Consider the following 123,574-nt stretch of genomic DNA (forward strand, 5'->3'; position numbering starts at 1 on the left):
ATAAGAAACTCGACATTTAAGGAACTCCGCTTATAAGAAATTTCGCTTATATAAGAAACTAGTCTTTTAAGGAACTTCATTTATAAGAAACTCCGTTTATAAGGAACTTTACTTCTGCAAAACGCCGCTTATAGGAAATTGCACTTATAAGAAATTATACTTATAAGACATTCCGCGCATAAGGAATTTCACCTAAAAAGAATTTAGTTTATGAAACTCCGCGTAATGGAAATGACCGCTGATGTAACAGAACCGGCGTAGTCACTCAATAAAAGAATAGCAACCTAGCAAAATTAATCTAAATACTGAGAGAGGGAATACGCGTGAATGGTTACATATATATGGTTACATTGTAACTATTGTTCTTCTTTATGTATGGAAATTCATGTATCTGTAACAGTTCGTATGCTCTCAAATGTTTTACTATAGTTATTGTGAAACAAAAATTTTTTCTCAAAATACATACAGGTTACGCAAGCTTGTAACCAGTTAAAGATATTAAAGCAGAAATCGATAGTTATTAATTAAACAATTTTACTAGAGGAGAAAAATTTCATATTTTTGGTAAAGCAATAATGAAAGACAACCTATTCAAGGGAGTTTTAAACCAAAAATGTATCTTCAATTAGTGCGTTAGAACGCACCTGAGAGGTCGTCAGCTTTACTGTCAGCCTTGGATGAGAGGTCAACCTCATCCAGCGCTCTCTCTACCTCCTCACGCAGTCGTGCCTCTGGCAGCCCCTAACACCAGTACAAATAGGTATTACTGCTGAACTTTAAATTGAACGGAATAATTTTAACGTAAAACAGTGCCACGAGCGCAATGTGAACATGACCCTGTTAAGATCAGTACATTGTGTGAGTGGTTACTGGTATGATTATAAACATTATACAGGATATAAGCCAAGGCATTTGACAGTGTTCCACATGAGCGGTTGTTGCGTAAATTGAAGTCTTTGGGAATTGAGAGTAATGTACTCAAATGGATCAGACATTTTCTAGTAGGGAGGCGACAACGTGTCAGTATTAATGGGTCCGTATCAGACTGGGCTTCAGTGCGCAGCGGCGTGCCACAAGGAAGCGTTCTCGGGCCTATTCTTATTCGTTGCGTTTATAAACGATCTGCCAGAAGCTGTGTCTAGCGTTTGCTCGAGGTATGCTGACGACACAAAAGTTTATAATATGGTGAAGAATACGTCGCAAAAAGTACAGTTGCAAGGTGATCTTGACAGGCTGGTTGACTGGGCTGATAAGTGGCAGCTGCGTTTTAACGCTGACAAATGTAAAGTTATATACCTTGGCAAGAATAATGAACAGCAAGATTACAGTATGAGAAGACACGGTTGCAACGACAGAGTGATGATGTCGAAGTCGACAACGGAAAAGGATTTAGGAGTTAATATCGACAATGAGTTGAAATTATCTAAGCATATTGAAAGTCAAGTTAATAAAGCCAATAAACGACTTGGACTGATCAGACGCTCTTTCGAGTTCCTAGATTTAGAAACGATGAAGCAGTTGTTTGTTGCTGTCGTGCGCCCGAACCTGGAGTTTGGAAACGTAGTGTGGTCACCGAAATTTGAAAAGGACAAAAATTTAGTAGAGAGTGTTCAAAGACGCGCAACAAGGATAGTTCCGGGCTTGAAAGGCAAGTCCTATGAGGAAAGATTAAAGATTATGAAGCTTCCAAGCCTCCATTATCGACGTCTGCGTGGGGACCTCATTGAAGTATACAAATATACTCATGGCTTATACAAGGTCCCAGAAGGATTACTAGAATTTGAAACAAGAACCAACACCAGGGGCCACGGCTATAAACTAAAAAAACAGCGTTGGAACGCATCCATGCGACAACATTTCTTCTCGCTTCGAGTCACCGACATGTGGAACAGCCTCCCTGATATCATCGTTGACGCTCCGAGTATGAACATCTTCAAGAACACTCTAGACGAAGCTATGCAGGAGCATATGTTCAGTCTTAAAATGCCTAGCAAATTACGGAGCAGGCAATAAGTCCAGCAGCTATCTCAATAAATCGTCAGTTATGGAAAGATCGGGTTCCAAAGGCCGGATCCCTTGTGAATCAAGTCACGAAAAGTTCAAGAATCGGCAACAGGCCATGGGCCTATTTCTTCAACGCCGACACTTCTATTCTATTCTATAAGTGGCAACCTTTCTAAGAGGTTGCCAACTAGGCGGTAGTATATAATGTGCAGTGGCTCGTGAAGGCCTATCAGTCTTACGCCGGGAAAGCAGGCGTAGGGGTTGATGTTGCCGCTTATGAGACTTAACGTAAATTGAAAGGAGCAAACGTTGCCGGGCCAAACTAAGTCAGGAAGACCCGCGCAAGGGTAAAAAGTGCATCGCATTTGTACAAAATCTTACTCATTTCCAAGCGAAAACAGTCAACAAGTGAAAAAGAATTTCAATAAAGACATACCGGCAGCTTGGAGTAATTTAGGAATGGAAGAATAATTATGCTACAGTCAAATTATTGAAGCATACTCGTTCTTAACTGCGATTTATCTTAAAAATGACAAAATTAAAATCACAAAGGCAGGGTAATGGCGGCATACTTTTATGTTTTCAAATAATTTTGTAACTTATTCTATGACAAATTCAGTAAATGGAATCATGAAGAGAACACACGCACTCACCCTGATCCTGGCGTAGAACATGAGGTGTTCCCTCGGCGTGAGAACAGTGAAGAGGATGTCATGCTGGGGGCACACTCCAGTCATGCTGCGTATCTCGCGTAGGTCGTGGGGGTCTCTGTGACGACAGAGACTAGCATCATGCAGAGACAGGGAGTCTCGCATCATGCAGAGACAGGGGGTCTAGCATCATGCAGAGACAGGGGGTCTAGCATCATGCAGAGACAGGGGGTCTCGCATCATGCAGAGACAGGGGGTCTAGCATCATGCAGAGACAGGTACTCTAGCATCATGGTATGTCTTGCGTTAATACTAGCAGTGACAGCAGGGAATTCTAGATTCTAAAAACTTGTACAAAATTTACCATTCATAAGACATGTCTTTTCTAAACGCACGCTACTATAACAACATAGCCTCCACAAAACTCATCCTTATTTAAACTTACCAACCTTCCTTGAACTCACCTATCCTAACACGTAATCTTCCTTCCTATCCTAACACGTACTAACGCACATTGCCTAAAAACACGTCCTAAAAGGCATCATTCCGAAAAAAAAACTCTTTCTCAAACGCACGGTTCAAATACGTCACCCTTACTGAAACTAACTCTTCTCAACACCCCTTCCTACAACACGAGATTCCTACAATGCACCCTTGGTAAAACGTTTATTTCCTACACATATAATCTTCCTACAGCTTACAATTCCTCATCGTCCCAATTATGAAATGCATATCCTTCCTCAGGCCTATTCTTCCCGAAATTCACCCGTCCTAAAATACATCTCCTACCCTACCATAAATAAGCCGTATCCTTCATATAACACAGTTTCTTCTATATCGTACTTGAAACGTTCCATTCATAAAACAAATTGTTTTTCTACGCTACTCTACCTGAAACTTATCCATCATAAAACTATTTTTCATCCTACCACACCTGAAACGTCCCTTTTCTACCATTCCCTTACAGCACACCTTTTCTATAAACTTTCCTGTAAGTAAAACGTCCCTTTTCTACCACGTCCTTTAAGCGCACCTTTTCTATAGCCTTTCATCCTTCTCGAGGTAGAAATGAGGTAGAAAACGTCATTTTTCTACCTTATCCTACCTGGAACGCACTCCTGAAACTCACCCGACGCTGAGACCGAAGACGTGTGCTGCACCAGACGTCACTTCCGTCATGCCCGTGAGGACGTTAAACAACGTCGTTTTGCCGGCGCCGTTATGGCCGAGGATGGCCGTGATCTCGTCCTCGTAGATGGTCAGGCTGAAGTCTGGTGGACACGCAGTGGTCATGTGTAGAGAAGCATATAAACACGGAGACTATAGTGGCGGCCAGTAAACTTGTACACGGAGACTATAGTGGCGGCCAGTAAACTTGTACAAGGAGACTATAGTGGCGGCCAGTAAACTTGTACACGGAGACAGTAGTGGCGGTCAGTATAACATTAAAATAGTTACTGACATTACTTGTTATGCTATTGGCCTCTTGTAAAGTGTCACTTATTCTTTTTCCCTTGGCCAGTGGAAAACTTTTTTAAATGCAAATCGTCACTACTAGTTATGCTATTGACCTCGTGTATAGAACTACTGGCAACGCAAGGAGACAGTATACCCTCTGCACTAGGCCAGTGGCATGATAATTAGTGGCAGTTAGTATTTGTCCACGAATACAAGCAATACACGAATATGTTCTTATATATGGCTTTATATGTTCTTATTGTTGAAATATTCAAAACATTACGGTATGGTAGCATTTTTGAGTAATTCGGAGAGAAAACGTCGTTAAATGATGAATACTTTCAGTTTTGTTACTAATTTTGTGGCGAATATCTTCTAGAAAACAACTGGCGACAAAGTTACTACAATACGCACCAGAGGGCGGCTTGTAAGTTTGGACTTAATCGGATATGAAAGGAACCTGACAAGTAAATAAACATCAAACATATAAACTTCAACCGTGGTTTGATCCACAAAAAAATGTAAACATACAAAATATTATAAACACATTCACAATAAACAAATAAAGTAGGGCAACTATACTCACTGTCAACAGCTTTAATAGGAGGCTTGCCGCGTCCCCCCTTGAAGGTTTTGCATACCCCCCGGATGATGACCCCAGCCTTGCCCCTCATCTCCGGCCCCACCTCCTCCACATCCCCACTGCTCCCCACACTCCCCGCACTCATGCGCCGTTCTGAAGACATCAGGTTGTCGTCGTCCAGCTGGTCCTGGGCGTACAGCTCGTTCTGCACACGGAGTCCCCAGTTAAAATTCGTAGCGGGTGTCTGCGCCGATTGAAGCATGAGAGCCGGTTTGGAGCAGGTTCAGAGCATGTTTATGGCAGGTTCAGAGCATGTTTATGGCAGGTTTAGAGCATGTTTATGGCAGGTTTAGAGCATGTTTGTGGCAGGTTTAGAGCATGTTTGTGGCAGGTTTAGAGCATGTTTGTGGCAGGTTTAGAGCATGTTTGTGGCAGGTTTATAGCATGTTTATGGCAGGATTATAGAATGTTTATGGCCGGTTTAGAGCATGTTTATGGCAGGTTTTGAGCATGTTTACGGCAGGTTGAAAGCAGGTTTAGAGCATGTTTATGGCAGGTTTATAGCACGTTTATGGCAGATTTAGAGCATGTTTACGGCAGGTTTTAGAGTATGTTTACGGCAGGTTTAGAACATGTTTACGGCAGGTTTAGAGCATGTTTACGGAAGGTTTAGAGCATTTTATGGCAGGTTGAGAGCAAGTTTACGGCAGGTTTAGCGCAGAATCGTCATGCCGACCGCATAGCAGCGAGTTTTGAAAGTATGGCCCCGGATCTGCTTCAGAGTTGCTCGTGCAACGCAAGCACCTCTATATCGATGTTGCTTGCGTATATTGAATTAAAGCGGATACATAAGAAGTATAAACTGACCCGAAAAAGAAAGTATCAGCAGAGCATGTATGAATTAATTAGCGTTACAATGCAGTTATTTCCACTAGATTGTGTTATTTATTGCAGGTATCGCGAGTATTCATACAGACTAAGAAGAAAAGATAATAAGAGTGATGAATCGATAACATAAGTTAAATAACAATCCAATAAGTAGATGAATAATAATATAGTAAATACTACCGTTATAAATTCATTGTGTTGTAATTTACAAAGTTCTTACTTATAAGTCTGATGTAAGTCAATCAGACCGCTCGCATGGCGAGAATAAATTTTTAACAAATAAATCCTGATGATTTTAAGCCCATATTTCGTCTGAATGTATTCACGGTAAATAATGTTACGCTCATGCTCAACGATAGGCAGTGTTAACACTGAATACGTCTTAGCAGGACGCAAGAATTATGCGTCTGCGGCTGTACGGTCAGATGTCGCTTAAGTACATGTAGAGGTCTAAGTACACGTAGCGGCCTAAGTACACGCAGCGGCCTAAGTACACGCAGCGGCCTAAGTACACGCAGCGGCCTAAGTACACGCAGCGGCCTAAGCACACGTAGCGACCAATTCCAAGTCTTGTATTTATGAGTTTAGCTCGTAAGTTGTCAGTGCTAGGCTGACAGTACGGAGCCGTACTATTACTGACAGTATGGAACCGTACATTTTTTATAGTACAGAGCCGTACTATTTTTCATAGCACACAGCCGTACTATTTTTTACAGTACAGAGCCGTATTATTACTGATAGTACAGATCCGTAATATATTTACAGTACAGATCCGCACTATTACAGACAGTACGGCCCCTGGTCATCACTCACGGTTGAGGTACGGTTGGGGCGTCGCCAGAAGGACGGCTGTAGGAAGAACCAGGGCTTGAGCCTCGTGCCGTACTCCGCTGCAGACGAGTCAAGGATTTGTTGAATTAATATATTAATATTAATTATTAATATATTGAACGAATATATTAATTCAACCATGAGTGAAGGATTTGCATGAAATATTGGATTTATGTTAGGATAAAAATGTGAATCAAATTCATACATCGAATCATATGTATGATTTGTGTAAGTGAATGAGATTCACCAATATTAAACGTAATGATATTTAACCGTTTTAATATATTTAAATATGTAATATAAACTTCAACTATGTGCAGTGCCAGCACAAGGTACAGCACAACACACTTGGCACAACAGCGTCCAGGTACAGTGCCAGCACAAGGTACAGCACAACACACTTGGCACAACAGCGTCCAGGTACAGTGCCAGCACAAGGTACAGCACGATGTCCAGGCTGATCATGATGAGACTGCCAGCAAACGGGAGGCCTGGACCCGTCCAGAGCGTGCTGGACGACAGGCCTCCAGCCGTCACGTCCAGCACCAGGATCTGTGCATTGAATTCTTTGTTTAATGAATTATTATCTAATTTAATCCGTTTAATTAACGATAATTAAAAATTTATGGGTTTTATTATCGAATACGCGCTCTTGTTGGGCTAAAATTGGTCAGATTGCATCTCAAAAGTGCAATAGAATTTGGACAAAAACTCACTCATTTCTCTGGGAGAAAAGTGGATGAAAAATATTGCTTAGAGTTTTATATAATTATTAGTAAGCATCAAAATATTCAAATCAGCTGATTCTCACTATATATAATGTATTAATTTATTATCATTGTTCCAATATTATTAATAATCTATTATCTCGTTATTATTATTGTTTCTATATTATTAATAATCTATTATCTCGGTAATTTTCCTGAATGTTGTCACCTTGTCTATGGCGAAAGAGAAGGCACATGGCGACATTAGTGCCAGTAGCCAGTAGTAGACGGGGTCTATCTGGTCGCCCAGGTAGACTTGCAGGTAGAAGAGTAGAGACATGAACACCTGTGTCAGGTTACCGACCACCCCAGCTACCTGCACACAGTGGTAGGGTGGGTGGTTGTAGTTTACAGCGAGACATTGTTACAGTTTATAGCAAGATATTTGTTACAGTTTACAGCGAGGCATTAGTTACGGTTTACAGCAGGACATTGTCTCGTTGTAACATTTGTTACAGTTTACAGCAAAAAAATTTTCTCGCTATAACAATTGTTACAGTATACAACTAAAAAATGTCTTCTTGTTACATTTGCTACAGTTTACAGCATGAAATGAAAACTGTAAGGAATGTTCCATCACTCGCCTATAACATTGGTCGGTGAATGTGACATTACGTGAAATGAAATGAGACATTACGTGGAATGTGACATTATGTGAAATGTGACATTACGTGAAATGTGACATTACGTGAAATGTGACATTACGTGATATGTGACATTATGTGTATTATATACGTGTAATGTGTATATAATACGTCAATGTTTATCGGTATTGAGCTTTTGAGGTATTGTTTTTAATTACGGAAAAGGAAAACCTAGATTCTCGGTGAACGTTTAGCATATATAGATTAATACATTAGCAATTAACAATATTATAATAATGGTTAAAAGATCAAGCGCTAACTTTCAATTAATATAAACCCAACTGCTGCAGAAGCAAGTTCGTGATTTATAAGGTTCTGTACGTTTTGCTTTCCAAGGATGATTATTATTAGGTCTAAAAGAAGAAAAATTAATTGATTGGCGCGTGAAAACTTAGGTAATTTTGTTTTAAAAGGATTATTATTATTGAGTCAAAAAGAAGAAAATTTAATTGATTGGCCCGTGAGAACTTAGTTTATTGAAATTAGACAGACCTTAGCCTTGCTGAAGAAAGGCGTCATCATGAGGGCGAGGATGATGGAGGATAGCCCGTAGAGGATGAAGAGCAGGAAGCAGTAGCCAGGACTAGCGTACAGGAAGATGTTGGCCAGAGGGAGTATAATGGTGCACAGGAGCGCTAGTACAACTACGTACAACCCGTACACCGTCAGCCATGACAGCCTGTAGAGGGATAAGGAATATTAGTAGACCACCTCGCTGCAGACTAAAGATATGTCAGTAGATCTCTCTCTGCAGACCAAGAACATATCTGTAGGCCCGCCAGTCACTTGTAAATCACGCTCTGTAGAGTCCAGCACTCACCAGTAGACCACGCCCAGTAGACCCAGCACTCACCAGTAGACCACGCCCTGTAGACCCAGCACTCACCAGTAGACCACACCCTGTAGACCCAGCACTCACCAGTAGACCACGCCCTGTAGACCCATCATCTTCATGCCCTCTTTAATCTTCTTCTCTTTCTCCTCCACTATAAGCATCAACATGTACACGATGAACTGTGCCCATGAGAAGACCATGTACAGCGGTACTATGTCGCGTAGCACTTCTAGGTTACTAGACACGACTGCATCTAGGGGGAAACTCTGGTAGCTTATGTTCGGTAGACTGGTGTTAAATAAATTGTAGTTAGGTAGACTGATGCATGGTAGATTGTCCAGCTCTGTTGGGTGTGGTCCAGTAGCACTCAACGGTCCTGAATGCTGTGGGGTCCAGGTTGTGGTCCGTTGTGGTGCCACGTTAAAATCATCGACAAGAGTTTCATCCTGTACAAAGTGAGAGAAGTTAATTTAAATGAAGTTAATTGCACCGACAATTGTTGTCTTATAAATTAAGAAGATATGAACAAATAAAATCATCTCCATTTACTCAGGTACAGCGAAATCCAGAAAACCCCAAAGTTCGAACTTGTTTCAATTAGTTAAGTGGGTCAAACTTCAAAAGAGGGGTCAACTATCCTGAAAATACCAACTTTAAACAAGTGTCCCAAAGGATTATTATTTTCATGGTGATGATAGTAATTATGTTAGTGGAGACAATACAAGAAGGTTATATTTAAGCACAGCGTGGAGCTCGAACAGCAATCACCTCACATTTCAGAAAATAAAGCGCTACTGATGGTACATGCTTGGCAGATGCATTAGAGTTATATTATTAAATCTGAACTATAATAACCTCAGGTACAATTAAATTTCCATAAACTAGAACATTCCTCAACAAAAAAAAAAGCATAAAGTTATCCCGGAGACCGGTCAAATAAATTAATATGTTTGAAACGTGATATTATTTGTAGTCCACATTCAACATTGAGTTTTCTCAGGACCTAAGTAACATGAGCTACAAATGTCCAATGGCCAATGAAGATGGCCCAGTCAATGAGGCACTGGAGGCCCACAACAGCATGACTCACTCTCAAGATGGCCCAGTCAATGAGGCCCTGGAGGCCCAAGACAACAGGACTCACTCTCAAGATGGCCCAGTCAATGAGGCCCTGGAGGCACAAAACAACAGGACTCACTCTCAAGATGGCCCAGTCAACGAGACCATGGAGGCCCACAACAGCGTGACTCACTCTCAAGATGGCCCAGTCAATGAGGCCCTGGAGGCCCACAACAGCATGACTCACTCTCAAGATGGCCCAGTCAACGAGGCCCTGGAGGCCCAGGAGGCCCGAGTAGTAGTAGTAAGTAGGGGGGCACGTTATGGGGCTCTCAAGGCTGCCGTTCACAGTCTGCCGGCACATCGTCGGCGACACCCAACTGGGGGCATGGGGAGGAGTAGGAGTAGGAAGAGGAGGAGGAAGAGGAGGAGGGGTAAGAGTAGAAGGCACTCACAGGTTGGTGGGGTCGGGCACTCACAGGTTGGAGGGGTCGGGCACTCACAGGTTGGAGGGGTCGGGCACTCACAGGTTGGTGGGGTCGGGCACTCACAGGTTGGAGGGGTCGGGCACTCACAGGTTGGAGGGGTCGGGCACTCACAGGTTGGAGGGGTCGGGCACTCACAGGTTGGAGGGGTCGGGCACTCACAGGTTGGAGGGGTCGGGCACTCACAGGTTGGAGGGGTCGGGCACTCACAGGTTGGAGGGGTCGGGCAGGGGTCGCAGGACAGGGTTCATGCGTATGGTGTAGTTGCGGTCCCTCAGGGGCTCCTCAGAGAAGACCAGGGCGACCTCCACCGAGGGGGAGTGGTTCCTGGGGAGGGGAGGGGGGAGTGTTGCCATACAGCACGTCATATCAAAGAGTGTTGCCATACAACGCGCGGCCATAAGGAGTGATGCCACACAGCATGTCGGCTTAACGAGTGTTGCCATAAAGCGAGTCTTGCTCTGCGCGAGGAAGATTCTGATATCTCAATAGTAGCGATTCTAATGATTTTTGGCAGATTCCAGTAACATCGAGTGATTGTGAATATTCAACAGTAATTCAGATGAATTTCTCCTATTTATTCATTACTCCGATGGATAACTGTATGCAGCGATAACTGCATGGATAACTGCAAGCGTTATGTCTGAACCTGCCTTGCCTAGTTCAGACTTGACCTGCCTTGCCTAGCTCTGACCTGACCTGCCTTGCCTAGCTCTGACCTGACCTGCCTTGCCTAGTTCAGACCTGACCTGCCTTGCCTAGTTCAGACCTGACCTGCCTTGCCTAGTTCAGACCTGACCTGCCTTGCCTAGTTCAGACCTGACCTGCCTTGCCTAGCTCTGATCTGACCTGCCTTGCCTAGCTCTGACCTGACCTGCCTTGCCTAGCTCTGACCCGACCTGCTTTGCCTAGTTCTGACCCGACCTGCCTTGCCTAGTTCAGACCTGACCTGCCCTGCCTAGTTCAGACCTGACCTGCCTTGCCTAGCTCTTACCTGTAGACATCGACGATGTCTTCCTCCTTCTCGTAGTAGACACTGCGCCCCCTCACCGCCCTCGCCACCGCGTCCACCACCCGCCGCACCTACGGTACATCATAATATATATAGTACATCATTTTATAAATTAATATTTATTTTATATATCCAATATATTTAAGAGATATAAAATATATCATTTTATATCTCCTAAATACCCAAACTTTAAGGACTGGGGACAAGAATGTTCCCGACGTGTCCAGACATTATGAGCTGGGGACAAGAATGTTCCCGACGTGCCCAGACATTATAAGCTAGGGACAAGAATGTTCCCGACATGTCCAGACATTATAAGCTGGGGACAAGAATGTTCCCGACTTGTCCAGACATTATAAGCTGGGGACAAGAATGTTTCCGACGTGCCCAGACATTATAAGCTGGGGACAAGAATGTTCCCGACATGCCCAGACATTATAAGCTGGGGACAAGAATGTTCCTGACATATTCCAGCTTTAGCGACTAGGAACACTATAGTGTCATCGCATCATTTTGCATTCGGCGAAATGATTTAGCACAGCGCATGTGTGTATTGCTCACATGTACAGCGTGACATTGTACAGATGTACAGCACTAACCTGTGTAGTGTTTGGTGTGCTGTGCAGCGTTACATTGCACAGATGTACAGCAGAGCCCCAGACGTTCCCGTAGTCATGGGGGTTGAGCTGTGCGGGGTAGGAGGGAGCAGGGATAGCGAGCCGTAGCAGAGCGAGGATGAGCAGAAAGTACAGTGGCAAGGCAAATTCCTGCTCATAAAATAAAAATACACGTTCGTGCGGTGCAAAAAGCACTACTCGAACTGCCAGGAAGTTCAGCCATCAGAGCCCGAAATTACGAGTATGGCGAATTCATGATTGCATTTTACGTAGAAAATAAAAACTCGATATCAATATTGTGTGTATATTATATAGTATATATTATATATCATATACGGCAAACTTCTCAGCTGCTCACCGAGATGGTCTTGCGTCGCTCCCTTATTTTGATCAAGAAATTACGACGCAACAGCGCCATGTATTGCTGCCATAGCGTTCCTTCCATTGCTGCTGCTGCTGCTGATATATATAGGTCCATAATATAGATTAAAATATTGTAAATTAATTAAATACTGAAAGTCATTTTTATTATTTTATTGACAACACACTTGTAAAAGTTCTGAACAAGTTGTCACTCAGTAATCTTCAGGATTGGTCAGTTCATACGCTAAGAATATCTTTAGTAGCATTCCGCTGTCCATATGCAGCGGAATGCTTAATGAACTTTTCATGCACATAAAACAATAAATACAAAGATTTATTCCTTCAGCACCGGCATCGCAAATCATACACGAAAACCCAATTGAAAAATTAGGCGTAGTTATGGATGAAGCAACTATCATTTCCTTTCCTAATGGAAGAGCAACCATCATTTTCATCGAGATCGAGTTAACGGGCTGCCATCACAAAGAGTTAACGGGCTGCCATCACAAAGAGTTAACGGGCTGCCATCACAAAGAGTTAACGGGCTGCCATCACAAAGAGTTAACCGATTGCCATCACAAAGAGTTAACCGATTGCCATCACAAAGAGTTAAGAACAAATATACAAACTTCACTGTGTGAAATTTCTACCGCATGTTTCACAGTTAATGAGCTCTCGTTCACACGCACGTACAGTTCATCACGTTAACTAATTAGTGCTCATTGTTACGCACGCCATATGCATGCAGTACACGCTATACCCACGTAACACACGTTATACGCACGCAATACACGTTATGTGCACGCAATACACGGTATACGCACGCAACACACGTTATACGCACGCAACACACGTTATACGCACGCAACACACGTTATACGCACGTAACACACGTTATAAGCACGCAACGCACGTTATACGCACGTAACACACGTTATACGCACGCCACACACGTTATAGGTTATACGCACGCAACACACGCTATACGCACGCTACACACGTTACATGTACGCACGCAACACACGTTATACGCACGCCACACACGTTATACGCACGCAACACACGTTACATGTACGCACGCAACACACGTTATACGCACGCCACACACGTTATACGCACGCAACGCACGTTATACGCAGGCAACACACGTTATACGCAGGCAACCCACGTTATACGCACGAAACACACGTTATACCACACACGTTATACGCACGCAACGCACGTTATACGCACGCAACACACGTTATACGCACGCAACACACGTTATGTGCACGCCACACACGTTATGCGCACGCAACACACGTTACATGTACGCACGCAACACACGTTATACGCACGCCACACACGTTATACGCACGCAACACACGTTATACGCAGGCAACACACGTTATACGCAGGCAACCCACGTTATACGCACGAAACACACGTTATACGCACGCAACACACGTTATAAGCACGCAACACACGTTATGCGCACGTAACACACATTATACGCACCGTGGCCGTAGGGCTGTTCGAGTTCGATGTCCTGAACCTTATTATTTACCCTCGTTTTATTATCCATTTGAGGGGACATGGACGGCCGAGAACCGAGTATAATTTTCTACAGGGTGCGCGAGGGACGGTCTATAGAGATTGCCGATTTCTGCACAAAACATGTACAATCTTGCATGAAAATCGTATAAATTGCATCAGGTAACATTTTCTACGTGTATCAGGTATAATTAGAAACGCGTATCAGCTGGGAATAAGAGAGAACAGAAGGAATTTGTAAAGAAAAGATTTTACAAAATGCTAGGTGAACAGTAGTAGAAAAAGAAGAAGGGATATGTGCATGTACATATGCATATGTATAAGGGACAGACCTTAAACTTTGCCATACAACTTCCCAGACTATATACATAACATTTGCAACTTAACCCCACCACTGCTCTGCCTACACATTTTAACCCTCTACCGCCTGACATGAGTAACCGGAGCAATATTGTCACAAGCCTACTTCTCAAAAAGGATACGTTCTAGTGAGCGCAAAATGACTTGCACTGATGGTTGCCGCCACGTACGACAACTTTAAAATGTTCTGTTGCGTATAAACGTCCTCAGGTTGCTACACTCAATAGTTTACGTATAATTTGCCGCCACGTACGACAACTTTAAAACCTTCTCTGTTGCGTACAAACGTCCTCAGGTTGCTACACTCAATAGTTTACGTATAATTTAAGTTGAAAGTTATGATCCCGAAAAGTGACATACAGCGGTAGAGGGTTAACCCCACAACTGCCCTGCCTACACAACAACTTAACCCCACACCAGCCCTGCCTACACAACAACTTAACCCCACACCAGCCCTGCCTACACAACAACTTAACCCCACACCAGCCCTGCCTACACAACAACTTAACCCCACACCAGCCCTGCCTACACAACAACTTAACCCCACACCAGCCCTGCCTACACAACAACTTAACCCCACAACAGAAACATGCTGCCACAGGCGAGGCAACTGCTCTGTTGCAATGAAGTCTCACGTTTATCCAAAAAATTGTTAATTCTATTATTTACATACGTTTATTTATTTTTACACTCTCTTTCTACCTCTTATTTGTGTCTTTCTGTTTATTTATTAATTTTTAATTTATATATTTGTTATTTATATTAAAGTCCACTCCGAGGTTCGATCTAGCTTTACGCGTTATACGGTCGGTATATATAACACTATTTTACGGTCGGTATATATACTCTGGTCTGTCTTATCAGGTTGTATTACGATAAGATGGCAGCGTAATAAATTCCATGGTATTCGGGCGGAAATTATTACCTCATCGCTCTTTTTTATTTGACGAATTGAAAGACAGATAAGATGTCTATTTATTAAAGGAAAAAACGATGTAGGAGTGTATGGAAAATGCGTAATAGATCGTATTCGGTGTGATTATTATTATTATAATTATACGAAGTATTATTGTAAATAGTATTATTGCGCAAAGAACAACTATTGTACAAGAATGATTTCCTCCTACGATCCACTATTGATAAAATTAATAATCAATCATTTGATATAAATATAGTTATTGCTACTCTCATCAATAAGCTTAAATCGAAACTCAGTAGTTTGTTTCTGCCACAATTAAATCAAGTTTCTCTCATCAATTAAAATAATTCGAAGCAACTAAACAAGCATGTTATTTTTCTAGTTATATAAAATAATCATAACACTCACTAAGCCCACCGGGGAGGGGGGGAGAAACTCGCCCCACCGCTAAAGGCCCTTTTAGGATAATTTGGTATAAACAAATAAATAAAAATAAAATATCAATAAAAATAAAATAAAATAAATAAAATAAACAACCCCACAAAGTATATATATATTTCCTTCTGGGTGATTCATGAACTTTTGGGCTCCTGTGGGTTTGGGAGTTTCAATCGTTTTACTTTTTTCAGATATACAGTATTTTTTATAAAGTATCCCGCTTCAGAAATATAGCATCTTTGTGGAAAGTATCCCGCTTATCGGAAATAAATTAGATAACATCAAAAATATTAGCGCAATAAGAGGGAAAAAGAGGGGGAGGTACACACTCACTGAGCGATCTGTGTAAATATTACTTACGAGGCACCGCGTTACTGGACACTGTCACTGAGTGTTACTTGTGTTGTGTTGAATACTACTTACGAGGCACCGCGTTACTTGACACTGTCACTGCTGTCTCTTATACACATCTAGATGTGTATAAGAGACAGGTTNGTGACCTGCATCACTAATGGTCGGTACGAGATACCGTGACCTGCATCACTAATGGTCGGTACGAGATACCGTGACCTGCATCACTAATGGTCGGTACGAGATACCGTGACCTGCATCACTAATGGTCGGTACGAGATACCGTGACCTGCATCACTAATGGTCGGTACGAGATACCGTGACCTGCATCACTAATGGTCGGTACGAGATACCGTGACCTGCATCACTAATGGTCGGTACGAGATACCGTGACCTGCATCACTAATGGTCGGTACGAGATACCGTGACCTGCATCACTAATGGTCGGTACGAGATACCGTGACCTGCATCACTAATGGTCGGTACGAGATACCGTGACCTGCATCACTAATGGTCGGTACGAGATACCGTGACCTGCATCACTAATGGTCGGTACGAGATACCGTGACCTGCATCACTAATGGTCGGTACGAGATACCGTGACCTGCATCACTAATGGTCGGTACGAGATACCGTGACCTGCATCACTAATGGTCGGTACGAGATACCGTGACCTGCATCACTAATGGTCGGTACGAGATACCGTGACCTGCATCACTAATGGTCGGTACGAGATACCGTGACCTGCATCACTAATGGTCGGTACGAGATACCGTGACCTGCATCACTAATGGTCGGTACGAGATACCGTGACCTGCATCACTAATGGTCGGTACGAGATACCGTGACCTGCATCACTAATGGTCGGTACGAGATACCGTGACCTGCATCACTAATGGTCGGTACGAGATACCGTGACCTGCATCACTAATGGTCGGTACGAGATACCGTGACCTGCATCACTAATGGTCGGTACGAGATACCGTGACCTGCATCACTAATGGTCGGTACGAGATACCGTGACCTGCATCACTAATGGTCGGTACGAGATACCGTGACCTGCATCACTAATGGTCGGTACGAGATACCGTGACCTGCATCACTAATGGTCGGTACGAGATACCGTGACCTGCATCACTAATGGTCGGTACGAGATACCGTGACCTGCATCACTAATGGTCGGTACGAGATACCGTGACCTGCATCACTAATGGTCGGTACGAGATACCGTGACCTGCATCACTAATGGTCGGTACGAGATACCGTGACCTGCATCACTAATGGTCGGTACGAGATACCGTGACCTGCATCACTAATGGTCGGTACGAGATACCGTGACCTGCATCACTAATGGTCGGTACGAGATACCGTGACCTGCATCACTAATGGTCGGTACGAGATACCGTGACCTGCATCACTAATGGTCGGTATCACAGATACGGTGACCCGCAGCACGCGTGCCCTGGTATCACAGATACGATCCAGTTATCTTTTATCCCGACGATTATTTAATAATTTTTAATAATTAATTGGCAATAAATTTAAAACTTAAAATAATCGGACTTGGGACCGGGGGGTGTCCGGGCCCCTGGAGGGGAAGTCACCAATTAATGGGCCCACATTCAATTAAATGGCCCATTCAATTAATGGACCCATCATAAATTATTGACAACATTAATTAAATTCTTGAGTAATTTGAAGGAATGATTACGGGTATGATATTACCATACACTCAGAAAAATGGACCGACTTTGTCCGTCTAAAATGGCGTTAAACTTCTTGCCGTTATGTGGGTCATCCTGATACGTTTTGCCCAGTAAAGGGCGTATCAGTGCTACATGCAGAAAGAGGGTCACTATTTGGACAAATTGATCCATTTATGTTTCCGAGTGTATGATGACATGAGGTATAATATGGCCTCCCCCTCCCCCTGCGGCGCCAATCACACGTGATTGGCAATAGCAATCAAGAGGCTCGTGACTGGCAATAACAATCAAGTGGCTCGTGATTGGCAATAACAATCAAGTGGCTGGTGATTGGCAATAACAATCAAGTGGCTCGTGATTGGCAATAACAATCAAGAGGCTCGTGATTGGCAATAACAATCAAGAGGCTCGTGATTGACAATAACAATCAAGAGGCTCGTGATTGGCAATAACAATCAAGTGGCTCGTGATTGGCAATAACAATTAAGTGGCTTGTGATTGGCAATAACAATCAAGTAGCTCGTGATTGGCAATAACAATCAAGTGGCTGGTGATTGGCAATAACAATCAAGTGGCTGGTGATTGGCAATAACAATCAAGTGGCTGGTGATTGGCAATAACAATCAAGAGGCTGGTGATTGGCAATAACAATCAAGTGGCTCGTGATTGGCAATAACAATCAAGTGGCTCGTGATTGGCAATAACAATCAAGTGGCTGGTGATTGGCCACGACCAATCAGTGATATTATAATAGGAAACAAAATAAAACACTGATAACGACAGCTTCACTGTACATTGTGTACACAATACAGCCATAAGGCACACAAATAACACAAATTCAGCATCATACACACACACAAAGTTTGAACTTCAACACAAAGCATATAAAAGGTAAAATAAACATAGGATAACTGAAAGTTTTATTCATATTAAAAAGTTTGTTTCCTTTGAGTATCTGAAGCTTAAAAAAGCTGTGCTTGGCAAAATAATGCAAATAAAAACTTTTAAACTAAAATGAAGTCAAATAATAACTTGGATATTGACGTCATGTTAATATTGAAGTTCAAAATAAAGAGTGGTCAAGGGATTAAATGCCAATAAAATATTCGAAATAAAAAAAAAATTTTGACGTAAAGAGTGGTCAGGGGACTAAATGTTAATGAAATATCCAAAATTAAAATTTTTGTGACGGTCACTTGATTGTGATGTAATCAACTAATCAGCACTCAGAAAAATTGTGTCATATTGTCCTAATAGTGACGCACTTTCTTACCCACGAACAAAGAGCTGACTTGGCACTGATACGACCCGTTGCCGGGATAAAGTGAGTCAGGATGACCCACGCCAGGGCAAGAAGTGCATCGCTATTGGGACAAAAAGTCTGACTTTTTTCTCCGAGTGTACCAGACAAGGGAGACATCCTCTAGCCACATGATGCGGCGATCTTTGATATTTATTAAAGTATGATGAATATCCATGAATATATTCATATGCAATACAAAACAAAGCGTTCCCTGATAAAGAATAGAAGCAAATTCATATAACGCTGCAGAGCACGGCTGTACTGATCACACAGCAAGCAACTCACAGCATTTATCTTAGTACAATACTAGCATATTACTTTATGTACACATAATTAAAAATTGTATTAATACAAACATAAAACAATCAAGGCAAAAGCGTCCATTATAAATCCACTTAATTTAGTTTTGTGCCCACCGAAGATAATATTTTTTTCGAAATACTCATGCCCCCATTTTATTGGATCTGATTGCTTATATCAGGACAAGAAGCAAACTGTATATAACACTTATAATACAACTAATATCTAATGCTCTAGTGATATAATAAAAAGATCATTTAGAGAAGGTTTGTACCTTCCGCAAATTATTTCAATACAAGACCTGTTACAAGGAAAGACTTCAAGATAAGGGAAAGGAAAGCCAATAAGATATTGGACGCCAATAAGATATTGGATGCCAATAAGATATTGGACGCCAATAAGATATTGGATGCCAATAAGATATTGGATGCCAATAAGATATTGGATGCCAATAAGATATTGGATGCCAATAAGATATTGGATGTCAGATGCTCAGCATAAGTGGATTATAAACTGAAGGTGGTTCGAGAACCCGTTAGGGCATTAGGGAACTAAGTGAGAGCCCATAAGGGAACCAGATGAGAACCCATTAGGGCATTAGGGAACTAAGTGAGAACCCATTAGGGCATTAGGGAACTAAGTGAGAACCCATAAGGGAACCAGATGAGAACCCATTAGGGCATTAGGGAACTAAGTGAGAACCCATTAGGGCACTAAGGAACTAAGTGAGAACCCATAAGGGAACCAGATGAGAACCCATTAGGGCATTAGGGAACTAAGTGAGAACCCATTAGGGAACTAAGAGAGAACCCAATAGGGAACCAAATGAGAACCCATTAGGGCATTAGGGAACTAAGTGAGAACCCATTAGGGAACCAAATGAGACATTGGCTCTAGAGCCCAACCACACACAGCCTAATTGGATGATTAATTTGCTCTAAGACCCAGTGAGGCATTGGCTCTAGAAGCCATGTAATGCAGCATTACTGAGTAATACTCAAATTTTAGTTGCTGGTCAAGCAAGTTGTTGCTTTATATTTACTAAACTCTAAGCAAGCAGATTCATTATGTTCAATGCAGAAGAAAGCAAAACTTAAGCAAGCAAACATCGAGTCAATATGACGGATATAATATCAAGAACTTAATAAGTTCTAGCATATTTTCCTTTGGCCGCCGGAAGTGAAACAATGGCGTTAATAAGATGTAGTGGCGTTAATGAGATATAGTGACATTATTGAGATGTAATGGCTTCAATGAGATGTAATGGCGTTAATGAGATGTAATGTCACTAATGAGATGTAATGGCATTAATGAGATGTAGATGAACATGTCCATTCATTCCCGTAAAAACTTATGAAGCGTCAAGCTGTCAACATGCAAAAGATGCACCATAATAATTCACAAATGAATATCTGAGTTAAATTTACAATAACTTTTGTGTTGCTTGCATCTTTGAGATTTAGTTTGAGGCGAGGCGAGTAGAGCTGGCGGTCAATGGCCGGTAAATAGGATATCGTAAAACATTCCTGATACAAAAGCGATATTTTTAAGCGATTGTAGATAAGAAAACAATATCGCGATATTTTTCTATATAGGAAAACGATATCGTGATAGATTCTAAACACAAAATTATATCGTGATAGATTCTTGCTGGGAATACGATATCGTGATAGATTCTTTACACAAAAATGATACCGTGATAGATTTTAATACTATTCGGGGACAAAAGCATCGAAACGGCCACTGACAGCGCCTGCATCAACTGAATATTAATCGATTAATGTTAATGTAAAAATATAACGACGTGATGGAACTCCATCATAAAAATGAAAGCAAAAACTTATGTATAATTAGACACAAGTTGTTCAATATAAAGCGCGTCAAGCTCACACTTCGCGTCATTAAAATAAAATTACACACCTCGCGTAACATCAACATAAAATTAAATTGAAGTTCGTACAGAACATGACTTCTGCAAATACATGCTAAAATAGCGTAGATTACTTTTTTTACAATGAAGCCACCAAGATAACGAGCATGATAACAAAAACAGCCAAGAAATATCCTAATGAAATGAACCACGCAGCAAATAACTGTCCATTTAAAAAGTGCAACATTTACAGTGCCACCGTATTGTCAGTTATAATAAAAAAGTGGTATAAATAAGTCTGTTTCTAGAAGGCTGCTTTAGGAGGCTAGCTCTAGGACTCTGTTTCTAGAGGCTGGTTTTAAAAAGGTTAGCTCTAGTAGTTTGTTTCTAGGAGGCTGGTTTTAAAAGGTAAGCTCTACAAAGCTCGCTCTAGAAGGCTATTTAGTTTATCTATGTATTATCCGACAATTGTGATAAGGCGTTATATGCTAGGAGATGCTGAGGATGACTAGGACGCTGGCAGCTTCTCTATGGAGGTGTGGAAGACGAAGTCCTTAGGGAAGAGATCCTTGGCGCGAGGGATCATGAGCTTGTAGGCCTGCCTGATGGTGATCTCTGCGACGCCCAACACCTCCCCGATCTCTGCAGGCGTCTTGGGGCGCGCCGACGCCTGCGAGGTGATGGCGGTTAGAAGGTGGGTCATGATATGGTCATTTGTAGGTCATTGAGAGCATTTGTAGGTCATGGGGGGTATCTGTAGGTCATGAGGGGCATTTGTGGGTCATGGGGGGCATCTGTAGGTCATGGGGGGCATTTGTGGGACATATTATGGCATCTACACCCTACTGGTCATGAGGAAATTTGTGGAATAAGCAGCTCATTTCCAGGTCAAAAGGGAACACTGTCGGGCCATTGCGTACACCTTAAGTCTCGTAACTGACCTGCGTGGCCATGTAGATGGCCGCGGCCGCCACGGACACGGGGGAGCGGCCACACACGATGTCCAGCGCACCTGCAGTGTCCGCGATGTGGGTTGCCGCCTTCTGCACCTGCACGGGAGGGGAGGAAAGAGTGGAGTTAGCACCACTGCAACTTATATTAGTGCAGTTCCTCTAACATTAGGGAAGTTACACCAATATTACCGCCAAAATTAAGGTATTTACGCCAAAATTAATGTAATTACCTCTATATTAATGCAGCTAATCACAAAACAGGGTTCGTACCGGCATTTAGAAAAAAAATTTTCATGACTCTTCCACGACTCTCCATGACCATCAACATAATTTTCCAAGACTCGTATACGACAGGTTTAGCATGACTGAAATCCTAACCGTGCATATTCTATCATCTCCTACAGTTGATAAATAGCAAACACATAAAGCATAGCTCTTCAAAGGTGGCATGGCTCTTCAAAGCTGCTTCCCCCATATTTGACACATCGAAATTTTTCCAGCACAATGTACAAATCGCCATACCTTCATGCTTTGATGGCGAGCAAGCCAGTCACGATAAGATTCTATTCTTAACCACAAGTAATGAAATTCACACTTTCCAGATATTAGGGTGCAGAAATTGCATGCTGAAGATGGAACGCTGCCACTGCAGATCAAAAAGTTGTCCAATGCAAACGAGCTCGGTGACCGAGCTCACGTGATTGGAGAACCAATCAGGACGCATGAAACAAGAGACTGCACAAACAGTAAACACACGCAGCACCCAACACTTCCTTTTTTTCTTCTTTTATTTGCAAATTTCATGACTTTCCAGGTTTTCCATGACCGATACGAACCCTGACAAAATTATTGCGGGTTACGCAACATTACTGTAGCTTCCTCAAAATTTTGGCTATTAGCAAAACACTGAGGCAGTTACCCCAACATTGCAGCAGTTACCTAAACATTGCATGCAGCATTTACCCCAACATTACAGCAGTTACCCCAACATTACGGCAGTTACCTCAACACTACAGCAGTTACCCCAACATTAAGGTAATAACGGTGCTCCTAATAACCTTATTATCAAGCCCCAGGTTGGAGCAGTTACCCTAACATTAAGGTAATAACGGTGCGCCTAATAACCTTATATCGTACAGCAGTTACCCCAACATTAAGGTAATAACCGTGCTCCTAATAACCTTATTATCAAGCCCCAGGTTGGAGCAGTTACCCCAACATTAAGGTAATAACGGTGCTCCTAATAACCTTATTATCAAGCCCCAGGTTGGAGCAGTTACCCCAACATTAAGGTAATAACTGTGCGCCTAATAACCTTATTATCGTACAGCAGTTACCCCAACATTAAGGTAATAACTGTGCTCCTAATAACCTTATTATCAAGCCCCAGGTTGGAGCAGAAGCGGAACATGAAGTCGTTGGTTGTGATGAGGTCCACGGACGTCTCCAGAGCCTTCAGGATGAGCTTGAAGCAGCGTCCTATTTCCTTCTTGTTTATAGAGCTCACGGCCACGATCTCCTGCCCATAAAATGTTCTTTTTATTAATTATTGTATACTTAATTTATCAATTATTGTATACTTAATTTATTAATCATTGTATATTTAATTTATTAATTATTGTATTTTTAATTTATTAAATAATGGATGTATACATAAGTTATTTAAATTAAATAACTAAGTCATATACCCTTGTTACTTGATAATCATTAGTGGCTTAAATATAGTAAACTAATAATATTAGAAGCATTATGCATTATAATTTATTAAAACAAATATAATAAAAAGCGTTTTAACCAATCTTCAACATAAATTCTTATTTTACTTCTTTTTCAAAAGTTTGAAGAGAATCTTAATATTCACTTTCTTGAACAAAAATTAAGTTCACAAAATGAAACATAAATTTAACCATTAACTGTTCATATTTTGTTATACTAAACAAACAATGTGGTTTGATGGTTAACTATTAAAACACCAAATACTCACAAACAACAAAACTTCTCAAAGATGAAATAAATAAATATTTTTACACCAGGAACGCATCAGCAATACGAGGCACTCTCAGAAAAATGAATGGCTCATATTGTCCAAACAATGACACATCCACATGAAGAACAATACATCTTTTTTGCCGGGCCTAACTGGGTCAGGATAACCCACACAAGGACAAAAACTGCGTCGTTAATTGGACAATGAAGGGCTCATTTCCCTGAGTATAAGAGCAGGAGTGCGCAACAAAAACTGCGTTGTTAACTGGACAAAGAAGGGCTCATTTCCCTGAGTATAAGTGCAGGAGTGCGCAACAAAAACTGCGTCGTTAACTGGACAATGAAGGGCTCATTTCCCTGAGTATAGGAGCAGGAGTGCGCAACAAAAGCTGCATCGTTAACTGGACAAAGAAGGGCTCATTTCCCTGAGTATAAGAGCAGGAGTGCGCAACAAAAACTGCATCGTTAACTGGACAAAGAAGGGCTCATTTCCCCGAGTATAAGAGCAGGAGCTGTCTCTTATACACATCTAGATGTGTATNACAATGAAGGGCTCATTTCCCTGAGTATAAGAGCAGGAGTGCGCAACAAAAGCTGCATCGTTAACTGGACAATGAAGGGCTCATTTCCCTGAGTATAAGTGCAGGAGTGCCCACCTTGAATGTCCGGGGCACGCCGTCCTGCCTGCAGGCGATGTACAGGCACGCCGAGGCGATGGCGTCGTTGCTGCGACCTCGCAGGGCGCGTGTCGTGTGTACCTGCATCACGTATATATAATTGCACTAATATATATATAAAACTATGCATGGGTTATTATATATAAATAGACCAATATATATAAAAGTATGCATGGGTTATAAACAACAATAAATAGGCCAATATATGTATATAGAACTATGCATGGGTTATAAACAACAATAAATAGGCTAATATACGTATATATAAAACTATGCATGGGTTATAAAGAACAATAAATAGACCAATATACATAAAACTATGCATGGGCTATAAACAACAATTAATAGACTAATATGTGTAAAACTATAAATGCGTTATATACAACAATAAATAAATTAATATATATATATAACTATGCATGGGTTGTAAACAACAATTAATAGACTAATATGTACAAAACTATGCATGTGTTATATGCAACAATAAAAAGACTACTAATATATATAAAACTATGCATGGATTATATACAACATTAAATATACTAATACATAGTTGAAATGCATATTAAAATACACAAAAACAAAATCTTTAGGTGCCCATGTTGTTAAGACTAGTTGCTGGGAGTTTGAAACCCTTGACTAGTTGTGAAAATAGAGGTGGAATCAGCTGAGGGATCACTGGGGGGATAAAGATTGGCAAGAGGCCACTTTGGCATTATGACTTACTTAAAGCAGATGCAGCTAAATAATGATAATCTACTGCTATCATTCATTTGATACCAATTCTTCAGCAATAAACTACCGACGAAACAGTTAGTCATTAGTTTACTACACCTTTAATATGCTACGCCTACATCTTTAAAACCATTTCCACATTTTTAACGCCACGCCTACATCTTTAACGCAATTTCCAACATTTTTAATGTTGAACCTACATCTTCAAAGCCACGCTTACATCTTTAACGCCATGTCCAACATATTTAATGCAGAACGTACATCTTTAAAGAGAGCGTTGGCGCGGTCCAGCAAGCTGCGTGGCAGATTGATCTTCTCCCCCATGTTGGCAATCTCCTTGAAGGCGTTCAGCAGCGATCTGTCACTACTGCTCATCTGTACATGGGTAATATTATTCTGAATATAGATAAAATTTAGCATCTGAATACAGATAATATTCATCATCTAAACACTTCTCATATCAAATGTAGGTATATCTTTTCTAACATAACATCTAAATTATATGGTCCCAAAATTTCCTTTCGTGGCATGAGATGTAACCAACCGTTCGTCTGTTCCTATAGGCTGTGGCTCCATCCGCAGGGAGACCGGCTCCTGCCATGCCATAGACCGGACCACTCGTGGAAGGACCAACAATAGTGCTGAGATCACAGCCGTCAAGGAGAGGGTTCTCAGGGCCACCAACACGTGAGGGGTCTGCCGAGTTCTTATCATTGCTGAATGAGCGCCATTCTGAGCCCACATCTATTACTCTGTCAAATGGTAGAGTAATATGAATATTATTAACAGAAATATTAATATATTCTTCACATTAGGAGCACTGGCAAAGCAATATTATTATTTTTAGCACATTTTCTCATTTATGAAAAAATGCACTATTCTGCTTGCCATGTCTGTCTGTCTGTCCGTGACTTCAAGTTTTTGTCGACGAGAAAATGCGCACTCTGTCACTCACTGCAGTGAGTACTGAGTTATTTTTTTTAATGTTAAGGGCATTGGTAGAGCCACCTGGGATTGAGTCAAGGAATGTTCCAGAAAGATTCATGATCATTACCATTGGTTTTGTAAAATTTGAGTGAAATAAAAACCTTGCTTAAAAATATTTTTGAAAGTTCATATCAATAAATAAAACAAAAGTTGATATGGTATTCTAAATTTGTGTTCCAACCCAATTTTATTGAAGAAAATTTTCCAGAAGTTCATACAAGATACCAGGAAAATATGGGTGATTATATAACTTTGATCACCTTATTACTGCTTATTGATAATACAAACGTCAAAAATTACACGATTCAGAGTTTTTCATGCTGGCATAACACAATAAAAATTGTAGTAACCCAATATTCACTTTACTCACCTATCACCAACAACAAGCCCACAGTCTGAACAGATCTGATCTCCAGCTCTGTGATCTTCGATGAGCATTGCATCAGGGTGGTCTGGACAGCAAATCATAGGGTTAGCTGAACCCCCACGGTATCTGTTGAAAGAGACATTGTGTAGGTTCTTCATATTGAAAAAAAAATTATAGCTTACTCCCTGCTAATAAATACAAAATATCACGCATAGTAATGTGACCGGACGTTCACTACCTTAGCTTCAACGGATGGCCGCCTAAGGTTGCACGCTGGCCACGAACTTATTAAAAAGCTAGTTACAAAGAATCGATAATGAAAACACAGCTTTCCAGTTCACCACTGAAGTTTCAAACGTTTATTCCATTAAGCACTTTAAAATGGGCACTCTACATTTCAGGTCACAGTAACGAGCAGCACAGACACATGGCAAATAATTAATCAGCTCAGTCAGGGAGAGGGCTCACTGCAAGACAAAAAGCTTCATGCCAGATCGGCAGTTACTAGCTACCACTAGGAAGGTCAGAGCTGCAACTTAACCGATCGGCTAGCAGGACACAACTGCTGTGTCATATAACAGGAATCGCCCTCGTCACCTCTCTCTGAGACCAATCTTCCCTGAAAGGGTCGGAAGTCTAAGCTACTTAACCGGCCTCGCTAAAAAACCCATACATGTAGAATAATATATTACCTAGCTCAAACAAAGTTGAAATTGGTAAAAAGGCCTAAAAAGACCGTGAACGATTCTCATTCGTTCACAGTAAGCCAACTGTTTCAATTCAGAAACATCTTATTCGATTCTTAGAAACAGATGAAGATCCACCAAAAAATTTCACTATGTTTTAATTGAACAGTACCTATTCAAATAACCTTGACTCAAGTTGCCAAGTTATCAATGGAAAGCAGATGCTAAAGTTATTTTAGTGTTTTAACATAATACACAAACATTTTGAAAATATTTCAATGCTAAAAATATTTAATGTTAGACACACTCAGATGTTGATGAGCAAATTTGAAATAGATTAATTCAACTAATACCTCATCACTCATGAGCTCATAATGATAATATGATGCACCTACAAAATCAAGACAGCTAATTTAGCAACCTCATGCATCAAATTAATGTTTGCACAAATACTAGGGTTTTCCTATAGTACCTCAATTTTCTTTAATTCCATCCTGGGTCTAGTTGTGGGATTTGGCTCAAGTAATAACTTAAAAGGTACCTACACATGGATATTAGTCCTTAAACTAGACTGCGTCCACTTGTCACTAATATATTATTCACTCAGGTCAGGTCAGAGTTTTGGTATATATGCAAGTCATCTAGACCTTAAATTTGTGAAATTTTATGTCCAAGCAAAATCAATCAATTGACACTGTATACATAGAATGAAACGGTTTAATGCATCAGTTGTAGACTGTTGAGTATTATTGTTTTTGTCTGTATTAATTGTAATGATTGGTACGTACCGTCAAACGGGGTAAAAAAGGATGGTTTTGAGAATTTTTTGTTATTAAATTCTTACCATGAAACCTTTCAGAAAAAAGTTTAGGCTCATTTTATAGCTCTTTGTGAGGGCTATCGAATGGCATCTTAAAAAAATTAAGGTGCCAGACGCAAAATAACCATCCTAAATTACCCCTGGGAATGGGGTAATCCGGGACACTTGCAATAAAAGTTTATTTTAAAACGTTTGAAGCATGCAGAGTTTACTCATTACGAACAGAGTGTACTAACAGTACGGTACTCTGAAGTCCTCCTCTTTCATTATAGATGATGTAGATGTAAAATAAATGACATTTTCTGTGATTTTTACTTGTTTTTCCTTTATTGACATATTACCATATTCATTAATTACCATATTATTGATGTGATATTACCGTTGAAGAGGAGCATATTGCTCTTCTTGCTTAATCATTAGGTTCTTACTTTTCATTCCTGGCACTTCGGTGTATTGCTTACTTTAGGTTATGCTTCCTAATATGGTTTGCTCTTTCCATTTAATTTAGGGCTTTTGTGACTGTTATTATTAATGAATGTTTCCTTCCCTTGTATTTGTTTTAGGTGTTGTTGTTCTCCATTAATAATTCACTAGTTAGAGCATGCAACTTTATGCAATGTCTGAAAAGTTCAATTACTTCTGACTTGTCATGTTTGAAGTGTAGCATGCACTATTAAGAGTCTCAGCTAAGTTTAGTAAGCACACCACTTATCACGCTTAGTGATCCTTGTCTGCACCTAATTGCTTGCCTCACCTGCACTCATTGCCTGAAGATCATTTAACCCTGGAAGTCATTGTCAACCCATTCCTGCTTGCTGAGCAATGTAGCTGCTCCCTAAGGGTGAGTTGATAAGACTTGATCAACTCAAGAATAATAATATACCTTTCCTTTTCAAGCTCATGCACTTAATTTTACTGCAATAAAACTTGCTTATTACTTTGTTACTTGTTTAATGTCACCTTGTTCCTGTTTTGAATTGCTTTATTAACTTACCTGATTGCTTTTACATTGAATTTGAATCATTACAACTATTAGATCTCAAATCAAGTGTTTGCCTTGCCATACTGTGCTTGTTTTTCTTGTCTTGCTATGTTGCTTGGTCATTTGTCCTGTGTTGTTGCTGATTTATGCGTTATTGCTTGTTTGAATCCAAACCAAAAATACTCCTGATTTGAGGTACCCATCCCCTTTAACTGCCCTTAAAGACCATAGACTCTAGTCCCGTTATTTTGTTAACTTGATAGGAGCAGTCGGTGTGGGACCCAGCTGGCACGCCATTGAGGAGACCTGGAACCCAGACTTGCCCAGTCCTGACCTTCCTGTCCTGAGTCTTCTCATCTTCCAAACTGCAGCTCCTTGAAGATCACCTTGCTGAAGCTCATTGTTTAAATGTCAACCTAGGCTTTGTTATCATTACTTAACTGAGCTAGCTGCATATTAGTCCTGTTCATGAGCAAGTCTTTAACTATTTCATTTGGATACACTTGTTTTAAACTCCTATTTGCCAAGTCAGTACAAATACCTGCCTGATGTTAACTCTTTTAAGTCCAATGGGGCTTAGACTTTCAGACCACCAGTGATTTAGTTAACCAGTTGTGCGACCAACAAGTGATGTGATTGTAGTGATTTAATTATTGGCAGATAATGTAAGTAGATGACTCATTTATATGTGTGCCCATTATTAGCAACCGTCACCTTCAATTCCGGTATTGCGGACTAGGATTGGACATTGATATTAGTGCTTGTTTTCCATATTTCACTAGTCAGTGATCATATTCAACCAAGGCTCTGTTTAATATGCTTGTTTAGCCAGAGACTTTCTTGCAGTTAGTTAACAAACCTTATTGATAGATAAGTCTTGTGATAAAGTTGAATAAGAGCCTTAATCATTATTCTTATTTAGCCAATGTAACCCTTGTTTCTTGTCCTATTGCTAATGTATAGGTTTCTTTAACTCACTTGGAGACATAGTGAGTGTCCTGACAGTCCTTGCCTCTCTAGAGTTTCCTGGTTCCTGCTACCCAGTACAGTATCACCTGTGGTCAGTAACCTTCTGTGGAACCTTTCTACCAGACCGGTGAGTACCTGGGGTGTTGTTGTGAGGGGAGGTGCTTGGGTGTGCCTGTGGTGTCTATGAGAGTGATGCAACTACACTGCCTTAGTGCTATACATCAGGATGATCCATGGACCAGGTAAAGAGTGCTCTTACTGTTCTAGTCTACTGTTGAGAAATCACCGCCATTTCTTATTGTGCTCTCCTTTCCAGGACCTTTATTTGTCTCCATGCCAACCAAGGCTTCTAGGCTATTGCTTATCTCACTGTAATTTTGATTCCCTCATGTCACAGGTTAGGATGTTCTGTTTAAAATTATTGTTTACTGCAAAGTTGGACCATATTGTAAAATTTGGTTCTTGGACAGAATACTGCAGTCACCTCTGAGGGATTTTCCTCTGGAGGGTGGTTGCCTAGCTTATCCTGTGAAGGATATTTGGTGCCCTCGGTATTATCCTGTACCAATTGCTCTTGACTTTGTTATTAGCTTAAGTATAGTGTTGTTTAGGAATGACCTGCGTTTCATTGTCCCAAATTTGATCTCAGGGTTGGAGGTAGGCTTAGTTAGGTATTGTATCTTAGGGTGATTGAGCTAATCTTCACATAGCTTTTGTGAACCCCTGTTGAACGGACCGCAACACCGTATCCATGAACATGCCATTGAGCATTTACAACAACCTTGTCCACTGCAAGCTTCATACCAGCAGCCATGTAGCATTTCTTCTGTATCTGTAAGCTTACAGGATGGCTTGTAATTTCACACCATTTTAATTGCGTTATGTGAATTCACTATAAAAGAAAGAAAAAAAAAATCATACCTGAAACAGAGAAGAATGTTTTAGTGACAACCATCATATGTTTTGGATAAATAAATCATAGTTTAGGTCAATTACTTTCCATTCCATGATGCCTGGTGCACAATTCTATATATAGCATTCTATGTACAATTTTGTGACGGCTGATGATGCACTAATTTTTCAATAAGTGAATTTTTTTGCTGACCAAGGTAAATGTAATCAAAATTCTTTGTTTGTTAACCAATTTTTTTTTTTTGTTAACTGGAGCCTATGTTAACTGGGGGCCTCTAACTGAGGTTCTACTGTAAATGCATTTTTAAGGGTGTCCCTAATTACCCCAGGCCCCGGGGGGTCCCTTTTTACCCCATTGTGCAGAAATGGCTGCCATTTTCTTTGGAATGAGACAGGCAAATTCTGTCAATTACGTTTTTAACCTGACACCTGGGTGCAACTTTCATGTAAGTAAAATTTTTTAATATGGTGAATTTTTTTTTTTTTTTTGCTCCAGACCATATTATTTGGAGTTATTTTACCAAAAAATAAAATTGATTTTATCACCCGGTCAAAGAAACCCCAAGAGCTGGGGTAACAAAGACCATCACTTTTTTTGAAATTATATCAAAACTATGAGAGGCAGGAGCCAGCAATTTATGGTGAGTAAAGCTAGAGTATAGACCTGTACTTTGCATGTTTCAATTTAGGTTTAACTTATCTAGTAAAAAAATGGCATCATTTTGAAAAAAAAAAAAAGTGGTCAAAGTTACCCCATTTTACGGTACCCCGTTTTATGGTAGTGTTTTAGTCTTAATCAAAGGTTAACTTACGATTTAATTCAAAATTCATATTTAGGTTAGATAAAAAATCTTTCACCATCCTAAATGTGCCATTCTAAGAAAATTTTAAATTATTTTGTTCAGTAGGGTAAACATACCATATTCCAACACTGGGTAATTCTGACACTTCTCAACTTGTTCCTTTATATTAAGCTTTGTCTTAGTTCCATGCATGCGTAGAGGGTTGAAATAGTGATGTCATACTATTGCGTGCAATATTTCCGCACAACACTAGGTCTGGCAGGAAAATGTTAAGATCCCCAGAGCAAAAGTCCATGTCACCCAGCGAGAACATCGAAACAAGTGCGAAAGTTGATAGCTGACCATGCTCTAGCAAATAGTGATAAACTGTTTGTGTAGAAAGAATATTATGGTTTGAGACTTTTAAATAAGTCTGTGAATATATTAGGAATCCTTTAAGTATACTTGTATTTGCTGATTTCAAGTGGTAAATAAATTAATAGGTGATTGATTCAAGAGATGGTTTTACACACATAAAAATTAATTCCGACACAGCTCGGAATTAGACACACAGGGTGTCGGAATTAGACACACAGCTCACACTGTCACACAGGGTGTCGGAATTACGAATTACGATTTTGAAGTGCTGTCAGAATTAGTCACAATATGCCTCATTTAGTCACACACATGTTGGAATTAAGAGATTTTGTAGATTTGAATTTCAAAGACTTTTAAATAAATATGGCAACAGTTTGTGACGTTTCATCATTGCTGGCACGTAGTGCGGCGTTTTGAGAATGAAGTAAACCAATCAAAACTTGAGTTGCGCATACAATGATCTATTTATAGCCATTTATTTCTTGCTACCTCCTTAAGATGTCGGAATATGGTGCGTTTACTTTACCCTATACATGTTTGTAAAGCACTAGAATTAGAATTTTCTTACTTATAACATAAAATTTGCAGCCTGCAGGTCCTAAATTGATAAATTCAAGATACATTCAGATTCTCATGGCCTGATCATGTATATTTATCAACAATTAGATAGGAGGTACTTCCATTAGCTTTAGCATAAATCTTGTTGTTCCAAAAAATGGCAGGAAAGCTCTAGTTGTGGCACTGGCATGTAAGATAGAAATTTCCAGGCCTACATTGGCATTTGGCACCAACTGGAAAATTGGGCAGAAGCCAGGGACCTTGCCTTAAGACAAAAACTTCCATACTTGCTAACTATGTGAATTTGGATAATTGGGCAATGGGCAGCAGTTTCCTAATGTTAGAGGGTAAAAACAGTCAGTCATTTCGCAGGTGATTATTGAAAATTGAAGGCATAAATTAGCCATTTTTTTTTCACTGAAGAAATTGGGAAAACGCCATAGAAATATTAATAGGTCAAATTAGTGGCTCAGCCAGATTTACTGGCATTTTTGTCCAATTCATGGGTGGCTTCTGCCAAATTTTCTAGTTATAACTTACTGAGTTAGACTTGCAAATAAATTTATTCATTTTAATTACCGTAAAATGGGGTTACTTTGACCGGTGGGGTAACTTTGACCACTTTTCGTTTTTTTAACAAAAACCCCCAAAACTCAAAAACAATTCGACATAGAAAAATTTTGTCAATGGACATCAAAGACCTAATACTGAGGCTACGTAACTCGTAACACAATATAAAGATTTAAAAAGTTTGCATGTCTAATAGGTTAAAAAATTAAAAATGTGACCCACAAAAAAGAGCTATTATTTAAAGCCTGTCGGAGTACCCCCTCCAATTTTTTTATTTTTTGGTAAAATATCTCCAGGTTTTGATGCATTGTAGTAGAACTCTTCTAGTTACATATGCAAAAGACAAATTTTAGAAAAGTGTCATAGTTTGCAAATGGGGGGTGCCGCCCCCCAATGGGGTAACTTTGACCACCTAATGGCAGCCGTGACGGGGTAACATAACTTAATTTCCAAACCGGTCAATTTTACCCCGTCACAGCTGCCATTAGATGGTCACATTTTGTCCATTTGGGGGCGGCGCCCCCCATTTGCAAACTATGACACTTTCCTAAAATTTGTCTTTTGCGTATGTAACTAGAAGATTTCTACTACAATCCACCACAACCTTGAGTTATTTGGAGTTATTTTACCAAAAAATAAAATTGATTTTACCCCCCAGTCAAAGAAACCCCAAGAGCTGGGCTGGGGTAACAAAGACCATCACTTTTTTTTTAAATTACTTCAAAACTACGAGAGGCAGGAGCCAGCAATTTATGGTGAGTAAAGCTAGAGTATAGACCTGTATTTTGCATGTTTCAATTTAAGTTTAACTTATCTAGTAAAAAAATGGCATCATTTTGAACACAAAAAGTGGTCAAAGTTACCCCATTTTATGGTACTAATGACTAATGAGTAAGGTCTTCTGCCAGTTTGCCAAATATCTTTTTCTGAAGATTAATGAAAATGACAAATTTTTGCTTGTAATTTGCAAAAAATGCTACTGAAATCATTGTACTTCTACGTTCTGGGTACCTTAAATTTTTTAGAACTTTGCCCAATATGAATATTTAACTAGGAAATATATTCTTGACAGATTTGGATTGGACCTGCCACCTGTAGGCTGGATCATCATCATGATTCATGCCCATGAGCCCCACACTCAGGAAGATGTATATAAACGGGGAAATTTCTCACGTAAATCAATCTAATTATATTTTTTTCGCGCAGACGTTCGTGCAAATCACGGTCATCGATTCCGCGCCGCGCAGCACTCGGCGCGGGCCGCGGAGCCGTCCGACACAGTTCTGATTTAGACACAGTTTTCATCTGAATGGAATGGCAACATTGTCTGTCGTATACTTGAAGTAACGCTGAACCAGCATTGCCAGATGGTATATTTCTATACCAGATTTCACAAATCTGGTATTTTCAAAAGGTGTCTGGTATGAATATTTTAGATCTGGTATATATGCCTAAATCTGGTATTTTTCTGGTATTTTCTGACTTACTGCAAATTTACTGCATTTAGTTCCACCTCTGAAGTTTGAACTTCCTCCAGCGTAGGCGTGGATTATATTATTATTTATATGAATTGCCTTCAGAGCGGCGCGATTAGAGCTTCTCAGCTTTCCCGCCATTTATGGAACCGCAAGTTTACCGCAAGTTTTCATGTCAACCGGAACTCGAACACCACAGCAGAGAGTATTTTATGCAGCTAATGAATTTCGCAACCTTTGCTGGAAGAGAGATTATTGAATTTTAGAAAAAAGGCGGGATAATTCAATGAAGGCTGGTGGCAGAGCTGCAATCTTGATACTCTATTGTGATTCATGCTATGATAACCTACGTAACAATTTTCATATGATAGTTATAATTTTTGCACATTCAAAGTACACATGACATAACGCACCCAGATTTGGAAACCATTATTGCTCAAATGAAGCAAAAATAAACGACAGACCGTTGACTTATCTTGCAAATATATATATTCATATTATGTATCACATAGCATAATTACGCTCTGTAATTATGCCATATTGACCTAATTTGTATAGTCCATTTACGTGCATTGTTATTAGGTATTGATCGTGTTGATTTTGCCGGCCGAGAGGATGTCGGTAATGTAAATGTAGTCACAACATTGGCATGCAGGATCGTACTGTTGACATACAGGTTCATACCCTACTGGCCGCAACCAGTCCAGTCATTCATTAGAAGGCACCGATGGCACATCTAAAGCCATGTTGCCTTCTTTAGTTCTGTAATTCATGTCCGATTGAATTGTGATCTATGAATGAATATTCATTACTGTGCTGACTCTTAGAACCTGAGTACTGAGTTGACGCGGTAGCAATCTAGTTAACTCGTATCCAACCACAACACAGTGCGGATACACGTTTGTGTGTACGGTAGGTATGTGCACAAAGTACGCTCGAACGTAAACAATGCTGGCAAAATGGCGGACAGCCACTTTCCGCATCGGCGCGCGTAAGGTATTTAATTTTGAAAGTCCCGCCAAAATGTTAGCTTAATTTGATTGACTTTTGTTTGGAAACAAACTAAAAAAACTTGAACTATGACGACATCATTTTTTTTTTCGAGAAATGTGTATCAAGTACCTGCTTAGCTGGGATGTGCAAGAGGTAACATTTGGGTGGGAAATAAACATGGATATCGTATTTTGAAATTGATGAAAGATAATTTGAAATCAAGATTATAGTTTTTCGAGCATGCTCTCAAAATTTCAGAGCTTTGCAGCCATTCGCACAGTTTTTCTACCATGTCCTGTCGCGCTGTTTACGTTCAGTTCAGTCATGAGCCAGTGAGGTACGCTGGTCCTGAACTACTGCCAAGACTGAGACATGAGACAAGACATGAGATGAGGCATGAGACAAGCTACGAGACGAGACATGAGATGAGATGCGAGATGAGACACGAGACAAGACATGAGATTGGACATGAGACGAGGAGATGAGACATGAGACGAGACGTGAGATTGGACATGATATGAGGCATGAGACGAGATGTGAGATGAGATGCAAGACGAGACATGAGACAAGGCATGAGACAAGGAGACAAGCATGAGACGAGACGTGAGACAAGAAATGAGATAGGACATGAGATGAGACACAAGACGAGGCATGAGACGAGACATGAGACGAGACAAGACACGAGACAAAATGAGACGGGGCACAAGACAAGATGAGACACGAGACGAGATGAGATGAGGCACGAGACGAGATGAGACGAGGCACGAGACGAGATGAGACGAGGCATGAGACAACCTGCAGTCAAAGTCTCAACCAAAATGTTTTATTCTAGTTAGAATAGATAGCCTACAACATGAGCTTTCCAATGGTACTAAAAACTTTGAAATTGGCTCATAGGAAACCTACAAATGATAGTTATTCCAAAAAAAAGTGACAGAAGTTGGTCCATTTTTGGGGTGAAATTGAAAATAGGAAAAAATTCATATCTTTTTCATTTGTCGACTTACTTCACTCATACTTATATGATATTTTTCTAAATTTTTTTCTCTTTTCAGTGGTGTAATTTTCATTACGATCAAAGGAAAAAATTTTTTTTGTGCACATACCTATCAGTACGGTCAGTGTGATTACGTAATTTGCATTGCTGCGCGTCCATATTTAAACTATTTTAGCTTTCTAAAAGTACGGCGCTGTCGGCGCACGGCGCACTTTTTTTACCGGCATAGTACGGCCGCACTACGGCGCACCGCGCAGCATAGTGGCAAAGCAGAGAGTTTTTTAGACTCTCCCTCAAGTTCATTTTTGAGTCCTATAAGTAGACAAGTAAAGCATAGTGGCAAAGCAGAGAGTTTTTTAGACTCTCCCTCAAGTTCATTTTTGAGTCCTAAATGTTGACCAGTAAAGTATCCTGGATACCAGCATTATCATACTTAAGAAATTGTTATAAATCTTGAGTAAATGAGGAAATTAAAAATGAACTGATTCTAAAAAAGCTCTGGTTTGCCACTATGCCGCGCAGGTCGTTAAAATGACAATATAAATTCCCGCGCACCTGGCACATCTTCCTGACCATGGCATGAGCCCATGCGTCCAGCCCCATGGTCATGGATGATGGGTGCTGACATCATGACAATGATACATCATAGGCACATGATAATGCCATGTGGCAAGTGCGACTGCCGACTGCGTGAGCTGTAATGCCAATACGGCCCAATACTCAATCTAAAAATAACAGGAAGAAAAAAGTTACAATTAAAACTCACCCAGAGGCCGCCATAACTAAAATATTTTAAAAACTTTAAAAACGAGAATAAAAGAAAGAAGCTGGATGACAAGCAGCCGAGATGTTGTCGCAACCCACAAACAACGCCAAATGAAAACATTTACTAAGCCAGCTGACAGAAACGTTGAAATATTAAGGTAGTGGGTGATTCTGCATTTAGCAAGCGTATCTGAGCCGAATAAAATAGTTTATCCGGTGCGCGTCTACGTTTATTGTCCATTTTTAAGAGAACCGAGCAAAAAAATTCCCTGAAGTGATTGAAAAGAGACAAATATTATGAATTGAGATATATTTCTAATAGCTATTGAATTTAAAGCGAACATGAATCTTATGACACATATGACCTCAAAGCTGAGCTCAATTTTCGTAAATCATTAACTGTATCTAAAACTGTAGGTGGGTCGAGAAGTACATCAGATAATTATCCTCATTAAAAATAAATTATCGTAATTTTTTAAAATCAATTTGAATTTTCTTTGTTTGCTAAGCCAGTTTACGTCACCATATGTATCGTTTCGGCGCCTGCCACAGATACGTTCTCCAATGCAAAGAAATGTGATACGCGGAAGTCCTACTTTCGTGACCTTCCACGCATCATTGCGCTTCTTGGTGATCTTGGAAGCTGGTCATTGTTTACTACTCGTACTGCGTGACATGCCAAACAGATCCGTGTCTGCGTGACCTGTTATTGTGGCACGAAACAAAACAACGGCTATTTACCATTAAGAATCAAAACGGAAAATACGCATTCACGCACGACGTTAAAGAAAAACAGGGATTCTTTTGCAAATGACGCTGAGCGAGTGCGCCGCACCCGCTCTTCCAGGACGTAGCAGCTACAAACACAGAACTCCCTTGCACAAGGCATAACTCGTGTTGACTTACATCGCAATCAATAATGTGACCTTCGTCTTTCGCTTGGCAGGCCATTACCGCAGTATTATATGCACCTACTCAATTATTAACTGAACTAAACTGAACGAAATTTCGCGCAATAAAAATCTAACCTATTGAACGTTCTCTGGTTGAACTCGAACGTCACTGATCTCCTGGACGGTCACCCACTGCATCAGTGACTTGCAACGCAAGATACGTATTGGAAAGGAAGAGAGAAAAAACAGAATTGGAGAGTGCCAATTCCGGAGCACAAATTGTACACGTGAAATTTTTTTTACCTCAAGTGCAACGTTAATTTTCGTACTTTTGCGGGGAAACATTAGTAAGCTGTTTAGCGACAATTCCTAACTGTTCTTTGCCCAGGTCTTGAACAATTTTTGTAGTCAGACAATAGCTCTCGTCAGACTCGGGGCATCAAGCTGCGTAAAAATAGTGACTCGGTGAAATTATTTTATAATCACCATTTACCAATCTCTATTTGCTAATCACCTTACGCCATTCACTATTTAAGACTTCAAAACTAAACGACCCATCGTCGCAACTGTTTGCATTTAAAATATCACCAAATATATTATTTTCAAATGTATCTAGTAGAGGAATCGGAAATAGAAATATTTGCCCTAAACACAAATAATGAAAGTTTTCGCTCATTTCGAGACGAATAAAAAATGGAAAGCTCGGAACAACAACAGGCAACCGAGCGTCGAGGTCACTTCTCTGAATCAGGATTTGAAGGGCGGTTTTTTTAACTACAGAGCCATCGACCGCAACTCCCACTAAGACCTTGAATAATGAAGGATAAGCTCGGTGCATTTTTTCTACAAATCACAATTTCAAAGTTTCGAACTTCCTCCTATTTTTAGTCAAACCTGCTAGAATACGCCAGTGTGTCAAGGGTGAGTCAGGAGAATGAGTCATGGCACCGATGGTGAGTCGGTGCAAAGTGGCATGGTAGCTCGGGTAAGCCGGTAGAATGAGTCGCGGTACCGTGGTGAGTCGGTGCAACGTGGCATGGTAGCTCGGGTAAGCCGGTAGAATGAGTCGTGGTACCCATGGTGAGTCGGTGCAAAGTGGCATGGTAGCTCGGGTTAGCCGGTTGAATGAGTCGTGGTACCGATGGTGAGCAGGTGCAAAGTGGCATGTTAGCTCGTGTTAGTCGGTAGAAATAGTCGTGGTACCCATGGTGAGCAGGTGCAAAGTGGCATGGTAGCTCGGGTTAGCCGGTTGAATGAGTCGTGGTGCCGATGGAGAGCAGGTGCAAAGTGGCATGGTAGCTCGTGTTAGTCGGAAGAAATAGTCGTGGTACCCATGGTGAGCAGGTGCAAAGTGGCATGGTAGCTCGGGTTAGCCGGTTGAATGAGTCGTGGTACCCATGGTGAGCAGGTGCAAAGTGGCATGGTAGCTCGGGTTAGCAGGTAGAATGAGGAATGCTTCCGATGGTGAGCCGGTGAGGTGCAAAGTGGCATGGTAGCTCGGGTTAGCCGGTTGAATGAGTCGTGGTACCCATGGTGAGCAGGTGCAAAGTGGCATGGTAGCTCGGGTTAGCAGGTAGAATGAGGAATGCTTCCGATGGTGAGCCGGTGAGGAATGGCATGGTAGCTCGGGTAAGCCGGTAGAATGAGTCATGGTGATACTAAGTATGAACTGATGGAAGGTGTGATGGCACCGAGGATTAGTTAGCATAATAGTTCATGTTACCAAGAGCAAGCCTGTAAAAGTTTTTACGACATAGAAAAAAATTAACTTGAAATCTCTCGTGATCCTCAAAGAGGTTGTAACCCAGGAAGGCCTTCACGTGCGACAGTTTGAAAACATAATACTTTATTGTGCCAATATTATCATATAAGTACCTATACTTTTGATACCTTAGTGTCAGACAATAAATGCGGACAATAATGACGGTTGTAACAGAACTACTTCCTAGCTACGCTAGACAATAAACTTACATATCGTACCAGTTGCTTAATGCGCGATATCATTCTTGCAGAAATTATTTCCAACTCCATAATGATTATAGGTGTTGAATAAGGAAATGATTTAATGGTACATGATATCATTGTTAAATAGCTATTACTATGTTCTGAAAAAAACATACTCCATGAATCTGTTAGACTGTTACTATGTAGAATGGCATCATTACAGTCCATCTAAGGACTAAGCACATAATAACAGTAACGACCAATCCGGGGGCAGGCAACTAATAAAAAACAATGTATTAAATATTGCTCTGTTAACATATTAAAAACACTATTAAATATTATATGCACTATTGCGCAACATGTGTACAGTTCGTCTCATCAGTTGCGCGCACTATTGTGCACCATGTGTATAGTTCGTCTCATCAGTTGCGCGCACTATTGTGCACCATGTGTATAGTTCGTCTCATCAGCTGCGCGGACTATATGCGCGCACTATTGTGCACCATGTGTACAGTTCGTCTCATCAGCTGCGCGCACTATTGTGCACCATATGTACAGTTCGTCTCATCAGTTGCGCGCACTATTGTGCAACATGTGATCACTGTCCGTGTACAATCCACAGATAATCAGTTTCGCCCGCTATTGTAGATCATATAACAGCCTATCTAATTTGTCGTATGCGCTATTACGGATCAGGTGTTTAATTTACTCAATAATTTGCATGTACCATTATACGTCGTGAGTTAATTTTACCAAGTCATTTGCACTCGCCATTGTGAGTTCAGAGCAAACTGCACCACAAGAATTTCCTGAGAACCTTGAGAACGTCTGGGTCCACCTAAAGCTGAGCAGGTTGACGGTTGTCAGTTTATCACTCGTCATCCACGTTTTCAGGTCAGTGTGCTTCTGGACGTTGCATTGGTGTGTGCACGTCGTTCTCGTGTGCTGGCTTCAGTAGAACACGTGTGTCTGGCCTTCGTTGAGAAGGAACCACTATTGTCATTGCGTGATACTGGCATTGAACTTTTCATTGGATTGTCTATTTGGTAACGTAGCATATAGCTGAAGTGTTAACATAGGTCATTGATACGTTATATTAGAAATTGTCTCTAAACTAGTAGGAGGTCCATTGATTTTGTTGGAGGGCTTTTCTTAGTTGGTGGAAGTGTACAAATTCCCTACTAGTAGACTATCCTCTTATTTTTGTAAATTTGATTACGAAAAGGCTTGACAATGCCCGTAAAAATTGCATGGTGTGAGAATCTGACATCTACGTCGTTTGGTCCAGGTTCAATGAATTCTAGATCTGAAATTTGACCCAGTCTGAGCATCAAGAAAATCAATATTCCTAGGTAGACATTTCGCTATTCAGTTCATTGTGATACCAATATTCCTCGTCTTCGTGGAGCAGGCGTCGCAGACCTCCTGTAATAATTTCAGATGGAATAATGCTATCGTGACTATCTGTGTTCAACAATCGAATAAAAAATTGCATTATAAAAGATATCTGCAGCCAGCTTCCAAGACAACGCTGTCTCTTTATCGTTCCTCCGTTTGTTGATGTACGTTTAACCATCGTAAGTATTCATCAGCTAAGGTAGAATTTTCAACGTGCTCACACTACGTATTGAACAACCGCAGATTATTTGAATTTGCATTACTTGGAAGATACTAAAGTTTCTTACCATTTCTTAGTGGCTTGACAAGATCGGGTGAAGAGCCAGTCTTGCCCTCGTGGCAGTTCGGATTTCTCTTGCCCAATTAGGAAAGGCTAGGTCTTGTACTCTTTGCAGGCCTGGCTCTTACTGACTACCGAGTATGCGTTCATGTAACGCTGACCTTCAATAGTCATTGCCGATGAGCCAATCACCGATGGCCATCTTAATAAGGGAAAAGCAACAAGCCGATAACAATTAGCAAATACCAATTAATCTTAACCAACCAGCCACTACTAATTAGCCAATGAAATCTTGTCGAACAACGCCACACCAGTGTCGGCTGCGCGCAGCTAAGGAAAGACGCTGCTGCTGGAAAGCAACTCCATTCAGTACTTATACTTAACCTAACCTCGCACGACCAGACGTGCCCATTATAACCTAACAGCATCTTCGTAATCACCCACAAACCTTGCATGTTCTTCTCACCCACGTCTATAACAAATGGCTTCACTTAATGAACTGCTCTGGATTTCGCGACAAATTTTGACTGTGCCGTCTTCCTAACATTGCTTTCTAAAGTTGTTAGATAATTTTATGATAAATATTTTATGACTGCTGTACTTTGAGTTCAATATATCGTGTTGAACCAATTGCGTCATTTGTGCCATTGTAACTTTCAAAGAACTTGTGCCTGGCATATCCTGGGTTCGTGATCTTGTAATCCAGCGACTGGTCTTTGCATCGTTACTGCAGACTCCTCATCTTAAAGTTGAGGTCACGACTTTAAGCTTCTCTCAATGATCTGCTATCTCTACCATCGTTAGTAAAGCTGATATGCATAGCGTAGGTCTGGTAATTTGTTTACTATTATTTTCGTTACTGAATCGATTCGTTTAGAGAACTGCGTACTTAGTTTAGCTCGGGTTAGTATATGTAAGCTAGGATCTACGTATCCGAATATGTACGTAGAACTACCTAACTTGTACCTTGTGGCTTGGAGATTGGTTCACCTTCTATCTACGTGGCTTAATCAGATGGGTTTGTGAAAGGCTTCTAAGCCTCGTGTAGATGCGATTATCATTCATGGAAAAGCGTATTGGTGCACACGAGCATTTATAGCACGATTCATGTAAGTGATGAAGCGCAAGGCCCTGCACCTTCACTCGGGCAGGCAAGAGTGAGGCGGAGGGTTGGGGGTAACACCGGTTTAGCAGGATGCTGATTTCAAGGTGTGACATCCTTCCCTGCCCCTCACTTTCTCTCTCGTGCCATAGCGGATGTTTGTTGATATTCCGGTCTGCTGATAAGGTTACGTCATTCTCTTAACGACTCGTGCGTTCATAAGCGCTGCACCTTGCGACCTGTTCGAGCCAAAAGTAACCTGTTGTAGCTTGCTGCCCTCGCATCCGAGCGTGCGACGATACCTGCTAGATTTTTTATCCGAACCACCGCGCGTTCTGTGGTTTGGCGTCACATTTAGTGAAGTGACCGCGCGTTCAATGGTTTGGCGTCACATTTAGTGAAGTGACCGCGCGTTCAATGGTTTGGCGTCACATTTAGTGAAGTGACCGCGCGTCCAGTGGATTGGAGTCACATTTAGTGAAGTGACCGCGCGTCCATTGGTTTGGCGTCGCATTTAATGAAGTGACCGCGCGTTCATTGGTTTGGCGTCGCTAGTGAAGTGACCGCGCGTTCAATGGTTTGGCGTCACATTTAGCGAAGTGACCGCGCGTCCAGTGGATTGGAGTCACATTTAGTGAAGTGACCGCGCGTCCATTGGTTTGGCGTCGCATTTAATGAAGTGACCGCGCGTACTCTCTCTCTTCCTCTCTCACTATCTCCCTCTCTCTCTTCCTCTCTCACTATCACCCTCTCTCTCTTCCTTTCTCACTACGTATCTCTCTCGTGGGCTGATTCACCACCCTCCCTGACCTTATATGGGCAAGCAGGCATGGCTGTGGGATGCTTCACCCCACCGTGACCTTATATGGGCAAGCAGGTATAGCTGTGGGATGCTTCACCCCCACCGTGACCTTATATGGGCACGCAGGCATAGCTGTGGGATGCTTCACCTCACCGTGACCTTATATGGGCAAGCAGGCATGGCTGTGGGATGCTTCACCCCACCGTGACCTTATATGGGCAAGCAGGTATGGCTGTGGGATGCTTCACCCCACCGTGACCTTATATGGGCAAGCAGGCATGGCTGTGGGATGCTTCACCCCACCGTGACCTTATATGGGCAATGGCTGTGGGATGCTTCACCCCACCGTGACCTTATATGGGCAAGCAGGCATGGCTGTGGGATGCTTCACCCCCACCGTGACCTTATATGGGCACGCAGGCATGGCTGTGGGATGCTTCACCCCCACCGTGACCTTATATGGGCAAGCAGGCATGGCTGTGGGATGCTTCACCCCACCGTGACCTTATATAAGCAAGCAGGCTCGGGTAAGGCTAGGAGAACGAACCCTTCAGTTCTGCCTCGGGATTTCCCATATCCAAAATTTTCCCACAGTTTCATAACTTAGAAAAACTGTGTGAAAATGCCGGTATCTTCGTAGAGCAGCGGGTGACCTGCTGCGTGATACCTAGAAATGGAAAGCAAACAGGCATATGACGTTGAAATAACGTTGGAAAAACGTCGTTTCAAGGAAATCAACTTGTAATCAAAGTAGATTCAACGAATTCCACTCGTAATCAATGTCGATTCTACGTGATTTGCCAGGAGGGTGCGCTGGTATGCCTGGAGGGTTAACGGAAACTATGGACCTTTGATTCTACTGACAATTTTCGCGATAAGTCTCTTCCTGCCTTGATTCAATAACCACATGGTTGTTACGGTACTAAAAGTTATAAGTTAGTTATAATTAACGAAACTCACTTGCCAAAACCTGTTCGTAATTTATATGCCTTGGCCCATTTTTGTAGAAATTCTGTTTCCGCGTCCAAATTTTGCGTCCTTGCAAATTTGTGGAAACAGAACTTCCACGTCCTTGCAAATTGTTTGCGGGGCCTGCAATTGTTGTTAAATAAGTTTTTAGTGCTTAAAATTACTGCGGATAATGCTTGTTTTTTACGTTAAATGCTTTGTCGTAAGTCTCACTCCACCACCGAAACCCTTGCAATAATGTGTAACATGACTAACATGCATCTGCCTTCATTTAAGCCAGCTGATGCCAGATGCTGTTGCTTGCTTCTTGTTATAGCAGCGGGGGAGAGTCGGACGATCAGGGATTGTGCTCGAGAACGTATCTAGTCGCCCCTTGAAGGTCTCAAGAGTGAACTCTCATTCCCTCTCGGCTCCATCGGCAAGGCATTGTACAATGAACAACCTCAGACCCGCCGCGAAAAGGGATCTTTCCCGAAGAGTCTGAACTCTGACCGCGGCTCGGTTTTCCGACTGGTTTTTGTGCACAGTCCCTCCCTACTCTAAACTGTGATGTCACTATAATGAAAAATAAATATATTTCGAAACCCTCTTCCTAAATTATAGTTATGAGCTTGGGCTTTTCTCTCCTTTCAATTATATGGTTAATTTGTGATATAAAAGAACTGATGACATAGATGAAATTTTGAAATCTAGCTTTCTAAGTTGGCAGCGGTACTTGAGAAGAAGCACGAGTTCTCTGGAAAGTTTAACCATCGACATCTCTTTGCTTGTTCAAAATGTCCACCATATATGCACCCCATCTGTCGCCTGCTTCTCGCTTGTGGTCATCAAATGTCATCAAATGTTGTCTCGGTACTCAAAACTCGAAATTCTTTTTCTAAATTTCGGTGTCGTCCGGTGCCAAGTTGTAGGTAGTGCTCCACCCCGATATCTGCACCAGTTCTGTATCTCGGTAGTGCAAATTTTGTTATTGGATTTAATATTTTTCACTTCAGTTCGTCTGTAATATTTGTCATGCGTCCGCAAGTGACTACAAAGAGGATAACAAGCACTGATCTCCTAACTCTTCTCCAATTTTTGCCCCGCTTTGCTCAATTTTGAATCTCCAATCTCAACAGCTTATCTCCTGTCGGACAGTTGGGTATCCACGTTAACAATCTTCCTCCTACTCTTAGCAGCCTTGGTTTCGAAATAGGGCGGGCCACGATGTCAATTTTTGTCAGTAGTTTTCGCTAAGTCAGTCATACCACATCTATGCTAGCTCCTTCCTTCATGGACTACAGCAGGCTATACAGTAACGGTGACAAGCGGGAGTGCTTTCTCTCGAAACCGTGTTTTCCATTTATCAAGTTAAGCCTCCTCCATATAATCAACATATCCCACGGGTACTACCTTCTCATAGACCTTGATTATCTTGACAAGGCTTGTTTCTCCTCGTAAATTGGCGTTGTCAGCCCCGCTTGAAGTGATTGAATGATTGTTTCCCAAAAAAGCTTTCCGGAGTATAGGAATTGAAGCCTTCCGAGCCTCGGCACTTTAATTCATCAGAACTGCAGGAATCTTATCAGATCACGGTTGCTGAAAATTTTTATATATCGGTCTTCTGATGCAAACTCTGTGTTCTCTAAACCCCTCGCTCACTCTTGAAAGCTCCTGAGATTTTCGACGTCTTTCTCGAGTATCTGACTTTGCTAAACAATATTCAAACGATCCTCTGCAGCTCATTCGTCCGACCTGTACGAGTTCAGCTAATTGCTTTAGATTTCCTTGTGGCGACAGACACTCTCCTAGCTCGCTGGAATGGACGGCCATTTGTTCGTTTTACTTGTGCGGACGTTTTCCCCTGAGGATTACCCGCTCTCTTTCAATACTTCGACCTTTAGAGTCTATTTTCGAGTATAACCAACTTGTTCCTGCAAAAGTTTCTCGCTTACTCAAGTATATATGTTTCAATTTTCTCTTCGTTGAATTCGGATCTCTAGTCGACTTCAGCGAGGTATCCCTGCCTCTCTAAGCTCGTGTCATGGCTGACTATTATTTCCATGCTTCTTCCCAGCCACCAACCGATGTTATAACAGCGAAGTCTCAATCTTAATGTCCACACGCTCTTCCTCATTGCTAGCGAAGAACAGGTTGAGGTTAATGCGTCATCTTGCTGGCAACGGCGCTTGTTGGCTAGGCAGATGCTCCCACGGGAACTGTTTCGTATAGTTTTCTGACAACTATTAAGGTCCAAGGCTCTAAACGGTCTAGTTGTGAGCGTCGGATACGTTGCAGATTAAATTTCATCATCTTCATATTCACTGTATTTTCAGATATAGTTATTATAGATATTACAATTTCTAAATCCAGGATCTTCCTTCTGAGATGCGTCTCTGTTGCTACCATGCAACAAAGATCTTGAAGATCATAAACTCTACGACGATCATAAGCGAAGGAGGGATCTAAAAGGTCCATCCCACGTCTGCCATGTCTGAGAGTACGCCGATAATGTGACGTGCGCTTCGTGGGAAAAGTCCTTCAATATTAGCCAGAATAAGGCCTCTTCCTTCATAGGAATTCCCACCCGCAGTGACATTTCTCACCTTCGTCACATATATTACCCATATCTTCATTGCTTACGTCATATATGTCTCCCCATGTTCGTTGCTATGCGCCACATTTCATTGCTAAGCGCCACATTTCGTTGCTGTGCGCCACAATTCGTTGCTGTGCGCCACAATTCGTTGCTGTGCGCCACAATTCGTTGCTGTGCGCCACATTTCGTTGCTGTGCGCCTCATTTCGTTGCTGTGCGCCACAATTTGTTGCTGTGCGCCACATTTCGTTGCTGTGCGCCTCATTTCGTTGCTGTGCGCCACAATTTGTTGCTGTGCGCCACATTTCGTTGCTGTGCGCCTCATTTCGTTGCTGTGCGCCACAATTNGCGTTCGTAACGTTCCGTGCACGCGCTTGTAACGTTCCGTGCACGCGTTTGTAACGTTCAGTGCATGCGTTTGTAACGTTCCGTGCACGCGCTTGTAACGTTCCGTGCAAGCGTTCGTAACGTTCCGTGCACGCGTTCGTAACGTTCCGTGCACGCGCTTGTAACGTTCCGTTCACGCGCTTGTAACGTTCCGTTCACGCGCTTGTAACGTTCCGTGCACGCGTTTGTAACGTTCCGTGCAAGCGTTCGCAACGTTTCGTGCACGCGTTCGAAACGTTTCGTGCACGCGTTCGTAACGTTCCGTGCACGTGTTCGCAACGTTCCGTGCACGCGCTTGTAACGTTCCGTGAACGCGTTTGTAACGTTTCGTGCACGCGTTTGTAACGTTTCGTGCACGCGTTCGTAACGTTCCGTGCACGCGTTTGTAACGTTTCGTGCACGCGTTTGTAACGTTTCGTGCACGCGTTTTAACGTTCTGTGAACGCGTTTGTAACGTTTCGTGCACGCGTTTGTAACGTTTCGTGCACGCGTTCGTAACGTTTCGTGCACGCGTTCGTAACGTTCCGTGCACAACTTTGCGTACGGGCGATGATGCTGCTTTACTTTCACTCTCAATGCCACAGCTGCGCCTGCTGCTACGAGTTTCAGTTGCAACATATGCGCTACATCTGCTGTATACCTATACTACCTCTAAATCTGCCTTATATTTATGGCTGCTTTATCTGCCATAAATCCGCTGCCGCTACATTTGCAGTTTATTTGCCACATCTACATTACCGCACATCTGCTACCTCTTCATCGGTCTTGAATTTGCTCTAAATCTATCTGCTACTTCTACATCTGTTATATCCGCTACTTCTACATCTGGCATATCTGCTACATCTACATCTGCCATGTATCCTCTGCCGCTACATTGACAATATATTAGCTACCTCTACATCTGTCATATATCCTCTGCCGCTACATTGACAATATATTAGCTACCTCTACATCTGCCATATATCCTCAGCCGCTACATAGACAATATTTTTGCTACATGTACATCTGCCATATATTTGCTGCTGCAAAATCTGCTGCTATATCCGCTTCATATCTAAGGCTCTCATACCCGTATTTCTTGTCAGGTTCATTGAGTTCTTTTACAGGAGCGCTTTCTCTCCCAACATTATTGATGTGAATTTATTATAGACCTCTATATGGCCAGGGTTCAGCGCTGCCTGATTATAGACCACTATATGGCCAGGGTTCAGCGCTGCCTGATTATAGACCACTATATGGCCAGGGTTCAGCGCTGCCTGATTATAGACCACTATATGGCCAGGGTTCAGCGCTGCCTGATTATAGACAGGGGTCATCTCTGAATGATTTGAAGTTTTGATTTCTATTATTAATAAATGGATAATTAAATGAAAAGTTTTTACTGGCACTCACTATCTTTGTCACTGGCTCTGAATATCTTTGTCGTTATGGATCTGAGTATCTTAGTTGTCGCCGAGGCTGGATATCTTTATTAATTGATACTGGCACGGGATATTTGCGGTCTGGTTGAGCTGTAACTTTTGCAGCGCGCTGGTGAAGACATCATCGTTTGCCGCGCTGATGAAGACATCATCGTTTGTCGGGCTGGTGAAGACATCACCATTTGTCGGGCTGATGAAGACATCACCATTTGTCGGGCTGATGAAGACATCACCATTTGTCGGGCTAATGAAGACCTCACCATTTGCCGCGCTGGTGAAGACATCGTTTGCCGCGCTGGTGAAGACATCATCGTTTGCCGCGCTGGTGAAGACATCATCGTTTGCCGCGCTGATGAAGACATCATCGTTTGCCGCGCTGATGAAGACATCATCGTTTGCCGCGCTGATGAAGACATCATCGTTTGCCGCGCTGATGAAGACATCATCGTTTGCCGCGCTGATGAAGACATCATCGTTTGCCGCGCTGATGAAGACATCATCGTTTGCCGCGCTGATGAAGACATCATCGTTTGCCGCGCTGATGAAGACATCATCGTTTGCCGCGCTGATGAAGACATCATCGTTTGCCGCGCTGATGAAGACATCATCGTTTGCCGCGCTGATGAAGACATCATCGTTTGCCGCGCTGATGAAGACATCATCGTTTGCCGCGCTGATGAAGACATCATCGTTTGCCGCGCTGATGAAGACATCATCGTTTGCCGCGCTGATGAAGACATCATCGTTTGCCGCGCTGATGAAGACATCATCGTTTGCCGCGCTGATGAAGACATCATCGTTTGCCGCGCTGATGAAGACATCATCGTTTGCCGCGCTGATGAAGACANACCGTGTCAGACTGGGCATCAGTGCGCAGTGGCGTGCCACAAGGAAGCGTCCTGGGGCCTATTTTGTTCGTTGCTTTTATAAATGATCTGCCAGAAGTAGTATCCAGCGTGTGCTCCATGTATGCCGACGACACAAAAGTTTATAATACAGTGAAGAATGCGTCAAATAAAGCGCAATTGCAAGATGATCTTGACAGCTTAGTTAACTGGGCTGATACGTGGCAGCTGCGGTTCAATGCTGACAAGTGTAAAGTACTTCACCTCGGGAAGAACAATGAACAGCAAGATTACAGTATGAGAAGACATGATTGCAACGAGAGAGTACCTATTGACTGAAAAGTCTGGTGTGGAAAAAGATCTCTGAGTTTATGTCGACAAGGAGCTGAAATTTTCTAAGCATGTTGAAACGCAAGCTAACACATCCAACACACTTCTTGGACTAATCAGACGCTCATACCGAGTTCCTAGATGCAGAAGCGATGAAGCAGTTGTTTGCTGCTGTCGTGCGCCCGAATCTAGAGTTTGGAAACGTCGTGTGATCACCGATATTTGAAAATGACAGAAATTTAAGAGAGAATGTTCAAAGACGTGCAACAAGGATAATTCCAGGCTTGAAGGGCAAGTCCTATGAAGAAAGATTGAAGATTATGAAGCTTCCAAGCCTCAGTTATCGACGGCTGCGTTGGGACCTCATTGAAGTATACAAGTATACTCATGGTTTATATAAGGTCCCTGAAGGGTTATTAGAACTTGAAACAAGAACCAACGCCAGGGGCCACGGCTATAAACTAAAAAAACAGCGTTGGAACACATCCATGCGACAACATTTCTTCTCGCTTCGAATCACCGACATGTGGAACAGCCTCCCCGCGATTGACACAGTTGGCGCTCCAAGTATGAACGCGTTCAAGAACAGATTAGATAAAGCTATGGAAAAATATATGTTTAGATTTGAAATACCTAGCACCATATCGAACTCGGTGGAAGTCGAGTAGCTATTTCAAACTATCATCAGTCATGAAAAGATCCGGTCAAATGACACGATTTTAGATCTTCTGTGAACAAGGCACGAAAAGGAAAAGAATCGGCGACAGGCCACATCCGGCATACAATTCAGCGCCGACGTCACTATGTTATGTTATGCATTGATGGAATCTATAGGTATTACTAAACTGAGCGTTGTTGTTACTTCGGTTCTCTGTTTGCGAGTATTAGTAGGTAATTAATTAATAGTAGTATTAATTAATAGTAGTAACCCTTAGTCCACTGATTTTCTAACTCGTCTGTAATGCTTTGCGTATCGACGTATCCAGGAAACTAGAACTATCGTCAGTGGACAAAATAGCCTGGGGCCGGATTATCAAAACTTCGTAACTTTTTGTACTTACGACAAAAAAGTTCTGTGGTACGTAAATACACCCTAACTTTGGCATTATCAAAACTCTCGTACGCAAGTCTTAGCTAAAAGCCTAAATTTTTTCCCGCGCATATTTTTCCCGCACAAATGTTCTTATAATACCACCACTAGTACAGGGTGCGGCGTGGGAACTTACTCTTTTAAAAAAATCACAAAGTAAAAAGTATTAAAGATAGCGTTTTAATTCTTTCTTTTTTACAAAGAGCTACATTTAAAGTTTCGTTGGGTTTACTTACAAGTTTAATTCTTGAATATTACATCTTGTAGGTGACCTCCATGCTGTTCAATACATTTTGTCAGACGAGATCGGAAGTTTCGCTCCACCTTCTCAAGCATGTCTGGACCAATGTCAGCAATAGCAACGCGAATGTTGTTCTTCAGTTCAGCTAGGGTCCTCGGACGATTGGTGTACACTAAGGATTTCAAGTATCCCCACAAAAAATAATCGCAGGGGGCTAAGTCCGGCGAGCGCGCTGGCCACTGGAGATCGCCCCTTAAGGAGATCACGCGTTGTGGAAAGTGTTCGCGCAAGAGAGCCATTGAAGCGCGTGCTGTGTGAGCCGTGGCCCCATCTTGTTGAAACCACACATTTCTTACACCAAGTTCATCAAGTTTTGGAAGGAAAAACTCTTGAATCATCTGAATGTACCGTTCAGAAGTGACTGTAACTGCCCTATCGTTCTCTTCAAAAAACCATGGGCCTATGATGCCAGTCCTGGATAAGGCACACCAAACAGTCACTCGTTCTGCATGAAGGGGCTTCTCATGAAGTTCTCGGGGGTTCACACCACTCCAATATCGCATGTTTTGCTTATTCACACACCCTGACAGATGAAAATGTGCTTCATCACTAAAAAACACAAGTGCGTTGTTAGGCAAGTTTTCAACGATGGCTTCACATGCCCTTTGTCGTGAAACAAAATCACGTGGATTTAGTTTTTGCACCACTGCCAGTTTGTAAGGGTGGAATTTTAAGTCTTGGTGCAGAATTCGCCTAACTGTGCGATCGGAAATTCTAAGCGCAGATGCATGTTTTCGTGCGGATCGCTTAGGTGATTGCAAAACCGCCTGCCTTACTCTCTCGACATTTTCTGGCGTCCTAGTGGTTTTGGAAGGACCTGGTTTTTGTTTCCACACACTGCCTGTATTCATAAAAGTATTCACCCACTGAACGATTGATGTACGACCAGGAACACGACCAGTGGGCGCGACATTAAACTGCCTCCTAAACGCACGCTGGGTTGCAACGATAGACCGGCCACTAGAAAAGTACACAGAGACTGCGAACGCGCGCTCCTCTCTCGACCACTGCATGGTCGCAACTGAACTGAGTGGACGAAAAACTTCATAGCCCGCGCACCATATTGCGCATGGCGCCACCTTCCTAGGACTAATGGCCGCCACGTGGCGCGCAATTCAAATAAGTAAGTTCCCGCGCCGCACCCTGTATTACGTTGTCATAGCAACGCCACTCGTTTGTCGATTTTGCGTACTTACGAAGTTTTGATAATACGGCCCCTGGTAACTAAAATGACTGTCAGTGAACACAGGTGCAACTTTGTGTTTGGGGAAACATTGACCATAACTTATACTACATCGTATATGCGATGACCTGGTAACAATGGTTACTCTCATTGGCTGAAGGATAATTCAATTGTGTTGTGTAAGCTTTAAATTCTATTGTGCCTTAGTTTTACGAGTGTATATAGGAGAGATGTCCCGCTCTTTTTAATTGAAATCCTAATTTGAGGATATGAATTGAGAACGTGATGTAAAATGTGATTTATTTCAAGAGTATTTTAGCGCTTGCAGTGTTCTTCTGCCTTTCTTTGACAGCTTGATGTTAACTTTGTGGTCAGATGCTCTACTGAGAACATTAACAATAGTGCCCCCTCTGCTGTAGCTTCCTTCCATTACTTCCACTTAGTGCCCCCTCTGCTGTAGCTTCCTTCCATTACTTCCACCTAGTGCCACCTCTGCCGTAGCTTCCTTCCATTACTTCCACCTAGTGCCACCTCTGCCGTAGCTTCCTTCCATTACTTCCACCTAGTGCCACCTCTGCTGTAGCTTCCTTCCATTACTTCCACTTAGTGCCACCTCTGCCGTTGTTTTCTGCCACTATTTCGTTTCTCATATAATTTATTGAAGGCTTTATATCTGAACACAGTTCATTGAATAACCTACTAAGATCCCTCAGGGTTTTGTTTTTTCACCCGGCAACTGCCATTTAGGTCCTCGCACATCGATTTCCTAGTACTGGAATATTTTTTTTATATACATTGTCGTTTGAGTGAGTTGCTTGTAGCTTAATGAATAGTTTCAAGCAACGGCGACCATACAATACGTTTGTCAAAACGCTGACATTTGAAATTATTAAACAGTTGAAATAAATAATTTCAGCTGTATTTCAAAACTGGTTAATGGTACATAATCCAACAGCATCCGACGTATCTTATGACTACGGTGTCGTATGGCGATGGTAAAAATTAGTTGCTTCTCCGGTCTCCGTTCGAAATTTCTGGTAGTTTGCTATAAAGTAGCTAGTGGTAGAAGATTAGAAGAAAATTATATGATTAATTCAGTTGAGTGTGAATTGATTCATCATCGATTACTGCAGCTTGGGTTAATGCGTAAATAATTTAGTGCAGCTTCAGCGTACAGAGTCCTCCAGTGAACCGGGGTCGTAACATCATCGATAATCGATCCCGTTGCCCCAACAACTCGGCAATTGCGTTCTTACAACGATGACCTTATAAACTATTAATTTTGTCTTGTATATGTTCTTATCTGCATCTGCGTTTATTTCATATCGGACATAGTGTGAAGTTCATCATAATGTTCATCATTGAATAATAATTTATGAATGCTTTATCGTGTGGATCTTCCTCACTATTGTCTCGTGAGTGCGGATAATACCCTTGTGTTGGTGTGTGTTAAGGCTCATATTTGATTGCTACAACATAATGCTTTCGGGAAGACCCGAAAGATCAAAGAATGCCTTCCAGGAAATGCCCGGGCCTTCCTGCAGGGCTTCTGATCAAATTATTGATGTCTTATCAAAGACGTTCCTGGAATTTGTCACAAATTTACCTGCACCAAGAATTCACTTATTAGAATTATTCATAAAATTCAGCGAGTTAAGCCTGAATGTGATCACTGTGTTGTTTTAATCTTGAATACCTTCATGCATAGTGACATAGTATTGTGTAGTACTATATATAAAGTATAGTGATTTACTTTTAAAGTGATTTTATTCATTTTTAGTTTAGTCGAACTGATGATGGAGCTGGACTCCGAAACGTTTTCAATATCGATATGGTGAATTTTCTTGGAGTTTTCTTTGCTCTTAAATTCCTTGTGAACTTGCGATATAAGCAGACTAATAATATAAGTACTTATAGTACTATTGTAGTATATTATATTAGTGTTTAAATTTCAATATTAACTATATTAGTATTTCAATTTTAATAAATTGTTTTTCTTTTTCTCGTAATTTTTGTCTGTGTACAGATTCTTCATCGGCGCTTGGAAGTAACGTTAGTTCGACAACATCTACCAGGATGACGCCATATCACATCCTATTCCTGGTCCTTTGCTTCCTACGATGCGTGGTGCTAGCGTCCTACCCTCCTGCAGGAGTCACGTCATATTCCTCAGCAGCAGGCACGTCAAAGTGTGAAATAATTTTGCTTGAATATATTACACAATGTAATATAATATGATAATATAATAGTAATTTATTGTATATAAATACATTTTTGAAAATATTTCTAGGTACGAGATTCAGTGGTATATTGTGTAGGTACACATCAATAGCACAGAGGGATATCTTACACTTCAGCAGCAGGCATTACGTACGTCATACCTGCCGGTATGATTTAATTCCTGGAACATTGGTACATTTATTAGAGATTGATCGAGACATTTGCACTATTTCGTAAATTAGCATTAGATGACAAAATTTTCGCATTAAAACTCGTACGAATAATGACCAGAGAATGCATTATATTCCAATTTGCAGGGAATCAAAATTCTTCAGATGAATTTCGTACATCTATTTCGTAAAAATAGTTCGTATATCCATTCCGTAACAATAGTTCGTATATCGATTTCTTATGAATAGTTTGTATATCTATGGTACCCTGCTAAATTGCACCTTCCCCCCAACAGGTACATCATACCCCCCCGCACGAGGCATGTCGTACGCCCCTGCGAGTTCCCCGCCCCAGCGCTACGGTCAGGTTAAAAAGTCGGAGAAATTCATGCCCGCGGAGCACGGAGAGACTCCTACCTGCGTGAAGGATGCGCGCCTCACCTTCTGCACCGATCCTGATGATTATCCTAGGTGAGTGATCACCCTGATGATTATCCTAGGTGAGTGATCACCCCCTGATGATTAGGTATCCTAGGTGAGTGATCACCTGTGATGATTAGGTATCCTAGGTGAGTGATCACCTCTGATGATTAGGTATCCTAGGTGAGTGATCACCCTGATGATTATCCTAGGTGAGTGATCACCCTGATATTCTCCCTCAGGGACCGCGTGTACTAATGTAACTGTTCTCCCTCAGGGACCACGTGTACTAATGTAACTGTTCTCCCTCAGGGACCGCATCAGATACCTCCTGGAGCAGAATATGTTCGACATTTCCTCGGTGCTCATGGACGAAACTCGGGACACTTACACCTTCGAAGCAATGTAAGTCCAGGGTATTTTTTAGCGCATTTTCTCATTTATGGAAAAATTGCACTGTTGTGCTCGCCATGTCCGTCTGTCCGTCCGTCTGTCTGTCCGTGACTTCACGTTTTCGTCGACGAGAAAATGCGCGCTGTCACTCACTGCAGTGAGTACCTACTGAGTTATATATTTTTTTACTTGTATCGTGCCTTGTTCAAATAATTGCATTCGAAATTCATCTTTTTCCTCTCAAGTTTTCGGTTAGCTACTCGAAAATATTCGTCTGAATTCAATGAGTAAATACTCTCAGCATTCCTACACTTATTTTTGTTTTCTGATTCTCGGTATACTGAAAGAATAACTTATTAAATAACAACTTGATAAATCGTAGCTAGTTAATTGTAACTTGGATAATTATGATTTTATTAATTATAACTTGACAGTAATTAGTACAGAGTTTACAGTAGTTGACTGTACAAGTTGTTAACCACCTCGTAATATTGCAGGGATCCCCCCAGCTTGTACGAGCCCCCCCACGGGTACCTGCCCCCTCCCCCCATGGTGGGGTACAGCAACGCCTCCTCAGCCTACGTCGACCCTAAGGCCTACAGACATAGGTCTACTAAGTGCGTCTGCGGCAGATAGGAATGTCATTGATAGCAATTATAGTGTAGCGGTGTCAGCGTTAACTTTGTCTTGTCTCTTGAACTTTGTCAACCGTTCATGGGTGAAGTAGACTCGGTCGTCCATGGGTGAAGTAGACTCGGTCGTCCATGGGTGAAGTAGACTCGGTCGTCCATGGGTGAAGTAGACTCGGTCGTCCATGGGTGAAGTAGACTCGGTCGTCCATGGGTGGAGTAGACTCGATCGTCCATGGGTGGAGTAGACTCGATCGTCCATGGGTGGAGTAGACTCGATCGTCCATGGGTGAAGTAGACTCGGTCGTCCATGGGTGGATCCAATATTTCAGTTCCTACATTCTGATAATTCACGAAGAGTTTTTTGAATATTGTTGAATATAACCTACACAGGCGCGAAGGTTCAAGTTAGTAATTCTAAGCTCCGCTCTATGTAGTTTAGTTTATCCTATTTCTTCTCACGACCTTTACGAAAATTAAAATATCCGATTCGCATACCGCCATGCAAGTTTACTCATCATTCATTGCCCCCAGCATAATTTAATCGTCCTAGTAGCAAGTAACGGCTGGAAGTGTTCCTTGAATATAGCGTCTGCGACTCGCAAGCATTCACTTATGAAATCCACTTGCCAGCAACGCTAATCTTGGTGTAGGCGTGGCGCGTGATCATCTAAACGACATTCCTTCCATACAAATCTGCTTCTGGAGCTTTTGCTTGGCTCTTTTCTAAAAATTACACTCCTTTCTACATTTGACTTGCTTTTGACTGCAGGATATTAGGACCCTACTACCGTGCTGGAAGTTCCTCCTTCCCAACCTACCTCAGGGCTTCTCCAACTTTTTTGTCTTACCCCAGCAAAGACCCCGTCAAAGCCCACGCTTGGTGGCTCAAGTAAGACGTGACGTGGAACTCTTTCGCTTGTTCGTGCACTAACGCGCAGTCTTAGTGTTCGTTCTCGACTACTGTCCAGTTATTGTTTCCGTTCTCAACTAATGTTCAGTTCTTACGTACGTTCTATACTGATGTTCAGTTCTTACGTACGTTCTCACCTAATGTTCAGTCCTTGAACGTTCTTTACTAATGTCCTGTTCTTACTTTCGTTCATAAGGTGATTTGAAACAACGGTTTTGTGTTTAACTTATCCGCACTTCTGCATCTACTTGAAGATTATCTCAACCTTTCGCTAATAGTTACACACCAACTTTTGATCTAATTTAATTTTTTGGTTTATCTGGTCTACTAATAGGACTCAAAAGTTGTTGTTATCCTGCGGAGTTGTTATCCTACACGTCCAGTTTTGCATTTTGCTCCGCACGCGTGTTGTTTACCTGACGGTACAGCAACTTGGCGCCTTGTCTTTTGGTTTCATCAGGAATGTTGTCTGCCAAACCGCAACTGTAGATGCGGGGACCATTTTGCATGGAATTCTCGATGAATCTGTGAAGATGAGGAAACTTATTAACTATGAAATGAAAACTTCCTTTGAACATGAAGTCACTCTTATGAAGCTTGACCACGCCATTCTCTAGTTTTCATGGATAAATCTCTTTAACCTTCATTTCGCTCATTTCTTTGATTTCCAAAATCTCGGCTTGCGGAATGACGAATGATTGACTAAAATACTAATATCAAGCATGACTAAGATAGGTATTATTTATAATTGTTACACTTTAACTGCTCGTTCGGTTTTATGCTTTAATATTACCGTATAGGATACAAATAAATACTAACAAGCCCAACATTACCTACAAGTATTTTCAGCGCATCAATTTCCCGACTCTAAATTTCCCGGTTGAAACGGGAAAAATCTCGAGCTTTAACATCAAGGATGCAAATACAATATTGATGTATCAACTATCGATATCATTATTATATTATCTAAAATACCATTAATATATTATTATTTATATATTCATTAAAATACCTTTAATATTATGTGTGCAGAACCTCGAATGCAGGTATGCGGTACCGACGTCAGGTGGTGTCAGACGAGGGGGACACGATGGACCTCTGCCCCAGCAGAGCGAACTATATCATGCCCAAGGCAGCGCAGAGCATATCTGGTGCGTACCAACCTGGCTGTGGTTGTGGTGTAGGTTGTGGTGTGGAGTAGGTTTGGGTGTGGGGTAGGTTGTGGTGTGGGGTGGGTTCTGACACGAGTTATGACATAGGTTGTGTATTGGTTAAGTTATGATATTAGTTGTAGAGTGGAGTAGCTGTGGTGAGTAGTATGCCGTGGTGTCGGGTAGACTTTAATGTGTACGGTAGGTAGTGGCTGTGGTGTGGCGTAAGTTGCGGTTGCTGTGATAGGCAAATTGTGGTTGTAGTGTAGGTGTGGTGTGGGATAGGGTGTGGTAAGGTGTGTGGGGTTGTGGTGCAATGGGTTCCAACCATTTCAAGTAGGGATTTGCAGAGAAAGCATGTTAATCTCGAATTCTTATTACTCTTGTGGAATTGTCATGCCTATAGCCAAAGTTTCAAACGTTTTGAAGTACCGTAATTATTTAATTTTTTCGCTCATGACACGTGGTGACTACATTAGTTACACCATCGATAAGGCGTTTTCTTTAGAATTGCGCAAGCCCAAAAATCTTGTATCAGTGAATATGTCGCTTTATTTATAAACAACTATTTTTCCACGAATATCTTCTTTTATATACATCATCATTTATCCATAAATATATTGTTCCAAACTCACTTACGTTCTATTCTGATAAGGGGATTGGATGTTCCTTGTGAACCTGGAGGAGAACCCGCGCTACACGCAACTGGTGCGCTCCGAGACCTGCTTGTGAGTAATATTATATCTAGAATAATATTTATAGTATATATAAATGATATAATGCCAATAGCATCAATAATCGCGTGTTGATGACGGTGTGTGAAAGGCAGGGTTTTGGCTATATGGCAGCTAGTGAACATCAGAGCTACTGTCAGTGTTTAGTCTCTTCAGAAGAGATCCATTTTCGTAGTGGGACCGCGGGTGCTCTTAGCTGAACGTTTTGCCGATAAAGCTGGGAGAGAGGTTCACTTTTTAGGCCTTCGAGAGGCACGAGGCCTTCCTGAATACAATCCCGCATCATTCGTTTTCGGACCACAAGAACTCCAAGAAGCAAGCAACAGCATCTTGCATCTGCTTGCCCTACTGCGGGCAGATGATCGTTAGTTACGATCCGTTGTCCCCCGCGACCTTCGTGACGACCTGAATACCGACGGCAGAATGACTCTGAATGACGAAGTCGAAACAGTGTTGCCTTGGACTGGAACATTCAAACTCATCATATGACATGGTGACCGTGTTTAGTTTTAACATGTGATTGTTAATTTCATCAACGCATTTCTGCACTCTTCATGACTCCTTGTTTACCCTCTTTCAAAATGAATCCCCATTGCCTCCTTCTGCCCGCAGACGGAACCAGTGCTCGGGGGCGTGCCAGGTTCCTCCAGGAGCGGTCGCGGTGTGTCAGCAGCAGTTCGCCCAGAAGCGCCTGGTCGCATTGGACGGCACGGGAGAGCAGCTCAGTCAGAACATCTTCTGGTTTCCTTCTTGTTGTGTCTGCAAAATTAGGCGATAAAATCTTCCTAGAATATAATAAATTTCGTAGCTTGTAATAACTTTATGTATTGTAGTGGGTGAACGTTCGTAGTTGTTTAGCAAGTTTAAATGTTGTAGCCATTGTATTATTAACGTAAGCTGATCCAAATCTTGTCTGCCAATGAGCATACGAGTTATCTTTGTATCGAGCTACCGAATATGCATGTAATAGTCGTGATATCCACGTAATTTAATAGTTACGATCGAGAATCTGCAAATAAAGTTGATATTTTTCGTCTGTACCGAGACTGCAACCACTATTCCTGAGAGATGGGTGCTGGAAAACTTTTAGTCACTTTTGCATTGATAGTTCTCATCGTTAACCCTTCTATATAGGAATAACTACATTAGTCTATCATTGGTGACTTAACTATATCCTCATTCTATCATTGGTCAGAACCAATGACATCGCCTAGTTCAAGCCTCACTCTAAAGACGTAACCACATTGTATTCTGACTTTGCTGAAGTCTCGTGACGTTCTTACTGAAACTTTTGGATTTAATCCTTCAATAATTATTTATTTTAAGGTTCTGTGTTAAATGTATATGTCCTGAATGTGTTTTTAATGTAAGCGAATATTTTTCCCTAGCCGGAAGCGAGGCATGTATATTATTATGAATTAGATTTCGGTCGGTAGGGATGAACCTGCTTGTAATTGATCAATGAACTTCCGTCATTTATTGTAGATTCCCAATGAGAATTATCAATTAATAACTCTGCGAGAAGCGCACTACTTACATTTCACTACCGCTTACAAACTTGCACACTTTCTAGCTTTGATTAATGAGTTTGTTCCAGTGTTCTATTCTTTATTCATCAGATGCCTTTTAAACAGTTTATTCACGATCAAAATTAGAATGTTTTTTTAGAAATGATTAATAAATTTATTCCAATGCCTAATTTTATCTGTGGGAATTTTAACGGGTTTAATCAGTCACATTGGTCAGATTTATGGAAAGATTTGCCTTCTACTGCTTATTGTGTTATGGAGCACCGAAATTAATATTCTTCAAGTTGTGCACTAATTAGTCATTAGTGTTTAGCAGTGGTTACTCACATCTGAACTTGCATTACGTAAATGAGCTGCCTCATTAGGAAGAGTTTGCCAACTTGTACAGATGTATTTAGTAGCTCTGTTCTGTTGACGGACGTGACCCGTCAACTCTTGTTGACAGGCGGGAACCGTCAACCTGTGTTGAAGGACGTGACCTGTCAACTCGTGTTGAAGGACGTGACCTGTCAACTCGTGTTGACGGTCGCTGTGAACATTGCGAGGCTGTAACGTAGGCACCGAATCTTTGACATGATTCATTTCTTTAATGTCCTAATATTTTTTGTCACCATTAAGATCGAAATATTTTTGTGAGCGTTAAATGCATCTGCTAAAGTTGCACTTCTCTATTTCGATGAGTAACAAGGATGTTGAACGCAACTTGAGAGGTTGCGTCGCTCATTCCGTGAAGATACCCGTAGGGAAGGAGAGATCAGACGTCATTCAATTTGTATGAATGATATGCAATAGGAAATGTTAGTTCCATCCAACCATCCTTTTGCAACAATATCATGCATGTGCAATCGCGTGGTGTCTGTCCAATTCATAAATTATTTCTCGCGCCGCAGGTTCTGTTGATGTGTGAAGCGGTTTCTTTTAAATCCTGTCTTCAACTGTTCTTATTCAAACGTAACGTCATCTTATACGTGTAGTTACAGAGCCTTCCTAAGCTATTATATAATTGCGCTTAACAAGTGAATAAATGAATAAGAATAGTTCCGTTTCTTGTTCATTTTCTAGCATAAATACAGAAATTATTGTACAATAAGTACGCAACTGTGTGAAATGTTGGTAAACAATTTTAATGTTCTAATAAAGTGAATCGAGAATTTATTTTTCTCATTCAATGCCGCAACGCCAATACTTATGATTACATTCGATGCCCTTGGGCCGTTGTAATGAGCACCGTGCTTACGAATTGCACATAATTTTGTGATTCTGAATTTTGTCTGCATTTAAAAAAATTATAATCGCTAGATAACAAACGTATGTACTATTTAAACCTCGTAACTGCAACGAGGTAAAGTGGCCACGCCTTCTGGTCCAGTGTTTGGCCTCGACGACATTCATCTCTTAGCTTATTGATGCTAGAGACACAGTTGTTTATTCAGATCTTAATTGATGCATTTATTTAAAATCTTGCACGAATAGATTAACAAAAAACTAAGCTCAAAAGAATATTACTCGAGCTGGGTGACTTCACAATTTTCCAGCTTGACTTTAGATGAACATATGGAAAAATCTAACTTGAAAATATAATTTGATCTGTTTGACATGTCACAAACCAGTTTACCCTGCGTCAGTTGAACATTCGATACAAAGAAATATAGAACATCGTTCGTCACTTTGGCGTATCAAGAAATTCAGAACATAGCTGTATTTCTCGTATTATAACTTTTTCTCGTATTATAACTTATTATTAAATTTCTCGTATTATAACTTTGGCGCATCAAGAAATACAGAACATCGTTCGTCAGTTTGGCGCATCAAGAAATACTGAACATCGTTCGTCAGTTTGGCGCATCAAGAAATACAGAACATTGTTCGTCAGTTTGGCGCATCAAGAAATACAGTACATTGTTCGTCAGTTTGGCGTATCAAGAAATACAGAACATTGTTCGTCAGTTTGGCGCATCAAGAAATACAGAACATCGTTCGTCAGTTTTTCCTACCAAGAAATGCATGTCGTACCTAGTAGTTAAGAGACATACATAGTCAGCCAACGATGTACGTCATTAAGCCTTATTTAATCGAGTTATTATAAGTCCATTTCATTTGTAACGCAACTATGAATAATATAAGCGTTTACACCTATTTGATCATGTCTAATCATCCTATAATACACCACTGGCTCAATGTACTACAAACGATCAGCAACATGAAATGTTTATGTTGTGATCTAGATTAGGTTTTCAGTAGATGATATATAGGCTCTATGCTACTTAGTGTCGCTCCGTCGTTGAATGAACTTGCGCGAGTTATTGGTAAAGTCAAAACTCGGAAAACCAATCGGAAAGATTTGGGTATCTTAGTTAACCTCCTATAAGCTTCGGCATAAATTATTAAAAAATAAATATAAAAATCACAAGGGCCTGATGAGTAATGAAATGGCGCCACTGTCCTTGAAGATCTAAATACTGTAAAAACATCGATAACAAGAAAACATCGATAACAAGAAAAGAAGCTGTTTTGATGCTTCTCAAGATGCGAAACAAAACTACCATGCAAAAATAAACAATCACTTGTGATTTGAGGTATCTGCAATAAGAATGCATCTGAGTAACAAATAATAACTAAAGAATATTAACCAGATTTTCGTAGGCATAATAACAAAACAGCTTTATTTGGCATCGGATTTTATGAACATAATAAACTGGGCGAAAGGTAACCGGTCTCTAGGGTGCCTCAACCTTTGAAGACTAGTGACGACTGACGAGTTGAATAGAACTTGTGACTAGCCGTGAAGAACTTGTGACTAGTAGTTTGAGAAAAATACTGCATTTATCGAACCAAAAGTTTGGTCACGGTACAGCATCGTCATCGTAATTGCTGGCGTATGTCTGGAGTGTACATAAACTTTATCAAAGTTGACACAGAAGAAACAATATCATGATTAACAACTAACCAGAGTACAATATCATAAAATTTAAACATAAAATAGAGCACAAAAGTACGAACCATAACATAAGTAATTAAGTGGCCGGCGAAATGCTGACAAGAATACAATATTATAATAATATAATAGCAGAGAGCACCATAGACCATAGTATGAACAATAGTATAATATTAGAAATAAAAAGGCCGAATAATGCATAAATAATACAATCTAGAAAGTCTGGAATTTTTTTCATAACTATATACCAAGTTCGTCACTACAGCGCTGTAGTGAATTCAAGGAGCAGCCAAAATAACGCTCCTGCTAAACCAAGTATGCTTCACATCTCGACATTTAATACTTTGTGACAGGCAATGAGATTCAGTTTAAAGCATCTAGGATTATCTGAAACAATGAAGACAATTGTTAATCGAACGCCCGGCACCCGACCAATACTACCGTTGTTATGCATTATAATTACCAGACTCAAGATTTAACACTAGGATCTCTCACGCCTTCCAATCTATCTTTCTTATCTTATCCATGCTATCTTTCTTGAATTGAAATACATTCAATAAAGTGGATAAATGAAAACGTCGAAATAAAAAAAAAACGCACTGAAGTTATTCAGAGTAGTAGACCATGGCCTCAGCGCATGCGGCTCAACTCGATGGTAATTTTAGTAACTAAAGCCTTGCTTTGCAAAAACGAATACATTTTTTATATTTACCCAAGCGGGAATGTTTTCCCGCTGCATTATTTACGAAGATTGTACCATTAAAATCGCGCGGATATGGGTCCGGGATGATCGGATATCAACACATGAAAAGAAGGGTTTTTTGAGAAATTAGGAATAATATTACAGCACTTCAACACGTAAGTAAGATTGCTAGTGTAATTACGGAGGACCTGTGATTGTTTTAGTTAGCAAAGGACCTCAAAGGTGTCCATTACTGCCCTTGTTTTAAACTAGAATCTCATCATACCAACATGGAATGCTTTACGACATCACGCTTTGTTGAATATTCTTGATGAAACCACATTGCGGTAATTACTAGAAAATAAGTTATAGGAACACACAGCGTATGGAATGTTCAGTTAGTACTGGCTTATGTGCTTAATAATTCAATTTATGAACTTCTTTGCTTATAAGTAAAGTTCTACAAGTTCTACGCATATCTCAGTCACTATACGACAATGACGCTGAGCATATGAAAGAGAGCAGCAAGCGAACACAACATGGACGAGTTAGGAACTACAGCAATGTAGATTGCAAGCATTCACAATCTCTATTAGACTAATGACTGTTAACTCTCCATTCCTTTATATTTGTGAACAAAGTTTGAGACAAACGATTCATTATTTGTAGATTAATTATTGCTCTTGTGAAAGAAAATGTAACCTTGGCTGCAGATTGCGGTGACAGTATCTCAATGCCACTGAGTTGCCTCGTGTGGTCAACTAATAATTTCAGTTCCACAAACTTGACCTCATTTTATTCCCCTACGCCAGCTCATTTTATTCCCCCAAAAATTGTGAGGAGTTGTTTTCCCTCTGAAGTTGAAGGCTAGGATAGGAACATGGCCACAAGTGAGGGAAATCCGAGGGCGTTCTCAGTGTCAAGCCACAGTTTAAACGATACAAGACTAGTTTAGTGATTGCAATTATTGGCCATTCGCTAGAGCAGAAATGCTTCATTATAAGACGAACTTTGACTAGTTGATGTATTTAGATAGAATTAATGATACGTGATAAGTAAGTGATGGCACGTGATTGAGAGCATCTGCTCATATATGCGCGCGTGGTGCTAGTGGTGGGGGCACTTAGTGTTGCCACCGTACTTAGTATCGAGCATGGTTACTACCTGCTAATATATGCGCGCGTGGTGCTAGTGGTGGGGGCACTTAGTGTTGCCACCGTACTTAGTATCGAGCATGGTTACTACCTGCTCATATATGCGCGCCTGGTGCTAGTGGTGGGGGCACTTAGTGTTGGCACCGTACTTAGTATCGAGCATGGTTACTACCTGCTCATATATGCGCGCGTTTTCCTTAACAAATGCGTCCCGCTCGCTGTTTCTGGAGGACCGCCGCGTGGGGCGCTTGATGCCGGGAGCGTGAACGAGGAAAGCTCGGTCCAGGATAACGAACTCGTACCCAAGTAGACAGAGCTCGTGCATCTGTTGGAGAAATTATAGTGAAAATGTGACAAATGCATCGGGCAAAAAAATCACTGTGAAACGGACCATCTATCATATGTACATTCTTTGATTTTGTAGTGAAATTCGGGTTAGAGTTCTGGCAAAGGAATCTTGATCTAACAAAATTAATCTGAATAGCTATGATTTGATTGATACCTTGGCGTAACATCACTAACATGCCCAAGGTTTTATGATGAAGTCAAGGTAAAATACAGTGTTTAGCAAACCATTGGTAAGATCATGTTTATACAAACCGAGAATACATTTAAGCAGAGGCAGAAATTGCGGAATGATAAGCCAAGAGATTTATGACCTTGCTGCTCACTTAAATACATACAGTAAATTAAGGCTAAGCCAAATTCCATCAGTTTTAAAATTTTGCGCTACAATACTAGTTAAGAAGAACAATAAGTGCAAGGAGATTCCTTGTTACTTTATATTGTTTCTGCCACACAATGTTTACACTCTAAATCATCACAATATTCAGAATACTATATAAATGATTGACAATATTGAAATGTATTCACACATATTTCATAAGATGAAGGCACAATTGAGGTACACAAACTACAAAATAAGTTATCTTTTATTTTAATATTTATATTTCAACAGCCAAAATATCGCCATCATACCTGAGTCATCTTATCCTGTAGGCCATCCCATGAAAGGAGCTCGTCGTACAGAGGCTCCCTAGGACTGCACACGAAGATAGGCTCCCAGCGGTGATATGGCGGCACACGCTGTGTCCATGACATCGCCTGTCATACAGAATATGTTTATAATAAGTCCATGACATCGCCTGTCATACAGAATATGTTTATAATATGTCCATGACATCGCCTGTCATACAGAATATGTTTATAATAAGTCAATGACATTGCCTGTCATACAGAATATGCTTTTCATTTGCTTATCTCAATGGCATTCTCCCGGTAAAATATCTTTCAGGCACAAAATCTTGTAACAATTTTATCGAATCGGGTATATGTTTTTTTTTATTACTATGGGAAGAGCATTAAAACCATACATATTAAATGGTACTGTTATTTCGGGGAAGATTACACGTATTATTATTATATTTTCACAAGAACCATTCAATGGCGAGTTATAATAAGATCACAAAAAGATACGTAACTAACATGAATTTGGCCAGGTGTGCCGATTTCTGTTATCCACTTTCGGATGCCAGGAAATCTTTGGCAGTGGGGACAGACGAGCCTGTGGAAGTAAACCGCTGAGTTGCGCGCCAGCTGAATGATCAGCTCTTCTTTCTTGTTAGGTAAGATCTCCTTCACTTCAAAAACGGGCACGACATAAACGCGTCTAGGAGGATCTTTGTTTAATCTTGGTGGCATTTTAAGGTTATTGCTTTGGTGTGAGATGAAGTTCATGAACTGTGGAGCAAGACCAATGGACGGAAAAAGTTCCACATCTGATGGCAGGACAAACCAGGTAGTGGAGGCTTGACGGGCCACATTGCGACCAACGTTGATGGGATATGAAAGATGGTTGACTGCCCGCCACGTTTGTTTGAGGTCAATGTTGTGTCGATAGTCATTAGCTAGTTTTTCACACTCCACTTGTGTTTCATCAGGAACAAGACTCCAACTGGAAGGTGGAGGAGAATCTTTAGGCCAGTAAAGATGCCAGGTTACTTTTTCCCTGTAAGCTGCCTTGTCACAATTACGGAGAAATATGAGGCGATGCAGCGTGCGGCAGAAGTCAGTGGATGGCACAAAGAGAGCAACACTGACTGGACCATCCCAGCGCTCAGCTATAGTACCAACATTGTTCATAAACTCTGGGGTGCTGTGGGTGGTGAATGTTACAGTTTCATTGATGGCATAGAATTTTGAGGACTTAAGGTAGTTGTAGACTACTACGTAGGGTCCTTTTGTCCCTAGTTGAGGAGAGCCAGTCAGCTCCAAAGGCTGTATTGGCTCAACAAACTTGATGCTCAGACAGATTTCGATACCATTCAAGTCTGATAGAGAACTCAATTCTCCATTTCTCTTTTGATCTGGGGAGGGGAGGCTTTCCTCAGAGTGGCATGTCATGAGGGTGCAAGGGAAGCTAAAACCTCCCCCAACTGAGAAGATAAATAAGATGAGGGCAACAGTAGGCACAAGCATGAACCAGTAGCGGCTATACTGCAAACGTAGCCTCAAGATTCGTCTTGAACACAAGCCTGTCATGGCGCCAGCAGATCTGAAACACAAAAAATATTTTACAACCAAGACAAAATGAGACATTTCATTAACCAGTATTCCAAATCACATGAAATGCAATATAGTAATATATTATATAGTAAATAAAACATGACCTCAGTAATAGCAGCAAAATGTCATGAATAAAAACAATTAACTACAATTATTAATAGCAACTGCAGTTACCAGGACTTCACTCTAGGTTATCATGCTTCTGGTATTGCAATAAGAGACTCAGGGTGTATTATAATTAAGGATTAGGTCTCCATCACAGGCTATAGTCAGGATGCAGTTACCGTATATTTAAGATAAGTGGGACTTAGCAAGGAATTCATGTGTCAATTTTATAAACACTAGGACCAAATAACTTGATCTGCATGAGAAAATTTGGAACAAGATTAGTAACAAGTAGGAATCCTGGTCAGGGTCAGCAAGAGCATAGCAGCCAAGGAGAAAATTTACTGTTGCCCTAGGGGCCTAGCCTAGCTAATAGTATCAAGGCAGAGATTTTTTAGACTCTTTCTCAAGTTCAGTTTTGGCTTCTATAAGTAGACCAGAAGAGTATCATGGATACCAGCATTATCATACATAAGAAATTGCTTTAAATTTTAGTAGATGAGGTAATCAAAAATGAACTTATTCTAAAAAATCTTTGGTTTGTCATTATGGCCTAGCTAAAGTTCATTTTAGAGTCCTATAGACCTGGGGCCGGATTATCAAAACTTCGTAACTTTTTGTACTTACGACAAAAATGTTCTGTTGTACATAAATACACCCTAATTTTGGCATTATCAAAACTTTCGTACGCAAGTCTTAGCTAAAAGCCTAAATTTTTCCCCGCGCAAATTTTTATCGCGCAAATGTTTTTATAATGCCACCGCTAGTATTACGTTGTCATAGCAACGCCACTCGTAAGTCGATTTTGCGTACTTACGAAGTTTTGATAATACGGCCCCAGAGAGTATCATGGACTATCAGTTACCAGTCATGATAGCAAACAAGACTTTTTTGTTTACCTTTACTATGACAAGTGGGTGGCTAGGTGATGATCATTCTACTGTATTATACTAATTAAATACTTTCATAAGATATTGAAAATTTTTTTTAGCAAGATCAGGCAATTAGAAAACAACTGAGTCTATAAAATTCCATTTTCCAACATGAATTGCCAGCACTATCATGCATAGTATTGCATACTGGCTGCTAAATTATTAAGTGGCAAACAAGATATTTTCAAGCAACCAGTTGCCCAGTTAATTTTTATTTCTCTGATCTAGCTCATAATTTAATTCAATATCTATATGATAATGCAGGTGTTCATGATACTTTACCAGTTTATTCATATGACTTGCTAAATAACAATAATAACAATTTGCAAATATATCTGCTTTGCCTATCTTATTCTTAGCTATACAAGTACACAAGATATTGAATATGAATGAAATTTTGAACTCTTGAAATAGACAAGGAACTTAAATATGAACCATTTCTAATATCTGGTTTGCCGAATTGCCACAATGCTGTAGGGCCGGTGGGACTGGGCCACAGCCCACAATCCACATTGCAGACACAGCAACTGCAACACTTTAGTCACTTACATCTTGCAAGTTGAACCTTGAAAACCAAAACATAATGGCAATACTATGATTTTCAAGAATCAGTTCATTATATGTATTTCATCTAACCAAGATTTAACCAATATCTTATGTATGATAATGCTGGTGTGCCTGTTAAAATCTTGAGTACCTAGATGAGGAAATTAAAAATGAACTTATTCTAAAAAATCACTGGTTTGCCACTATGCTGGTGTCCATGATATTTTACTGGTCTACTTATAGAACTAAAAACATGCACTTAAAAATTACTTTTCAGAGACAACACCTCTAAAGAGGCCAGTTTCTCTAAGACTCTTATGTTATTCAGTTTATTGTTACACATGTATAATGAATTTCTTACTTTATTTTTAAATATTAAAAAAACTATTTTTGAAATTTTTTAATATATACTTTTTTTTTAATTTGTAAATTTATTTGTTATCAATTGATTCATGGATTGTCTCCAACGTTATGGCTACACAAGTCACACTCACACGTGTGCTAAATTTCAGATTGATTGGACAGGTATAACTTTAGAAGTGTGTTAAATTTTGATTATACAATTTGTATCAGACAGACAAGTGAGACAACTGACAACACAACAAGAAGTGAAGTTAAAGAGAAGTGTGGTAAAAATCTGTCATCTGTATTCTGTAGTTTAGGGTAAACGTGGTATATTCCGTCACATTAAGGACGCATCGAGAAATTAAAAACTATAAAAAAATAACCATATGCGTTACTCAAGTTCTGTTTGCTTTATGTGACTCTCAAAACACTGCACTACGTGTCAGCAACAACAAAACATCACAAAATGTTGCCATATTTATTTAAAAGCCTTTAGAATGGAAACCTACCAAATCCCTATATTCCGTCACTGTGTGTGGCAATATTCGGCATGTGGTGAGGCGTATTCCGTCCGCGCTTCAAATTCTACTGATACGTAATGCATCCACATGTTCGAATTCCGTTTGCTGTGAGAGCTGTATTGGAATGCAACACGGCTTTGAATTGGAACACTAATGAAAATTGAACACTACTTAATTACGCTTTTAATTAAGAACTATTAAGCTTTTAATTAAGCAAATTTTAATTTTTGTACACAGCTTGGAACGATCTGTGTGTGTCCGATTCAAGTTGTGACGGAATTAGTTTTCATGTGTCTAAATCCATTTCTCAACTTAATCATCTATTAATTTATTTACCACTTGAAATCAGCAAATACAAGTATACTTAAAGGATTCCTAATATATTCACAGACGTATTTAAAAGTCTCAAACCATAATATTCTTCCTATACAAACAGTTATTTACTATTTGGTAGACGTAGACTCGTAGAGCAAGGTCAACTGTCAAATTTGACACATTTTTCGATGATCTCATTGGTAGCGTGCAAGCCGTGCATCGTCTCTCTTTGGATCTCAATATTTTCCCACTAGATGGCCAAGACCTAGTGTTTTCACACTGTTTTGGCAGTAGCCAGTAGTTTGACACGCAAATGTACGACGTCGCCATTTCAACCATCAACGAACGCATGGAACTAAAACAAAGCTTAATATAAAGGAAAAACTAAAGAGGTGACGGAATTACCCACGATGTCGGAATATACCGCGTTTACCCTATCACTATGCTCAGTATGCTGCAGCTGTGAACCTGTGCCTCACATGAGAATATGCGAATATTTGAGGCGGCGCCGCTTTCTGAAGGTTTTTTTTGGTCAATGTTTATCGGGGCTTAAGAAGACTTGTCCAATGCATCCCCATTCCCCACGCCAAGGTGGTGTGCCTGGAAGGCTGGAGGGCTGGAGCTGGTTGCTGGAGCCTGGAGGCGCTTTGTCGCCCGTTAGTCAAGTTTTCCTGTGACAACGTCCGCACTTGAGGATTCAGTTTCTCCCAACGGGTTACGTAAATGGTAAAACGCATAAAAATTATTGATGATAATAATAATAGTAATAATAATATTAGTAGCGGTTTCAGCGTTTATTAGGCCGTACGCCTGTCGCAGATTCTTAACATCGCAGAACATACACAGCTTGTTGCGGTCACGAAACTCGCAACTCACTGCTTCAAATTCTGCTGTGCTTAACCGCCCGGCCTCCTCGCCAATTCTGACCAGAAACCCACGCCTCTCTGCGCCAATATTGATACTCTGAACTTTAACCACTGGGCCACCCTATGATCTATCAGCTCATAAAATTAAATTGTATGAATATCCAATGAGGAAATAAAAGAAGCCGTTAATTATGTTTGTATGTGAAGACTGATGGTGCAGGACGCAATTTAGCTGTCTTACGCGATATCAACAATACCCGAAATAATAATGCTTTTCAAATATTTCACCTCGTTAACAGGAGTAGTGGTAAATTACGCATATCGTTACCTTCAAAAGTGAAGTCAACATTATTACGTACAACTAAATCAACAGTTGAGATAATACTTACCTTTCAATTGCCGCTAACGCAATTGGTCAATAATTCACTTCTGATATCGGGAGCGCTTCTGTAAAAGTTGTGGATCAAAGAACGGTTCATGGGACTATGGCAGTCGAGTAATTATATGGCGGCATCCTCACGATTGATTGAGAATAAACTAAATCAGTTGATTTTCTATCTACTTATCTGGTACAATTACTCAAACGTTTTAATAAATTACCGGCATATGGATTGAAAAGTAAGAGACGAGAAGCAAGACCACAGGGGCTATCAATGCGAATGAAAAAAAAACAACGAATTTCCTGAAACTTGGACTCGTAACACGTCTTATTAACGCAAATACACACATTAGTGCCTTAATAATAGGATCACTTGTGAATCACTGCACGAAAAGTGCAAGAATCGGCAACAGGCCATGGGCCTATTTATTCAGTGCCGACACTTCTATTCTAAAAAACGACTAGTCATCGCAGTCCTATGAAACGAAGCTAACTACTCAAAAAATGCATAATTACACTACCATTATAGAAGGCAGGGTGGCATAGTGGTTACTATGAATACCCAGATCGGAGCGCTGCGTTGAGGGTTTGATCTCGGCTTCCTATGATAAGTTTGGTCAAAATCGGCGAGGAGACCGGGTGGCAGAAAATGAGAAATAGACGCTATGAGTAGTGGGCTCGAAACCTCAACAAGCTGTAAGAATTCTGCGAGGACTTCAATCGGGGAGAGGCCACATTTGGCCTATGTCTATGCGGTTTTTAGGTTTTCCGTATCCCCTAAACTATTTAGCTCTGCTGAAAACTGCCAATTCACTATACTCAAAGTAGACTTTCAGAGGTGAAGAAGGAATCAAACAAAAGCGGAAATTTATTCCAAAACACCAAGGAACGAGATCAGTGCAACACTGAGACGAGAGTTTGGGCAACCATGAACAAATCTGATGCATATAAATGCACGTCACAAACATATCTGATGTATCCAAAAGCTCATGACACGGCGACAACATTAGACAGCTTTCAATAGCAGATACCATTCATAACATAGCCTTGACGGCTTCTTGTCCAACGCGAAGAGAGCCTTTCGTTCACAACCGGTTTCCCGAACTTAAGCTTTAGCTCAAACCCACAGTATCACAAAATCAAGAGGCCTTAAATCTAGTACTTAACTTAAGTAACGGCGCCAACAACATTTTGAACAAGAATACAACAAATGAACGTTTACACAACACGTAAGAATGAAGATTCAATCTTCAATCCAACACCAACATTGAACATGTTAATAATAAACCACAGCCAAAATGACCTCTTTATCGAGGGTCCAGCAATAAGATACATAGAAGTATTTCATAAATTATGATAAATATTTCGTATGCAAACATAAAATTGCAAGAAATAGACAACTTAGCTTGAAATACAGGATATGAGTTCGAGAACGTGGGTTGAAACGAACGGAGTCATTTTAAGGAAGGAAATAAATGTATCTACGGGTACATAAAGAGTATAGGTAGTATATAATATAAATACGATCGAAGGAAAGTACCAAATCTTGGCTGAATTCGAAACTAAGTGAAAAGAAAAGTAACGTTTTTCAAGGACGCATATTCTGAAAGCATATTAGAATATTTCACTGTCTGTTCTGACACAACTACCGAAACATTGACGAACAGAAATGTTAATAATCAAGTCAGAGATTTAGGAATCAGATTCCAAGCTCTTGATGATGATGAAGAGGTGGCGAAGGCTGTAGATTAGATATTTTTTTGGTCAGTAGCGATGCAGGCAGTCCGTGCTCGGAACCTCCTCCAGCCGCGGCGGATGTCAAGGATTCTGAGCTAGGAATAATACTCGTCATGTCGCCAAATGTGTCGCAGTTAGCAAAACACGATGTAGTTGGGCCTATCGACGTAGGGGCGAAAATATGAGTCAATGAAGCGGTAGAGGAAATTTCCACACCCAAGTCAGGGTTGAAAATAGGAGCCATCGATGCGACACAAGGGGAAGGGGGAGAGCACTGCAGCCCTGACCCCAAATCAAAGCTTGGCACGACCCCAGAGCAAAAGGGGGTCGGGAAAGACATTGCGTTACTGGTGTTGTTGAAACCGCTGCAACCCGAATGCTGTTGAAGATTAGGAAATGGCAAAGAATCTATAGAACATGTATGTAGGTTATCAAGCATTCCATACGTGTCAACACCCAGACCTGGCTCTGGCAAACAGACGCTGGGGTAAGGCACGTGACAGTAGGCAACACTTGTGGACGGCATTGGATAAGCGCGACTCTGATGAGCCTCGCTCTGAACACGAGAAAAGTCTTTATCCAGATGAGTAGATGTTGAACCAGCGCAAGAAGTCGATGGTGGTAACAACGCCGAGGTCGGGGCTGGTAACACGGACGTCGGAGTCGGCAAGATGGACGTCGGAGCTGGCAACACGGATGACGGTGATGGCAACACAGAAGACGAATCTTCTGTTGAAATAACTTGAGTGGAGCTGGCATCGAACTGCTGCTGCACGAAGGGAGTTGTTGGATGCAAAAGGAATCCCGGTGGAGGTTGGGCTGAGGGGAAGGACGGGAAGTGTGGCGCTTGTTGTAATATCGCCGGTGGGTCGTGGCCTGGGGCGGCCATAGACGTGTTCAAGTCGAGACCAGCGATTCTGTAGCCACACTGCACGATAATCGTGAGATAATCTTATAATGATCGAATACCAAGGATAGACAAATGAATCGAATCGAGGCTGATCAAGCAATGACGAGTAATAATTTATCATAATGATTAACTAATTTAAGTAAGCATAATTTTAAATGCAAGATCGTTAATGACGAAATATTTGCGTTTTAGATTCTCATTAGATTTTTTTCATCGTAATTCAAACCTTTTTTAGCAGTAATAAATTCAATTTAGAACAGGAAATCTGAATTAACAACGCATGTTGTTCGTTTATTAATTAAGCTAATTTATAGCACCTGGCTGGGCTGTTCGAGGGTGCGCAGAGACAAGGCATTGCCCTGGTGGACGGGGTGGGGTTGTGGAGCCAGGGGTGGGGGCGGGATGCCCAGCGTGGGGGGCGAGGCCGCTATGCTCCCCCAACTTACTGACAGACCCGATGGAATCTGAAGGGAAGAATTAAAATAAAAAAAATTGTAATATTTCCTATTGACTCCTACCCAATTTAGAACAGTTGTACAATATCCCAGCTCATCAAGGGACTATGATAAATAACTTCATAGATAACTTGATAGATAATTTGATGGATAAGTTAATAGATAAGTTGCTAGATAAGTTGCTAGATAAGTTGATACGTAACTTGAATCGGTAGGCAACCTTGGCTTACAAATTTTACCAAGATAGTAGATTTTAGCTGGTGGAAATGCTTGAATATGGAGGTCATATAGTAAATACTTTTTTGGTCCAAAGGATAGTGCAAGTTTCTCGTGGATTCGTAACTAATTACGCGTTTTACGAAGATTTGCGAATGTTATATTAAAAATCAGAAAAAACTTTATAGGTGACAAGAGCAGAGCGAGTGCAGGTGTTGTTCTGATGAACCGTGAAGGCGAGGAGTGTGGAAGTTGACGTGAAATTCCGAAAAAGAATATATGGAGGAAGAAGCGAGATCTTATACTTAATGGGCAGGAGACATGGGTGAGGTGTGGTGTCACTCACCACGTAATGGGCAGGAGACATGGGTGAGGTGTGGTGTCACTCACCACGTAATGGGCAGGAGACATGGGTGAGGTGTGGTGTCACTCACCACATAATGGGCAGGAGACATGGGTGAGGTGTGGTGTCACTCACCACATAATGGGCAGGAGACATGGGTGAGGTGATGACGGATGGGTACTGATGTGCAGGAGCCCATATCTGCCCCCACATCAAAGATGTGCCGCCAGAGTTTCCAGGAGAGCCAATCAACTGAAAAATGCCAATTTCAGTCGATTTTCAAAATCGTTAAATTTTAACCCAATATTAAAATCGAAAATAAATCAGCATCATTTTGAGAGCTCGTTCAGGTCCCTAAGTATTTATGGTTACCAAGTTACTAAACAGGTTCCTAAGTATTTATGGTTACTAAGTTACTAAATAAGTTCATGAGTATTTATGGTTACCAAGTTACTAAATAAGTTCATGAGTATTTATGGTTACTAAGTAACTAAACAGGTTCATGAGTATTTATGGTTACTAAGTTACTAACCAGTTCCTAAGTATTTATGGTTACTAAGTTACGAAACAGGTTCCTAAGTATTTACGGTTGCCAAGTTACTAAACAGGTTCCTAAGTGTTTATGGCTAATTAAGTCACTAAACAGGTTAATAAGTATTTATGGCTACCAAGTTATGGTTACTAAGTTACTAACCAGGGACGACTGAAAAGGCTGCGGTGGAGGGACCGTAACGAATACGCTGCTGCCGTCTGACCGAAGAAAATTTATCAAGTCAAGATAAGTCATCAACCAATATATTAAGTATTATCGTAATTAATATATTAATTAAATTTTCAATAAAATTCTAGGACTAAACAATGGAATTGTATCATTACCCCGAGAAATTTCTAGAAACACTGGAGCTGGCCTTTTAAACGAGGAAGACGCAGAACTTGCAAAGCTTCGAATATAGTCTTTGTTCTTGACGTAAATATCACGAATAAAATAAAATATCAATGTACCAATTATCATGACACGTAATATTAAGCTATGTAATTTCAGTAGTGGGCCGAATTGGATGCGTGAGCTTCAAATTTGCCATTTGAGGTGACGATTGATGACGGCATCAGGCAGCATGACGGTTGATAATAATAACAATCAATAATAGCGGTTTCTGCGTTTATTAGGCCGTAGACCTGTCGCCGATTCTTAACATCGCAGAACATCCACAGCATTTTGCGGTCTCGAACTTGCAACTCACTGATTCAAATTTTGCTTTGCTTAACCGCCCGGCCTCGTCGTCGATTCTGACCAGAAACTGGCGCACAGAGCTGGGATCGAACATGACGGGTAATGATAAATTGTAACGAACAGTATCAGTTACTACGCTGAACAGCTGATCAGTTAACTGATTAATTGGTTGTCACGTGATGACGGAACATCTGATTTACTGTAGGTTCCCTATATCGGGCTAACTTGTATAGAACTAATTGTCAATGCGATATCTCTTGCATTAATGTTATATATCGTTTACACTTAGAAAAAAAAAGAATGGGTCAGATTGGCCAAATATTGACACTTTCTGCTCGTAGCAGCAATACTCGATTTGGTCAGGGCAAATTGGGCCAGAATGACCCACAAAGGTCAAAAGGTGCGCCGCTTTTGGGACAAAGTTTCACTAATTTCACCTAGTGTACCGTAACCACTGCGTGTATGAAAAGCACCTCCCCAGATATATGAAAATTAGATAAAAGTTGAAATAATGGGCGTTTCGTTGAATTAACGTTAATTAAACGTTTTTTCAACGTCATTTGTCTGCTGGGTCTGACCTGGTAGACAGGCCTGGAAGTCGTAGGCTGGGGGGGAGAAGGCGGGTCCCCCAGGGTGGGGGTCCATGGCGTGGGGGATGGGGACAGCCCCAGTGGAGGAGGCATGGCAGGGGCTGCCGGGGGGCTTAGCGTTGTCTTGTTCAAGAACCTGCGCTTCCCTGTACGCTCTTGTGAACAAAACAAGAGAAACTTCATTTAAATTAAAATGGATAACTTAAATTTGGTCGTATTTATGGTAAAATTTGATAACTTTCGTAAATTTTTGAATAACAGGACTTTTTGGTAACAGGACACGAAACGCAATTTCGATCTCACTCTAACTTTGGTAAATTGGACTTTTTCTAAGAACAAGCTGACAACCGAAGCAATACTTTAATACCTAAATGCAATTTATAATAATTTTACGTTCTAATACCTTACTGGAACCTGTAATAATTTTACGTCCAAATTCAACATTATGTTATTTCTTCCGAACATTCTACCTGCTCTTAATGGTAACAACTTTGGTCAAGAACACTCATCAAATTTGGAATATAATGATTCCACTGTTTCAGTCTGTTTGTGTCGGTACGAGCTTGAAATTTTAAATAAAAAATTTCTTAAATAAAATGAGAAAAATGTCGGCATTGCTAAAATTATCTGCTCGTTTCAGCCAAAATATTATAAATTGACGAGACTGGTCCAAATTACAAAAAACTGGGAGAAACTCCATAGATGATCGGGAATACAATGCAAATTGAATAAAAATTGTCTATTTTACTTAAAAGCAAAGGTCAGCATTCAGAAGTGAATTTAATTGCCAAAATTCGAAAATTTAAGACAAGAATTTACTTTCACACGATCCTGACCTGTTGTGCGACACGGGCTGGAAGTTGCAGTAGTTAGGTTGAGGCCTCAAATGTTTGGAGAAAGAAGAGCGATATGGATAGTAAGAAGAACCGTTGTGATCCCCGTCTCCTTTGTTTCCTCCACTGCGGCCGTTAGAGACCCGACGGTTGTTTTCCCGTGGGCGACTTTCCCCTCTGCTGCCGTTTCGGTGATAGTCTCCTCCAAACGAATTGTTCTTGGGAAAACCCAGATTATTCCGCTGGACGGAATTGGCAGTTTGGTTTGAATTACCAGCGCCGTTTGAGAGAAGTCGATTGCGGTAATATTTCATATCAGACACGAAGGAGAATTTCCCGCCAGCGTTGGGTGACGAGTTCACATCAGAGTTATCATTAACTTTGAATTGGCTAGGCGAAAAACGACGTTGGTCTCTTCGCATGGCTTGTGTCGTTGCTTTCGAGGGGTACTGCGCATTTTGATTTTCAATGTTGTTAGCTACGAATTGGTTTTCATGGGGATTGGAGACGCTTGGATTAACAATTTTTTTGTGTTCAGTCGCAGGAGGAGGAGAAATGAGGTGAAAGTCATTGTGATTTATTGAAGTGTGGAATACTTCATTTTCATTGTTCAAATTGAACGCACTACTGATTTCAAACGCAGTTGCAGGTTTTTCGAGGTGTGGGGCACCAATCAAGTGATCAGTTTTTTGCTGGCCATTTGCATCAAAAATTGTTCTGGGAGCAACAATCTTAGTCTCTGCCGTACAAGTTCCGTTGACCATTGTTAATTTTTTATCGGGAGCCAGTCTAGGTGAAGCCGAGCTCACCGCAGTTTCGACAACGTCTTGAGAAGCCGTTACTATAACCACAGAGTTTACCGTCACCGAAACAGACTGTGTCACAGCAGCAGTGACGCTCAACATGCGGGAGGATATTTGAGACGTGGCGATGGATTCCTTTGTGGAACTCCAAATCAGACCATCGCGGTCAGAGCCAGCAAGGTACACGTTGTCTGAGTGGTGCCTCTGATACGGAGGATAATCCTGAAACGATGAAGTTACATGTGCTTCCATGGCTGGGTCAGTCTTAACAAAACGTGGCATAGACCGAGAGCGCCTCATGATGCTCAAGTTTTTTGCGTGTGATTTTAACGGAAAATTTTCCTGTTCGGCAGCACGAAGGTTATTTTCATGCTTGGAAAATTCATCTGCGTGAACTCCAGTCAAAAGAAACGACGACTTCGTTGACGCAGTTAATCCAAACTCAAATTCATGGTTTTGACGTAAGCAATACTTGCCAGTCTTACGTTGTATCCCACAAGCATTATTCTGAAGCTTGAACATTTCATTATTGTTTAGATCTTTGAAGGAGCCCTCGAGGATGTTTTGATCACCTGAGGAGTTTTTGATATCACCATCTACTTTAGGAATTATAACGGCGTTTCCAACACCATTAACGACCACGCCTTCGTGTGAAGTCTTCAAGTTTTGTACATCTACACCGCCGTTCTGTGCAACGTACTCAATAGCGGATGCACAAGTACTGGAATAAGTGGTACAGTAGCTGGATTCTCTGATGGATTGGCTGTCGAAGGATTCTTTGGGGGGTAGGATGAGAACTTTTTTGGACCCTCGTCCTCTGACCAAGACTATTTCAGGGAGGGATTGAAGCAGCGCCACGACGCTAGGAAAACTGATGCGTGCTGGTCGACAAGGTCCGCCTGAGACAAGCATGCGGAAACTATGAACAAATTCAGCACAGTTTTTTTTATGATAGGCTAAGAGAAGTTACCTATGCGAATAGAACAAATTTTACTTATAGAGTGACGAGAGAAGATGAACTTGATGTTTGAGTTAAAGTTTTACGAGACTTTAGCTTCAACTAGAATGGTTTTAGCCGGAAGATTAAAAATATTCATGGTATGATAAAATGGGAATTAAATTTCTTAAATATCGTGATGTATCGATATGAACTTAAAGTTTGGAACTTTGACGAAACTTTATATTATATGAAAAGCTTGAAAATTACCCAAACTTAATCTTATATAAAAAGGTATTAGGGGGAAGAACGTAAATATTCAAAGATTTGGTAAAAAGTATGCTGATTATACAGAATATCAAGTTTATCAACGCACCGATATAAACTTACAGTTCAAGTTGAATGAAACTTCAAGATAAACTTTGATAAAAATGTTACATTAAAATACTCAAATAAAGCAAATTGAGGATGAAATTTGAAAAAAATTGCAACGAAAATTGAAAATGAAAAAAAATCGTCACGCACCGTATCGCTCAGCGTACGCAGCTTCGAAGTTCGACAGCAGCATGCGCCCCCCCGCCTCAGTGAGCAGCTGTTGTACATCTCGTGCGTACACGTGTACAGGTGTCAGCTGCACCATGTCCTCCCCGCCCTCAGAGTACACCTGTACAACGGCAACTGTACACTCAGAAAAATTGAGAGACATTGTCCAAATAGCTATGAACTTCTTGCCCCGATGTGTGGGTTAACCTGACCCAGTATTGCCGAGGAAAAGGGCTACGAACGGAAAATGTTCATATATTTGGACATGACGCTTCAAAGTTTTCTGAATTTAAGAATACTGTATATGCTGAATGATCATTTCTTGATAAAGGTAAATAAAGAATATGGTTTTCTGAAATGTGATTAACTGCGGCGCAATTCAAGTCAATGCGGGAAATCCTAAAGGAAGTCTGCCTTGCAATCAATTAGAATAGAATAGAAGTGTCGGCGTTGAAGAAATAGGCCCATGGCCTGTTGCCGATTCTTGAACTTTTCGTGACTTGATTCACAAGGGATCCGGCCTTTGGAACCCGATCTTTCCATAGCTGACGATTGAATGAGATAGCTGCAGGACTTATTGCCTGCTCCGTAATTTGCTAGGCATTTTAAGACTGAACATATGCTCCTGCATAGCTTCGTCTGGACTTATTGCCTGGTCCGTAATTTGCTAGGCATTTTAAGACTGAACATATGCTCCTGCATAGCTTCGTCTAGTTTGTATTGTACAATAGGCAATGAATAATATTGCTTCCTTACCCGAGTGCACAAATGGACTGGGCGAAAAGCCAACATTTACAGCACTTTTGTCTCTTTAATAAAAAACATACCATTAGGATAGATGAATGAATTTATGGTCTATTTGCGGGTATGTTATCCACCGTCAATTTTATTCCTACCTGAAGGCCTGATAATTAAGTACCAGGCTACCACTGACAGACACTTAATAACACCAAGCCTTTATTGACGGTGGTTAAATAATTCATAGGCAAGGGATAAACCCTTTAATATTTAACGACGGTCACTAGTAGTAGTAACTAGGGCTTAAGGAACGAATAGCATCGACAGTCACTAGTAACTAGGGCTTAAGGAACGAATAACATCGACGGTCACTAGTAACTAGGGCTTGAGAAACGAATAGCATCGACGGTCACTAGTAACTAGGGCTCAAGGAACGAATAGCATCGACGGTCACTAGTAACTAGGGCTTGAGATACGAATAGCATCGACGGTCACTAGTAACTAGGGCTTCAGGAACGAATAGCATAGGCGGTCGCTAGTTACTAGGGCTCAAGGAACGAATAACATTGACGGTCACTAGTAACTAGAGCTTAAGTAACGAATAGCATTGACGGTCACTAGTAACTAGAGCTTAAGTAACAAATAGCATCGACAGTCATTAGTAACTAGGACGAGATAGCAGCCAGTATGCTGATATGCTCACCGTGACGACAGGGTCATCATGCTGCGTCAGGAGCTCCAGGTCCAGCGGTGCGCCGTACTGTGCGCTGCACTGCGCCTCGAACATGTCCAGGCGCATGGCGCACTCAGGCGCCTGCCACAGCACATCACGCGCACGCATCATCGCGGCAACCATGCACGTTTTGTCCACCGCGCGCACCACCGCATCACCACCCGTGCCTTCAACCTGCACGCACCATCAGTTGTTGCTAGCTCATCACCACCACCATTAAGTCGTCGTAATTAGGTTGCTAATAATGCATGGCAAGTGGAATTTTAATTCTAATGTCACCATTAGGAGTAAAAGTATAAAGTAGAGAAGAAATTATACGTAAGTAAACATAAGTAAGTATACGTAAGTAAACATAAAGTAACTAAGTAAGTATACCTTTAGTAAACATAAAGTAACTAAGTAAGTATACGTAAGTAAACATAAAGTATACGTAAGCAAATTAACTAAAGAAGAAAGTATACGAGCAGTCCTTACCGTAACACGAGGAGTCCGTACCGTAACACGAGGAGTCCATAATATAATATAATATAATATAATATAATATAATATAATATAATATAATATAATACAATATAATATAATATAATATAATAAAATACAACAGAATAGAAGTGTCGGCACTGAAGAAATAGGCCCATGGCATGTTGCCGGTTCTTGAACTTTTCGTGACTTGATTCACAAGGGATCCTGCCTTTGGAACCCGATCTTTCCATAACTGGGTGAGAAACTTAAACTTTTTTTTGCCTAATTCACCCCCATAAACCCCCTTTCTTGGATCATGTGGACATTTTGACTTCACCATGACTACACTCAAATAAATGAGTGATACATTGTCCCAAAAGCGATGCACTTTTTGCCCTTGTATATGGGTCATCATGGCCCAGTTTATTCCGGTAAAAGAGCTTATCAGTGCTACATGCAGAAAACGTGAAACTATTTGAACAATACGACTACTTAATTTTTCGGTGTGTAAGCAGGACGTATTGTAATTTAACGTGCAATCGATCATCTAAATCGGCTTCATTTAAAAAAATGAAGAAATGCATTAATGAATATATTAATACTAGTCCTGCAACTACACCGAACCTGCTCTCCCAATACTTTGAGTCTCTCCTTCAGCACCAACTGCAGCTGCTTCTCTCCATCTTCCTCGTCATCGAATATCTGGAAATGAAGCCCATATAAAAGAAACATATAAATAAAAATAAATACATACATCACACACAGACAAGGTATCGATTGGGCCGTCAAAGACCAGCTTGTTCGTGCAAGGTAAGCAAGAGTTTCAAGCATCTCTATTTAATTTGCAATTTGATGATCCACTATGTGCATTAACTAATACATTAATTATATCGGCAGATATAAAATGAGCAGCTATTGCCTACTGCAAACAATATTTCCTGCTGATGCATTAAGGAATAGGAGGCAAACAATAGAACCTGCTGATGCATCAAGGTATTGGAGGCGAACAATATGCTTTACTAATCCTCACCTCCAAAATGTCAGGGATCGCCTCAAAAAGCTCGATGAGTTTGGTGCAGCCATAGTCCGCTACTTTACACTGACGTCCAAAGTGGTGATGGTACGCGGGTATGAACCTAGTGAACTGCATCTTACATTGCGGCGAGTGCCTCAGTAATTCGATTACTTCGGCTCCGAACTGAATGGTCATCTCAACCTCCTCTGGGGTCTGTTCACGAATAGGTATAGCAATGGTCACAACACCATTAGTATCAGATACTGTGATGGTGGTTTCATTGATCTCACTGAGGATGTCAAAGATATCGTTGACGCCATAGTCAGTCACAGCCCATGGCTTGCCAATAACTTTTTCAAAAGCTGCAGGGAATTGATCCATGGTGATACATTTGAACGGTTGGCCTTTCAACACGCGTAAAAGATCGCAGGAAAACCTCCTGACTTGGGCGCGATGAGCGAGAGTTATGACTCTCTTGGGCCCTTCCCCCAGCACCTGGACGACATTGGGCAAAGCATCGAAAAGTTCAGCTAATTTGGTGTATCCGTAATCGGCGACTCGGCATTGCCGACCGAAATGGTGGTGGTAAGCTGGGATAAATCGTGAAAAAGGTAGGCGAGTGTTGGGGAACGTCTTCAGAAGATCTACTAGTTCACGGGACAATAAAGCAAGTTGTCCGACCAAAGGAGGGCACACAAACCGTAACAAGTCCTCCATGTCATCCTGAGGGGCTCTGTTCTGACAAAATTTAATGAACTTGGACCAATTTGTACTGCACGTCTGAATCGCGACCATCGGTAAGCATGAAACCAAATGTTCAAGAGGAACTCCTCCTTCAGCTACTTCGTCAATGGGGCCGATGACGGCAGTGTAGCACTCCATCAGGCTTGCTAAGGGCAAGACGCCATCATGGGCATGAAGGAGTCTGGGGATCGTTTCGGCTAGAACTGTAAGGGATGTTGTAACATTCGGAAGACACGTGGTGTTGTCTCTCTCGGCCCATCCTACCGAGGTGTCGGGTCCTAAGCTGTGCTTCTCACAGAACCTGGGCACACCATCTGACTCTGATTGGCTGGTCGTAGGAGGAAGGGCCACGGGAACGTGTCGGTATCTTGGTTGAAGAGCAACCATGCGACCTGTGCTGTTGTCTGACACAGTTACCACGTCCCTCATCATGTACATTTCTGACACCCCAATGGTCTCGTGGTAACGACGCTCGTAAAGCTCTCGAAATTTGAATAATGGCAGACGCTTGCCAGGAATCTCTTGCAATAATGACACAACATTCGACCTGCGAACATAATACCTTGATTAAAGGGGTCCAGAAGTAAACTTAACCTGGAAGAGCTGAAACACTGGTTTCAATTAATGAATGAAATCTAACTCATTTTGTAATAATCTTTGTATGGGGTTCGATAGCAGAAGAGAGCTTCTAAATACAAGCAATTCAATGTGTTGCGGTTAATTAATAAAAAATCACGACAGAGCAGAGAGAGAAATCAATATTATTTGTTCGTGAAATTAATTCTCAGAGCTCCTAGGCTTTCAAATTTTTACAATTTTGAGCCCTAAGAAATTTCGATGGTCATAAAATACTAAATAATAATAATTGAGGAACGAGTCGAAACAAATAACGTTTTATCTCAAATAGTATATTTCATTTCAGAATGAATAGGCGCAATTTATTATAAAGGAGTTCAAACAACCAAGCCAGTTGCAATCGGCTGATGCTAATCCGACCAATGAAGACAATTTTGCAGATGTAATTAGGTATTAAAAAAGTTCATGGCAGCAGCAATCAATATCACCTTTTCATCTCAGGAGACGGTTGGTTGTGGTTGGCATATGAGATAATAATTCGTTTGGACCCGATGCGCTTGCGCTGAAGTTGCGAAATAGCAAACTGTGCGTCCTGGGGCGTGGGCACTCGGACACACGCAGCCAGGTTACCGTCGCTCTGCACCAGCATGGAAACATGTAGCACCTGCAGCAATAAACATGCTTATTACAGGTTGCTTCATCCCTCCGGACAAACAACGTTGATACAACGTTAATTACGAGTTAATTTTGCTGCAACAACGTTTATCAAGGTTGTTTCAACGTCAGATGACATAGGATAGGGCCATTCAGGACGATTATTCCCAGCATAACTAAAATTAACCAGTGAATCAAATGCGATCATGTTTGTAAGTGCAGCAAAAAAACTCGTAAGTGCAGCAAAAAACCCTCGTAAGTGCAGCATAAATACTCTTGTAAGTGCAGCAGAAAAACCCGTGTAAGTGCAGCAGAAAAACCCTTGTAAGTGCAGCAGAAAAACCCTTGTAAGTGCAGCAGAAAAACCCTAGTAGGTCATCTTGGTAAACTTGTCAGAGTAAGCGAGAACTCGGCTTTAAGAATATCATTGAGATCGTAGAGACTGATACTGCGGTGCACTTTACATCTTTTTACCTGATTGATGAACCTTTAGAATATCTAAGACATAGGCAGTATTGAACTGAAATCCCCCAGATGAAGGTTTACACCATAAACGATTGCAACAAATCTGGAGAGTTTAATTGAAGTACTACAGTGGAGAAGAAGTTCAAGTAAATTAAAACGGTCGTTTAACTAAATCAAAACATAGTTTATTGAGGTCAATAACAGACCTAATTAATCACGACAGGTCACACACATCTTATTACACTAACATATTAGTAAAATAAGAACCCCTCTACCATGATGTGCTCCCTAAAGCATGTGAGCAGAACTCTCCCTACCATGATGTGCTCCCTGAAGCATGTGAGCAGAACTCTCTCCCTACCATGATTTGCTCCCTGAAGCAGGTGGGCAGAACTCTCCCTACCATGATGTGCTCCCTGAAGCATGTGAGCAGAACTCTCTCCCTACCATGATGTGCTCCCTGAAGTACGTGAGCAGAACTCTCCCTACCATGATGTGCTCCCTGAAGCAGGTGAGCAGAACCTTCTTCATCTCACGAGCATCAATGTTCTGGTCGAGGTTGGTGATGTGAAGCTCCACGGGCGCGGAGGGAGGCACGTAACAGGCGAGTCTGTCGTCCTGTCACATCCATCATACATTGTTTGTTTTTGAATAAATTTTGAAAATTAATAAAATTATCAAAATATTTAGTTGATAAAATGGCAAATAATGCAATAATTTCAATGCTATGAAAATATTACGAAAATTCTGCACATTTTCACAAGCAAACAGTTTCATCATCGAAGGCATGCAGGTTCGAAATAATTGAAAAACGTAATAATATATTATTTACTTTTTATCCACTTTATTATAAGTTATCTTTAAAAAACAGTTAAAAGAATTCTCACTTATATAGATTATTCTTCATTCATTACTTGTCTAACATTTATCCGCTAGTACAGTTCAGATCAAATATTAATTAATTTGATTGCGTACAAATTAATATATGAATATTGCAACGTATGGTACGTTTTTGTTTTTAGCTTCAGCATTTTAAAGACATGATGGACAAGAAATCACGGTTAAAAATTTCGACTTCCATTACTTGTCAAAGAAGCTCACAATTGTTAACAGTAACTCAAACTTTTCTATAAACTATACATATCGCGGGAAAAATTTAATAGAATTTGTGAATACCACTTGCCACAGCATAAGGCATAAGGCAAGAGCATAAATTTTGGTCGCATTGAAAAATGTTTTCGAGGCATCACATTTGTGCAGATTCAATTTAAGGACTCAGTAAAATATTAAATATATATTAGTTGGTAACTCTAATTATTTAATTATAGATCATAGCACAAGTATGTACATGTGCACATGGATTACTTTGATTTACATCTTCTCGGTTTACATACGTACAACTGCACCTCCACCGCTACAATAACGTTGCAAAATTATATAGCCCAATACGAGTTTAAATATAATTTAAAGACCTATTTGCACTTTAATCATCCAGTAGGGATATAGTTTTAATGTCTGTAACTCCATGTATGTCAAGTTCAAGTAACTTTATGCTTCTTCGGAGCTTTATGAAGCAATTATGACAACATGGATTTTCATGCACGTTTTTCATTTCCATGTTTATCAAGCCCGGGGAACTTTATGCTTGTTTTTAGTTCAATGACACAGCATGGATTCTTAGTGCATGTTTTTCAGCTCCATGTATGCCAAGTGCAAGGAACTTTATGCTTGTTTTGACTTCAGTAACACAGCACGAACTCTTTCATGCCTGTTTTCAGCTCCGTGTTTAATTGTAAGTCCAAGGAACTTTATGCTTTTTATGACTTCAATGACACAGCACGGACTTTTAATGCATGTTTTTCTATTCTAATAATTACGTCAACGGCGGCAGGAGGCGCGGAGCAGAAGGACGAGGAGAGGCAAGACGCGACGTCGACGCAGAACTCCTGCGACGCCGCGACGCTCGAGACGCTCGACCACGCGTCTGCGCTGCCACGCCGACCTCCGCACTCTGGCGTCCTGCAGGCACCGTGGCATGTGGCATGTGGCGTGTGGCATGTGGCGTGTGGCATGATGCAAGGGGCATGATGCATGTGGCATGATGCATGTGGGACGTGAGATGTGGCAAGTGGCATGTGGGACGTGAGATGTGGCAAGTGGCATGTGGGATGTGGCATGAGGTATGAGGAATGTAGGTAAATACGTGCATGTGGAGTGTAGGATGTGGCATGTTGTAAGTGGAATGTTTTTTGTGGCAAGTGAGATGTTGTACGTGGCAAGTGCGGTGTGGCACTCGACTTGTGATAATTAGTGAATAATGTCATTTATATAATTAACATGGCATGTGCCATCAACTAGCCTTGTGATAAGTGAATATAGTCATTAATGAAGAAGATGGCACTCTTGTGGCCAGTAATGCATGTGGCATCAACTTCAATTAGATTGAATTAGCAATTAAATTAAAGTAATAATTGCAGCAAGCGCTAACTGAACCCCAGTACCTGTTGTGGGGGTCGGCCGGGGGCTGGAAGCCTCTGTTGACGGAGGGATGAACCCGCATGTTCGTAGTGTTGAACTTCACACCTAAATGTGGTGACACGATCGCATTTAATTTTAATAAATACAATTAATAATAATTATACTAATATTAATTATGATGATGAAGAATTAATATACCTTAAATGAGAAAAATTACTTTATCTTAAACAAGAACATTAAATTGAGATAGAATAAGTTTGAAGCATATATATGGCGTCAGAATTTGTATAAATGATGGAAATGATGAAATGTTAACCACGTCTCCTAAAATTTTGGAGAATTAAAGAGAAGTTAAACTATTTAAAAGAGGTTACATGCAAGCTAGTTTACCCACGGATGTATGGGATGATGAAATCGCGTTTTCATTATTGACAGCCACATAGGAAACGGAATACTTCATGCATTTTACCACGACCTTCGAGCCATTAAGGAATATTTCACATTTATTAAAAAATCCTAACATAACAGGAAAAATATTAATTCATTATCCTTACTGCAATTTCCGTAGTTCACAGGTGCCAGCGGTGGGCACGAAACGTCGGGTGTCAGTTGGGGGGGTAACGTTGAGGATTCAATTGGGGGTGTGGGAGGGGGTGGCGCCCCCAGGGAGGGTGTGGGAAGGGGTGGCGCCCCCAGGGAGGCTGTGGGAGGGGGTGCCGCCCCCAGGGAGGGCGGGGGTTCGATACGAGGGGGGGCGGTCTGCCTAGAACGGACGTGTCGGCTGCGACCGTTCGACTTCGTTGCGGCAGGTTCCGACATGCCGACGTGTTTTTTTTACCAGTGTATAAATGTTCTCAAAAAATATTTATTTCATTGAAAATGTACTGTGTAATGGAAGCTGGAAAGGCAATTCGTCGACAATGCATTTATAAGCAGCAGTTATAGAATAGAGCATGAAATTTCTGTTTTCTCTAGAAATACCAGAAAATTTCTAGTCCTGAAAAGATTAGGAAATGACAGTATGCAGATAAAAAATATCTGTGTAATCAATCGAAATTGTTGCTTTCCAACAAGGCCTCTGACAAACCACTGATAAAAGAGAGAAGAAAATTGAAAAATAAAGCATTAAAGGATATATGTTGTCAATTTATAAGCTCTCAAGGTAATATAAAATTGAAATGAATAAAATTGGGAATTTATTGATCGAAACATAAAGTCTTTAGTTCACTTAAAACAAATGTTACCACATTTTGCATGAAAAAATAAGTATTACAGTATTAGGATTACACGTTCAGTTCCTGTCGCGTCGGTCAGCTGCAGAGACAGAATTGCTTGCTCTTTCCAAAAAATGATTTGTACTAAAAGCGCAGATGTAACAACAATTCAAATAAACATTATATATCAATAAATAAACGTTATACATCGCTGATGTGAGCGAAAATCTTACATCATCTTGTCATCTGAAAGTTCGTTGGGACAAAGCTTCAAAGCTGCAAACTTAATAATAAAAACATGTATTTAGGGTTCAAAATTAAAAGTTGATGAAACAAATTCTCCGGACATGAATCGACCAAGAATACTTTGCAAAAATATGTCGGCTATCCGCAGTTGCCACGCCGTGCGGGTGCCAGCTGCTTGTGCATATAAGCCACGCCCCCCGACGACGACGACGGCAAACATTTTCACTGCAAATTATGCGCGAGGATAACATTTCAGCGATCCACTAGCTTACTTTTAAAACTGCGAATATTTTCATTTTTAAATAGAATAAGGACTTATAAAATGGAATATAATATTTATTTGCCCATTTTAAATCTTAATGCTGAGAATTAACAGGTAAAAATCGAGAAACCATTGAAATCGGCGTTACGTTACACGTCAATAGCCAGAGAAGTAAAAAAAATATAACTCAGTACTCACTGCAGTGAGTGACAGAGAGCGCATTTTCTCGTCGACGAAAACTTGAAGTCACGGACGGACAGACAGACGGACATGGCGAGCACAATAGTGGATTTTTTCCATAAATGAGAAAATGCGCTAAAAACACACGGCATACCTTGGTTCCGTTCTGAATGGAATTCTCGTGTAAACCGAGGAGCATACAAGCTACGAATTCACATTATATATGACAAAAAAGTTAGTTAGTTTAGTGGCCAAATGTTTACTAGCGCTTCAGCCATTTACCTTTCTCGCACCGGAAGTCAAGATGAACATCCCAAAGAGATGGAAGGTCTCAGTTATCGAAAGACTCTCAAATCAAAAATTGTTCATCACCCACAAGGGGCGGAAGGTCTCAGATGTCCAGCCCGCTGAAGCTGGCTCGAAAGAAGCAGCGTTAGCATCTCAAAGAGACGAAGTGACAAGGAGGGACAGGTGAAAAGCAACAGAAACTAAGACACTCGAACAAGATGTAACTTACACGGGACGTCGGCCGCCCGCACGAGAGAGACAGAGAAGGGACATGCAAGGTATCCTACCTACATAATAATTTAATTTAAGGAATCCTATCTACATATTAATCTAATATAAGTTATCCTACCTACATAATAAACTTAACCCCTTAAAAGAGACCTGCAGTCCGACACAGCGAGCTCAGCGGTGGGGCGCTCAGAACAATCCCCCTAGGAGCGCGTATGACAAACAAATGATTCCACTGACCAACAGTTTGCTGCCAAAAATGTTAGTTAACACATGTGATTCAAGGAACACTGAAAGCCACTTTTACCGGATCTGAACAAGATTAGGACTGTTGCGGCGAGCAGTTTAATTAAAAGAAAATGATTGATATTATCTTATTTTCGAACAAAGATAACTTCACTTGGTAACTGTGAACTAAAACTAAGCTTTGATGAACGTCTGTTGGAACACGACCTAAGGCCAAGCATGAACAGGCCTGACGCCTTTTCAAGGCTGGGGATGAAATTTGCTCACCATTCACAATATTTGACGATTATTGACAACATTACGTGACTGGTGGTTATTTGTCATCGCTCAGAATATTTCGCGCTTAATATAAGGCCAACAGTTAAAAATGTGAAGTTTGCAAGAATATTCAGTAATAAAATGATGACCCACAATTATTCTGTACAGTAAAGCGATGTTCACGACGGCCGACAGTTGACATTGTACGACAAGCAGCTGGTTTATAGAGCAAATGGCCGGTAAGATCTATACATCATTTACATAATCTAAATAAAGACTTAAAAATGGCAAACAACGAAAGTAACACACGCAAGTAACACACGCAAGTAACACGCGCAAGTTACACACGCAAGTAACACACGCAAGTAACACACGCAAGGAACACACGCAAGTAACACACGCAAGTTACACACGCAAGTAACACGCGCAAGTAACACACGCAAGTTACACGCGCAAGTAACACACGCAAGTAACACGCGCTAGTAACACACGCAAGTAACACATGCAAGTAACACACGCAAGTAACACACGCAAGTAACACACGCAAGTAACACGCGCAAGAAACACACGCAAGTAACACACGCAAGTAACACGCGCAAGTAACACACGCAAGTAACACAGCAAGTGACACGCGCTAGCAACACGCGCAAGTTACACACGCAAGTAACACGCAAGTAACACACGCAAGTAACACACGCAAGTAACACGAGCAAGTGACACGCGCTAGCAACACGCGCAAGTTACACACGCAAGTAACACGAGCAAGTAACACACTCAAGTAACACACGCAAGTTACACGTCGAACAGTTATATATTAGTAAAAAAATATGAAACAAATTTTCAGGATAAGGAAAGATAAAAAGCTTGAAACAAAATATATTTCATATCAATATCAAAGGATGATTTCACTCACGATAATTTACTTACATAAACTCCCATTCTAAGAAAGCGATGCCTTTTTGGCCTTGTGAGTCAACTTGACTCAGTTTAGCCTTGTGAGTTAACTTGACTCAGTTTGATCAGGCAAAAGGGCGTATCATAGCTACCGCCAGGAAGTGTATCAATATTTGGACATTTAGACCCCTAAATTTTTCTGTGCAGCGAATCCCACAAAAAACATCAGAGGCAGCGAATTTCATGCGACATTATCACTTTAATGTAAACAGTCACTGATCTAGCTTCCTAGTATCTAGGAATAAAAGATATTACGACATTTTATTAATAAAATACAAGAATATCGCAAGAATTTTCAGAGGAAACGCCGCTAGAAATGCAAACGTGAACAGAAGAAAAATTGAATGTGATAACTTAAAAATTAATTGTTCCGGTTGGTAATTCCTCGGCATATAAACTAATGCGAAAGAAAATCTAAACAAATTTAAATGAAGTTTGTTGAATAAATTTTTCTGAAAAAATTAACATTCAGCCCAGAAATTCCCACACACAACGCGTGTATACAATAATACAAGAAAAATAATAATCAGAAGCATAATAAATAAGTTAGTTTAACGTGCTAACAAACGGAGATAAGTTACTGATAGGCCTAGCTAAGTAAATTCAATAAATGAACTAACCTAGGCACAGGATAAATAAATCACAAGGAAGTCCTTGAATAAGTGGGAGCAAATAGAAAATTTTGCCCTACGCGAGTAGAACATGAGAGGGAAAATAAAAAAAGTAGACGTGTTATTTGGTAGGTAAGGAACTGTTTCACTCGAACATTGAAATACAGTTAAATAAATATAATCAATATACCGGTATGTCATATGTAACGGTTACGTTAACCATATTCGCAGAAATTGGCAGTGAGAACGATCGCTGATATTCAAGACTTTGAATGTGAAAGTGAAAGCATCAATAGCGTATCTGCATGTATGTGAATATATGAAGAGAACATCATCAATGAAAAGAAATAACAGGTTGGAAGGCAGAACAGGGCCTTTCACAGCTTCAATTTTTAATGAAAATGAAAATTACCTTTGAAAAATTAACTATAAAAAGTAATTACTGACATCGATTTTACAACAAGGTGCACGTTGAAATAAATCGCCCTACGGTCAGGGAAAATTAACCGCAGATGATAAAAATAAACTAAAGTCTTCCGCAATAACGCAATTTCGGACAAAATTTACACAGAAATGATAAGAAAAAATTACCAATACGCCAGCAACGATTATTGAGCTCATTCAAAGCCTGCGTAAATATCAGCAAAGGATTTTGATTTAGACAGAACTTAACGGCTTCGATTTGCTGATTTCATATTCTTGAGAGTTCACTGATATTTATTATGATAAATAATAAACTTTCTTTCGCAGGTAAGAATCTGGAAACATTGTTTCTGATAACGGTGAGTATTATTTTGGATATTAGATCCCCTGGCAATTGAAGTAATCCAAAATCTGGCAATCCGATGCAGCCTCTAGGCCACCGCCATACTCGCCATATGGGCACCTCATGGACGCTCCATAAGGGCACCTCATGGACCCTCCATATGGCCACCTCATGGACGCTCCGTAAGGGCACCTCATGGACCCTCCATATGGCCACCTCATGGACGCTCCGTAAGGGCACCTCATGGACACCTCATGGACGCTCCGTAAGGGCGCCTCATGGACGCTCCGTAAGGGCACCTCATGGACGCTCCGTAAGGGCGCCTCATGGACGCTCCATAAGGGCACCTCATGGACGCTCCATAAGGGCACCTCATGGACGCTCCGTAAGGGCACCTCATGGACGCTCCACATGGCCACCTTATGGATGTCACATTTGTGATCCATACGAAACCGCCGTTCGAATTAATAATTCAGGTTACCACTTGGCTCTCAATAAGTGGCTCTTTAGCCACTCTTAATATAGGCTTTTTAGCCTCTTGGCTAAAAAACACAATTGCCGGTTTAAAAGCTTCTCTCGAGCCCGCCATTTGAGATCACTAGGCACTCACACAGGCACAATGCATAACATTATCTCCGTATTATCTTTTTGCACAAACAAAAAGTATTCCGGTTAGAAACACGAAAATACTTCAAACTATTAACGTTGCTTAAAAATAGGGACAATATCAAGAACCACTTATTATAACATCATCATAACGCTACTAACCTAACATCTATTATTACGAACATCAAACGAGATATAAAAAACAACGCGGGATTTACAGCCACTGATAACTTAACAGTTTGTACCTGTCGAGCTTGGCTGTAAAACATCTTTCTATCTCGCTACAATATGTTCTCTCATCCATTGATCTCTCTTATCTTTCTTTTTCCACCGATTTTTCATCTCACCTTCGTCCAGACATTTCGTTTCTTTCTTGTCCACTGATCTCTCATTAGTCTTGTCCACTGATCTCTCATTAGTCTTGTCCACTGATCTCTCATTAGTCTTGTCCACTGATCTCTCATTAGTCTCNCTCTTCTACTGATCTCTCATGTCACTCTCTTCCACTGATCTCTCACGTCACTCTCTTCCACTGATCTCTCACGTCACTCTCTTCCACTGATCTCTCATGTCATCAGGAAAGAATATACTAAGGGGAGGCGGAAGGTCCTAAGAATAATCTGAAATAAATAATTAGGAAATAATCAAGAGTAATTCTTAACTAAATACTTATATGTATAAAACATATATTGACTAACTAATAAACAAAAAAGTAAAAAGATTCATGTAGCAAAATTTATAGATAATTAGTACAGAGATCATACGTGAACGCGCGCCAATGTTACTAAAAACTAGCGAGTTTCACAATAAGGCGTGCCAGGGATATAGAATATTCCATAGAATTATATTATAATGGTATATTATATATACTACTATATATAATAGTACATATTATATACACAATATTATCTGGCTTGAGCTTGCATGCACTGCGACCATTACATAATAATCGTCCACTCAGGATGGCTGAACAATAATAGGTATTTTTTATTTGTATCAAGTTTTCCATTTAAATTTACCCTCAAATAAGGAAGACAAAAATGAACCAAAATCGTTAACTTAAGTGGGAAAGCACATGTATTACGAGAATTGTTTACGCCGAAAATGCGTGGCGCGGACGTTCAGAGTGGGCCGTATATATAAGTATTATAAAAGCGATTAACATTCAGCACCGGCTTATACACACAAAATACATTGCTCGAATACTTGCACTTGGGTGCATATATTTAAAATATATTTATCCATAAATATATTAGAAACCATTTCAAACGACCTAAGCACAAACGACCAATAGTGAACAACCCAACGAGTCGGCAATTTAGTGCGAAATCATCAATTTCAAAAGTCTGTATTTTTGATTTAAGCACAATTTAGCTCTAAAATTCCGTAAAAGATTTCAACATCAATTAGATGAAGCGCACGTGAGTCCTTTTTTTTTACAAGATATACCAGCAGATACGACATAACACCGTTCAATTAACGTTGATTGGACCAAAACGAGTTTAAAGCAACGTCAGCTTAATCCGATTCGGTAATAAAATGCGATCATCATGCTAAATAATTTGAGCAGTATTCAGAAACGAAAAATTTGCTAACTTTGATAACTTACGTATCAAACATACTTTAAAAATCAAATATCGTATCAGAGTTTCGATTGACTTTAATGAGAAAAATTTATAATTCTTTCGATAATCTAACGAAATTTAGGAAAATTTTTTTCACAAATAAGTGCAAGTGGCAGCAAATACTTGTTCACTGGACTATCGAAATCACGTTTGTCATTGAAAAACTCAATAATTAACTGCAATTAACGAAGTTTGTCTCTACGTGCCACGTAATGAAACGCAACGCGATCTGAAGCCAGCGTAAATACGATCAACACGGGCGTTAGCCAGTTAAACCACCATGCAATTCAATAACAAAATTCAGTGATATGTCACATTAATAGATTATTAGCAATCAACTCTAGGATTGTCACACGCCGTGCATCTCTACAGGGTAACACAGGAGGCTATGTTAGGTGAAGTGACGAAATAATGCCTAAGAAGTCGAGGTTACACAAGAAACGATTTTCCTCGAAGTATAAAGAAAAATTTTTCGTCATAGGGGTATCAAGAAATATTTTTCATAGGGGTATCAAGAAATGTTTTTCATTGGGGTATCAAGAAGTGTTTTTCATAGGGATATCAAGAAATGTTTTTCATAGGGGTATCAAGAAATGTTTTTCATAGGGGTATCAAGAAATGTTTTTCATAGGGGTATCAAGAAATGTTTTTCATAGGGGTATCAAGAAATGTTTTTCCTAGGGAGTATCGAGGAAATTTTTCATACGGGTATCAAGAAATGTTTTTCCTAGGGGAATCAAAACAAGTTTTTCCTAGGGAGTATCAAGAAAATTTTTCATACGGGTATCAAGACTATTACGGATTTCTCCGTCGATATTTTAAAGCGGCCAGATTCGGCAGGGATATTAAAAGAGCGGACGCACGAAAGCGAGGTCTACTAAAATTCAAGTGGAATCTATTCCAATAATTTTGAGCAGCGATTTAAAAATTATTTAAGACAATCCACGTTTAAATGGCTCAGTGGTGGCAAAAAATGCCAGCGATATAAAGAAAAAAGTACAACGAAGCAATGCAAAAGGACCCTCCTCCATCCCCGCAGAAAAAAGAATCAAATTCTTCAAAACGTTATCAGACGTGACGGAAAAAAACCCGCGTGACACAATAATTCTATACACGAGAGCCAAGACAAAATCTACCAAGTCTTGCAATCTTAGCTTAACAAAAGCTGCTTCACGATGCAAACGATCACCCGATCCATCCCTTTCAATCACCAGACAAGAGAGTGAGCTTAATTTAATTCTTTTGATATACAATCAAGTGAACACGACAAACAAAGTTTAGACGATAACACGGCCCGTGGTCTGTCAAACTCTACACCGCAAAATATTATTTGCATGCTGCTGGGTAGGACTCAAAAATTGCGATCTGACGGGCCTAAAATTAGAGGTCCACAGGCCCAAAAACAGAGGTCCACAGGCCCAAAATTAGAGATCCACAGGCCCAAAATTTGAGGTCCTGCGGCTCCGGCATCAGAGATCATATGGGTCCCGCATTAGAGGTCCCATGGGTCTGACATTAAAGATCCCATGGGTCCAACATTAGAGGTCCCATGGGTCCGGCATTAGAGATCCTATGGGTCCGGCATTAGAGATCCCACAGGTCCGGCATAAGAGATCCTATGGGTCCGGCATTAGAGGTCCCATGGGTCCGGTATTAGAGATCCCATGGGTCCGGCATTAGAGGTCCTACAGGTCCGACATTAGAGATCCCACGGGTCCGGCATTAGAGATCCCATGGGTCCGACATTAGAGATCCCATGGGTCCGACATTAGAGATCCCACGGCTCCCACATTAGAGATCCCACAGACACGAAATTTGAAGGGCAAAGGTTGCACGTGCCCTAAATTTGCGGTTCCATGGGCTAAAAATTAACAGTCCCGCGGGGTCAAAATTTGCAATCCCACGGGCTTTAAACTTGGTCCCACAAAGGCGACAGGTCAGCCATAGCGGATCATCGAACACCTTTTATCACATCACTAAAAAACACTCAAGCACATGACTTACCTAGTAGCTTATCATAAATAGACATTCAGTAAGTTTAAAATAACAACAAGGCAATTACAGAACGATGCACAAGGTCTTCAAATATTGAGCGAGTACGACCATAAGCAATCTTCTGTATTAAGAAAAATGCAGCCTAGCACTCAAAAAACGCACTTAGTTAACACGACATCATCAAAGCAACGCTCTGCCAGCAAGTGATTTGTTTAGTTAGCTGCCCTATTTCAGCAAGTCCACATTAAAACACTGCCAGTAAATCTTCAGTAAAAAATACTCTGCATGTAAGTCCTCAATTAGACGCGTTACGATTAAAAAAATTATATTCACGACTTGAAAGCAAATTTTGGATTAGACGAATAATATAAATATTAGAGCCGCTTTTCACATACGAATATTTCGTTGAAACTCGCCGACAAAGGAACGTGGACACGAATGCATGCAGATGCAGCAAATTAACATGACAGAAATTTGCCACAATGAACGCAATTAGTTGAGAACTTATGCTAGGGGCGTACGAAAATTATACAAGCGACCGGCAGCGGAGGATGGACCAGCAGAGAAAGAGGATGGACCAGCAGAGAAAGATCATGGACCAGCAGAGAAAGAGAATGGACCAGCAGAGAAAGATGATGGACCAGCAGAGAAAGATGATGGACCAGCAGAGAAAGATGATGGACAGGCAGAGAAAGAGGATGGACCAGCAGAGAAAGATGACTTAACTAATTACTGTCGTAATGCCAACAGTTGGAATTGCAAACGTTCAAAAACAATAAACACGTTAGCGGCAGTTGGACGAACAAAGGCTGGCAAAAGCTGGGACCTTGAGATCCCCCAGGTAACACATACCCTGAGTTTGTTTAGTGATACACATCCCACTCAAGGCCTTGCTGCAAGCACCACCCTTGACGGCTACCAAGAGCCGTCCGCCAACGACACAGAAAAATTAACTGAGTTTCCCCGAGGCTCGAACCCGCGACTTGCTCCTCTCATCTCAGTGCCAGCCATCACTGCGCAACATGTAACTACTTCACTGATTATTTTTAAATGAAAATACTTAATTGTGGCTATGAATTTGCGAGACAAACGTACGAGCAATGATTCATTTCAGTAAAGAAATCCAATTCAGACACGTTATAAATGGCATAACGATTTTTTTAGTTCGAGATCAGGTTACTGAAAAATAAACACACACGCATGCGTAAAAACGTAAAGTGTTCGTAGACACACGGAGAGGATTACATAGCAAAAACTTCAGTGACACACATTTAACACAAACTTGTATGGTCACACATTCAACACAAACTTGTATGGTGAAAACAAACCTGTTACGATGTGTGACAAATGCTAGAGAATAACCTTAATTTTATTTACAATGAAATATAACACGTATGTTCGGTTAACTGAAAAGGGAATCACCATCTTTGGTCAAAACACTTTAATGTTGCTCACTATCCTTCGTTGTAATCGCGGTGGAGTCCCAGCATGCTGACGTACGAACGTAAGTACGGAATACAAAAAAAATAAAAAATGCATATATTCTTGCATATAAACAATGCAGAATAAAGCAACACATTTACCATCCATTGCCAAAAAAAAGTTCGAAAAATTTGTCCATTTTAAGATAAGAAATCAGAAAAAAGGACAATATTTGCGGTATTTCGCACTACCAGCGTAAAATATTTCAAATGGAATATCTGGTTTATAAATATTAGTAATACAACGTAATGCAGTTAGAGGAGATCAGCAATACAGACATGTCGGTGAACCGCGTATCAAATGCGTCGCAGTGAACCGCGTATCAAATGCGTGGCAGTGAACCGCGTATCAAATGCGTCGCAGTGAACCGCGTATCAAATGCGTGGCAGTGAACCGCGTATCAAATGCGTGGCAGTGAACCGCGTATCAAATGCATGGCAGTGAACCGCGTATCAAATGCGTCGCAGTGAACCGCGTATCAAATGCGTGGCAGTGAACCGCGTATCAAATGCGTGGCAGTGAACCGCGTATCAAATGCATGGCAGTGAACCGCGTATCAAATGCGTCGCAGTGAACCGCGTATCAAATGCGTGGCGGTGAACCGCGTATCAAATGCGTCGCAGTGAACCGCGTATCAAATGCGTGGCGGTGAACCGCGTATCAAATGCGTCGCAGAGAACCGCTTATCAAATGCGTGGCAGCGAACCGCATTTATATTAATCACGAAGGTTCGCCAACTTTTCACGTAATGAACAAAATGTAAGAAATTAACACCCGCCAAGCTATGGGAATACATTTATGATTATATAACAATAATCAGCAAACAAGTTTCAGAAATTAATAATTGAAATTAGACAGTTACATGGACAGGCAATTCAAAAGAAGACAGGTATAGCAATATGTCGGGGTCATTGGGTACAAACAAAGGGATGTACTTCATTTAAAATTGCGAGTATGCAATTCAGTTCGCAAGAACCGATGTATTAACATGACTAAAAAATTCATGGTCACATAATCAATATTATACACATTCATAATACATCAACCTTGAAACAAGGTTTATAGGTACATGTAGAGGACTGAAGAGGATCTACACGAAAGAAAGAAATATTTAAACTTGTTTTTTAATTAGTCTGTGCAAATAATTGAAGCGCACTAATAGAGAGAGAACAAATGCCATCAAACGCGGCTGATGAATGGACGCCGGATGCACATGCCTGCGCCGCGATGCGAGATTATCATCATTGCGGTAAATATTGCAGTAAATTCATAACCAAAATGATATAAAGAAAATCTATTGAATTACTCAGCATCTGTAGCTTCGATGAAAAATTTCTAGAAGCAGCATTTATGGTCATTAATAAGAATTCAAATATTTTCCAAGCGATTTGAAAATATTCAAATTTTCAGGATTTGAAAATATTGAAATATTTTCAAACCAAGTTTCCTACTCCGTGAGGAGATAAGATTCGGTTAGTTAGCTCACGTTATCAATATATAACTATAAAGATCGGTCATTGTAGTTATGGTATATTATGGAATGAAATATTTGAATGGTGTTAAGAGTCGTTTAAAATGATAAGAAATACAATCATGAAATACAAGTGACGCACATTAGTGCATAGTAAAACAAATAATTCACAACACAAATATAACAGAATTACGACACATATTCCTGAGGCGTGCATAAGAAAATCAGATCTTGCATGACAAAAAAATTTTGTGCTCAGTTATTTTTTCTTTGTGCCAGAAAAATGCGACACTTTTGCATCATTACCACAGAACAGCCGTTGAGAAACGATACAACATTTACAATAAATCAGAACAACCCGAGGACAATTTTTCTAATGAAATATATGTAAACTCCGAGAAAATCTTACTGTCGAAAATACGAGCACAGCTTGGGGAAAAAAATTTAAATACGAGTGCATGAAGATGACTCGAGGCAAAATTTGAATACACGGTCAAATCTCACCTACGCAAATACGGTGACAAACTCTTGGTAAATCTCACATATGCAAATACGGTGACAGACTCTGGGCAAATCTCACTTGGTATGCAAATACAGTAACAGACTCTGGGTAAATCTCACCTATGCAAATACGGTGACAGACTCTGGGCAAATCTCACATATGCAAATACGGTGACAGACTGGGCAAATCTCACATTCGTAAATACACGTACAGTCCTCAGAGAAAATTTCAAACTCAAAAATACAAGTACAAAATCCGGAATAATCTTACATTCGGAAACGCGAGAACGGCCTCAAAAACTTTTATTGCTTACAACATTGTTGATGCAAAATTGTTCGGCCTTCTATGACTGCAAAAATGCACCAAGCTGAAAGATATAGAAAACAATTCAAGTTTCCACACCAGATGTAATTCTTAGAAAAAGTAATAAAAATAAAAATAACCAGCACTGAAACGGCAAGAAATTGTCCAGTAGAATAATTACAGATATACCGACAATTGGCATGGGGAAAAACTAAAAAAAAAACTTCCCCATTGTTTCCCAAAATATTGAGAGCAAAACATCGACAAAATTCATTGCAAATAAAGCAATACAATTTAAAATTGTTCATCATCAGGGACAACTCGCTGGGACGATGAAGGTCCATCAGCGTTTAGGATGAAAAAGACTTAATACTTTTGACAACTTCTTGCGCCTAGAAAATCCGTCAGCGGTAAAACTTGTATGATGACATCTTTCATAATAATAATATACGATTTATTTGCTATACTGAATCATGACAAAACCATAATATATATAAGTATTATATGTATCAACATGATACCAACATAATGATAATAGCTTAATTTATGTTTTTCGTCCACATATAATTTACTAACGGGACTTTGATTCGGTCGAACGACCCAACATCGGTAAACACATGAAAAATCTTATAATTTAAAAGATACAGTCTCAAAATTAAGTAATAAAGTTAATGAAAGGCCGTAAAAAATACGGGCAAATGCCGTGTGCAGAGGTCGAAAAGTTGTGAACAGTGCAACACTTGTGAACGGTGGCTACAGGAGTTGATTTAATGTTGAACAAACATTCAAATCTGTTCTTGTACATCGAAGTAGGAAAATTCTTTAACTGGTCCAGTTGACTGCAGCAGTTACGTGCTAAGCTAACTCCCCCATACAAATTCAAGCGAACATTAAATTGTTCAATCAAATAAAAGTATTAATCCAAGTCAAGGTTGAGTGGTTCGCTCTATCTTATAACCTCGATAATAATTAACTTAGTGGAACAAACGGCTCGTTTACACCTTGATAACATAATCACAAATGAGGTCACTTAAATAACATCGAATCAACAACAATAAACATGCCACATTTACCTGCCTAGTATTGTATAAGTGGCCGAAAAAAAAACGCGCCTTATCCTATTCCTAAAAAAACATCACTTCAAAGTAGAGACAAACTTTAGAGAGAAATACCCAACCGTACACATGCCTGCGAGTCGGTAAAATTTAGAACAAAAAATTAAAATGAATACATTTTATAAATACTTAAAATTATAATCCACTCTTAGATATTTTCTTGGGGAAACTGAAATAAATAGCAAAAATATTTCAAAAACGACCTCAACCTGCCGTGGCTAAGCCAACAAATGTGCGGAATGCTTCACAGAATTAATAAGAACAAAACTAAAGAATTAGATAGAAGAGCAAGACAAATAAGAAGAAAGCTGCAGATAAAAAGTGAGACGGGAACTTTGATAGAGTACTAATGAAAATCCCTACACAACTGATTTAATTTTAGCTAATTTTACGGTGTTTTTTTTTCTGAATCACTACCTAACCTATGCAATGCATGACATTAACCCACGTCCGCTTCACCATAACTAGAAATACAGGCAAGTAATAAAGTAATATCAAATATTATTGAAGCAAAATCATAGAAGAAATTATTTAAAATTAAATGGCCAATAATTAGCGGCGAGCAAAATAAGAACATCGTAACTAAGATTTAATATTAATTTAGGACTCAAGAGAAAATTCATCAATAAATTACGCGTCCATGAAAGGCCTTTTATCAATTCAATGATACACAATGGACGGGTTTCGTACGGCATCATTAGCTTGCAACACCATTAGCTTGCAACACCATTAGCTTGCAACACCATTAGCTTGTAACATCATTAGCTTGCAACACCATTAGCTTGCAACGACATCATTACCGGCGTATTTGCTCCTAAAAGCCTAGTGGTAATTCTAGGAAAGATTTAGGCGAGCGCGTCTTTACTAAGAATTAAATAATCCAACTAATACTTTTTACTTTAGTAAGAATTCCTACTGCAATGCATTACACAATCTCAAATGTCGATAAATGAATAACCAATAGCGACCGTTCTTTTTTCCTCCTAAAGCGCAAGTTTCTATTCTAAAACTTAAAATCAAAGTTTTTTAACTTTACCGCAAAATTGATGTCCCACAAAGTGTAAGCCAGTATAGGCTACAGCTCACAATCATGAGACATTATGTATGAATTTAGACGTTGCACGGTCAAGTCAGGTTATAATAAGTTTCTTCACAAACATAACACAAACTAAGAAAATAAAGTCATCATTAGGTCACGAAATTGCAGATTACAAGTCTACATTAAAGCCGTGAATTTTAATTCCAACGAGAAAATCACAGGAGTTCAATGGTCGGTAAAATTGTGTTCGCAGTCGCCATAGAGCGCCGAGTTCGGGACAGAGGAGGAGAAAGAAGCTCTACCAGGCACGCCACCACCACGCGACGGGACCATCATTTTCCTGGTGGAGTTAGGGCCGCTGAAGTTACGGCTGTTCATGTAATTAGAATACGGAGACCCGCACGGTGGCTCCATATCGAAGAAATTCGCGCCGTAACCGTCCTCAGATTCCAGCAAATCAAACGGCTGGAATGGCAAAGCCGGCGGCTCGGAAGGGGGCGGATTGGATCGGTCTGAATTGCCGACTGGGATTGACGAGCTCCCGACAAAGCCTACAAACGGTTTTTTATTTGGATCGCTTCCGTTGCTACCACGGATCATCCCGAAATTACCGCCTCTCTGTCCGCCGTTACTGAAATGATTACCCGCGCCGTTACTGAACTGATTACCGGCGCCGTTACCGTACGAGCCCCAACCACCACCACCACCGGCCACGTTGATGCATCCTCCACCACCACCACCACCACCACCACCACCACCACCACCACCTGCACTATTCCCGAAACTATACCCAAATGCACCATTGTTTGCACATGCATACCCCCCTCCATTACCTCCATTATTAAAGTTCTGATACACACAGCCAGGTCCGGCACCGTTGTTACCGGAACCATTCGTCGGGTATTTGTTATATGAATAATGCGGCGCGTTAAAGCGGGGACACAAATTATCTTGTTGGCTTGGGTCGTCGCCGACTGAGCAGTGATGCTCTACGTCGCTGTTAGCGCAGGCCAGCTGGAAGTTGCTGAGGGAACAAGCGTTCGTGATGGTGCAGCAGATGCGGTGCGAGTAAACCGCCTCACCGTCCAGGTGGTTCTTCGCTCTGAAATACAATATTACGTCAAGTGCATTGAAATTACTACCTTGGTCAAGTGCATGGAAATTACTACCTTGGACAAGTGCATTGAAATTACTACCTTGGTCAAGTGCATGGAAATTACTACCTTGGACAAGTGCATTGAAATTACTACCTTGGACAAGTGCATTGAAATTACTACCTTAGTCAAGTGCATTGTATTTGCCTTAGTCAGGTACCGTACACTGAAATTAACTTGGTCAGGTACATTGAAATTACAGTACGTAGTCAAGTGCATTGAAATTGCCTTTCATAATGCAGGGCTATTACCACAAAACAATTGAAAAATACAAGAGAAATTGCTGCAGGAAACCATCACATGTAAATTACCTATAAAAGCGAGGAAATAGTGAAATTCAATTAAATTACCCCAGAAAAAAAACGGATACAATAAAATTAACCCTGGAAACTAAAGGCAAAATGAGTTAGGAGAATTTGAAGCAATACAGGAAGGAATGAAACAAATGCAGACTTTCCAATATTCCAATTACGCATCAATTGGAACATTACGCGTTAATTGCAGTAACTTTCGTCTTTATATTTAGACTACTGTTTTTAATTAGAAAATTTACGCGCCTAGAAAATCTTATTAGTGTAATAGAAAGATAATCCTACTTCATCTCGGATATTCGTGGATTCAAAAAAATAATCTCAGTACGTATGCGTAGTAACGCATACGTCGTATAAATCTTCATGATAATGTTCAGGTTATAATACTATAACCTAATTCCCCATACTACCGAAATTTCAGTTAAATTATTTTCAACAAATAATTGAATAGGTACCTGAAAATACTACGATGACATCACTAATCATCATTAATAATTACTAGATAGCATCATTACCAACGTCACATGGAACTTAGAGTCATTCATTGCAGATATTCAGCAAGATTCAAATGCGCGACGAATCAGAAATAACGACAAATTTCACTCGTCTTAGTCGAGGCAGACAAAGAGACTAACATTTTAAAGACAACCATAAATGTGGAATGATTACTGTAGGCAACAATATCTTCATATGGACGAGAAATGATAGAATTTGTTGACGTATGCAGAGAAAATGACGCATACAGATAATTCTGTCTGCTTTAGCCAGCCTAGATGAGCAAGCTAAATAAGGAATTTTTGTTTCGATTAACATAATGCGCCTTCAATAAACTAATATTGGTATAAGATTTGCGCATCGAGAATGGATGACAAGCTGGGGCCGTAGTTTCAAATATGTCGCTGAAATACGCGTAGCGGCTTAATACACCTAGCGGCTCAAGTACACGCAGCGGCCCAAGTACACGCAGCGGCCTAAGTACACGCAGCGGCCTAAGTACACGCAGCGGCCTAAGTACACGTGGCGGCCTAAGTACACGTGGCGGCCAATTTCTCGTCTGTAATTGGTGGGTTGTTTAGCTATATAGGTATTATTGCAGATTAACTACATCCAAAAAAAAGGGTGTTTTTTTTTTAATTATATGTTTTTTGGGGTGTAGATTACGAATCTGAAATCCATTTTTGGCGGTCGGCATCGGAAAACCGATTTTTTTCCGACCCAAAAATCGCGCTAAAAATGCCTAAAATCTGCGAAATCGGCGAAAAATCGGACGAAAATGTTACCCGTTGCAGTGCAACGGGTAACATTTTCGTCTTCTTTGTCCATAAATCTGGAGATACATTGCCACATCGAGAGATCACAACCTAACGCCAACTCGCAGGTTGGGTTGGTTCGCCCAGGTTCCTTTTAGATCAAAATGCTATCTAAAAAAAGGAACTTGGCTGACTTAACCCAACCTAAGAGCTTTCTGTAAAATTTCGATGAACAATCCGACCCTTTATATAAAGGTGAGTGGGTAACGTAAGTTACGTAACCCCCATGTTAGTAAATAAAGGTGAGTGGGTAACGTAAGTTACGTAACCCCCATGTTAGTAAGTCGCGAAAAAAATCGGTTTTCCGATGCCGACCGCCAAAAATGGATTTCAGATTCGTAATCTACACCCCAAAAAACATATAATTAAAAAAAAAACACCCTTTCTTTTGGATGTAGTTAATCTGCAATAATACCGCTATATAAGCCGCCAGTGATTGGCTGACGGAGTTACTAACTAGTAACTATTTTCGACAGTGCGGCCCAGGCTGGTGCAGCGAACTATGCTTGGGATGTTCGGTGAGGAAGGGCGGTCAGCCGGAGACCTTAGTCGCGTTAACGCTGAAATACTAAAATAGTGTGCGGTCGCGCTTATTAAAAGCTTCATTTCTCTCGTAGTCTGCAATTTTAGCATAACTAACTTGGAAAAGAAAGAGAACTAATTGAGCTACAGAGTTGATGTAATAAAAGAATCGTTAAGAGATATTTAAGCCTAACTGTGGATCGCTGGCTTATCTTTCAGCCGAACATGCAGGCTTCAAAAGGGGAGAAGACTTTGCAATAAAGCGGCTCTTGCAAATGCCATTAGAATTTTCGAGCATGTGGCCTCCGGGTATCCAAATTACCTTAGTTCAGTCGGTAGGTTACAATGAAATGGAAGTTGGAGGATGTACATCGGTATGAGAAATCCGGAACGCAAACGAAGCGTTAGCAAAGAGTTACGGTACGGGCATAGGAGCAAAACTGAAGCAACATCGGGAATATTATCGAATGAAAAATGGACCGTCAATGCCACGAACTTCACCATAGCACTCATGTGCCGGCTTTTGAAAGAAACTATCTATTTTGTTAAAAAAATGGAGCCACAACTTTCGAAAGCAATAGAAAAAGGTTCTTAGTTATTTATGTGGCCATCAAACCCTACAAATCGTTATTCTAGCCAGTACCATACATATGGTTTTTAATGGCAAGCCGCGAGTTTAGTGCATGCAGTAGTTGCTAAGTAGCGACTTGCGCGACATTGACGCTAGACAACTTCAAAAACTGATCACAGTTTTTACGCTAAAATGTACGGAATGACATGAGATTTATCATTACAATCATAACTCACCTACACATCTTATTATGTGCGCCGGCTGCACCATCACGACCGTAACTTTACACTTAATTAACCACGACACAAAACTACGCGTAAAATCACGACGGCACAGACCAAACAAGACACTCGCGTCCGACACGCGTCGAAGTCACCGGTCAAATGAGTGTCGTCGAACATCGTTAGTTTCTCGGACAATTGCAGTAGAAGATTACCATGCCAGGTACAGAGCAGGACTATCATTGGCTGTTGGATTGAAACCTGCCACACAATTGGTGCAAAATAAGAACTGCTAAGCATGACTTCTCTGTGATTGGCTAGAAACTTTCAGGTGGTGCCGATGTAGAGAATCTTCGTGAAATGCCAAGTTCTGATGCAAATAAAGCAATCAAACTAATAGACAGGCACGAAGAAAATATGGAAACAAAAATGGTAAATTGGAACATTACTGTTCCACTACCGAGATACTTTAAATAATTTAAGAAGTAAAGAAAGATAATGAAATTTGCAAGCAGAAAAACACAGAACTCTGTATATATATAGAAAATGAATGTCTTGGTGCAAATTTTCCAGAAATTGAAAAGAGTCTAGAAGGTGTATAATGAGGCAACAGGTAAGTTACATACGAAATCCCGCATTTGAAGTAGTACGAATATCATGATGATTATACAATGGGATGATTGCATGTTTTCAGATTATCGTGATTGATTACGCGTGTTGCCGATTTTTTATACAGAAATATCTTACAAACGTATACAGGAAGTAGCTCATTGGTGGCATGTTGATGTATAATTTGATTAGGTACTTCGAATTTGCTACCACAGTCTCAGGCGGTCTTCTGATCTCAAAAAAAGCTTAAGATGATCGAATAGAATTGACGTGTGGCGTGACTGCGGCAACTTGCCTCATGACAGGTACGAAGGCCTTCGGGTCTCCAAATTACCTTAGTTCAGTCGGTAGAATGAAATGGACGTTGGAGGATGTGCAATCGGTGCAATCTAAGGTTAGAAAAGATAGAAGGATAGGATGCAGAAGTATAGGTTGCCAGAAGGATAGAATGCAGAAGGATAGTTAGTTAGTTAGTTAGTTTAGTGGCCAAATGTTTACTAGCGCTTCAGCTATTTAGCTATCTCGCACCGAAAGTCAAGATGAACATCACCATAGAGGTGGAAGGTCTCAATTATTCATCACCCACAAGGGGCGGAAGGTCTCAATTATTCATCACCCACAAGGGGCGGAAGGTCTCAGATGTCCAGCCCGCTGAAGCTGGCTCGAAAAAAAGTAGCGTTAGCATCTCAAAGAGACGAAGTGACAAGGAGGGACAGGTGACAAGGAGGGACAGGTGAAAAGCAACAGAAACTAAGACACTCGAACAAGAGGTCGCTTACACGGGACGTCGGCCGCCCGCACGAGAGAGATAGAGAAGGGAAATGTAAGAAATCCTACCCACATAATAACTTAGCCCCACAACTGAGATCTGCAGTCAGACACCGCGAGCTCAGCGGTGGGGCGCTCAGGAACAATCCCCCTAGGAACGCGAAATCCCATAGGACTTCTGGCGATGCAGAAGGATAGTCAGCAGCCATCTTGGTAGTGAATGAAATGGAAATTAGAGCTCAAAACTCGAGCCGAGACACGTCGATTGATTGACGCAGCTGAGGTTCGATGCATTGCCACAGGATGGCAGTCAAAGTTATCTAGATATTGGATATTCGAGCCAAAATGTCCACAGAGCACATCTATGAAATGGACTGTCACCAGAAAATGGACAGTGGTCCCACGATGTCCAACGGACGCATCTAAGAAATTGTCAGTCGAGCATGTCCAATGGACAAAATTTAATGCGTGCAACCATTAACCTGAAGATGGAACAGAGGAAATGGACAGGAAAGTCAAAATGTCTACCAGACACATATGGGCAATGGTCATTCAAGCCACAATATCGGCCATTCATTGTGCGATGGTGGCCGCCACTAACATGATGGTGGCCGCCATTAACCTGATGGTGGCCGCCATTAACCTGATGGTGGCCGCCACTAACCTGATGGCAGAGCTGGGGTCCCTCATGTCGATGTAGGCGTGGTGGCCGTACACCTGGAACACCTTGCCTCCCAGGTTCTCACACAACATGTGCAGTCTGTTCTTCACGAGCCTGTAGTCCATGGTGTGCGGCAGCCCGTGGATGGCCAGGAACTTCGCTTCAGGGTGGTACTCTACCATCTGAGTACGAGAGACCTTTTGTTTAATGGGGGTGATTCCATAGGCCTATTGATTAGTGGGGGATAATTCCATAGAGCTATAGATTAATGGGAAGTAATGCGATAGACCCATAGATTAGTGGGGGATAATACGATAGACCTATAGATTAATGGGGGATAATACGGTTAGACCTATAGATTAGTGGGGGATAATTCGATAGACCTATAGATTAATGGGGGATAATTCGATAGACCTATAGATTAATGATGATGTTGATGTGGTGTCTGCAACAGTGATGAATAGTGAGCATAACCTTGATGTTGATGTGGTGTCTGCAACAGTGATGATAATGATTTAGTTAAACGTGCATGACAGCCGCAATGATATACGATAAAATTAGGATTAGATATAATATTATCATTTATTGATGCCGAATATAGAACCCATTGCAGCGTAGGTCGTAATGATGGACGAATATAGTAGAACCGTGGAATTCGATTACATTAAAACTAGATAATTGGAAGTCCATGAAAAATTGCGTCAAAATCGTTACTCAAAAGTCAACGTGAATTTTACCAGCAAAATTTCATGCTCTACTCAACCTCTAATAGTTGGAGTTACTCTGATGAGTTTTCAAGATGATTTATGAACTTTTTTTTAGATTCTGATGTTGGTTTTGCAGGTTTTACGAAATATTTTGCGCTATCGAGAAAAGTGAAGCTGAAATCAATGGTTTCAAAAATCAGTGCTCGTGAAACTGAGCTTCGGATTAACGACGACTTCTGGATTACCGCTAAACTTCGGTAATTCATAATTCAAATTAATGTATCTATGTAAGAGACAAAGCTGACTTAGTTGAGTCCAGTAAAAACTTTAAATTAATATGCCCTATGCTGTAACACGCTGTCTGTTGACGGTAACTATAATAAACCGAATTCAGAATTCAAATATTGTCGCCGACATGTAATGTATCAGTTAATGAAAGGGTTAAATTCCCTATAGTGTAGTAACGCTGTATTGATAGACGATCCAATTTCGAGTGATTTCGATTACTAAGGTAACACGGAACCGAGTAACCATGGATCTCGAGTAAGATTTGAAGTAATCAATGAATTCAATCGTCCCTAGTTAGTATGGGAAGCTCAAAAACAAATATTTATCAGACGCAACACCATCAAAACTTGAACAAGTACACGCAGTGGCCCATTTCTCGCCTCTAATTTGTTAGTCTGTTAAATCGTCAGTGCTTGTTTTGGCTGATGGAGATTTTGTTGGTGAGTCTCTATAAGACAGACACCAACTTATGTCTCATGTCGTGCAGACACCAACTTATGTCTCATGTCTGTCTCTTATACACATCTAGATGTGTATAAGAGACAGGTAGTCAAGTGCATTGAAATTGCCTTTCNACAGACACCAACTCATGTCTCATGTCGTGCAGATACCAACTCATGTCTCATGTCGTGCAGATACCAACTTATGTCTCATGTCGTGCAGCACGGGCGTGAAGTTCGTATCCCCGGAGATAAGGACACACGTGTTGCCGTATTGATGATACGTAGAGTATCTCCTCATGAGATACACGAGCTTCTCGTCTGCCGCGTTCTTCTCGCCTTTGGACACGTGAACGATTGTCACCTGCAGGCAAACGTATAGGACCAAAGTGCCAATTAGAATTAAATTTAAAGAAAAAAATAATAATAAACCCTTGCATTGCGAATAAATGAGCTTACCGAAATGCGAGGGACTTTAAATGAAACTTGTATACTCAAGTGAATAAATGCGTTTGATGTGAAATGAAAAGAGTTTGGAAGAAGGAAATTGAAGAAATTTTTTGGTAGCAAACTAGAATGGTTGCAAGACACCGGTAAGGTGATACCTGCGCCGAGTTCTCATGCATGGAGCCGATACATAATAATTGATGTAAGAATAATGGAAATTTAACTCATAGTCCAGAGGCCATATGCAGTCGTAAGTGAACAGCCATACGCTACCATAGATGATAGTATGCGATATATAAACAAAGATTTAACTGAGTTAATGATTGGGCATACGTATTTTCTCATATATAAATTTAAAAGCAAGGAAATAAAAGCAAAGTAATGATTTAAATATATATATTTCAAATATTATTCAGACGTAAGATTATAGCATATAAAGCATTACCTCATTTCAAATATCATGCAGAGGTAGAGTATAAAGTAATGTAATATTTACCTGAGCTCTGAGAAGCTCCCTGGAGAGTTCCTCCTTCTCTTTAAGCACGTCCATGACCACGTAGAACTCGTACTCTACGTGCTGCCCGTAGAACTTATCCCTCACCAGACGCACGATGCTGCTGGCGTCTTTCCGCCGCGGTACCTTCAACAACAGTCAACATCAACTATGTTACATCCTAATTTAATTATAGATTTTATTCAATATCTTATGTAAATTATGCAGGTATACGTGGTACAAACTGATTTACTCAAAGGACTCAATAAGGAGGGTTAACGAAAAAAAGTCTTGTTCGTCACTATGTGTAACATCAAGTTTACGCAGCAAACATCACATGTAATTACGTATGAAGAGACCTACATCAACGACTAGCCAATTATTTACTTACGTGACAGTTCTCGATGTCCCAAAAGACAGCGATGTACGGCTTCTCACCGTCCCCGTTTTTATAAGGCATATCTTCTAATGATAACACAGGTTGGTTGACAGCTTTAGTGGCTTCGCCTTCACTGGATTTCTCGGCCTCGCCATTCATGTTGCGCCGCAAGCTCTCGAGCACGTTGGGGTCGGGAGTGATGAGCCTCTGCTTGATGCTTTCACCACCAGGTATTGTGGGCAGCAGAGGGTTGTGGTCCGCGGTCACGCCGATTTTATTGCAGAACTCGCTTAGTGGGTTTGCTGGTTCAGTGGCCAGCTGAGATTCCGGTGCGGGATTTGTACTTCCAGGATTTGAATTAGCAGGCTTGACGGAAGAAGATGCAGAAGATACAGGAATGGTAGTATGAGGTAACTTTGTACAGGAGTCGGGGTAGTTAGACTTGTTCTTAGGGGCAGATGAAATGTTATTATATACACGAGATTGGTCCATTACGGAGCCTGCACTGACACCAACTGATGGAGAATTGCGCCGGTTTTGCATTTCAGTTATTTGAGAGCTCTTTAGGAATTCGTCTGGAGTGATTAGTCTTGTTGAGAGGTCTTGAACGGTGAGAGGAGTGGACCTAGAAACAGAAGATCGAGTGTCTGGCAGGCTAGGTAAGGAAGCACCAGTAGAATTATTGCTTTTTCTTACACTTTGAGACGACGGTGATGCCGAGGATTTTTTGTTAGAAGAATTGAGAAAATCTTGCGGGGTCATAAACGTGTCTGGGGTTCCTGTAGGGGTAGCAGGTCTGTGCATTGCAGAAGCATCGGACACTTGCCGGAAATTGGGCTGAGAATTGAGAGCATCGAGTGTCTCAGTCCTCAAATTCTGCAGGGTTAAAATATTGAAGGAATCACTAAGTACTTCTTGTGAGTTTTGGAATTGTCTACAACCCACATCCCTGGGTATGATGGGCCTGAAGGAAGTATTGTGGTCTACCCTGCCTAAACTAGTGATGTTGCCACGCATGTTCTGCTGCGATGATTTTGTGGTAATCTTTCCACACCGGCATTGCACATCAGAGCAGCCATTGTTGCTGCTGTTCTCAACGCCATTGATGATTGCTTGGTGACACTCGCACTTGCATTTACACTGCAGCAACTGCAGCAAACTACATCCTCGTCCTTGAGCCATTATGAAGATGACAAAATAGTTGAAGACTTGGGCACTAGTAACATAAAACCAATAACTAGTATCAACAAACAAGTCAAAAATTAAAACGTCTTTACACAGAGCTTTGTTTCAATTCATTGAAACACAGACAAGACACTATAGCTTACAAGTGTCAAAATTTTAATGTGCAAAGTTAATCTAAAACTTTGGTCTTTCAATACCATCAATCACAGAGCCTATGAACACTTTACAGAGCTCCTGAAAATACTGAGATAAAAGAAAGAATTATATCAATTGCTACAAGCAAGATAAATTAAAGAATGGAATAAGCAAGATAAATTAGAGCATGTAATAAGTAAGATAAATTAAAACATGGAATAAGTTCAGTCTTACAAAAATATACAACAAAAAATTACAAAATGATAGAAATATAATAATTTAGGATTAGTAATTGTTAAGATTCAAAACCTGACATTGTAATGCAGTCTGAGGAAAGGAACTTTGATTTGAATGTAAATTTGTGAAAGTGAATTGGAATGTTAAGGTGCAAAAGCTACAAAATTAATGCAACTGACTACAACAAAATCTTAATTTAAAGAAATAAATATCATCAATGAGGCAGAGGCATTAAGCCCAGACATAAAATTCACAATAACAGAGATACCATATATAAATCAAACTATCAAAGGCAGTGAAGATAATATTTTCAACAAAATTAAAACTTGCAAAATTCACAAACTTTTCAAACATTATACAGGTATATATCCCCAAACAAGATAGATGCCTAAAACTTCAGGAATGAAAAAAAATATATTCTTGTTAATAGGCATCTTGGATTAGGTAAAATGCACTTCAAGAAACCAATTCTCAATTCTGTTTCTCATAATATGAAATGATTCAAGAATTAAAAATAAAGCCAAATGAGCTAGAATACCGTATTACATTTTTGTGATGCTACTGCCATAATGACAGCATGTCATTATAGCAATGAATTTTGTGTCCTAGAGACACAAAATTCATTGCTCCGAAGACGCCAAGGTACAATTGTGATGGAAAGCAGTCTCAGATACACTCTCGTCTGATCTCGCAGACAGCAATTTACGATTGATGTGGCCAATTGTGAATGATCAACACAGACATATGTGCATTATGATCACTGCAGGTGATGGTTAAAAATCAAAATGGGTGGCAAAACTGGCAAATACCAATCAATTAGATGTTGATCAATCTATCAATCATTTGTGAACAGACATGGATGCCAGTTTAAGGTCAAGGTGGCTTGATGGACAACTTAGAGGCACTAATATCTCTACCTTATGTCTATATGTTACAGTCTGGGGCAGAGAATTATGAGATTCTTTATTCAACCTAAATTCTTTAATTAAGAGATACAGAAGTTTTATTTTAGCATCTTTGATTTTTTTATGGAAGAAATTGGGCAAAGGTAAAAAATAAGTCAAATTGACAGCAAGTATGAGCATTTTGGTCTCATTCATGGGCTGGGTTGCATTAGTCCAATTTTCCAGAATGTCATCCAGGTAATTTGTTCAGTTCTGAAATAAAACCTGACTTAGGCATAGAATGAATCTAGCTTTCAAGCCGCAAATAGAGCCTTCCTGCCATTTTTAGTAACTACAACATTCCAACTTGATGAATTACCTTGTACCTAATTGTTAAAAAAGTAGATGACACGAATGCATTATTCCATATGCTTTGAAAATTTGATATGTTAGGGATGAGAGATTTCCATAATAAGTAGGAAAATTCTAATTCAGACTTGACAGTCCTGACTTATACAGGGAAAGTCTTCATTTAATTTGGTTTTGAAGTTGTTGAACTAATCTGACACATGTAATATGTATGTGTATTACAGTGTATATATACCTATATAAACCTGTTCTGTTCTTATATCTTCTTCTGAATTCCACCTTAGTGACCTTAGGCTAGATCTTGCCATCATGGTGTGATACAGGGCTGGAAAAGTCCTATTTTTTTCTGAAATATCACAGCTCTAATATCATATAATTTCAGTAGGTATGAAATCTCATGGCTCTAATGTCATAAATTTTTCTCTGATTGAAGAAATTGCAGTTTGCACTTTGCAAACATGTTGTTTCAGAAAATTTTCAACTTCCACAATCCGCAGTAGGTATATATAATGTACTTCAATGCTCCCACCTCCCGCCAAAAAACATGCAGATTGCAGAACGTAATAACATGCAGAGTGGTCATACTGCATTATCACTTGTTCAGTTGCTGCTTAAGTGAAGACAACTGCTAGTGTCAAGTGACTGTTTTTTTGCATGGGACTTTGTAAATAACTAATTTACATGGAGTCATGGCTTTTCATGACCAAGATTTGGAATTCACGGCCCAAAGAAATGAAATCATGGCTGGCAAACCCATGAAGCCACAGCTCAAAGAAATGGAAACAAGGCTGACAAACCCATGAAGACACGACTCAATCAGGATTTCCAGCTACATTAATTACCCTAGTATAATATTTTCCTACTTATTACTGAAAATTTGCATCTCTTATAATACCTACTGCCAAACGTGTTAAAAAGGGATGGTTTTGAGTGTTTTTTGTTAATAACTTCTTACCATGAAACATTTCATAAACAAGTTTGGGCTCATTTTAAAGGTCTTTGCAAGGGCTATAGTTTGGCACCTCCAAAAAATTCCATGTGCTATTTGTAAGGTGCTAGATGCTATATAAAAGGCTCCTGATTTAATCTGGAAATGGGGTAAGAAGGGACACTTGAAATAAAACTCAATTTTAAACATTTGAAGCATGCAGAGTGTACTCATCTATTACCAACAGTACTCTGAACTTCTGAAGTCCTCCTCTTCCTTTGTAGATGATGTAAATGTAGAATAAATGAAATTTTCTGTGATTTTTACTTGGTTTTTCTTCATTGATATATTACCTTATCCATAAATTACCGTATTATTAATTTGATATTATTGTATCCATGGACATGCCATTGAGCATTGCCAACGACCTTGTCCACTGCAAGCTTCATATCAGCAGCCATGTAGCATTTCTTCTGTATCTGTATGCTTACAGGATGGTTTGTAATTTCGCACAATTTTAATAGAGTCAAGTGATTTCACTATAAAAAAAAAGTTTGTAAAAAACATACCTGAAACAGGAAGGAGTATTTTAGTGACAACCATCATATTTTTTGGAAAAATAAATCATGTTTTAGGTTAATTACTTTTCATTCTTTGTTCCACAGTGCTCAATTCTATCTGTGAAATTCTATGCACAATTTTGTGATGACGGATGCAGTAATTTTTTATTGACATTTTTTCACTGACCGAGGTAAAGTAATAAGAATTCTTTGTTGTTAATTGATTTTTTTTCATTAACTGGAGCCTTTGCTAACCAAGGTTCTCCTGTAAATGCAATTTTAGGGGGGTCCCTTTTTCCCTGGGGGGTGTCCCTTATTACCCCATCTTGTGGAAATGGCCACGGTGCCACCATTTTTTCTTGGAATGAGATATGCAAATTCTGTCAATCATGTTTTTAAGCCAACACTAGTCCTAGTGTGTAACTTTTATGTAAGTAAAATTTTTCAATACGACAAATATTTTTCTGCTTCAGACCTTAGCAGGGGTACTTTTCTGAAATCTCACTTTTCACACTTTTTTTTCAGGGATTCTTTAAATTAGAGGTAATAAATGTATGATTTCTAAATTTGCTTTATGCTGCATAGATAGTAAAAATGTTGAACTTTACACCACTGTATTTTTAGTTTTGCAATATTTCAATTAGTTTAGCTGCTACAACCTTTCCACAAAATGTTGGAGGACTGTCACTTAGCTATTGCCACACCCCAACACCCATCCCTTTTTAAGAAATTAAAACAACTGGCATCCCCACATAGGGTTGCCAACACGTTTTTTACATATATTTAAGGCGCGCGGATTTTACCCCGTTTGACGGTATTTGCTATTTATCCAAAGTTTGGAATGTCTGGCCTTAGTGGCCTAATCATCATTCAACAATAAATCATGCACTAGAGTGACTAGACTACTAGTATATTGCTAACAATCAGATAGGAGGTAATTCATCTAGCTTCTAGCCTTCTAGCAGGCATCTTTAGGCTTAAAAAATGGCAGGAAAGCCCTAGTTGCAGATAGGAAGGATTAAAGGAAGGTAGGATATATTCAGTCATAGGAAAGAAGTAAGAATCAAAAGTGTATAATTAGGCAACAAGATTCTAAATGTAGGTATCAAAGATTGTCATTTTGGAATTTGGAGCATAGCATAGGCATATATTATGAAAAATCTCTAACCTTATTCTATAATTAAAAGGAAAATATTTTTATTTAGTTTAAGTCTAAGAAAAAAATTGTGTTTACCTACTTTTGTATTGTTCATATACTAGTAGGTTGTAGGTAGGCTACACTACTCTTTGTCTCTTCCTGAATTGCCCTCCTTTCACTAAATAACAGTGTATAGAATAAAAATATCTCAGAGTTCGATTGATATGATTTACAGGCTTCCACAGAGCACAGATTATCATTATTCATGGCCTAGCCAGAAGCATGGTCTCAGCTCAGTCAGCTGTACTTGTCCCTTCGAGTTGGAGAATAGGTACAAGAATCGAGCAACAAATAAGGAAATTAGGAAACTCACTGCAACAGAATGAGAATAGGCTAGTGCAAAACCTTCACTCGAAATCGAAAAATAAGACATGCTGAAACGGTGTGAACATTACAAAATTAAAGAATCGTGCCATTTTGCAACAACACGCATTCACGCAAAACGAAACGTGCTAGCCTACGTAAAATCAAAGGTTGCATTCGGACCGTTATAACGTCACTAATGACTCCTTGGTCGGCTGGTCCGCCAGGTCCGGGAAGCGCAGCCGTCGGCCTCAAATAAATCAAATTCAACTCTCAAACAAGCCTTGCAGGCTAGCATACGCTCTGTATAAAAATGAAAAGCTTAACTCAGCCTTAGAGCTACGTAGTTGCAGACCATGCTAAAAAATCGCAAGCAATACCAGTTCTGCGACATATTTTTTACCTTCAGTGCATATTTTACTTAAAATGCAGCGAAGTCTGAGAGCGAGGTTTTCGCGACCATCGTGTAAAATCCATGATCTGCCCAAAGCTCGGCCAGTCGCTACCCTCGAGCTCTTAGTAATATGATATCCTAGCCAGACCCTTCTTCGCGGCAACTGATCGCTTTCAGGTGGCCGAGGAATGGCCAACGGTCGGCTATAACTAATTGGACTAGGCCGACCACTGGCCACGTATTATTCTTCGCCCCTCATTTACTTCGCCTTTACCATGCCATCCGTCGTGAGCTGACAGTTGAGTAATTTACGACGTCTCTTTCCCCTCAAACATTGCACAACGCCTCCATTTGAGCAGCTAGTATGCGGGATTTTCCCTCCGCGTATCAGCAGGCTCGATCATAACTATTTTTCGGTAGAAAATATCTACAACAAGGAGGCTGATCAAGGAATGCCGATTATACCATTCAATGGAGAATAAAAATTACAACCCGTTAACACCTCGAAAAAAGTAAAAAAAAGTCGCAGACATGATGAACAATAATATTCAAAGTTTCTTGAAATTTCCTCTCACTAAAACTCTTTTAATACAAAGTTTACATATTTTTTGTTACTGGTCGACGCTTATAAATAAATAGCTGGGTAAGTATGGAAAAATCCATATCGCCATCTCATTTGCGAGTGGAGTAAAGTCTATCCTAATTAGTGAAGAAACGCTTAGGGAAGAGCCGAGCCTGTTCGAAGCCTCTCGGTTTTCAATCAGGGCCTTAATGGTTTCCAAGTGTGCATTCAATTGGTACGGCCCCTGTTTTTAAGAGTGTAGGACCCGAGAAAACTTTTGGTATTAGAAAAAAATACTAGATATTCCTCATTCAATTCACGTGAGGTTTATATTCATTTCTTAAAGGTAATATTGTGACCCCAGGGTGCCTTCGCGAAGTGCACCCATTATCCTAAATTTATATGAAAGTGACAGGTCCATTATGTGACGGTTTGAAGCCAAAGGCGCTGTATACATGCAGCCACTGCTTCAGCCAGTAAAGTCTTCACGGCATCTACAGTTTACATCTGAGCATGCATCTTCCTCCACTCTTTTCCCGCCTCACCACCTTGCTATAGGCCTACAGCCAATGACGGCTCAAATCCCCAATTTGCCCCGCTTCTCTACATTTCCGCAGCCAATGAGATAAATCAGATAATGTTAGGTCTGGTACGGGTTGTTTGGGCGGAGAGTCGGAGCAAGTGTGGAGGAAGCAGCATGCTGATTGATGAGGTATAGATGACGTGTAGACTATACCGGCTAACACAGAGCGCCGCAAGTCCGGCCGTAAATTTGTCCGAGACGTCTGGAGCAGTGGCTGAAAGGCGCCCATGGCTTCAAGCAATTAAGTTTAAATGCTAATCTGCTCAGTAGCATGCATGCGCAAGGGACGAATATGAAAGTGATGACGATATTTAGTAACTTATTTAGCAATGCTAGCCTCTAATATGTAACCCCTGCTACGGAAGTTGGAACACGATTCGTTTCCAAGTTAGACTATATACGAAGAAGCTTTTTAAACCACGGCGTCCATCGTCGTATTTTAATATTATAGTTTTTGAATTTTTGCTTTAGGACCGAATACTGTTGAAGCGAATAATTTTTTTATATCTATAATAAAAATGTCTCACGGATCTTTTGATCTAACTTGTGCGCACCGAAGTAATTTGACAATTTTGAGCTTGCGTTTTGTCGGCCATTTCGACAGAAATAACAATAAATAATAAAATTCAAAATAATATTGTACAATTGTACAATGGATCTATTGATCGACGTTTTTGCATAACAATGTACAATCTTTGAGCTTACGCGACGGTTTCAAATCGGTAGGAAAATTGTAATTATTCTCTACCAATTTCAAGTCAATCCGCTTCCGAGACTCCGAGTTGGGAATTCGCCCGAAACCGTCACTTCAGATCAAGAACCTGACGTCTTCGTCAGGTGACACTGTCGCCATGTCGCACCTCCAGACAAAAACGCTAACCCACGCTCAAAAAGTTTGTTCATTATACAAAAGGGCTGCGCGTAATGTTGAAAGCTACTGTTTTAATAGGTAAGGCTAACTTGTGAAAAGCAATTTTAAAATCATCAGCAAGAAGCATCATGTCTTAGGCTAGCTACCTGCCGACCTGGTAAATCATAAATCCAAGAGGTACAATGCATCCTCGAAGATTTTTGCTGCACGTTTTTATGATTACCAAAGTTTTTTTTAATGCTAAATCATTAAATATGATTTGAAAGTTCAATCTAAAAATACAATAATAAAATGATTGTAAAGCTTTATCAACTTTGAAGTAAATTGAAGATTGATAGCCTAGGCTAGCTGGCTAGCCTGTCTAAAATGCTACCAAACAATATTTGACAAAATTGGAAAATTGTGCCTAAGCAAGAGTAAAAATTACTGTCAGCTGTCAAAAGCCTGTCATTTGTCAATACTGAAAAGGTTGCCTCTGCAGTCTGCAAGACTGCACTTAGCTAAGTTGCCAGCCTTCTACAGAAAAATTCTAGTGTACAGACAAAACTGAGTGAAAATTTTTTTAGTAAACTCAAAACAGCTTTACAGTCATCTTACTCTTAGGGTTATCAAACCCTACAAATCCTACTTTTGAAGTTGATTTCTGACCTGTATCGTTTTTTACTAGTTACAACTTAACAAGCACCAAGGTACTAAATGTAGTATACAGTAATACACTCACCTGCTGTGTGCTGTCTGCTCTCTGCTGAGTCAGAGTGGCAACTTATGTGTCATTGATGGTCTTGTGAAAATGGGCAATTATATTGAGGGTCTTTACCAGAATGGGAAATTGCAACAAGTCTGTATAGTTAATCTTCATGGATCTGCAACCTTAGCATAGCCTTATTTCCACACTAACCCTGACTCTCCACAGTCTCCAGTCTCCACCTTACTGCAATGCTGCAGCAAGTGAGGTTAAGTTAGGTCCAGTTAAGTTTATTTGGGTGGAAACCTTAGACAAGTGTGGAAGTAAAGGGATACTGGGGTAGTGGGGTTACAAAGTTATTAAAACTATATTGAAACAAGCAGTCTGTTGAGCAGTGGCTGCCTGCTACAGACTGTGCTATGGATTTAAAGACTAAACTCAAGGCTACTTTACCCCGTATCATGTGATGTGATATTGGTGTGAGGTGTGAGGTGATATTGAGCAGTGCTGACCACTAACATAAATATCCACAACTGCTGCTATCTTAACAATAATTATCAATTTTTAGACTGTTATTTTTTTAAAGAGGAAGACAAAGTCTTATGATATTAGATTAACCACAGAAATTAAACATTGGGGCTATAAGATAATAAGACTCTATGTGATATTAAATTAAACTATTAAAGATTAAGAAATTCTGGGAGAAAGCAGCAGTTTTGCAGTGTTTGAGTGAGCCAAAACTGCCCATCATCAATTTCACCTTCATCTGATCCCCATCTAATTGAAGCAGTAAAAATAAAATGAAATGGATCATATTCACCCATGATTTTTAAAAAACAATAATTCAATCCTTTAAAATTTCTAGAAAAATCTGCATAATAAATTTGGATTAACCATTGTTGTGGTAAACAGGTTATGATTATTATTTTTTTTTTTTGGATCTCATGAGGTTTAGTAAAAAAGCTGTTTGAGCAGAGCTGACTAAACTGAAAGTTGAGCAGAAGCCTCTAGACAATGGATCAAAACTGCCTGTGCTTGTGGGCAATTTCTTGGTGCACTTAGACACTAATAGTGATGTTCCTAGATGCCAATAGTTGTGTGCCTAGACACAAATAGTTGTGTGCCTAGACACCGATAGTTGTGTGCCTGGACACCAATAGTTGTGTGCCTAGATACAACAGTTGTGTGCCTAGACACCAATAGTTGTGTGCCTAGACACAACAGTTGTGTGCCTAGACACCAGTAGTTGTGTGCCTGGACACCAATAGTTGTGTGCCTAGACACCAATAGTTGTGTGCCTGGACACTAATAGTTGTGTGCCTGGACACTAATAGTTGTGTACCCGGACACC

At 40.5% G+C, this 123,574-nt stretch overlaps 7 protein-coding genes across 16 annotated transcripts; 1 reads left to right on the forward strand and 6 right to left on the reverse strand.

Moving 5' to 3' along the window:
* Nucleotides 1–644: 644 nt before the first annotated feature.
* LOC108683101 (cholesterol transporter ABCA5) lies at nucleotides 645–15,893 on the reverse strand (the record flags this gene model as incomplete). The annotated part of the gene is given in 16 exon segments (XM_018172382.2): nucleotides 645–741; nucleotides 2,658–2,772; nucleotides 3,784–3,925; nucleotides 4,699–4,900; nucleotides 6,397–6,473; nucleotides 6,816–6,966; nucleotides 7,351–7,497; nucleotides 8,318–8,504; nucleotides 8,745–9,106; nucleotides 9,967–10,099; nucleotides 10,415–10,531; nucleotides 11,199–11,287; nucleotides 11,816–11,983; nucleotides 12,192–12,292; nucleotides 13,694–13,841; nucleotides 15,807–15,893. Coding segments are annotated over 15 exon segments (2,167 nt in total), but the record flags the coding sequence as incomplete, so codon positions are not given.
* A 4,031-nt stretch (nucleotides 15,894–19,924) lies between these two features.
* Nucleotides 19,925–37,725, reverse strand: LOC108683108 (transcription initiation factor IIB-like). The gene is made up of 8 exons (XM_018172395.2): nucleotides 37,570–37,725; nucleotides 26,685–26,807; nucleotides 25,872–26,079; nucleotides 25,589–25,702; nucleotides 24,572–24,673; nucleotides 23,302–23,448; nucleotides 21,918–22,025; nucleotides 19,925–21,646 (listed from the first exon to the last, which is right to left on the reverse strand). The coding sequence occupies exons 1-8, from the start codon at nucleotides 37,581–37,583 to the stop codon at nucleotides 21,485–21,487; spliced, it is 978 nt and encodes a 325-aa protein (XP_018027884.1). The 5' UTR covers nucleotides 37,584–37,725; the 3' UTR covers nucleotides 19,925–21,484.
* A 3,505-nt stretch (nucleotides 37,726–41,230) lies between these two features.
* LOC108683104 (protein spaetzle 5) lies at nucleotides 41,231–62,400 on the forward strand. 4 transcript variants are annotated; one of them, XM_018172392.2, is made up of 9 exons: nucleotides 41,231–41,299; nucleotides 55,117–55,269; nucleotides 55,777–55,951; nucleotides 56,213–56,305; nucleotides 56,791–56,910; nucleotides 57,695–57,814; nucleotides 58,868–58,986; nucleotides 59,642–59,714; nucleotides 60,333–62,400. In XM_018172392.2, exons 2-9 carry the CDS (start codon nucleotides 55,167–55,169, stop codon nucleotides 60,496–60,498), a joined length of 969 nt encoding a protein of 322 aa, XP_018027881.1. In that variant the 5' UTR covers nucleotides 41,231–41,299; nucleotides 55,117–55,166; the 3' UTR covers nucleotides 60,499–62,400. The 4 variants fall into 4 exon arrangements, with proteins under 4 accessions (XP_018027881.1, XP_018027880.1, XP_018027879.1 ...); XM_018172391.2 differs by lacking the exon at nucleotides 41,231–41,299 and adding an exon at nucleotides 41,332–41,982; XM_018172390.2 differs by lacking the exon at nucleotides 41,231–41,299 and adding an exon at nucleotides 41,332–41,967.
* Nucleotides 62,401–63,688: 1,288 nt separating this feature from the next.
* Nucleotides 63,689–73,423, reverse strand: LOC108683103 (beta-1,4-glucuronyltransferase 1). 7 transcript variants are annotated; one of them, XM_047884046.1, is made up of 5 exons: nucleotides 72,605–73,423; nucleotides 67,506–68,574; nucleotides 66,999–67,124; nucleotides 66,112–66,345; nucleotides 63,689–65,949 (listed from the first exon to the last, which is right to left on the reverse strand). In XM_047884046.1, exons 2-4 carry the CDS (start codon nucleotides 68,559–68,561, stop codon nucleotides 66,136–66,138), a joined length of 1,392 nt encoding a protein of 463 aa, XP_047740002.1. In that variant the 5' UTR covers nucleotides 68,562–68,574; nucleotides 72,605–73,423; the 3' UTR covers nucleotides 63,689–65,949; nucleotides 66,112–66,135. The 7 variants fall into 7 exon arrangements, with proteins under 7 accessions (XP_047740002.1, XP_047740001.1, XP_047740003.1 ...); XM_047884045.1 differs by lacking the exon at nucleotides 72,605–73,423 and adding an exon at nucleotides 71,829–71,982; XM_047884047.1 differs by lacking the exon at nucleotides 72,605–73,423 and adding an exon at nucleotides 71,023–71,045.
* A 26-nt stretch (nucleotides 73,424–73,449) lies between these two features.
* On the reverse strand, nucleotides 73,450–82,832 carry LOC108683106. Its single transcript, XM_018172394.2, has 8 exons — nucleotides 82,634–82,832; nucleotides 81,175–81,313; nucleotides 78,913–80,611; nucleotides 78,065–78,231; nucleotides 76,950–77,005; nucleotides 76,391–76,507; nucleotides 75,559–75,705; nucleotides 73,450–75,259 (listed from the first exon to the last, which is right to left on the reverse strand). Exons 1-8 carry the CDS (start codon nucleotides 82,784–82,786, stop codon nucleotides 74,294–74,296), a joined length of 3,444 nt encoding a protein of 1,147 aa, XP_018027883.2. The 5' UTR covers nucleotides 82,787–82,832; the 3' UTR covers nucleotides 73,450–74,293.
* On the reverse strand, nucleotides 82,833–90,149 carry LOC108683102 (meiosis regulator and mRNA stability factor 1). The gene is made up of 8 exons (XM_047884041.1): nucleotides 89,612–90,149; nucleotides 89,081–89,162; nucleotides 88,457–88,598; nucleotides 87,069–87,197; nucleotides 85,949–86,124; nucleotides 84,156–85,431; nucleotides 83,728–83,827; nucleotides 82,833–82,837 (listed from the first exon to the last, which is right to left on the reverse strand). The coding sequence occupies exons 1-8, from the start codon at nucleotides 89,874–89,876 to the stop codon at nucleotides 82,833–82,835; spliced, it is 2,175 nt and encodes a 724-aa protein (XP_047739997.1). The 5' UTR covers nucleotides 89,877–90,149.
* Nucleotides 90,150–104,673: 14,524 nt separating this feature from the next.
* Nucleotides 104,674–114,733, reverse strand: LOC125179011. The gene is made up of 7 exons (XM_047884042.1): nucleotides 113,342–114,733; nucleotides 112,954–113,097; nucleotides 112,214–112,374; nucleotides 111,050–111,068; nucleotides 110,579–110,757; nucleotides 105,216–105,550; nucleotides 104,674–104,972 (listed from the first exon to the last, which is right to left on the reverse strand). Exons 1-7 carry the CDS (start codon nucleotides 114,509–114,511, stop codon nucleotides 104,674–104,676), a joined length of 2,307 nt encoding a protein of 768 aa, XP_047739998.1. The 5' UTR covers nucleotides 114,512–114,733.
* Nucleotides 114,734–123,574: the final 8,841 nt, after the last annotated feature.

The sequence above is a fragment of the Hyalella azteca genome, unplaced genomic scaffold (assembly GCF_000764305.2).
Source record: "Hyalella azteca isolate HAZT.00-mixed unplaced genomic scaffold, Hazt_2.0.2 contig14408, whole genome shotgun sequence".
Taxonomy (NCBI): Eukaryota; Metazoa; Arthropoda; class Malacostraca; order Amphipoda; family Hyalellidae; genus Hyalella; species Hyalella azteca.

Excerpts from the sequence above, each read along its gene's own strand:
- LOC108683108 (XM_018172395.2), bottom strand. Across the intron at positions 26,080-26,684 it reads GGGCTTGTTGTTGGTGATAG|AGTAATAGATGTGGGCTCAG; the intron begins GTGAGTAAAGTG and ends ACCATTTGACAG. Across the intron at positions 21,647-21,917 it reads CCATCTACATGGCCACGCAG|GCGTCGGCGCGCCCCAAGAC; the intron begins GTCAGTTACGAG and ends ATCACCTCGCAG.
- LOC108683104 (XM_018172392.2), top strand. The coding sequence starts at position 55,167 with ATGACGCCATATCACATCCTATTCCTGGTCCTTTGCTTCCTACGATGC. Across the intron at positions 55,952-56,212 it reads GATCCTGATGATTATCCTAG|GGACCGCATCAGATACCTCC; the intron begins GTGAGTGATCAC and ends GTTCTCCCTCAG. Across the intron at positions 59,715-60,332 it reads GTGCGCTCCGAGACCTGCTT|ACGGAACCAGTGCTCGGGGG; the intron begins GTGAGTAATATT and ends TTCTGCCCGCAG.
- LOC108683103 (XM_047884046.1), bottom strand. The coding sequence starts at position 68,561 with ATGACAGGCTTGTGTTCAAGACGAATCTTGAGGCTACGTTTGCAGTAT. Across the intron at positions 67,125-67,505 it reads GCACACCTGGCCAAATTCAT|GCGATGTCATGGACACAGCG; the intron begins GTTAGTTACGTA and ends TCTGTATGACAG. Across the intron at positions 66,346-66,998 it reads TACAGGATAAGATGACTCAG|ATGCACGAGCTCTGTCTACT; the intron begins GTATGATGGCGA and ends TTTCTCCAACAG.
- LOC108683106 (XM_018172394.2), bottom strand. The coding sequence starts at position 82,786 with ATGGTTGCCGCGATGATGCGTGCGCGTGATGTGCTGTGGCAGGCGCCT. Across the intron at positions 80,612-81,174 it reads TGCGTACGCTGAGCGATACG|GCGGACCTTGTCGACCAGCA; the intron begins GTGCGTGACGAT and ends TGCTTGTCTCAG. Across the intron at positions 75,260-75,558 it reads CCCTCGAACAGCCCAGCCAG|TGTGGCTACAGAATCGCTGG; the intron begins GTGCTATAAATT and ends ATTATCGTGCAG.
- LOC108683102 (XM_047884041.1), bottom strand. The coding sequence starts at position 89,876 with ATGTCGGAACCTGCCGCAACGAAGTCGAACGGTCGCAGCCGACACGTC. Across the intron at positions 89,163-89,611 it reads TGTGAACTACGGAAATTGCA|GTGTGAAGTTCAACACTACG; the intron begins GTAAGGATAATG and ends CACCACATTTAG. Across the intron at positions 86,125-87,068 it reads GCTTCAGGGAGCACATCATG|GTGCTACATGTTTCCATGCT; the intron begins GTAGGGAGAGTT and ends TTATTGCTGCAG.
- LOC125179011 (XM_047884042.1), bottom strand. The coding sequence starts at position 114,511 with ATGGCTCAAGGACGAGGATGTAGTTTGCTGCAGTTGCTGCAGTGTAAA. Across the intron at positions 113,098-113,341 it reads GGGACATCGAGAACTGTCAC|GTACCGCGGCGGAAAGACGC; the intron begins GTAAGTAAATAA and ends CTGTTGTTGAAG. Across the intron at positions 112,375-112,953 it reads GGGAGCTTCTCAGAGCTCAG|GTGACAATCGTTCACGTGTC; the intron begins GTAAATATTACA and ends GTTTGCCTGCAG.